This window comes from Calliphora vicina, chromosome 4 (genome assembly GCF_958450345.1).
Source record: "Calliphora vicina chromosome 4, idCalVici1.1, whole genome shotgun sequence".
Classification (NCBI taxonomy): Eukaryota; Metazoa; Arthropoda; class Insecta; order Diptera; family Calliphoridae; genus Calliphora; species Calliphora vicina.
In genome coordinates this window covers 33,305,435-33,449,613 of record NC_088783.1, presented here as the reverse complement: position 1 = coordinate 33,449,613, position 144,179 = coordinate 33,305,435, and the positions used below count along the sequence as shown (strand labels likewise).

Here is a 144,179-nt window from a genome sequence, read left to right as displayed (position 1 = left end):
CACACTAATTTCCGTACTTGTCTTTACATTGAACTATATGGAAGGACCATGGAAGCAAGGACATCCAGCCGTTTAGATTATATCACATGTAATCTAAAAACTTTAAAAATTCATAATAGTTTGTAATAACTTGTAACGGTTTGTGTTACTGATCAGACAAAACAAATTTCTTATACATATTTATTAGCAATATTGTAATAAAAACATTAATAAGGCCGGGTAACTTATTAAATTTTAAGCTTAATTTTAATTTATTTGATTTGATTTGTATGAAAAAAAAACATATTTAAAATTTGATTAAGCCTTAACTACGATTACAAATTTTGATAAGTTACCAGTCCTAAGTTCCTTAAGGATTCCAAATTCACACTATCCATATGTCCAAACGGAGTAACTTCTACTTGTACTTTATTGTTTGACCAGAATTAAACCCATTTAATCTCTCTCTACTTAAATGGTTTTAAAATATCTGAATAACTTACCTTTTTCATTTATATAGATAAATATGTTAAATGTACCAATTTATTACAAGTAGTCCGACTCTCAATTTTTTCAAATTGTGTGTTGCCTGAAGACAATTTAAAAGGTACCATGTGTTACTCACAAATATTTAGAGTTAGGTACCTTTTACTAACCCATATAAAGAGTTAGGTACTGTTGTCAAAGACTCGGACTACTTGTTATACTTTGGTACATACATTTAAAATATGTAATTAATCCATCAAGTATTTTATTACAATTTTAGAAATAATACAACTTCATTAGATAACACTCAAAAAAATTTCTGCAACCACTTAAATTTCTTCGATAATAATTCTAATCCAAACACCACAATTGACAACGAGTGCAAGATAGCCATCACAAAGAAAATGCCAAACAGTTGTTTCAAATTGACCATTAAAACATTTTCATATGAGGTTGAGTCACCACTTTGTTGAGTGACTAGATATTCCATAGTCGACCATTCTTTCCATTTCTGCAAGAGACCAGCTTGTTGAAAATATAAAATATAATAATTAAAACGATCAACCAAATAAGAATGTTTAACGAAATAGAAACCAATTTGTTGTTCATTAACACTGACGGATAAAATGACTAAGGCATTGTCCGTGGACAATAAACCGATCGCATAAAAAAGGGTGAATTCAAGAATGGATATGGCTACGAAATTTTGGTCACTATTATGTTCCATATAATACAATGGATACATTTCATTTGAACTATATACCACGAATAAGGGCAGTGAGTGGTCTTCAATTTGTGGCACATTTACGACGAAATTCAGCGACATTTCAGAACAAATAGCCTTGTAGCCATTTGCCACCAGACCATCCAGTGTTTGTGGAGGCTCCTCATAGAAGTGGGTACGTAGCAGATGGAAAAGCAACGACTGATACACGGATCGCAAGATGAAAGAAGTTATGAGCATGACCGAAAGGCGTAATCTTTTCGAAGTAATTTTGGGAACATTTTTTATGGGCATTCCAATAAAGACCTGATGTATCTGAAAATTCTCCACTATGCGATTTTTTACATTAAACGAATTCATCACAACAATTAACACATAAATCACTATTATTAAAGTCCAAGTGGTTTTATCAAATGGAAATGTTAACATGCCTACGTTCTGGAACTGTGTCTGTTTACGCAGCATTACAGCTACAAATGTCAGGTAATAGGTGACATAGCTGGGAGTAGCTATTTTGTCTCTTAATGCGGTACGTCGAAAATAGCCCATGGTTATATTGGTTTCACGATTTTTAAGCTGTTAGAAGAAGAAAGCACTTGATTGTAAAATAATATCTAGTTTTATTTTTTTAATTTTGCAAAATACTTACCATTGTCATGGGAATAATTGCTGGAGTTTGATTTTTCTTGTACGCATCAATTGAAATCATATCAACATCCAAAGTAAAATTCATTTTATCACTTACGACAAGCATTATAGTTACTTCAAAACCAGATATCTCATGTTCCGGTTTAAAATAGTCCGTATGATTTATAACAAATGGCGGTATATCCCAAGTGGTTAATTTTAGAGAACATTTATTCAAGTTCCTTAACTTATCTGGAAACATTATGTCGTTTTCAAAGCGATCTCCCATAAATTTATTCACCACTTCCGGTTGAGTTTGTAAGCAATGGTTTTCCTTAAAAGGAAAGTAAGTGTAAACTAATACATCACCTTTTGCTGTTTGCACCATTATGTTGCAATGTATCCAATAGTTATCAAAACAATAATTGAAAATCTTAACCATTTCTATCTCCTGTAAACTATCGCGTATCTGCAGAAAAATAAAATAATATTCCAAACTATCAGAATTTTGATTGTATTCCGCTATATTGGTCTTCTCAAGACTTTTAAATGAATCTATCATAATCATATTGCAATAACGTTTTCTTGGCCTCCCCATTAGTTTAGTTTTATTGTCTAAAACTACCAGCTGCACTGACATGAAACCCCAAGTGGCAAATAATTTGATCATTATATCATTTAACCAATATTCGACTGGACCTCCGGCGGATGATAGTGTAAACATAAAATCATTTGTAATATTGGCAAATACATTTTGTATAACAAATCGAAGAGCATTTGCAACAAATATATTTATATCCTCTGATTGTGTTAAAACACCGACACGCCATAAATGTGCGTCTTGAAATACCGAAACGTTCATGTCGATAGACCATAAAATAAAACCATTTTAATAAACTTAGCTCTACTGTGATTGTGATGAGTAAAAAAAATTGATTTTATAGCATAATTAGTTGGCTACTAATACTAATTAAAATGTTTGTTTAAGTAATGTGTAAATAAAATACTTTAATTTTTTAAGAGTTGGAAAAAAGTTAAAGGGTTTATGGAAAGCAATTAATTTGGTTTACATTCATATTAACATTGAAAATAATTTTTTATGGGGTAATGAATATGGAATTTATAACCTTGTATTTTTTACAACACATGGACTAAAATTAAGGCTATCAGTGCAAAAGTGGTGTAACCCCCAATTATTTATTTAGTGGTATGTATATTCAACTTACACCACTTTTGCTACATTACTTTGTTATATTATGCTCTGTGCAAAAACGATTTGTTCAGCTCCATCTGCTTTTGAATACCAAAAGTTATTTGTAATGTAAGGACAAAACAGCAACCAAACTAATTTTAGGGTTACACCACTTTTGCGCTGATGGCCTCAATTAGAATTTTGTAATACTCAAACATTAAGGTGGTATATTTTTTAAAAATCTTTTATTTTACTTGTATATTTAGTAAAAATTTGTAATTTCGAAATTAAATTCGAAATTAAATTTAAAAATTCAAAGTTATGTTAAAATAATATCTAAATGATAAGGATAATTTTTATATTAATATTTTAGCTTTATATGACGCCAATCTCTTACATTTGGGAATTTCGAAAAAAAATTTAAAATGTTCATTAATTTTAAAGTATTTTCCATGTAGTTTTGATTGTAAGCATTTTAAGATATGTTCGAAAATTCGAATTTTAATTCGAAATGTATGTATGCTCTACAAATAAGAAAATAAACTTTCAATTAAATCAACTATTTATTACATAGAATAATTTATGTGATATAAATGCTTGCCGTGACAAGCTCAGCATCAGGAAATTAAAGCGGCAAGCTTTTATAACATTTACAATTTTCAATGTTAAAAATTGTCCTGTTATCGACAAAATGGTGAATAAGTTTATATAGACGTAGTTCTACTTTATTTTATTTACTTTTAAGATTAAAAAACAACGTCAAACAAATTTGTGCAAAATCAAGTAAGAAAGTATAGCCCGACCATACGATACCCGACACCGAGTATAGATAATAGGTTTTTTTTTGATATGAAACATATCTATTGAATCTTATTTGAATACCAACATTATTAAGATATTTGTGCTCGATAAAGGGATTTTCGGAAGTTGGCCTTATAGAGGCTATGAAATATTGTGGATCGATCGGTATTAAATTTGGTTGTACGAGTTCAGCTTATATAAAACTTATTTGTGCTGAACTTGGTTTGAATGTGTTTATAATTAAGACATTTATGAGAGCTTAACTATTTGCAGATAGGGCTAGGAGAAATAATGGACCGATTAACCAAATTCAATCGATTCAGAAAATAATCCTGAGATGGTTGGTATACTGGGTGTTAGGAAAATATTTTTGCACGTTACAAACTTCAGCATCAACCCAATATACCCTCCCCACTATGGTGGTGTAGGGAATGGTAAGAAAATATTTCCATATGTTAGTAAATATTTACATCGTAAATCGAATTTAATTTTAACAATTTGGGCACGATCCACGATGGACCCCTGAATTGCTGCTAAAACATTGTCAGAAGAATTAAAAATATCTTGAAGACTGCAATTGAAGTAGTAAACTTCGTAAAGTCCAGTGCATTGGGAACACGAGTTTTGGAATTATTCTTACAAGATCTATATGCTGATCACACAAAACAATTATTTTTTTTTATAATCAAATATTCATAAAAAGCCACCAAGGAAATTTCTTAAAATTCAAATGAATGGGGTCGTGCAAATTGATTGAATTGGTGTTCTGGGCATGAGAATACAATGTGATGTCCGCTGATATAAATACACCAAGTGTCGAATTTAGGAATTACTTCACTCCATCTGATCTCTTCACTATTAACACCACCTATATCCGATCTTAAATGGAATACAACTCCTATATAGAGGCCGGTGCTTCAAAGTCTATTTTGGAGCTTCTGGACCGCATAAAGGAGAGGTCGAAGGTGATTATTGGTGACAGTAGGGTATCCAACTCTATTGATTCGTGGAGCACCTTCGCAATGTGGGCTGCATTTTACCATTTTATCAGTATTCTAGTGGAATGTGTTTTGATAAAATTAGGGAACTTGTTTCTGAATATATCTTTTGTGGTCGATTGGCCAGTGGACCGAACAACACACTAAAGGGAAAATTCGTTCTTTACTAGACCAACACAATGCTTTTTTTTCTTTTTTTAAAAAACAAACACAAACTGCGAAGCGTTTTGCTTGTCTACAGATACACGCAGAGTCTCTGACGGGAATCGAACCCGCAACCCTCAGATTAATAGTCCAGCATACTATCATTCATAGAGTTCATCATAGGGTTCATTCCCTGAGTGCTGTTCCAAGAAGAAGAAAAAAATATGGTTAAATTTGTATCTCTGGTCGACTACAATTTTTAAAACTAATTTAAGCCAAAAACATGATAACACAAACATTATAAGACTGAAGGTTTTATGACATACCGTTTCCTATTAGAGATTTCGAATGGCAAACTGTATCACATTTTCACCTAATAATAGAAAAATGATTTTTACAATCCAAAACAACTTAAATATAACCAAAGACTAAAAATTATTTACGTATTTTCATTTACTTGAAAGTAAATAGGTATCATAAGTATACAAACTTTTATTTAATTTCCCCAAAACTATAAAAACACTTAAATATTCAAAACTTTTTCAAACATAAACAAATTATCTGAGCGCTCTTAGAACTGTCATTAATCATTAACTAGTTATAATAAAAGGACACAAAAATTACGAAAATCATTTAGAGTTGAAAGAACAGCGTAAACAAAATGAACATAAGCGCTTTATATTACGATTATCACGATAAATCGGGTGAACAAAACAATCATATTAATAAATTTGTAGCAGCCGGTCTACTCTATATTGTTGGACACTATTTTTCGAGTTGGTCCAGTTACTTTGTGTTAACAATGTGCTGTCGCGATAATCATACGTGCAACTTTTACAATGACATGTTTCATAAAATGTTTGCCGAATGGAACGAATGGCCATTACAAATTGTCATAGTGAATAATAACAACTATGGAAAAGTGCCTGGAGCGCGACAATACAATATGATTTTAACGGATTCTTATGAGGCCTTTAGGTAAGTACTTTTTAATGTGTTAAAGTGACATTTGACGTTTAGAGTGACATTTTAATTTTCAGCGAAATGGAATTGCACACTTATACAGCCGAGTACAATAACAATGAATTTTATTTTATTTTTCTGCAAGCTCGTGATCACTTGATTCCTGGCGAAATGCAAAAAATATTCGAATATTGTTGGCAACATTATCTGATTAATTGCATTATACAGATACAAAATGCCAAAGGACGAGTTTTAATTTACACCTATTATCCGTTTACGGAAAAACATTGTGGTAAAGTTGAGGTTGTCTTAGTAAATGAATACAATGGTACTTCGTTGATACATGAGGATTTGTTTCCCAAGAAATTGAAAAATTTATATGGTTGTCCACTGCGTGCTGCTCTGTGGCATGTGCCTCCGTATGTTTATTTGTCGACAGATTCGAATAATGTGACTTATGTATCGGGAGGTTTTGAGGGTAAACTTTTACTGGAACTATCGAAGAAGTTAAATTTTTCCTTGGATGTTATTGTGCCGCCTAATGACAGCAAACGTGGCGTGGTATTGCAGAATGGTTCTTTAACCGGTGCTCTAAAATTGGTAAGTGTAATTTAAGTGCAGAAAGTTTTATATAATAAATTTGTTACATTGGTTTCTTGCATGATATCAATTTTCTTTCTAAGCAATAGCTCTAGCAAGAGCTTTATTCACTTTGTCCAACGTTTCACCAATTTTTTTTATTCCTTTCAAATAATAAAATTTGTCGAGGTCATCAAAATAGTTATTTTTTGTGAGATGATTTCATCGTTGGAATCAAATCTTTTCAGCCGTGGATTTTTTTATGTGTGTACCCTTTTGCGGAACCTCATACCCAATTTATCATTCAAAATTTAAACCACAGAACCATGTGAGATACCACAATCTCTCGCATTTTCAATTTCCGATCGGCCAACTTCATATAGTGATTTTTTCAATTCTTTCGGGTGTAGATATCTCAACTAGGTGTCCAGAACTTTCGGCATATTCCTAGCTTGTTCGGAAACAACGATATTCAGAATATTTATGAAGTAAGCCATTATTTGCGAGATGGTTTATTCCGCAAAAAATAATTCGAAATTCACTTTTTTCCAATTTCTCCTCAAGTTACAAGGTAGTCTACTATCAGTGACAAACACAAACTAAATAGCTTGTTCAAATTTTGACAGGAATCAACTGACATATGCCTGTTGACATGATGAATGAATGGTAGATTTTAAAGGTTTTTTCTAGAAATCCGTTTTTCATCAATACAGGATATAACATTAACAATAGTTATTGGACAATTGATATCTTAGTAAAGATATTTTCCATTTGCCAAAGATTTTACGATTAAAAACATATACATATGTATAAAATACTGAATGGGATCAGTTCTCGTATCCCGAAAATTTTAAAATAACTTCTAAATCATGTTTCAGCCAAACAACGTACAATGATAATAAAGTGATTCGTACAAAATTTTCAACAGATTCATCATATAGTTTTTAAAGTAAATTTATTAAAAATTCTTAGTTGTTAAAAAATATTCTCTTTAATTTGATTTAATTCACCCACGTTCTAAACAATTTCAATACTAAAGAAGTTTCAAACCCAAACCAACCAATAGTCATGCAAACATTTTCTCATTTCTCTTGCAGCTCCATGAGCGTCAAGCTGACTTAAGTTTGGGATCTTTTCGACAAACAAAGCAACGTAAGCTGCTGTTAACATCAAGTATGAATTACTATCAAACCGTTTGGGTGGTAATGACATTAAATGAAGCATATACTTTAACTTCTTTGGAGACCTTAATGTTTCCATTTACAACCTACACCTGGTACTCATTGGCTTTTGTAGGCATTTTTGCTTTAGTTGTTGTGGCATTACTTAAACAAATTTTTCGTAAATCTTTGTTGAAACATATGGATCATGCTATATTGGATATTCTTTTAATACTAATTGGTATGCCAGCCCAATATAGGCCCATCTTCAATGCAACACGAATACTAAGTGCCACTTGGATGATGTTTTCTTTAATACTAAGGACCGTTTATCAAGCCCTGTTATTCCATTTAATACGAAGCCACATAACTCGAAATATGCCTCAGTCTCTGGAAGAATTAGTGCAACAGAATTATACATTAATTGTGAACCAACCAACATTTGATGCCCTGCAAAAGGTTCCTTTATTTAACTCAATTAATTTCAATATATTGAATACTTCCGTTAACGAAGAGCCCATGGAATATTTGGAGACCATAGCTCTAAAGCAAGCTAAATATTCGGCTGTTGCTCTTCCCTTAATCCTAGTACAATATTATATTGAAAGCCATAAAAAGACGGACGTTTTTAAGAAGCTGCCCCAAAGCATCATAGACTTTAAGTTATGCATATATTTTAGTAAACATACATTCCTAATTGATCAATTTGATGAAACATTAAGAATGATCAAAGGCTTTGGAATTTTCCAAGCTTGGTTTCGTCAAGAGATTGATGAGAATTACCTCAAAAATACTCATTTAGTAGCAAATCATATTATTGGATTTAAGCAATTGCGAACAGCTTTTATATTACTTTTTGTAGGCTACATGATGGCAACTATGGCATTTATAGTAGAATTGTTTTATAGAAGATTTAAGTGGCGAAGATGTTTAGGAAACATATTAAGAATTATGAATTGGTTTACAAGTTTTTGAAATGATATGAAATATGGTAGAAAAATTAAAACAAAAAAATATTTTGCACGATTATGAAAGTTTGCAAATCTACTCAGTTTGAATTTAAGTAACCGTTTTATTTTTGCAATTCATAAATATTAAGTTCTTTATGATACAATAATATATATACAGAATTCTTCAATGGATTGGCTAAGTGATAAAATTTAATTTGAAAAGGGGAACGTCTCTAATTTCAATTTTAAAATTGGCTAAAACATCTCCATACCATAATCATGCATGCATTTTTTCATTTTTTTTTGCAGCTACAAGATCGAAAAGCTGACTTAAGTCTGGGATCATTTCAACAAACGAAGCAGCGTAGACATGTGGTTACATCGACTATAAATTATTATCAAACCGCCTGGGTTTTAGTGACATTGAGTGAAGCCTACATTTTGACCTCATTAGAGACCATGTTATTTCCATTTACCACCGGCACTTGGTACTTATTGGCTTTAGTGACTGTATTCGCATTAGTAGTCGGTGCTTTTCTAAAGCGTTTTCTGCATAATTCCACATTAAAACATGTAGATGTTCCATTGGATGTTATAGCAATGCTGCTGGGTCTGCCAGCCCAATATACACCGGTCTTTCAAATAAGTAGAATATTAAGCGCAACATGGATGATATTTTCTCTAATCTTAAAGACGGTATTTCAAGCCCTGTTGTTTCACGTAGTACGTACCCACATAACACGAAATGTACCCCAAACTGTTGAAGAATTGGTGGACCAAAACTATACTTTGGTTACGGAACCTGGAACGTTTAATGCTCTACAAAAGCTTTCACTATTTCAGAGCACAAATTTTATAACAATAAATTCGGCTGACGACACAGTACCTTTAATATATTTGGAAAATATACCCCTGAGTAGAGCCAGACACACAGCAGCTGCTCTTCCTCTAATGTTTTATCAATACTTTACCTATATACGCTCCAAAGCGAGTGTTTTTAAAGTGCTACCAAACAGCATAATGAATTTAAAGTTGGGCATATTCTTGAGCAAACATTCATTCCTAATCGATCACTTTGATGATGTACTGAAAATGATTAGAGACTTTGCAATTGTGAACGCTTGGTATCAACAAGAAGTTGATGTGAATTATGTTCAAAAAGAACACATACATGTGGACCACACTATTAAATTGAATGATTTAGAAATGCCATTTAAATTACTCATATTTGGCTATATAATAGCAGTATTAATATTTGTATTTGAATTGTTATGGAAGAGAATTAAGAGGATTCAATGTTTGAGCAAGTTTTGCAGAAGTTTAAATTTATTTCAAAGAATCGATTATTTTAATTAAGATTTTCAAAATAAATTTCCAATTGTGTTCATTAATTTAGGAATATAGTAGTTTATAACTCATAGTTATGTCAACTTTTTTGTTTATTTTTTTATTTTATTACAGCTTCGAGAACGTCTAGCTGACTTAAGTTTGGGATCATTTCGTCAAACTAGTGAACGTAGTGAACTGGCCACACCAACAATAAATTATTTTCAAACCATTTGGTCTGTGGTAACAATCAGTGAAGCTTACATTCTTACTTCATTGGAAACCATATTATTTCCATTTACCACCAACACCTGGTATATACTGGCATTTACTTGCAGCTTTGCATTATCTCTAGTATATCTAGCAAAATGGATTTTTCGCAAAACAGTCACCAAGCCTTTAGATCAAGTCACTTTGGATATTTTATTAATGCTGCTGGGTATGCCAGCCCTATACAAACCGATATATAATGCCACTAGAATAATGAACGCTTCATGGATGATTTTTTCCTTAATCCTAAGGACAGTGTATCAGGCTCTTTTATTCCATTTAATACGTACCCATGTGACGCGAAATATGCCTCAGACCTTGGAAGAATTAGTACAAAAGAATTATACAATAGTAGCCAATCCACCTAGTGTTGCTGCTCTAAATGATGTGCCCATCTTTAAAGCTTTAAATTTCATAACTCTGAATACATCATCTGACACATTGGCTTTGAATTTTTTGGAAAATCTGCCTTTAAGAAATGCCAAACGTGTGGTAGCTGCCATTCCTCATGTATTTTTCCAATATTATACTGAAAGTTTCAATAAGGCGGGCATGTTCAAGGTGTTGCCTCGCACCATAATGAGTTTCAATATGTGCATGTATGTTTCCAAACACTCATTTCTAATTGATCATTTCGATGAAGTTTTGAAGTTAATGCGAGGATTTGGCCTTTTGCAGGCTTGGTACCGTCAAGAGGTAAATGTGAACTACTTCAAAGGTAGACATTTATTGGCCAATCATATTTTTGGCTTACAACAATTAAAAGTGGCTTTTATATTTCTTGTAATTGGTTATATTGTGGCTACCTTGGTCCTTTTGATGGAAAAATTGTTTAAAAGGATTGAAAAAAGTAAATATTTGAAGGAAGGAACTATTTTAATGAATTGATGGAGGAACAAAATGTTGAATATATGATAAGAAATGATTTAAGTGTTTGAAGAAGAATTTCAAAAGTAATTATATTTATGTCTATGTGTCTATCTATGCTTAAATTATAAAATAAACTTTAATTTTTATGCACGCAAATTGGTTTGTTTCTTTCAAAATTGTTCGGAAATATGTAATTATGTGAATTGAGTTCTAAGATGGACTCTATGGTCGGCACTGGTAGCCGTGAGGAAGTGAACATGATATTTATTAACCTGTAAAGTAACTAACTAGCTAGCTAACTAACTAACTAACTAACTAACTAACTAACTAACTAACTAACTAACTAACTAACTAACTAACTAACTAACTAACTAACTAACTAACTAACTAACTAACTAACTAACTATGTAAGTAATACTAGGCACAAAAATGTTGTGTATTATAGTCAGCCAGCATAACTATATCTGACCCTGTTTTAAAAATCTGCTTGTTTGTTTGTCTGTGACTTATAGGAGCATAAACCACTGGACCGATCTTCTAGAAATTATTTGTTCCTCTTTATCTGGAAGGAACAATACGATACTTTTTATTTTGAAATTTAATGTGGGCGTGGTACTTCCCATAAAAAGTATTATGGAATATCTGCTGAACTAAAATTGTGAAAGCCGCAAAACTTCGCGGAATTTACATCGGTATCATTGTGCGTTTCTTCGCAGAAAATGGGAGGAATTGGGAAAATGGGCGTTGTACACCCATACTAAGTAAATAGTAATCTGCAGAACTATAATCAGTACATGAAGTTTGACCAAAAATGGAACGGATCGGAACATGAGTTGTGGATCCTCCCATACAAAGTAAATAGAACTATAGTTGTGGAGGTCTTAAATTTATACTTATTATTGTTCATAGTTTGGTTGAAAATGGGCGGTATTGTATTAGTGGGCGGTGCACCTCCCATACAATGTAAATCCTTGATTACGAATATCTGAAAAACTATTTATAATCGTAAAAGTATTTATAATTTGTACGAATTATTTTATTTTCAAATGGGCGGTATTGTATTAGTTGGCGTAAATAGTTATTTTCCAATATATTTTTTAACTGTAAACTTTTTATTTCATTACGATACTGGTAGCGAAGCATCCCTTGTTTTAGCTAGTTATATATAAATTTTATAAGACACAAAGATTTATTATTAGTGAGTAAAGTAGCTAGTACTTACTTTTAAAATAACTACCAACTGGTCTAACAAGGGACAGTTAAATGATAATACCCCAACATTATATACTTTCTTATGTGAATTGGCTTATCCCTAAAGTGGAATAAAAAAACTTAAACAGACCACATTTCAGATTATAAATTGACATTTAGTCATAATTGACTCTAAAATAAATAACTTCTGATGGGTAAAATAGTAATATCTATATTACCGTATAAAATAAAAATTAAAGTGACTTCACCATAGATTACTTAAAGACACTAAAGTGACATTTGAGTCGTATGCTAGATTACCTGAGATGTATAAAGTAACCAGTTAAATTCGCTTTGCACTACAAAGAGAACATACGTGTCAAGTGAAATGACTTTACGACTGACTCAGATTTATATACATAAATGTCATAATAGAGTTCAATGCCTATAAATAAATTCCGTTTTTTGAATTGATTCTGGTTCTCGGGAACCAACTGTTAGGAATTGAAATCTAAATCTTTTCATATCAAATAAATGCATTTAATTATGGTAAGTATTCCAACTTATAGATTTAAGAAAATATAAATACTTATTTTATCATAAATATTAAAAATATTGAGAAAATATACATAGAGCGGAAACTAGAAAAACTACTAATAAATTCTCACCACTTAGATTTTTGACAACTGAGTTAGTTCTATGACAGGAGAGTTTCCGATCTATGTGTATTAATCTATGATTAAAACCTTTTCAAAATTGATATCAAACTAGTTGTCCCGGCAAACGTTGTTCTGCCATAGCTCACACAAAGTTTGAAGACTCCCACTATAATGGTACTCCGCATATGCAATAATAATAGGTGCCATGCCCATTGTTCCTATATAGGTCTATTGTGAATCTAAACCATCCAGGGACCAATCAAACACATACAACAAATTTCATCGAAATCGGCCCAGCCGTTAAAGAGGAGTTTAGTCACTAACACACGTACAGAAGAAATATATATATAAAGATATGTAATTATTTAATTCTTATTTTTTTTTTGCAGTTAAAATATCACGAAGCCGATATTAGTATGGGAGCATTTGGTGAAAATTTTAAACGCAGTCAAGTTGCTACATCAAGCATAAATTACTTTCAGGGCGTTATTGCTATTGTCGCTAAGAGCGATGCTTATCTCTTAACATCAATGGAAACTATTCTATATCCCTTTAGCACTTACACCTGGTATTCGATATTGGTCATATTCTTTGCAGCTAGAGGAACTACGAAAATATTGAGGCATCTATGTAAACACAGCTTTGAAAAATATAACCATCAAAATAGCTTAGAAGTTTTACAGTTATTAATGGGTATACCAGGCTGCCTTAAGGTCCAACGTAATGTTACCAGAATATTGAATAGCTCTTGGATGCTCTATGCACTCGTGTTGAGAGCCGTTTATGATGCATTGTTGTTTCATTTAATTAGAACTCATGTAACGCGTAATGTTCCCCAAACTTTGGAGCAGTTGGTGGATGAAAAGTACTCCCTAATTATTAATAAAATTGGCATAAATGCTATTGAGGACATAGCCATACTCAAGCCATTAAATATAATGGTTTTGAATACCACTTCCGAAACATTACCTTTGGAATTTTTGGAAAGCTTACCACTACAACAAGCTAGAACTGCAGTTACTATTACTCCTTTGGTTGTGGCTCAATATTATGCTCATCACTATCGTAAGACTGCTATATTCGAAGTGTTGCCCGATAACATTATGAGCTTTGAATTTTGTATATATGTATGCAAGCACTCATTCTTAATTGATCAATTAAACGATGTCTTAATAGAGATAAGGGCTTCTGGTCTTATAGAGGCTTGGTTTCATACTGAAATTGATTTAAACTTTTTGCATCATGAATTTGTAACCACGGATCGTGTATTTGGTCTTCAGCAACTATATATGGCATTTGTGATTCTATTTTGCGGGTATATAGCTGCAATTGTGGTTTTCATTGGGGAACAATTACGTAAAAAATATCAATATTACAAGTTTATGAGGAAATAAATTCAAATAATAAGAAAATGTTATTACTTATTTGATAATGATTTGAATACATAATAAACTCGTTCATGCTTTACATAATTAATCAATGTTTTAATTAACTTTATACTTAACTAGAGTGTGTCCGTTTTTATTTATATTTACTTGGTTTTTATTTGTTTAGTCCAGTTCTTTTAAATAAAACCTAAACTCGTGTCATGATTTGAATACATACATATGTTTTTATTATTAGAATATATTGTTACACATTTTGTTACATTATTTTGTATGGAAATCCTATTTAATTTTCGTTGTACTATACAAAACCCCGTGTCTATACTTGACAAATATTTATAGTAAAAATATATGATGTTTGTTGTCAAGTCAAAGTTGTCTGAGCTGAAGTTCTAAAAATTTTGACATAACGATGCAATAACATTAAGGAATGGGGACTAAATCAGGTAACTTTTGCTGGTTGTCCATGTTAACTTTGTGCGCAAAGTAGATATTTCGATAAAATTTGTTACATGCAATTATTTCGGCCCAAGGACGAAGCCTATTGAAATAGGCTGAAATCGGTCCATTATTTCACCTAGCTCCCATACAAATGTCCTCCCGAAATTGGACTTTATCCGTGATAAATACAATTCAACACGAATAACTTTCATATAGACATAAATAACACGACCTAATTTCATGGTGATCGGTCCATAATTAGTTATAGCTCCCATATAATGCACTCTTCCGAAAATCATTCGAAAATAAATTATTGAAATTTTAGAAGAAAAATTATTTTACTCATTTATTTATTGTAGGGTATTATATGGTCAGGCTGGACCGACCATACTTTCTTACTTGTTTCTCTTGACAACATTCCGAAGTTTGTCATGACAAAAAATTTATCAAGTGTAGACGTAGGAACTATGAACTATTTACATTTATAAATGTAAATAGTTCATTTAACTCAATTTAATTAAACTCAGAAGTCAATTAAACACCTGTGAATTTTTTGATTTTTTTAAGATCATAAAAATCATTATATTTCAAATTAAATAATTTTTTTCAGAACCAAATCTATTATTCAACTCAATCTCCAACAAACCGAAACTTTTAAATTTGAATCTATGGATAGATTTTAGGATTTTCATTATCTTAAAAAAAATTAAATAATTTTTGGTGTTTACTCACTTTTGAGTAACACTGTATATTAATAAGATAAGAAATATTTAACAAATTTTCACCTGAACATTTTAGTTACCAATGTTTACGTATTGCCCCAATCTGGTGAATTGTCTTTAATTCTTGATTAAATTTTCAAATTCAAATGAAATTATTTCTCTTAACCATTTGATTAATGAATTTATTACGAATTAATTCCTAATTCCTAGGTTTAATTCCTTAGTACTTCAAACAAATTGAATCCATTATTTATAGAATTAATTCCTTATTTTATTGAATTTAATTTCAATTTCTATCCATTACAAAAAGGTTTTAGAAAATGTTTTAAATGATTTAAAACAAAACAAATACTTAAATGGAATGAAGAACAAATGTTTTCATTAAATTTGGATTAGATTTTGAATAACAAAAATTTCACAATTCAAAGGCTGAATGAATTTAATAATGAATTAATAGTATCAAAAAAACCCTTAAAATCAAGCCAAAGAATTTGTTTTTCTTGAGAATGGTTTTATGGAATGAATTGCTGAAATGTTTAACTCTGAATTAATATTAAATTAAATTAATTAATTCCAAGCTCTAAAATGAGTCAAATAACAAACTTATTCGACTTTTGAAAAGTCGACCTTTTTCATTTTTCAACTTATTTTAATGTAAAAATGGTTGCTAGATTGATTGATAAGGAAACCGCATTTTATAAAATGTTCACAACAAAAATTTTAAATAAAAAAATCAACTTTTATACTTATTTGGGATAGATAATGTAATCGATTGTTCGACTCTTTTCAGAAAAAAAGTCGATTGTTAGAATATTCGACTCAACATAGTTGGAAAAGTCGTTTAAAATTTTAATAGATTTCGTATTACTTGAAGTCATCCTACATAGTCTTATCAATATTCTAGGGATAACAAAATCCTTTCTTTATTGAGGAAATATGAAGCAAAGCTTTAATGGTCGGCTTATTTTTTATGTTTTCTTTTTGCTTTCCTCTAAATATTTTGAAATACAAGTACGGATCTAGTAGAGTTTTCAATGAAGTAGGATGAGATATCATCTGTAAAAGGAATGTCCTCTTGTAGCAACTGTGTAGCTAGAATTCGAGATGTTCAGCTTCCATTGTGCAACACTTGGCATCCATTGGCTACACTCAATGAGGTGGGTAGTGATTGGAATCGATGTTGGTACATCGGATCGAACGTAAATATACTGGATACATAATTCAGTGTGTGATTTACTAGGGAACACATTAATTTTTTTTTCTTGGACCAGCTCAGGGATGACTCCTACTCATGCAAAGCATTGTGTTGGAACTAGGAAAATAGGTTATGGTAGGGAGGATAGATGGAGTAGTGTTTGTGGACATTAGATTTGAATTTTCCTATATTGAAAGTGACAGGAAAGACTTCAGGAGGAAGATTATTCCACATACGGACAGTACGGCTAATGAACGAATTTTCTCTGTAATTTGTTGTGCGATCCACTGTCCAGTCGACAACGAATTGGTGAGCCCTTGCCGAAGAACGTGTGTTGCGTAAATAACTACGGGTTTCAGGAACAAGTTCCCTAATTTCTGCAGAGCACATACCATTGTAGTATCGGTAGAACAGTGAAACACAACCCACATTGCGACGATGTTCCAGTGAGTCAATAGAGCTGGATACCCTACTGTCACCGATAAGCACCTTCGACCTCTCCTGTACGCGGTCGAGTAACTCCAAAATAGACTTCGAAGCACCGGCCCCCACATGAGAGTTGTATTCCATTTTAGGTCGGATATAAGTGGTGTAAATAGTAAGGAGATCAGATGGAGTGAAGTAGCTTGTGAAGGCTGAATTCCCCTATCTATTTTGTCCTATACCAGCCGCTCGTAAAACAAATCGCCACATATTAGGCTTATCTTATACTATATTGATATGATGTGGATGTATTTTTCTAATACATCCGCCAATTGGATCAATGCACCATGTCTTTATAGAGTTCGAACATCAATCAATCAGTTTTTCTTTTATTTTTCACTTTTAAAAGTCGACCTTTTTTACTTTTCAACTTATTATACATATAAATGGTTGTCACAAACATATACTTGTTTACTCTAACCATATATATGGTTGACACAACCATGTTAATAGTTACTGTGACTATAATATTGTTAAAAAACTTGTAACAATATTGAAACACTATTTAAATGGTTACAGTAACCATGGACAACTATATTTTTTCTCTGCGTGAAGGAAATACCAACCTCTTTTAATTGTCAGATTCTAACTTGTGAAGGCTGAATTCCCTTATCTATTTTGTCCTATACCAGCCGCTCGTAAAACAAATCTTTGGTTTGTCTGCGCATACGATTCATCAGGGAATTGCCACATATTAGGCTTATGTTAAACTATTTTGATATGATGTGGATTCTTTCACATGACTCCATCTGATCCATGCTCATGCTAAGGCAGCTGTTGTAAATGCCATATATGGCTATCCATTCCATTTTTGTATTTTTCTACTACATCCGCCAATTGGATTAATGAACCATGTCTTTATAGAGTTCGAACATCAATCAATCAGTTTTTCTATTTTTTTCATTTTCATTGTAATGTGCTTTTAACGAGGATGAATTAAAAGTCCAACCCCCATTCAAGTTATTATGTTCATGAGAGAATGCTCGGTACATGTTAGAAGGAGCAATTAGCCTCACATTATTGGTCAAATTTATTTTAAGCAATTCCATTTCAAATATATGCAGCTATATTTATGTACATATGTAGGTATATTTAATTAATTCCAAAAGAAATGTGCTTCGCTTCTACTCATTAATGATAGTTTTTAAAAGTTTTCCATTCAATTTCCGAAAGCATTACATAATTGTGAAAGTTTTCAAGATAAATATTAAGTATTATTATTTAATATAACATAACAATTTGCTCTCACATTACAAGAACTACATTTTCGAAATAAATTTCATTTTTAAATGTACAGTGCTCTCTAACGGTTCAAACAAAATGAATCTAACGGGTTTATTAAATTTCGAATCGGTGGCTGTAAAAGGAGCACAAACTCAATCTATTGCACTAAATGCATTCGTGGCCAATTCAATTAAGGTTGTGGTTGAGGAATTTTTCTTAAAAATGGCGCCATCATTTATAATTGTTGTGTCGTGTCGTCGCAAGAGTCCATTCAATTTTTATCTGAATGTCATGCAACATCTATTCAATATGGTGGATAATATGATTGTACAGTTGGTAGTTGTTGATTATGAAAAACCTGTACGAATCGAGGGACCCAGATTATTTAATTTGTTATTGGTGGATTCTTATGAAGCATTTTTGTAAGTTTTTTTTCTATAAAATTTGTTGCTACATAATAAATTGTATTACTTGTTTCCAGAGACATAGATGTAGTTTCTTATACCCACGATTACGACACCAATGAATACTATCACATTTTCCTAATGCAACGTGATCGTACTATCTATAATGATATGCGGGGTATTTTTGCATATTGCTGGGCCAATCACATTGTGAATTGTAATATACAATTACAAAATGCCCGTGGAGAAGTTTATATGTTTACATATTTTCCATTTATTCAAAATAAATGTGACAATACCGAACCACAAATGATCAATAGCTTTGTCGATGATTCTTGGGCAAATAAAACTTATTTTCATCCAAAGTTAACGAATTTTTATGGTTGTCCTCTGGTGGCCGCAGTGCGTGACATAGCCCCCTATGTATACATAAATGGAGCTGTAAATGGTGTTATGTCTTATAAGGGATTCGAGATGGATTTGATGCAACATTTGGCAAAAAAAATGAATTTTTCACTGGATATACGTAGAAAAATTCATGATGATCGTTTAGCTCCGATTGGAAATGGTGCTATGAAAATGGTGAGTTGAGAATTATAGAGGAAATTAAAAAAGTTTTATTGAATACAGTTATTTTATATTAAAAGCAGTTTCAAATTAATTATGTTAGGAAACTTGTTCTTATAAATGGAAATAGTATCCTTTCACTCATGTCGCACATGAAAAGTGGTAATAAATCTGAATCTTCTTAACTACTGGTGCGATTACAAAATGGTGTATGAACGAATCGTAGAGGAAGACATAGACTTTAAACTATTCCTAATCAGAGATGGTCGTCTTTGATAACCTGTATCTCACCTTGCACAGTGGGGCAGAATCAAAATTTTTTGGAAATAAATCTGGCATTTCTAAACGGCTGGTCCGGTCCGATGAGGATAAACGTAGGCGTAGCCAAGGAGTATTCGAGTTTAAGTTATTAAAATGGGCCCTACAAATGATCCAGGGGCCACGATATGAAGACTCAAAGTAGGGTACTTTCGATATGTAAAATTTTTATACACGTGCAATTTTTTAGTTTTCCATCCGATTTAAATTTTTATATTTTTGGAAAGCCCTCGGGTAGGTCTTGAAAAAACATGTGCATATGCTATTTATGTCTTATAATTTCCGAGTTATAGGCATTTCAAAATTGAAATTTTAAAATTTTGTACTTTTAGACCGAATGGAGTCGTTTTATTTCCAAAAAATTTGATTCTGCCCACTGTGCCTTGTAATCTAACAGGGTTGTCAAAAATTCAATTTTCGTAAAGCCTATATCTTTTTCCATGATTGGTTTGTACATCATTTTTTAATGGGACCAGTAGTTTAGAAGATTAACCCAAATTTTAGTTTTTCGTAAAGATATACTTCCAATTAATAAAATTTTGTATTGAGAACTATCAGTAATCAGAGATTGTTGCCGATATTTATATTTAAATAAATTGTGTTACTAATATCTACAAAATACTTTAATTCCATTTTACTTCTTGTTTCAGCTCACTGAGCGTACTGCTGATATTGTATTTGGTTTCTATCGTAAACGTAATTCCATAAATACGCAGTACAGCGCTACATTTCCGCACTATCAAAACAATATTGTAACAGTTATCTACCTGCCGGCTCACAAATTGAACACTTTTGAAGTATTGTCATATCCTTTTCCAAATTGCGCCTGGTCTGCTATAGCCGTAACTGTGACCATTGTCATTGTAATTTGCCGTTGGATGCGTATAAAATATCCTGAGTCGATACCAACATTTTCAATGATTGCCTGTGCATTGGGTTCTCCCATTAACCGGGACCCCAAATTACCACATTCTGTTCTAATATTTACATCTTGGTTATGGTATACCTTCCTAATACGCACAATTTATTCTGGTCTATTGTTCTATTTATTTCGAAATGTTGTCCATACCGATCTACCGCGAACTTTGGAGGAAGCGGGTAATGAAAGTTATCGTGGGGTTATGAATCTGTTTACTTTTAACGACATCAAACATTTCTATAAACGCTCAAATCATTCTAGCATTGTGCTCAATTCGGAGGATGAGTTTATAGCTTTAAAGCATATAGAGAAGAACATCAAAGAAAATATGTATGCAATTGTTTCCCAAGAGTTTCTCATCTACTATACGAGGACCTATCAAAAGCCTGGCTTGTTTCATGTTGTACCCGAGATTATAATGCAACAACAATTGTGCATTTATTTGGCCAAACATTCGTTTCTTATCACAAAATTCGATGAGGACATGAACATACGTGCTGTGGGTTTGATTCAGTTTTGGGCAAAACACTATATAAATTCGAAGTATTTAACAAGTAAGCATATGTATCAAGACGCCAAGATTGAACAGGATGATTTATGGGGAATCTATATGATTTGTAGTGTGTGTTATTTAATAGCAATACTGATATTTTTATTGGAACTCTTATCGCTCAAGTTGAGAGGATTAAGAAGATTATTTCAATGAAAATCATCTTAATTAAAGTTAATAAATAAATAAAGAATTTGTTTTTTTTTATTATTTGAAATGTCATTTAAATAGTTATTAAAGGTAAGATTTATTAGAATTTGACAGAATATTGTACCAACAAAGCGTCATATGCGGAAAGTTTTGCTTTACTTGAATCACACCAATCTTATGGTGAACCTATTTTATAGGTTTCAACGTGCGATGGTTTTGGCGGTTCTGAAGTGGTGATTTTGACACGGAAGACAAAGATCGCCCATGCAATCCAACAAAATTTGAAGACCAAGAATTGGGGGTATTACTCCATGAAGATTGTTGTCAAACTAGAAAAGTGCTTGGAAAGTCATTGGGAGCTACTTGCAAGCAGTAGGATTCATCCAAAAGCAGGGAAATTGTGTACCATACGAATTGAAGCTGAGAGACCTTGAAAGACGATTTTGAATGTCCAAAATGATGCTTGACGCTATACAAGAATATAATTTTTGCACTGAATCATTACTTACGATGAAAAATCGATCCATTACGATAACCCGAAGCGTAAGAGATCGTATGTGAAGACTAACCAGCCAAATCGACACCAAAGCCAAATATCCATGTTGCTAAAGTAATTGTCTGTACTTTGTGGGAGCAAAAGGGTCCTATCTATTATGAGCTGCCGAAATCCGACCAGACCATCACAGGGTACCTGTAACGAATGTGATCATTTGCCGAAAACGCCCAGAATATGCTGCTAGACATGAAACCGCAATATGCGGTCAATAAGTCCGTGACTTTTTGAATTTCCCGTATCTTAACTGAAAGGACAACACTGGTGCTTTCAACAGTGCGGCCTTTCAAAATTATAACAAGGTGTGTCATTTAGTTGGTGTTTGACAGCGACTAATATCAGACTACATCGTGACTTGAGGAGAAAATGCGAAAATGTGAATTTCATCAGCTATTAAACATTATTTTTTGCGCAAAAAAAAACATCGTTCAAGCAAAGCCTAAGCTTAATAAATATTTTGGGAACTCCGCTTCATCAATTTCTGTGGTAAAAAGTGGTTTACTGAATTTAATTGCGGCCGTACAAGCACGGAAAATGCCGAAGGTTCTGGACGCCCAGTTGAGGTATCTACACCCGAAACAATTGAAAAAATTCACGAGAGATTGTGGAAGCCATAGTCATCTCACATGGCTCAGTGATTTCAATTTTAAATGATCACTTGCTCACCAAAAATTCCTATTTTAATATCCTCGAAAAATCTTATTTTTTGGAAGGGATAAATAAATTGGAGAAACGGTGGACAAAGTGTATAGAGCTCAAAGGAGACTATGTTGAAATATAAAATTATTTGTTATCCAATAACCTGTGTTTCATTAAAAAAGTCAAGGTCTTTTTGAACCGCTCGCGTAACAGGCATTAGTAGATAAGCTCACAAACAAATTTTTATTACACATTTCCTTAAAGTAAATCATTGTGAAATATTTTAATTACTTATTTATTATAAATGTAAACACATAAGTACGATATATTTGTTTCTCGTGGCTTCGATAAAGAGTTTGTCCTGTTCCCACACTATATGAAGGGTTTAATTTAACCTTCGCTTTACCAATACCCACCCGGATTTAGTAGTTTAATAATTTTTTAATTTTGTTTCGATTTAAATGAAATTAACCCTATGTTAGTCGCAATCATTTCCATTTAGAGTCTAGTCGCAATGTATCAAATTGATATCAATAAAAAAAGGCGCGTTTCAAAAGTAATCTCTTGACTTTTTATTTCGAAAACATAAAAACAATATTAAATGCAAATTTAAGAGTTCCGTAGATTTTATTAAAATGATTTTGAATTTCTTATGAAGTTTTTTTGATTTTTTTAAAATTTTGTTCTTCGCATATATGTGTAAAAGTGCAGTACCACCCGGGTGGGTATTGGTAAACCATGAACAAACAAAAAAACCTTTGGTAAAGCGAAGGTTAATCATTACTAAAGTAAACCTTTTAATTAGTCAATAATTTTACTCGTTAAATAGTTATGGTTGTGTGTGGTAAAAATCAGTAGTTACATAATACTTCTAAGAACAGGAAAATCAAACAATTTATTTGTCAACTACTTCCTAATTTCCTAAACACAACTGGATAAATTCCTTATATAGGTAAGGATGAAAAGCAAAATTGATTTTATTCTCAAGTCAATCATCATGAACGTTTCGGTAGTTCAAGACGCATACATCCAGCGTACAGAAACAGTTACGCAACAGGAACAGGAGGAAAGGCATTTGTTAGCGGCAAATGCTCTGCATTTTGTAATACAAAATGTTTTTGCCAACAACTCAAATACATTTGTTTTAGCAATAGCAGTGGGAGGCGGTTCCTGGAAATTTTGGTTAAACGACATAATGAAAAAATTATTTGCCACTTGGGGTTTTATGGCTGTGCAACTGGTTCTACAAGATTCCAAAATGGAGCGTATTGAAATGCCGGGAAATTATTATTGCAATATAATTATCATCGATTCCTTCAAAAGCCTTGAACGGACTAATTTAGCGGAGAATAATAAAAATTATGACAGTTTGGAATATTATTTTATTTTTCTACAAACACATGATGATCAGGCAGCCAAAGAAATGGAATTAATTTTTAAATATTGTTTCAATAATTATTGGTTGCATTGTAATGTTATGGTGCAGTCGTCAAAAGGCGAACTATTTGTTTACACTTACTTTCCTTTTAAGGAAAACAACTGCTTTCAAACTCATCCCGAAATGATAAATAAATTTAAAGGTGATGGTTTTGAAAATGAGGAAATATTTCCAAACAAATTAGAAAATTTACAGGGATGTCCCATGAAATTGACGACCTGGGACTCACCCCCATTTGTGGTGAATAAAACGAATAAAAGATATCCCAAATTACGAGTGACAGGCTTTGAAATGATAATGTTAACTGCAATCAGCGAAACTATGAATTTCACTGTAGACATTGAATGGATTTCGTTTTACAGAAATCAATCACCAGATGCTGGTCTCTTGACAAAGGTTAGTCGTTTTTAGTTGTACAATAGATGTTGAAATGTAAATATTAATCTTGATATCTTCTTCCTTTCTTTCCAGTTGCAACATCATGAAACCAATATAACCATGGGTTTCTTTCGTCACACCAATGAACGAGATAAAATAGCTACGCCTACTTTTGTCACCTATTATGTACCATTGATTTCTCTAATACTACGTAAACGAGCCTCACATGAGTCCATGGGCATATTAACATTTCCATTTGATAGAATTACTTGGATTTTAATGTTTGTGAGTTATGCTGTTGTTGGAATTATCAATGTTTTACAAAGCAAAGAAATTAAAGGCGGTATTTTTCAAACATTTGAAGTTATTATTGGTATAACAATAAAGGATGTGCCAAAAACAACATCGACAAGAGTACGCTTTATGACAACACTTCTAAGTTCATTCATTTTACGTTCCGTCTATCAGTCATTACTTTTCTATCTTTTTCGCAACAATTTTTATCAGTCGCCTCCTATAACCTTAAATGCTTTAGTTGCTGAGGGCTACAAGGTAGTATGCACCGAATTGACGCAGCAATTTTTACTCTATGTACCACAAATTGAGAATAAAACATTGCCATTGTTAGTGACCAACAGCTCAAGTGAAATGTCTCCCATGCGTTATGTGGAATATCATCGAAATGAAAGTTTGGTGGCCATATCTATTATCGAGTTTGCACTGCGTTATGTACGCGAGGAATTAACTTTTGGCACTGCCCTGCGTGTTCTACCTATGAAAGTTAAGGATCAACAGATTGGTTTTTATTTGACTAAACATTCCTACTTAGTTGATCGCTTCAACAATTACATACTGCGTTTGCATGAATCGGGACTTTTGGATAAATGGCGTGAATGGGCAAATTTGGATTACAGGGTTACCAGAAAGCGTGGTTCGGCCACTGCTTATCATAGTGCTTTAATGATTAACTTAAATCAGTTTACGGGCTTTATATTGTTGATGATATTTTTACACTTAACATCGATTATTTTCTTTGCACTGGAATTATTATCGCAGAAAATTGTGTGGTTACAAAAGTTCTTTTAAATTATTTTTATAAAACTTAAAAATCTGTTTGAATTAAATAAAATATAGGTTTAAGGCTTTTTTGTTATCTTTAAATGGTTTTATTAACAAATTAATGTCAGGAAATAAGCTAAGCATACATACATAACATACATGTTTAATTCCAACCATGAGAATCAGAGCGTCAGTACCTGCATTATTGACATCACATTTTACAACCGCCCACAAAACAAGCGAGCCTAATCGTATATGCCCAACCTAATATACAGTGAGCCTCAAAAGTGAGGCGAATTTTTTGATTTTTTTAAAATCATAAAATCATTATAGTCCTACTTGAATCTTTTTTTTTCACAACAGAATCAATAATTCAATCCATTCTCCAACAAACCGAAACTTTTAAATTTTAATCGATAGATAAATTTTAGGATTTTCATTATCTTAAAAAAAATCATATAATTTTTTGTGTATATTCACTTTTGAGGCTCACTGTATATCGGCCACTTATTTCTGTGCATTTTATTGAAAAACATTTATTTTGAATTTGCACTTCGAAGATCACAGGGCTGAGTAGATATATTGAATCTACTATAGAAGAGATTTAGAAATCGTTCGATTTCTCATATGAGTGATTTTAGATTTTGGTAGGAAATAAGATTGATCACTGATTATTGCCCTTTTTCCTCTAGGAGCTCTTATTAATGATATATGAGTGATTTTAGATTTTTCATAAAAAAATCGATATTTGGTATGAAATAAGAGTGATCACAGATTATTGCCCTTTTTCCTTTAGGACCTCTTATTAATGATATATGAATGATTTTAGATTTTTCATATAAAAATCGATATTTGGTATGAAATAAGAGTGATCACAGATTTTTGCCCTTTTTCCTCTAGGACCTTTTATTAACGATATATGAGTGATTTTAGATTTTTCATATAAAAATCGATATTTTGTATGAAATAAGAGTGATCACAGATTTTTGCCCTTTTTCCTCTAGGACCTCTTATTAACGATATATGAGTGATTTTAATTTTTTCATATAAAAATCGATATTTGGTATGAAATAAGAGTGATCACAGATTATTGCCCTTTTTCCTTTAGGACCTCTTATTAACGATATATGAATGATTTTAGATTTTTCATATAAAAATCGTTATTTGGTATGAAATGAGAGTGATCACAGATGTTTGCCCTTTTTCCTCTAGGACCTCTTATTAACGATATATGAGTGATTTTAATTTATTCATATAAAAATCGATATTTGGTATGAAATAAGAGTGATCACAGATTTTTGCCCTTTTTCCTCTAGGACCTCTTATTAACGATATATGAGTGATTTTAATTTTTTCATATAAAAATCGATATTTGGTATGAAATAAGAGTGATCACAGATTATTGCCCTTTTTCCTCTAGGACCTCTTATTAACGATATATGAATGATTTTAGATTTTTCATATAAAAATCGTTATTTGGTATGAAATGAGAGTGATCACAGATTTTTGCCCTTTTTCCTCTAGGACCTCTTATTAACGATATATGAGTGATTTTAATTTATTCATATAAAAATCGATATTTGGTATGAAATAAGAGTGATCACAGATTTTTGCCCTTTTTCCTCTAGGACCTCTTATTAACGATATATGAGTGATTTTAATTTTTTCATATAAAAATCGATATTTGGTATGAAATAAGAGTGATCACAGATTATTGCCCTTTTTCCTTTAGGACCTCTTATTAACGATATATGAGTGATTTTAATTTTTTCATATAAAAATCGATATTTTGTATGAAATAAGAGTGATCACAGATTATTGCCCTTTTTATTTTAGGACCTCTTATTAACGATATATGAATGATTTTAGATTTTTCATATAAAAATCGTTATTTGGTATGAAATAAGAGTGATCACAGATTTTTGCCCTTTTTCCTCTAGGACCTTTTATTAAGGATATATGAGTGATTTTAGATTTTTCATATAAAAATCGATATTTTGTATGAAATAAGAGTTACACAGATTTTTGCCCTTTTTCCTCTAGGACCTCTTATTAACGATATATGAGTGATTTTAATTTATTCATATAAAAATCGATATTTGGTATGAAATAAGAGTGATCACAGATTATTGCCCTTTTTCCTCTAGGACCTCTTATTAACGATATATGAGTGATTTTAGATTTTTCATATAAAAATCCATATTTGGTATGAAATAAGAGTGATCACATGTTATTGCCCTTTTTCCTTTAGGACACTTATTAATGATATATGAGTCATTTTTTTTTCTTTTAGGACCTCTTATTAACGATATATGAATGATTTTAGATTTTTCATATAAAAATCGATATTTGGTATGAAATAAGAGTAATCACAGATTTTTGCCCTTTTTCCTCTAGGACCTTTTATTAACGATATATGAGTGATTTTAGATTTTTCATATAAAAATCGATATTTTGTATGAAATAAGAGTGATCACAGATTTTTGCCCTTTTTCCTCTAGGACCTCTTATTAACGATATATGAGTGATTTTAATTTTTTCATATAAAAATCGATATTTGGTATGAAATAAGAGTGATCACAGATTTTTGCCCTTTTTCCTCTAGGACCTCTTATTAACGATATATGAGTGATATTAATTTATTCATATAAAAATCGATATTTGGTATGAAATAAGAGTGATCACAGATTATTGCCCTTTTTCTTTAGGACCTCTTATTAACGATATATTTGTGATTTTAGATTTTTCATATAAAAATCGATATATGGTATGAAATAAGAGTGATCACAGATTATTGCTATATTTCCTCTAGGACCACTTATTAACGATATATGAGTGATTTTAGATTTTTCATATAAAAATCGATATTTGGTATGAAATAAGAGCGATCACAGATTATTGCCCTTTTTCCTCTAGGACCTCTTATAAACGATATATGAGTGATTTTAGATTTTTCATATAAATATCGATATTTTGTATGAAATAAGAGTGATCACAGATTATTGCCCTTTTTTCTTTAGGACCTCTTATTAACGATATATGAATGATTTTAGATTTTTCATATAAAAATCGTTATTTGGTATGAAATAAGAGTGATCACAGATTTTTGCCCTTTTTCCTCTAGGACCTTTTATTAAGGATATATGAGTGATTTTAGATTTTTCATATAAAAATCGATATTTTGTATGAAATAAGAGTTACACAGATTTTTGCCCTTTTTCCTCTAGGACCTCTTATTAACGATATATGAGTGATTTTAATTTATTCATATAAAAATCGATATTTGGTATGAAATAAGAGTGATCACAGATTATTGCCCTTTTTCCTCTAGGACCTCTTATTAACGATATATGAGTGATTTTAGATTTTTCATATAAAAATCCATATTTGGTATGAAATAAGAGTGATCACATGTTATTGCCCTTTTTCCTTTAGGACACTTATTAATGATATATGAGTCATTTTTTTTTCTTTTAGGACCTCTTATTAACGATATATGAATGATTTTAGATTTTTCATATAAAAATCGATATTTGGTATGAAATAAGAGTAATCACAGATTTTTGCCCTTTTTCCTCTAGGACCTTTTATTAACGATATATGAGTGATTTTAGATTTTTCATATAAAAATCGATATTTTGTATGAAATAAGAGTGATCACAGATTTTTGCCCTTTTTCCTCTAGGACCTTTTATTAAGGATATATGAGTGATTTTAGATTTTTCATATAAAAATCGATATTTTGTATGAAATAAGAGTTACACAGATTTTTGCCCTTTTTCCACTAGGACCTCTTATTAACGATATATGAGTGATTTTAATTTATTCATATAAAAATCGATATTTGGTATGAAATAAGAGTGATCACAGATTATTGCCCTTTTTCCTCTAGGACCTCTTATTAACGATATATGAGTGATTTTAGATTTTTCATATAAAAATCCATATTTGGTATGAAATAAGAGTGATCACATGTTATTGCCCTTTTTCCTTTAGGACACTTATTAATGATATATGAGTCATTTTTTTTTCTTTTAGGACCTCTTATTAACGATATATGAATGATTTTAGATTTTTCATATAAAAATCGATATTTGGTATGAAATAAGAGTAATCACAGATTTTTGCCCTTTTTCCTCTAGGACCTTTTATTAACGATATATGAGTGATTTTAGATTTTTCATATAAAAATCGATATTTTGTATGAAATAAGAGTGATCACAGATTATTGCCCTTTTTTCTTTAGGACCTCTTATTAACGATATATGAATGATTTTAGATTTTTCATATAAAAATCGTTATTTGGTATGAAATAAGAGTGATCACAGATTTTTGCCCTTTTTCCTCTAGGACCTTTTATTAAGGATATATGAGTGATTTTAGATTTTTCATATAAAAATCGATATTTTGTATGAAATAAGAGTTACACAGATTTTTGCCCTTTTTCCTCTAGGACCTCTTATTAACGATATATGAGTGATTTTAATTTATTCATATAAAAATCGATATTTGGTATGAAATAAGAGTGATCACAGATTATTGCCCTTTTTCCTCTAGGACCTCTTATTAACGATATATGAGTGATTTTAGATTTTTCATATAAAAATCCATATTTGGTATGAAATAAGAGTGATCACATGTTATTGCCCTTTTTCCTTTAGGACACTTATTAATGATATATGAGTCATTTTTTTTTCTTTTAGGACCTCTTATTAACGATATATGAATGATTTTAGATTTTTCATATAAAAATCGATATTTGGTATGAAATAAGAGTAATCACAGATTTTTGCCCTTTTTCCTCTAGGACCTTTTATTAACGATATATGAGTGATTTTAGATTTTTCATATAAAAATCGATATTTTGTATGAAATAAGAGTGATCACAGATTTTTGCCCTTTTTCCTCTAGGACCTCTTATTAACGATATATGAGTGATTTTAATTTTTTCATATAAAAATCGATATTTGGTATGAAATAAGAGTGATCACAGATTTTTGCCCTTTTTCCTCTAGGACCTCTTATTAACGATATATGAGTGATATTAATTTATTCATATAAAAATCGATATTTGGTATGAAATAAGAGTGATCACAGATTATTGCCCTTTTTCTTTAGGACCTCTTATTAACGATATATTTGTGATTTTAGATTTTTCATATAAAAATCGATATATGGTATGAAATAAGAGTGATCACAGATTATTGCTATATTTCCTCTAGGACCACTTATTAACGATATATGAGTGATTTTAGATTTTTCATATAAAAATCGATATTTGGTATGAAATAAGAGCGATCACAGATTATTGCCCTTTTTCCTCTAGGACCTCTTATAAACGATATATGAGTGATTTTAGATTTTTCATATAAATATCGATATTTTGTATGAAATAAGAGTGATCACAGATTATTGCCCTTTTTTCTTTAGGACCTCTTATTAACGATATATGAATGATTTTAGATTTTTCATATAAAAATCGTTATTTGGTATGAAATAAGAGTGATCACAGATTTTTGCCCTTTTTCCTCTAGGACCTTTTATTAAGGATATATGAGTGATTTTAGATTTTTCATATAAAAATCGATATTTTGTATGAAATAAGAGTTACACAGATTTTTGCCCTTTTTCCTCTAGGACCTCTTATTAACGATATATGAGTGATTTTAATTTATTCATATAAAAATCGATATTTGGTATGAAATAAGAGTGATCACAGATTATTGCCCTTTTTCCTCTAGGACCTCTTATTAACGATATATGAGTGATTTTAGATTTTTCATATAAAAATCCATATTTGGTATGAAATAAGAGTGATCACATGTTATTGCCCTTTTTCCTTTAGGACACTTATTAATGATATATGAGTCATTTTTTTTTCTTTTAGGACCTCTTATTAACGATATATGAATGATTTTAGATTTTTCATATAAAAATCGATATTTGGTATGAAATAAGAGTAATCACAGATTTTTGCCCTTTTTCCTCTAGGACCTTTTATTAACGATATATGAGTGATTTTAGATTTTTCATATAAAAATCGATATTTTGTATGAAATAAGAGTGATCACAGATTTTTGCCCTTTTTCCTCTAGGACCTTTTATTAAGGATATATGAGTGATTTTAGATTTTTCATATAAAAATCGATATTTTGTATGAAATAAGAGTTACACAGATTTTTGCCCTTTTTCCACTAGGACCTCTTATTAACGATATATGAGTGATTTTAATTTATTCATATAAAAATCGATATTTGGTATGAAATAAGAGTGATCACAGATTATTGCCCTTTTTCCTCTAGGACCTCTTATTAACGATATATGAGTGATTTTAGATTTTTCATATAAAAATCCATATTTGGTATGAAATAAGAGTGATCACATGTTATTGCCCTTTTTCCTTTAGGACACTTATTAATGATATATGAGTCATTTTTTTTTCTTTTAGGACCTCTTATTAACGATATATGAATGATTTTAGATTTTTCATATAAAAATCGATATTTGGTATGAAATAAGAGTAATCACAGATTTTTGCCCTTTTTCCTCTAGGACCTTTTATTAACGATATATGAGTGATTTTAGATTTTTCATATAAAAATCGATATTTTGTATGAAATAAGAGTGATCACAGATTTTTGCCCTTTTTCCTCTAGGACCTCTTATTAACGATATATGAGTGATTTTAATTTTTTCATATAAAAATCGATATTTGGTATGAAATAAGAGTGATCACAGATTTTTGCCCTTTTTCCTCTAGGACCTCTTATTAACGATATATGAGTGATATTAATTTATTCATATAAAAATCGATATTTGGTATGAAATAAGAGTGATCACAGATTATTGCCCTTTTTCTTTAGGACCTCTTATTAACGATATATTTGTGATTTTAGATTTTTCATATAAAAATCGATATATGGTATGAAATAAGAGTGATCACAGATTATTGCTTATTTCCTCTAGGACCACTTATTAACGATATATGAGTGATTTTAGATTTTTCATATAAAAATCGATATTTGGTATGAAATAAGAGTGATCACAGATTATTGCCCTTTTTCCTCTAGGACCTCTTATAAACGATATATGAGTGATTTTAGATTTTTCATATAAATATCGATATTTTGTATGAAATAAGAGTGATCACAGATTATTGCCCTTTTTCCTTTAGGACCTCTTATTAACGATATATGAATGATTTTAGATTTTTCATATAAAAATCGTTATTTGGTATGAAATAAGAGTGATCACAGATTTTTGCCCTTTTTCCTCTAGGACCTTTTATTAAGGATATATGAGTGATTTTAGATTTCTCATATAAAAATCGATATTTTGTATGAAATAAGAGTTACACAGATTTTTGCCCTTTTTCCTCTAGGACCTCTTATTAACGATATATGAGTGATTTTAATTTATTCATATAAAAATCGATATTTGGTATGAAATAAGAGTGATCACAGATTATTGCCCTTTTTCCTCTAGGACCTCTTATTAACGATATATGAGTGATTTTAGATTTTTCATATAAAAATCCATATTTGGTATGAAATAAGAGTGATCACATGTTATTGCCCTTTTTCCTTTAGGACACTTATTAATGATATATGAGTCATTTTTTTTTCTTTTAGGACCTCTTATTAACGATATATGAATGATTTTAGATTTTTCATATAAAAATCGATATTTGGTATGAAATAAGAGTAATCACAGATTTTTGCCCTTTTTCCTCTAGGACCTTTTATTAACGATATATGAGTGATTTTAGATTTTTCATATAAAAATCGATATTTTGTATGAAATAAGAGTGATCACAGATTTTTGCCCTTTTTCCTCTAGGACCTCTTATTAACGATATATGAGTGATTTTAATTTTTTCATATAAAAATCGATATTTGGTATGAAATAAGAGTGATCACAGATTTTTGCCCTTTTTCCTCTAGGACCTCTTACTAACGATATATGAGTGATATTAATTTATTCATATAAAAATCGATATTTGGTATGAAATAAGAGTGATCACAGATTATTGCCCTTTTTCTTTAGGACCTCTTATTAACGATATATTTGTGATTTTAGATTTTTCATATAAAAATCGATATATGGTATGAAATAAGAGTGATCACAGATTATTGCTATATTTCCTCTAGGACCACTTATTAACGATATATGAGTGATTTTAGATTTTTCATATAAAAATCGATATTTGGTATGAAATAAGAGTGATCACAGATTATTGCCCTTTTTCCTCTAGGACCTCTTATAAACGATATATGAGTGATTTTAGATTTTTCATATAAAAATCGATATTTGGTATGAAATAAGAGTGATCACAGATTATTGCCCTTTTTCCTCTAGGACCTCTTATAAACGATATATGAGTGATTTTAGATTTTTCATATAAATATCGATATTTTGTATGAAATAAGAGTGATCACAGATTATTGCCCTTTTCCTTTAGGACTTCTTATTAACGATATATGAGTGATTTTAGATTTTTCATATAAAAATCGATATTTGGTATGAAATAAGAGTGATCACAGATTTTTGCCCTTTTTCATCTAGGACCTCTTATTAACTATATATGAGTGATATTAATTTATTCATATAAAAATCGATATTTGGTATGAAATAAGAGTGATCACAGATTTTTGCCCTTTTTCCTCTAAGACCTCTTATTAACGATATATGAGTGATTTTAGATTTTTCATATAAAAATCGATATTTGGTGGGAAATAAGAGTGATCACAGATTATTGCCCTTTTTCCTCTAGGACCTCTTATAAACGATATATGTGTGATTTTAGATTTTTCATATAAAAATCTTTATTTTGTATGAAATAAGAGTGATCACAGATTTTTGCCCTTTTTCCTCTAGGACCTGTTATTAATGATATATGAGTGATTTTAGATTTTTCATAAAAAATCGATATTTGGTATGAAATAAGAGTGATCACAGATTTTTGCCCTTTTTCCTCTAGGACCTCTTATTAACGATATATGAGTGATTTTAATTTATTCATATAAAAATCGATATTTGGTATGAAATAAGAGTGATCACAGATTTTTGCCCTTTTTCCTCTAGGACCTCTTATTAACGATATATGAGTGATTTTAGATTTTTCTTATACAAATCGATATTTGATAGGTCACAGATTATTGCCCTTTCTTTTCTAGGACCTTTTATTGACAATATATGAGTGATTTTAGATTTTTCATAAAATTTTGACATGGTTTGAAATAAAAGTGATCACAGATTATTGCCCTTTTTCCTCTAGTACCTCTTATTAACGATATCTGAGTGATTTTAGATTTTTCATATAAATATCGATATTTGGTATGAAATAAGAGTGATCACAGTTTATTGCCCTTTTTCCTCTAGAGCCTCTTATTAGCGGTATATGAGTGATTTTAGATTTTTCATATAAAAATCGATATTTGGTATGAAATAAGAGTGATCACATATTATTGCTCTTCTTCCTCTAGGACCACTTATTAACGATATATGATTGATTTTAGATTTTTTATATAAATATTGATATTTGGTTGGAAGTAAGAGTGACCACAGAGTATTGCCTTTTATCCTCTAGGACCTCTTATTAACGACATTTAATATATGTATGAAAAAATAGTGATCACGGATTATTGCCCCTTTTCCTCGATCTTTGTGTGATTTTATTAGGTAACTAGATTTGGGGCCTTTATACTTCTACCTTGGTGTTAAAATTCTAAATTTAAGCTTAGCTACAACTCTTATATCAGTGGAAAATTTTATTAAAACCGGACTATCCGTTTATATTTATTTTCACTTTTTTCGAAATTACTGATTTGAATTTTATAAAAACTCAGAATTACAATATTTTTGGTGCTATACGATAAATATTTCGATTTGTTACAAAGTCAATATAAAGCATAACTTTTTGGTGGTGGATATTAAAATTAATTTTTGAAATATGCCTGATCAAACTAAAAACCGATTTTTTTAACAGATCCCATTTAAAAACTCTCATTTCTTTTATTAAACTTAAACCACAAAAGCTCACATATAAATAATACAACTGTAAATAAATATAAATACATACAAATCTCGAAAATACCCGATAACTGTGTAAACGTTAGAGGAGTTTCAGTTGTCATCTCATCCACCTCTTCCAGAAAACGATCATCCAACACCAGTCTAGCCCAGTAATCGATTAAACCAAAACTTCGTAAATTTTGTAAGACATGATCAAATGGCATCACCAAAAAAGAATGTTTGGTAAAATACATACACAACTGTTGCGAAAATATAGTTTCCTTTAAGACATGGAATATCCCATATTTGTCATGAGTATTAACGTAGTAAGTTAGAAAATCCTTGGGCGTACCGGTCACATAACGCTTATTGGGATTGGCTTCTAATAAAGGAAAGCCACCGGCATCGCTGATGTTCATAATTAAAACGTCTATTAAATTATCACGTATAACTTGTATGCCCGAAAAGGAGTCACCGGTGGCCATATTGACAATAAGCTGGTATTTACGTTCAGTTAATTCGGCGGCTGTATCGGGAGGAGCTAAGGTTTTTTGTGATTTAAGAAAGTCATATAAGGAACCTTGGTATATGGAGCGTAAAATCATGGTTAGTAAAATCCACATAAAGAATATATAACGTGCAAAGTTGCGTAGTGGCAAAGTATGAGCAGTTTGACCAAAAATAATGGCTACTATATTGATATTTATAAATCTGGCAGAAGTAAAACCATAAATGAATTTCAAAATCTGCAGGCTTAAATGTTCCAAAATATGTGGAGTGCTTAGAAGCAATAGCATTAGTATTAATAACACAAGCCAAATGTGAAAATCAAAAGGATATGCAATAATTTCGAAACTGGTCCAAGGTTGACGCCAAGCCAACACCGTAAACACTTGCATGGTTTGATAAAATGTCATCGATGGACTCATGGCAGTAGAACGTTCCAGAGTGCAACGGAAAGAACCCAAACTTAGATCCGCTAGTCGGTCATTTAACTGTAAGAATAAGAAATGTTAATAATATTTTAATAACACTTGAATATTTTTTTTATTAAATTACCATTTTTACGGCACCTGTTACCGTGCCATCTGCTTTTACCAAACCTCTTTGTTCATTATTGGGTGGTATTTTGTAGAATATTCTAAAGTTTAAGACATCAGCCAAAACTTGTAATAGAAATCCTTCCATGCCTTCCATTTCCCCTAAATTATAACCCTGAACTGGCAGTGTCAGATATGGCGGTACATTCCACAAAGCAGCCATTAGCGTACAATTATGGAAATCATGAAATTTATCTGGATAAAGTTCAGAACCTTTTAAATCTCTTATGGACTTATTTTGATTAATTATGTGTAATTGAGCATTATGGCAGGATTTCGGTGTAAAGGGATAATAGGTATATAACTGTATTGGCATTTGTTCCTGAGTTTGTAGTAATAGGGCGACATTAACCGTGTAATAGTACCAACAATAATCAAATATTTTTTGTATTTCCTTTTCGGGATTTTTACCAACAGAATAAAATATAATTAGATAATATTCACTGAAGTCTTCGGTGACTGTTTCGGGTCCAGGATCGATTTTTCTGAAAAAGAAAGATACAAATATAAAATTATACATCTGCTTATCTGATTTTATATTTCAATCATTTCAAAGATCTATAAATCTTTGAAAAGATTTCTTATGACTATTTTCATGTGGCTTTCCCACTTACCGAAAACTTTCATATGAATCAATAAACATCACATTAAAATAAGCAAAATCATGCCTATAATCACGTTGAACATCTTCCAACTTTATCTTGATATCACTTAACGTCTTGAAATATTCCCCAGATAATTCATTGAAATAATATTTGGCTCTTTTATGATGAACACTTTGTACCACTGTCAGCTCGGAGGTTTCTTTCAGAAAATATTCCGCATTAAAATGTTGCAAATACGTAGACATCTCGGTAACATTTATCGAGTTAAAATTTAAATCGAAAGTTAAACCTTTTTGGACGACTAATGAAATGATAATAAATTTTAAAATGTTTATTAAATTGCTACTAAACATCTAGAGATTTGATTTTTGTAGATATTTTAGTGCTGATAAGAGAAGTATTTAATTTGTATAATAACAAATTTAATTTGTGTTTGGTATTTTATACGAAACAAAAAAATCTTTTATTACATATATTAAGATTCTTTAGGGTAATGTGGGTGGGCGATGATGTGACAGACAGAAAATTAAAAGAGTGATTTATGATTTAAGACAATTGGACTTGGATAAAAATTTGTGAATGCGATATATTTATTGGGTGCATGACTTAAAAATGTGTTAACTAAATGTGGTACAATATAAATTTATTCGTAATAGGCCAATAGGCCATAGTTAGCTATGACCTTTTCCTATCTTCCTGGCATGATATGGATTCCGAACCAAAAGAACAGTTCATCTTTTGAGGCCAAGAACGAATGATGTCAATTTCGAATACTCTGTTCTGAAGTGAAACGTATCACAGAGAGAGAATTCTATATCGATCGAAACAAATATCATAATAGATAGGACCCTTTTGGTCCCGCCAAATACAGAGCATTACCTTAGCGCTATGGATATTTGGCTTTGGTGTCAATTCATCTGGTTGGCTGAAATGATTTTTTTTATAGAGTTCAAGCAGCATTTCAGACATACAAGATCTTTTTTTCAAGGTTTCTCAGTTTACTTCGTATGGTACGCAATTTCCCTTCATTTAGATGATTCCTGCTGCTTGCAAATGTTTTGAAATTGCCAATGATTTTGCAAGCTCTTGTTGAGTATGACAATAATTTTCATTTAGAAATTCTTCCAGTTCTTGGTCTTCACACTTTTTGGGAGACCTGGGCGATCTTTGTCACCACTTTCGAAACGTACAAACCATAATAATATTCTGTAACAAATTTTAAATTATATATAAATTATCTAGGGCATCGCAAGTACAAGTACAGTGTTATCAAACAAAAAAACTGACATTTTAGGGTTAGTAACTGGAGCATTACATAGTGAAATGCAAAAAAAGTTTTACTGTTTTCGATTGAATCCACTGTGCGGTGAAACGATGAAATTACTGAATGAGACATTTCACGGTCGTGTAATCTCTCGTTTCGATCATGCGATTTAACTTTAATTGGATTGATAAGGTTATTTAATGTCAAATGACTTTGCATTGAATCCCCCAAACACCAGTGCATTGAAGGAGGAATTTTAATTCAGGCTCATTTACGTAAAATTATCACGAAAAATGCCGACAAAAGAGTGCGGCCGTGAAGGCTAAATAACTGGCCACGTGATTGATTTGTTATATTAATGTGGAACTGACACTTTAAAATGGAGTTAGCCAAGAAATGAGTAAATTGACTTCTTTTAGACACTCTGTGACAGGTTATAGAACTAACAGAAGATAGTTTTTTTATATTTTTGCTAAAACATTTGACTAACGTCATTAAACCAGCTGATTCTTAATTCGCCGTGGTTTAATGTAGGTCTTCTGTCTACCTTTTGTTATTAGTTGTGTTCGCGTACTTGATAATTTGTAATAATTTGTACAAATTATCACTGGAAGTTACGGGATTCCGTTCGTTTACTTTTAAAAACTTGTAACGAGAGACCAACAGAGTGTTAAAAGTGACAGTTCGTAGATAGAGAACATGATATTTTTTACTGGACATTTTTTCTCCAGTAAAAAATATCAACATACAATTTTGTTTAAAACATGTGATTGCAAATGTAAACAGAACTAAAAAGTTGAAAATTAATACAATATACAAGTTTTGCAAAGAAAAGAAGTAAAATAACAAAAACCAAACGTTTTAAATTGATTTATAATAAAATAAAACTTATTTTTACAATTTGTTGTTCGCGTACTTTTTTGGATATTTTTTTAGATTGAAAATTTTTTTTACTCTATAAAATAAAGTTACTGGATATTTTTTACTGGAAAGTACGCGAACACACCTATTGTAAATAACAAATTGTTAGACTAGACGATAGTGTGCTTGACTATGAATCTTGCGGGTTGCGGGTTCGATTCCCGCCAGATACTCTGGGTGTATCTGCAGACAAGCAAAACGCTTCACAGTTTGGGTTTGTTTAAAAAAAAAAAAAAATTCGCCTTGATTTTGACATTTGTTCAACATTTAAACAAAAACAAAATGCCTGTTGTTTTTGCATTGCTGTATTTGTTGCCGCGACGCACGCCTTGATAACATTAGAATAAAATAAATCAACCTAACATGCTTTTTGTATAAACATAGATACTAAATTAACTTTGAATTGTGTCAAAACATTCCTTTAAACTTCCTCTTTTAATAACAATTAGTTACCTTTAGTGATTTTCCTCTAAGGGGTAAGAAATTATTACCTGTCAAGGTTAAAGATCGCTAATGGAATGTTTACGGAAATACGCATTGAAATTAATGGGAGTATAATATGAGATAATTATTAAATCACAAAAATATTTGTTTCATTAATATTAGTTACATTTTTTTTCCGAATGTAGTATTTAAATAAGTAACTAATTTTCATTTAACAGGTAATGCATACTTCCTTTGGAATGATTTTCTGTCGTATTACTTTATAACTTTGTCAACATTTTCTCTTTAACTACATTCACAACAATTTCATATTTCTAATTATATAATAAAATTATTTTCTTGTAAAAATTTATATTTATCACTGAACAAAAAAATATTACTACTAAGGAATAATTAAATATATGTATCTTAATTTAGTAGTTAATGTGAGCGAACATTTTATATGTATTTTGATTTCACTCAAAGTTCTCGCTTGTGTTATTTAGTATTTATTTCCGCTTACTAAAAATAATGTTCAACAACTTATTAAAATTTACTACTGTTGAATTTATTTATTTTGAAATTATTTCAATTAAATTAAATTGTTTCCATAAACCGACATATTCTGTTTTTTTTACTATTTAATTAAAATAATAATAAAAACATTTTAAAAGCTATTGCATATTTTCTAGCTGCACAATTTTCACACATAACATGGCATATTTTTAGGCCTAGCTATACTACATTCTATATAGCGTAGTTCACGTTTATATAAAAATCACTTTATGGACATTTTTCTATTCAGTTGTTTACACATTAAATAAACAAATCAACTACACATATAACAACTTTAATAAACAGTTCAGCTGTTGTAATTAGTAATTAATGACAACTAAATAAATGGTTTCGCATGTTGTGTGACATGGTCACTCTAGCCAATGTAAATCTATTAATATCCACCTGTACAACAGTAAATAACTGGTGCAACAATTGTCCGTTACGTTGTGTTTTATAAATTCATTAATTTACTGTATTGGTTAAATAGTTAGGTGTGTACATTATTGGTGGGAAGCCAAAATAATATTTAAACTATGATCTAAACTAAAATAAAAGTTTATTTAATTTTAAGGTAATTTCCGTCTTAGTCCAAATATACCTAAAAATTTTTGAAAATAATATCTCATCCGATTCTGTGTTTTTTTACATTCCTTTCATTTTGATTATTAACCCACATTTTCAATATTAATTTTCTGTTTAATTTAATAATCTTGGGAATAACGACATCGGTTCATAATTAGTCTTGGCTTCCATGTAGGGCCCACTTCCGAAAATCAGTTTAATGAGCATAAATCTCTTACAACTGTTGGTATCCATTATTTCATATAGACATTAATCTCACGACCTAATTTCTTGACCATCGTTTCATAATTGGTCATAGCTCCCATATAAGGTCCACTTTCGAAAATCGTTGACGAAAATAATTTATTGAAATTTTAAAAGGAAAATGTTTTTGCTCATTTACTCAGGCACTTAATAACATCCTAAACATCTGTTGGTGCCACCCTAATTTACATACTAAATACATATATAGCACTACTTGTATACTATGCGTTTAGTCTGGCTGTGATATTGACGTTGTTGGTGGATAAAATGTTGAAACATTTGGGTGGCAAAACTTTTGCCGGCTCTACGTGACGTCTGGATTAATTCACGTGACTAAAAATTTGGTTGTATTAAAGGGTATGTGGCCATATAATTGAGTAGTGTGCACGTAAGGGTATTTAGTTGTTCATGGAGAAGAGCATGGTATGTAATCTAAATTAAAACAAAAAAGGAAAGTATAGTTGGTCAGGCGCGACCAAACAATACCCTACTAAATATATGAGTGATTTTTGGAAGTAGATCTTATATAGGAGCTATGGATTTTGATAATTTCCGTAGATGCAAAACATATTTGTGTTGCATTTTATTAGGATACCAACTTTTATTAAAGTGTTATGATCGTTAAAGTCGTTAAGCTCAATTATGGATCGATCCGTGCAAAATACATTTATAACAAAAAAGTCCTATTACGGGAGTACATGTGTTTGAAAGTCAAGTGAAATAATAGACCGATTTCAGTCAGATTCAATGGTTTCTTGGGCCACAGCAATTCTGAGTGGATCGGTATACTTTAAGTTAATTTATTAGTCTAATTTTTGGGTGATAAACCAATTTATGACCAAAACCTGAATTTCTTCGGAATTTAAAATCGGCTCATGCTAACCCTTTATATGTATAAGCGTTACAATTTTTATTTTAAGTCTTCATTAAGATTTTTTTGGAATCGAGATGAAAGTTTTTAGATTTTTTAAAATTTTGTTAAAATATATTTGAAAATGAAAAATATAATGATGGGTTAACGATTTCAGAATGGTTTTATCATAGATAAAAACTCAAAGTATTGGCCATTGTTAGATCTGACTTTTTCCGTCTTTCTGCCAACATATGGATCCTCACCCGAAGAACTGTTTATTTCTTGAGGCGGATAACGAAGTAATCCAATTTCGGATACTCAATCGGACGGGACATGGTCTGGACTATAAAGCGGGTGAGGCAAAACTTCCCAACCACTTTATTCTAAATACTTTTTAACAGGTATTGCAACATGTGGTCGAGCGTTGTCATTATGGAATATTACGGTTTTTCGGCATATGCTTGCTTCAAACGAATTAGTTGCGGTATAGGGTTCCTTAGGGTGGCCCTTAATAAACGAAAGTTGGATTTTGGCCATTCTCACCTCCCAGTTTGGTGAACATTAGAAAAAAAACATCCTGAAAAATTTGACCTTTGACCTTCACGATTTAAGGATTAACGTTTTCCGATTTTAGTAAAAGCTTCAAAGTATATTTAGAATTATCTGGACTATAATATTCTGAATAAGTTTTGCTTAAAATTCATAAGAGTAAGGAAATAGAGCTTATTCGAGTAAAAATTGCCAAATAATTCGTTTTTCTCGAAAATTTCAAAATTTAAATCGCAGGTACGGAAAAACTATAAGAGATATTTTCATAATTATATTCTTAATAAATCCCAATGGGATGATCAAAAAATTCTGAAATTTGTTTAACAAAATTTTTAAAAATTTGAAAATTGAGTGTTGAAGCTGCCGTCAAAAAAAATTATTTTCATTATTTTGTTCATACCTAAGAATAGGTTAGCGGTATCCTACGAAGACAGAAACTCATATACAAGTAAATATGGACTTATTTTAAGTAAAAATGAGCTTTAATTTTAATATTTATCAAAATATGTTAATTTTGTTCCTACCTTTCTTATTCTAGTTGCCTGAGACACGTTAATGGCCTGGCGAATTTTTAATAACTTTAACATTTTTTGACCAATTTCTGTTTTTTATGTCTCATTAGAACGACAATTACGTACACATTTCGATTCTTTTAAATTAAATTGTAAAAATAATTTTTTAATGGCAAAATTTTTACAAAAACTGAAAAAATTGCATTTTTTCCCCTTGTAAATGCATCTCAAAACTTCAGAGGGCTTGCGGCACGTCTTATCCCCAACCGATTTACCTAAAATTTTTTCAGGATGATTTTTTTACTAATGTTCACAAAACTGGGAGGTGAGAATGGCCAAAATCCAACTTTCGTTTATTAAGGGCCACCCTAGGGTTCCTATGATCGTCTGGTCAGATTTCAGCAGCTCATAATAGGACCCTTTTGCTCCCATCAAATACAGATATACCTTAAAATACCTTAGCGCCATGAATACTTGGCTTTGGTGTCGATTCGGCTGGTTGATCGAGGTTCATATACGATTTCTTACAGTTCGGTGCAGAAATGATTTTCTTTTATAACGTTCAATCATCATTTCGGACATGCAAAATCGTTATTCAAGGCCTCTCGGCTTCAATTCATATGACATCCAATTTCCTAGCTTTAGGATGAATCCTGCTGCTCGCAAACGTAGTAGCTCCCAATAATTTTGTAAGCTCTTGTTGAGTTTTAAAACAATCTTCATGGAGTAATACCTCCAATTTTTGGTCTTCAAACTTCTTTAGCTAGCCTAGGCGATCTTGTAATCCGTGTCAAAATCACCACTTATGAACCGATAAAACCATCCCTCGCACATTGAAACCAATGGAACACATTCACCATTCGCTTTGATGAACAATCGGTGTGCTTCAGCATCACTTTGTTTTCAAATTAAAGAAATAAAGAAAAACTTCCCGCATATGACTATTCGTTGGTACAAATTCATAACACATTTTTAAATTTCTAAAGGTTTTTTTCCTCACAAATGGGAGGAAAATTAATTGATATTGTTGTTGCTGTTATTACAGAGAATTTATATTGTTAAAATTTTTCAAAGACAAAAATAATTTTATTCTGATACAAGGTATGATATTTCTTTTTAATGATTTCATTCTATAAAATTTTGCCAATTTGTGATTCTTTAAAACAACTGTATTGTAGCAATTCCAAATGTCGTCATAAACTAACCAACAAATTAATATACATACTATTTATATAAATCAAAACTCCAAATTAGTAAGCTACTGAACGCCTACGGTTATGCTACATTTTTAGTTGATTATCAACCATTAAGGTGTAAAGATGTTTCTAATTTGTCCGAATATATTAATATTTTATACAATTTTATTGCTGTTACCAACAAATGTGACCTGTAGCATTGACTGGCACATAGACGAAGAATTTCAAATTACACGAAATTTTTCTGAGGCTCTTGCCGAAATTGTCAATACACTGTTTGTGGATAAAGAAATGAAGAGAGTATTCAACTTTCAAATAAAAATCGAAACTAGAAATCAGGAATACTTGCATGAATTCCAACATATAATAGATAAAACAATGGAATTGTTAAGTGACAATATTGCGATACGTTTGAGAACTGACATTGCTATACCAACCGACAATGAAAGACATTTTTGCATTCTATTGGTGGATTCAGCAGAATCATTAGAGTGAGATTTTCATTTTATTTTGTTAATATATTACTTAATTTGGTTTTCTTTCGTTTGCAGATTTCTCTATAAAGATCTTAATAAATACCATCTGTTTGTGGAGGGTTCCTATTTTATTGTTCTGAAAACATTTCCACATGTCCATCATTATTACGACGAGCTTTTTGAAGTTTTCCAATTAAATTGGCTTAATGGCATCACACATGCTGATGTCCTTATACATGCGGTTCATAATGTCATTTTACTATTTCACAGTATGCCATTTACGCCGTTCCACTGCAAGGGTGTTGCACCCATCATACATAATAAATTCATTGATGGCCAGTGGTTGCATAAGAATTTTGTTACGCCAAAATCAAAAAACATGTATGGCTGTCCTTTGGTTTGTGCTACTTGGGAAGATATGCCGTATTTTCAATTGCTACGTGATCCTGTTGATGGCAGAAACATATATTACGGTCTGGAGGGACAATTGTTGGAGTATTTGTCGAAGAAAATGAATTTTACGATTACAATGCGCTGGATGAACGACGAGGAAATTAATCAAACGGTATATGATGAGCAGGGAGTGTTTAATAAGGTAAACGGTTTTCCACATTTATTGTTTCTTTGCTGAAGAGCTATATACTCTGCATTATATTCTTTCTTAGCTCTTTTCAACCAATACCGATTTTGTAATTGGAGCCTTCCACTACAAACCCACATCGTTGGAAGATCCCTATGCCCCAACATCAGTATACTACATGAGCAGCTATTATTTCTTCGTTTCATCGAAAACTGATGCCTATGATCCCTTCACGAAACTTCTACTACCATTCGATAAGGAAATTTGGATTGTTTTAATTGTTATTTTCGGATTTGTTAACACAATACTCTTTATATTCATCCATCTAACCCGAAAATTTAAATCCTTATTGTTGGGCCGAGAAAATGCAACACCCGCCTACAATATGGTTGTCATCAGTTTGGGTGGCGCAGTGGTTAAAGATCCAAAGGTACCATTTTCCAGATTTCTTCTAATGTTATGGTTACTAGCCACCTTCATTTTGCGTACCGTTTATCAAGCATTCATGTTTCATTTTATCAAATCTGATCTGCACCTGGCACTACCAAAGTTAATAAACGATATACTCCACAAGGAATATCGTCTGCTGATGAGTGATGTGGTTTATAACATAATTACAGATTTACCTTTGCTCTTTGCTAAAGCGGAAATTTTGAATACCAGTGAACTGGAATCATTTGAAATGTTAAGACGTCCCAAAGATTTTGAACCATATAAATTGGCGATTTTAATGGCTCATGAATATTATGGTTATTATAAGTTTACAACGCCCATCAATAATGATTTGTATGTGGTTCCTAATAAGCTGTTCACCCAACAGCTGACTATTTATATGAAAAAGAACTCGGCGTATTTGAAACGTTTCAATATGTATATCGACAATTATATAAGCGAAGGCTTAATGAATCGTTGGGAACGCTATTTGGTGTATGAGGGTGAAAACCGTAGACCCACTGACGACAGTCCGAAACCTATGGAAATTTCTCATTTATTTGGAGCCTATAGTTTATTGCTTCTGGGCTTAAGTGGAAGTTTGTTGGCGTTTTTTATTGAGTATTGTGTATTTTTTGGTACTGTGCACGGCAGGAGCTTAAGGAGAAAATGGCGTAAATTTATGAAGAGAAATAGAACGTTTCATTAGGACAAAAAAACTATTCGGTTTACAACATACTTGTTGTATTAATTAAGACGGAAATGTATCGCAATATGTTATTCTTTTAGTTTTAAGTTTTTGAACTGAATGTTTTTCAAAAATAAAATTTTAAATTCAAGTTGTATGATTAAAAAAAATAGTTTGATATTTTACTATAATGACATTTTGTCACTCTATTCACAATCTGAAGCAAATTACATGTATGCAATAACTTTATAGCTATTCCTATGGTATTTCTGTGAATTAAAAAAATTGGTCCACGAGAAAAGTTCAAAAATTATGAAATATTAGTAACCATTTTGTTGATTTTCTGTTGCTAGTAGACAACTGAAGACCTTATTCATATATGTACAATAAAATCGAGTGGATATTTACTAAGTTATGGTCATTTATGTTTCAAGAAATTTTAATTTTGCCATTTTCCAACCCAGTTTTTCAAATCTTTTTTTGTTTAAAAGACAAAAGCTATTTTAAAATTGCTTAACAAAAATTGTTTAGTGATCGAGAAAAACTATTTCGGAAATTTAAAAAAAAAAAATCTGTTAAACCAAACAAACTTTAGTTTAGTATAATGTACACAAATATACATTAGGGCGGGTTGATTTAAAAAATCGCCCAAGTGACAAGGAAAATCCTACCCTAGAGATCAAAATAAGAAACTTTTCCCAAGGAACCATACCTCTAAAATGAATTCTGATGTTCCTTATTTTGACACAAAGGTCAAATTTTGAAAAAATCCCACTTTGACCCATTTAAAGTGACAATCTAGACTAAATGTATGACCGACCTCCACTAAATTTGGAGGACCGACCCACCCATGCTCGTGGCACACCCCCTAGAACACCCCTGAGGTGAGGGTTTCCATACACAAATTTAAAAAATCACAATTTTTGGCACTTTACATGATGTATGTATTGTGTATAAATTTTGTTTACAGAGCGTATGATAAATATAAATGTGATGTAGGTAATAAATAATATTAATCATGCGTCTATGATAATCAGCATAGCTTTATGTTTAAGATTTAGTTTAAACTTTAAACAAACATAACTTTTGCTCGCAATGAGCGAAATGATTAACACGAATAGTTTTAGCATGCTTAAGTAGCGGAGTATTCAACAAGCACAAAATGGCGTTCATGTCATAATAAACAAATTTGGAAAAATATGATTAGTAAAATTTTTGGAAATTTGACCTTTGGGTCAAAATAAGGAACATCAGAATTCATTTTAGAGGTATGGTTTTTTGGAAAAAGTTTCTTATTTTGATTTTCCTTGTCACTTGGGCGATATTATTGCGTCCCTACAAATCGACCCGCCCTAATATACATACTGTATGTATCAGTTATAAAATGATGCAATTTACAATTAAATCAAGTGAAAAAATTTAATTTCTACTAAAGAAAACAAAATTGTACATAGTTAATATCTAGGGACCTTAAATTAGCTGTGAGTTAAATATGGTATTAATGTAGTTTATTGTATCGCTGTATTGATTCACTGAAATCATATTATGATTCAACATGATCCCATTAAAAGTTATTTTTTGGAATACAAAATTTAAATATTGTTACTAAATATTAGGGTATTCAATTAATCGGGTTTCTGGTTTAATCGGTTAATCGAGCAAATAATTAATCGAGGTTTAGATGTATTCGGTTAATAATCGGTTAATTTAAAATTATTCGATTAACCGAATAATTTATATTTTATTTTTAAATTGAAAATACAACAACGAATTTTGTGTACAAAAACATAAAAAACAGCAAATAAGGTATTTGAGATCATTTTTATAAACATATCGCCTATTTGCTGCAACAACGTCATAACTCAAAATCCGTGTTTTATGAACTGAGTAATACAAAATATACGCTGTTCTATAATCTTTCATATAGTTTCATCAGTTTTCAAAAAAGTCAATTATTTTTTGTGTGTGAGAGTGTTTTTTTGTTGTAAACATCAAAATTAAAATTCATGTTTTCTTGTATTTTTAATAAGTGAAAATTTGGTTAAATACAGATTAGAAAGATATTAACATCTACTGTTTATATTTCTGAAATCGCATGATTTGTTGAAAATTTATTTAAGAAATAGTAAAATGTCATAAAATATTCAAAGACGTTTTTCTCGAAACGACTTTTTTGAATTATGACGTTGTTGCAGCAAATGAGCGATGTGTGAGTTTTTTAGGGTTTTAGTGAGATCTTCTGAAATAATCTTTCAAAAAATAATATAATTTAAACGATTTTTTTCTTTAGATTTAATAAAACTTTTCTTGGAAAAAAAAAACTCTCTCGCTGATTGTATATGTTGGAGAAATCAAAAGAATGATAAAGACTATTCCTTTTTGGATTGTTTTAGATTTTTATTAATTTAATAGTTTCGTTTAGTTATGATAAAAGACTCATTTCAAAAAAAAATTTTGTCTATACATGTAAATACAAACAAAGTTTCAAATACATACATGTAAATTAAATATGTCAGTTGTTATACATATATACTCACTAATCATTTGTATTTGAATTGAAACGGAAAAATAAATACAAAAAAGTGCAAAAACAGGAATTTCGGTTAATCGGTTAATCGACACAAATTAATCGGTTTATTTGTTATTTGAAAATCGACAATTTTAAATTATTCGAACAGTTAACCGTCCAAAATTAATCGGTTAACCGATTAACGGTTAATCGATTGAATACCCTACTAAATATATTATACAAATAAAACGAATTAGTATTAAGGACACGCAAACTTTACTTGTAAAAACCCAGCAGTTAAGGAACAGTAATTGTCACTAATGTCTGACCACTTGGCTGACTCCAATCGATATATTATGGGTCAATTGACACGCATATTCACTTTGTAGTGCAGGGAGAAGTCTATTGGTTACTTTATGCATCTCATGTAATCTAGCGTGAGGACAAATTTAGCTTAACCTTAAATGCATGATTTTTATTTTTCTATAACGTATCAAATATTTAGTTGATTTTTATTTATTATATTTCCTTTAGCTTAAGTTTGATTTAGAATTTCGTTAGCTGAAACTTTTTGTACTCCATTTGATTTTTCTGAATTAGAATCTGAACTAGTATCAAGCTAAAATTAAGTGGAACTGGAATGTAGACAATTGGCAAAAATATGCACTAAAGGGTTAAGTGTCTCTAAATAATCTAGAGTGTAGTATCATTAAACGTTTATTTTGTTCTGGTTTTATACAAATTGTGTTGAATTAATTCTCATATAGTTCATTTTCATTCTGCTTAAATATACTAACATCTTATGTAACCAAGTCAATTGCCACTTTAGTGTCTCTAAGTCATATAGAGTGTAGTCACTTTAAACGTTGATTTTGTACTGCACTTTAAAAAGTAGCTATTTTATCTACAAGATGTAAACTGTCGTAGAATTGGCAAATAAAGGTTTGTTTAAAAGCTATCGGTTATTGAACCGTATATGAGACGCCTTTTTAACTTACTATTCGAGGTCAATTAGCATGTTAAAATAACTAGTTATGTAGCTGATCAAGTAACCAGTTAGGTAACTAGAAGGTAATTGACTCTGACATGTTCAAGCTTGTTTCTTTTGCATTATTTTTTTTGGTTGTACCCTGTAAAGTTCGAGACTCCATTTCTTAAATCCAGTTTATCCAACACTTATAATATCAAAAGAAACAAAATATCCAACCATTGCTGAAAACTAGATATGTTACTAATTCATGTGAATGTATTGCCATGTATTTTGTTATTCTATCAGAAATACGTGTGAAAAGAGGGTCATTTTGTTTAAGTTTTTTCATTAACATTTCTCAGTACTGCCTAGGATGGTTTTATAAAATCGATTTCCGATTTTCATAGATTCTCACGTCTAGAATTGTTCCTTTTAGTGTAAAAATACGATTGTTAAAGTTTTAGCTCAATCGGACTTTGCCTTCCCGTGCCGAACTTTTTTTCTCAACTATTCAGGCATCTCTTGAACTTTACGCCATTTTGCTACATCTGACATCTACTAGTTAATTTTTCATTACTAATCATGTATTACAGAAGAAAGTAAAAATCTGGGAATCCCAATTTTGGTTTTGACTTGTCGCTTGTAGACGTACTTACAGAGAAATATTAATTTAAAGTTTGTTGTTGCAATATTGGTAAGCAAAGGAGATGATGAACAACTTCTGGGAATCTCCGGTTTAAATAATAGCACAGGTATCAGTCAGGTAGAAGCTGTTAGCGATAGCCTTTTTAAAAACTTCAGGACTCTTTCGGCACGGGAAGGCAAAGTCCGATTGAGCTAAAACTTTTACAATCGTATTTTTACACTAAAAGGAACAATTCTAGATGTGAACTCTTAAACATTTTAAGAAAAAAAATTTTGCCCTTTCACAAAAACTACCCTAGTACTGTCCTTCTATGTATTCAACTACGTTACACTTTCAATTGATGCAATCTCCATGCCTTCTATATTCAGTTATTCGTTTCGTCCCTTAAACTAAGAGGCTTACAGTACCAGATTTGAAATATAAAGCGAAGAATTCGGATGCCTCGAGAAATCTGTTTTTTTTTTGTGTAATGCTAAATCTTGCAGCAGAAATGCAAATGTTTGTTTTTCTGTGAACATTTGTATTACCCTAATTTTCTCACATATGTACTACATCAAATAAATACTATCTCGTTAAATACATGTTTAAATTTATTATATTTATATAATTATAACATTATTTTGCAATATAACTATTCTTTTGCATGCAAATCAAATAAAAATGATGTAAAAGAACTATAAACAAATTGAGTTTCGTAGATTTTGATGCATCCTTCAGTATAAATTACAACTTGAATTATTGGTTTATTAGGTCCAGTTACTAGGCCTAATAAACCAACTAATTGGGCGATACTTCTGATACATTTTCTTTCATTACCACTTTTTGTTTCAAAGTCTACTTCGTCGTTTAGTAAAGCTATTATGCAAAAATGACAAACCTAATGATAATTTTAATACACTTCTCGCTTTGCATGGCAGGCCTTAATGAAATTATTATATTTTTGTCATTAAATGGTTTAAATAAAACATTTCAATTACATTACTAATGCAAACAACTCAGTTAAATAATAGATTTCAAACAAACCAGGTCATCAATATAAATGAGCGGCTGGCAGTCATTTTTATTTACTAAATAATCAAAAGCCAATCAAAATCTCTAGGAAAGACAATATTAGTTCACAAATACTAATATATACTCAGGTGTTATGACGAAATTAACGGAAATAGTATTGGATGCCACAGAGCCAACATTTAATTTATCTTTAATATTGGCCACGCTATGGATCATTAATAATGATTTTGCCAAATACACAACATCAGCAATGACCATTGGACAATATGCCATCAATCAAAGGAATCGATTATATCACAATGATTTAATTAATGAAATCATAAAACGTGCTATGATTACACCGCGTATTAAACTCTACTCCGAAGGTGAAGTGCTGGAAAAAGTATTGCACAAGGAGGTGGAAAATGACGATAGGAAGGCTACTTATAATCGTGAAAAAAGCATTTGGTTTTTAGACAGCTTCACATCGTATAGGTAAATTTTGAACAAATAAAACATTTTTATTTGTAAACCACTAATATATTATTTCTATTCAGAAATTTTGAACAAGATTTGTTAGATCCAAATAGCTATTATCATCGTAATGGCTTTTTCCTGTTTGTCTATACTGGCACCGAACATGAACGTTTAAATAATATCAAGGAAATATTTCGTCGTCTTTTTAACGTATACTGCACCAATGTCAATGTCATGTTGATGGTCGGCAGATCTCCCTATCTTTATACGTACTTTCCATTTGCTAAAAATAAATGTCATTCTGCGATGCCTGAATTTTATATATCATTTCGTGATATTCAAAAGAACTTCTCCGCGTTTGAGGTGAAAAAGATAATTTTTCCCAGTAAGGTGGATAATATGCATGGCTGTGAATTGGCGGTGGCTACTTGGCATTATCCACCATATATATATGTTGACAAAGATCCCAAAAGTGGTGAAATAACACGATTACATGGTATAGAGGGCTTGCTACTCAGTTTATTGGCCGAAATGATGAATTTTAAAATACGTATTAAGGCCCCACAGCCGCTGGAGAGGGGTGATGTGTTTCCAAATGGTACGGCAACGGGAGCAACGAAAATGGTGAGTTGTTTCAGTAAAATAGAAACTTAACAATTTAAATACTGAATCGAACTAATTCGAAACAAATTCTACTATTAATTTCGAAAATAATTAAATAATCTTAATTTTAGAGCTTTTTCCAGCTTAGTTTTAGTATCAAATTATTTGATCCCAGTTGTCTGAGTTGAATAGAGCCCCACCGAAACCGAACATAATATTTGGCTTAATCCAAAATAACGCATACAAATGATATATGAACGAATTGTTGATATTTGTACAAGTTACAAGCTGCTCAGTTTTCCTAACCCTGTATCTCAATTTGTATTATATTTAACCCTCCGTTAGTCGCAATCATTTTCAATCGATAATAGTCGCAATGTATCAAATTGATATCAATAAAAAGGCGCATTTCAAAATAATGTCTTAATTTTTTATTTCGAAAACATAAAAACAATACTAAATGCAATGTATTTAAAAGTGTAATACAAAAAAAAAATTGCATTAAAAATATTATTTGATCAAAAAATAGCTTAAAATTTAGGGTGATTAAAAAAATTTACAATAAAAAAATGTTTGTCTGTATCAACCAGATCAGTTGCGAGTAACTGAGGGTTAACATGCTAGTCACAGATTTAATTTCCTTAAAGTCTATGTCATTTTCTATGATTCGTTCAGACATCATTTTACAATCGGAACAGTTGTTCGAGGATTCAGATTTTTAATTAAATTAATGAGATATTTTATTTTTTCTAGATAATTGAGGCCGAAGCGAATATAACAATAATATCTCTAATGTACAACAAGATACGTTCAGAGGTAATGCAAGCCAGCAGTGGTTACTTATTCATACCTTATGTCTTAGCGATTCCCCAGGGCAAAAAGATGTCATCATTTGAAAGGCTAATGAAGCCATTTCGTTACATTATCTGGTCTTGTTTTAGTTCAAGTATAATTTTTGGCATTTTATTCATATACTATATACGATTTTTGGGCAGATCAAAATTAATGGAATTCATATATGGTCAAGGAAATCGTTTACCATTTACAAATATGCTCTCCGTATTATTTGGTATAGCAATACAAGGCAATCTTCCAATAAAAAATTTTGCACGTTATATATTGCTGGTGTTTTTAATGTATACATTTGTACTAAGATCCGCCTACTCCGGAGCATTATATATTCTTTTGCAAGATGGCCGGGCCCGTAACTCATACAATAGTTTAGCTGAAATTATAGATAACAATTTTACTATTTATGCCTTTCCAGCGGTGGAAAAGGTTTTAAGAATGTCTTTGCCCGGAGCAAATACTGGAATAGTGGATGCAAATACTCCAGCAAGCCTCCTGTATAAACGTATTTCCTCATCGAGCAGTGAGAAACTGGCTTTATGTTTGCTGGAATATTCGATACGATCATACAATCAAATGCATCCAAATGAACGAGTGGATGTTTTGGATCAACCTATACTGACCGCACCCATAGTATTTTATATGCCACGTCATACGTATCTAAAATATCGTACAAATGAATTAATTTTACGTATTTTACAATCGGGATTAATAAGGCGCTATGAATCCTATTATTTATATTCCTCCCGACAAACCCGAACCAATACAAAAGAACCTACTAAATTATCATTTAAACTATTATTTGCTCTATTTTGCATCTATGCTGTATTAATTTTATTCTCATTTGGTATATTTCTACTAGAATTGGCCAGTTTAAAATCGGTTTGGTGTAAAGTAATTATAGATTTTTTTAATATTTAATGTAATAAAGAAATAAATAAATACAAAATATATCACTTTGTTAACAATTTTTATGACAATACAAAATTTTTATTGTAAATACTAGACTTCATGTTATATTTTTCTTAAGTATCATCAAAGTCGGAACTAAAATATATAATATTTCGCTATCTCTCCATGAAAAATTTCAAATATTGAAAAATTTGGCCTTTGACACTCAAGATTTAACGCTTAGCGTTTTCCGATTTTAATAAAACATTGAGACTATATTTAAATTGGCCTGGACTATAATATTCTGAATTGGTTTTACTTAAAAATCATAACAGTAAGGAAATTCGGCTCATTCGCCAAAATATGGCCAAAAAATTAGTTTTTCTCGAAAATCGCAAAATTTAAATCGCAGGTACGGAAAAACTATAGGAGGTATTGACATACTTTTTCACATTTTTATTTCCGATTATGTTGTTAATAAATTTCCATGTGATGATAAAAAAAATTCTGAAATTTGTTTAACAACATTTTTAAAAATTTGAAATTAGAGTTTTGAAACTACCTTTAAAATAAATATTTTTTTTGGTTATACCTGCGAATAGTTTAACTGTATCCAATGATGATAAAAACTCATATACAAGTAAATATGGACATATTTTAAGTAAAAATTAACTTTTGTTTTAATATTTCTCAAAATATGTTAATTTTGTTCCTAAATTTCTTGTTCTTGTTTGTCTTTTATATCTCATTAGAACGACAATTACGTACACATTTCGATTCTTTTAAATTAAATTGCAAAAGTAATTAATTAATAACAAAATTTTTAAAAAAACTGAAAAAAATAATTTTTTTCCCTTGTAAATGCACCTCAAAACTAAATCGAAAGTCGGCCCTTCTTAGAACAAGCTAAAAAAATTTTTGGGGGTATTTTAGGTCATTACGAAAGTTTTCAGGGGGTACCGTTTCAACATTTAAAAAAATTTAATTCTAAGGGACACTCTAGTGTACACTGATAATATGCAATAAAATGGAAAAATATGCTTAATATATGCATTTAAAAGAAAAATATGCAATATGCAAAAATATGCGACAACAAATCGATACCATTTTGTTGCAAATTCTTCGATTCGGAAACATAAATTGTGATTTTGAGTTACTGACTACAAACATGCATTTCCATAGAAATTCTTGCCCTGGTAATGAGCATGTCATGTCATCACATTGTTTTTGTTTTGTTTGTTTGTTTCTCCTCATTTAGTTTCCTCCATTTCGTTAACACGTTCAGTTTCATAAATAAGTTTCGGTGTAAATTTTGTTATAATTAGAGAAAATATAATTAGTTTATTGTAAATATTTATTATAAGAATGTTTTAAAGCGTTATTTAAACAAAATATTATAATTAAATACACAATTAAACGAGAAGTGTTATTAATAAGATAATACAATTCTTTGGTTATTTTTTAAGCAAAGTGTAAGAAGCTGGTTACCATATACTATTTTTGGGAAAAGGTATGAAATGTATAATGTTTGTTTTAAATTCCTAATTGTATTAAGGTCTTCATTTATATTACAATAATTGCATTATACAAATATTTTTGTAAAAATCCACTTTAATTTATTACAATGTAAACTTAAAAGTTCCAATACAAATGTCAGCGCTGCTAATACATTCATGACTGCATAACATCTAAATACTGTATTTAGTAATGCCAAATCTAAAGCAGTTTGTGGATTCCAACTGTAACGTCTTCTCAAATGATCAGTAGTCATAGGCAAATTTTCTAAACCCAGTTCTTTTCCAAATTTGTAAAATATCCCAAACATTCCATATTGTTTAAATAGTGAATTTACCATGGGTGCCATAAATGATAAACGGGGAAAGTATGCACAACTCATGGTATTAAAAACCTTATCGCGAACAATGGCATAATCACTAATATTACCAAGTCTACCTTTCATAAATATAGCAACTAAATTATCACTGCTTAAGACACCCGTTTTTAAAGGCAAGTCATCTATTGATTCCAGAACGGTTTGAGGATTTCCCGGTACAATTGTTGTGATGTTCTTAAGAAGAGTTAGTTCATTTAATAATCGACCATTGGCATAGTCCGTTATTAATGAATAATTTTGCTGCACCACTTCATCTATAGTTAGTGGTAAATGCTGATATGGTGATTTGCGTATAGCTTGAAAAATGGAACCTTCGTAGGATATACGCAGCAAGAAAATCAATAATAACCATTGTAGTTTGAAGAGCTTAAGGAAACCTTGTTTTAGTTTAAAATATCTATATAGTATTCGTTGAAATATTGGTTTTAAAATTAATATAGTTATAAAGAAACTCCAAGTAGATGTTGTAAAAGGCCTTAAAAGCAGTTGAAATGGTGTATACCGCTTAGAGTTTTTTAACATAATTAAGACTTTTGAAATAAAATATGGGCTGGAACCTGTAGTTAATTGCAAGCGAAGTGGCTTGCATCCAATGTATCCAATAGTAAGGTTTGCTTTACGTTCCAAAAGCTAAATAGGGGAAGAAATTGTTAAAAGATTAATTAGAAATAAGTATTTTGGTATGTACAGTGGTGGCCAGCTAATAAAGAACGAAATTGTTTGCTAAATTCCATGTGATTCTCAATTAATTTTTCAAATATTTCCACAAAAATGTATGCATAAGGACTGTTTTAACACACAAGTGTGTTTTATTCAACGGTGTCAATTCATACATATTCACCACGAAAACATAAGATTTTTCTACAACTTGACCAAATTTTTGTTTTTACATATTTTCTAACATTTTTGTCATCATATTTTTATTATTATAAGTTATTCGGACCAAATTTAGTATTTTTAGTTCCATTAGTGTCGATCATATCATGTGGGTTTCGTTGAGGTGTGTCAACGTATTTCCACATATCTTTGTCCATATATGTATGTTGTACAGATTTTTCCAAACATTTTTGAGAAACTAGAGATATTAATAATAAATTTCACACCCTTAGGTCCTTTTGTTTTGGCTCTATCGCACTTAAAATTCTGTTGATGAAAAAAATTCAAGTATTTGTCTTAAATAGCTGGCCGCTACTGTATATATAAAATAACATAATGTTACAAAACTAGATTTATCGAGTGGGTTTTGCGATAATAATAACAGAACTTTCAATATGTTAACTACGCCACTAACAATAAGAGCTCTCTGGAAACGAAAAATTCAATAATGCTATTCTATATCATTCTGGAAACTGCTCGAAGTTGTCGCTGGTAAGTACATGGTTGCAGAGAGTTGCAGAATGAGTCAATTTTTTTTTAAACTGTTATAAAGTAAAACTAAGTACGGTGTATTTAAAAGAAATATAAATCAACATTTAGAAAAGGTAGAAGGTTAGGTTGAGGAGAGGGGTGATTTAATGGCCCATACCCGTTTCAGTATACACTTGTTATTTCAGCATGTTGTGCTTCCATGGGATAGTGTATGGGATATTCCCCATATATTTAGTCAAATTCTCAGTGATATTCAATTTGAATGAAAGTTTTTGTTTATAATTCAATTAAATGCATGACATTGGCTCATACTAGTCTTCTGAGTGCTGTTCTAGTTTGGTTCAGAATCTCCTTTATATTATGTTGGTTTGGGTTTTTCCATAGAGGTCGGTCGTTCTGCCGAGTACTTCCAATTTTTACCATGTTTATTTATTTACTATTCTTTAAGTTTGTTCTTAAATTTTTGAAGGGTCTGACTTTTTCTACGGTGATGTCATGCATGCATGATTCCATTTTGGATAGTTTGTCTGCCTTTGATTTCCGAATAATAAACTTATGTCCTGAGGCTAGGGTTGTCATACGGTCTTGAATGAGCTTGATTGCCAAGTTATTTTATGGCTTGACAAGTTACAAGCTAAAATATAATTTGTCAAGCTAAAAACTATATTTTCATTCAGAACAATTTTAGCGTTTGATAAATATTTTCAGTGGATGCAAATATGAATAAAAGTTAAATTTATAAATTATAATACTAAAAATTTACTTATTTACTGCGGGTTTTGTTAGTCAGCTGTTTTTGTTATTAAATGAAATCTTGCTAAATGTCAGAAAACAGCGGTGTAAACGGTATAGATTTTGAACAAGATTTCAATTAAAATCCACTAGATTTCGCCTCGGTGTAAATGCACTATAAGACTTTTAGGCCCTAATTTTGTAAATCACGTCACCAAAGTGATATTTATGTGCAAAGCAAAAACAACATTTAACACATTTCAAAAATTTGTTTTTGTTTTATGTACAAATTCTGAACCAAACAAACGCACAAAAATTCAAGCGTTGATTTGCCGTTCATAATTTGAAAATTGTGTACACAAAACAAAAACAAATTTTTAAAATGTGTGAAATGTTGTTTTTGCTTTGCACATAAATATCATTTTGGTGACGTGATTTATAAAATTAGGGCCTTAGAATATTATCTATTGTGTGGGTGAAAACTTTTCTGAGATTTTAACTTATATATGTGGGGGATTTCATGTCAAGTGAAAAAACTTTTAAAATCGATGACCTATTAAATAGTAATTCAGACACAATTTGTTTGCAACATCTTAAAGGAATGGACCTAAGCTTTCTTTTCAGAAAAAAATTAGATTTTGCAAAAAAAAGTAAACAATTGTAGATTAAGTTCGGGTAATATGGTGGCGGGTAATGTGGTATAGCTGCTTTTCTCTAAAACTAACATAGGAGAAGCGGTACCAAGCTTAATAGTTTTATGATCTCAGAAAATTCACATTGGGTGAGTGTACTTCATTTTTGCAGGTCATGTTAATAGTCAGTTGTAAAAAATCAGCATTATCTTATGGTAGACTTTTTTTGTGGTCTGTTAAAAATTAATTTTTTTCTACAATCACGTGTTTTAAACATTATTAATTTAATTTTAAAGTCAAATGGGAATATTTTGCTATTGAAGAATATATGTAACAATATAGTATATTTAGTGTATATGTTTAATTTTATAATAATTTCAATAAACCACGTGGTCGGCTAATGTGGTATAGCTAAAAAATTTCAAGCAAATAATATGCCAAAGAAATGTGAAGTATGAAAATGGTCAGCGGAAGATTTTAAGAACGCTATCTGAGCTATTAGAAACAACAAATGAAAATTTATTTCGCATCAGTCATTCCATGTCTCCTACGAAGCGAAGAATGTATTGAGGAGCTTCTGGTAAGCTTGGTCAGCCGCCAACTTTAACCGCATCCATTAAAGATGATTTAAATAAAACGCAACTCATTTACAAATTAAAATACTATGTATCGGTTATGCGGTTTGGTATACAATATTAAAAGAACATGGTGTACCACATTACCCGCCAATTTTTTCAATGGCTTCTTTATGGGTGTTTTCTCTTTTTCCCAAATTTCTCTGAAACTTGAACTTAAACGACTTTTTTAATTTCATGGATGTAAACCTAACACTTGTAGTAAAACACCAGCTGAAAACTGTTCCAATCGAATTAAGATTCCAAAAAATTATAGTCAAATAAAAAATAGGTATACCACATTACCCGAACTTACTCTATGTCCAAAACGACCAAAAACATCTTCAAGGAAAAGATTTAAGCTCTCTTTTGAGCAAAAAAAGGTCCATTTGGAAAAAAAAGTCAACAAAGTTTTTGATTTTGCTAAAAAAGTCAAAAATTCTATGTTTTGAGTTAGAAAACATTTGTTTTGATAGATATCGAATTCGCATCTCACTAACCGACCAAATAGGTCTTCAAGGAAAATATCTAAGCTTTATTTTTAAGGAAAAAGGGCCCACTTTGAAAAAAAGTCAAAAAGTTTTTTATCTTGGAAAAAAATATAAAATATTGAAGAAATAGCTATCTAAACTTTTTAGGATACATTTTGCTAAGAATAATAGGTAAAAAGTTTTATGGATGAGAAAAAAAAAATGTTTACTCCCTCTAACTCAGAAAGTTCTTGACCGATCTAGTTAACGATTTTAATCGATTTTAAAAACTGGTTCACTTGACATGAAATCCCCCATATAAAAACAAGTAAGAAAGTATAGTCGGTCAAGCCCGACCATACACCAATCTAATTGTGGACCAATCGCCATAAAAGTAGGTGGCATGACTTCTGTATATATAAAACCTATTTGTGTTGAATTTTATTTGAATATCAACATTTCTAAGAAATCTATACTCATTAAAATAATTTTCGGCAGTGGGCAGCTATGACTAATTATGGACCGATCGTTGTAGAATTTAGTGAGATGACTTTTGTGTATATATACATTTTTTCCATTGAATTTTATTTGAATACCAATATTTTTAAGAGATGTATCACTAAAATACTGAAAATACAAATATACAAGCACGACCTACAACACTTGACAGTCTATAGAATTTCACGTCTTTAAGACAAATTTCTAAAACTTACCAATTTAAAAACTCCCACTGTTGTTTTATTTTGAAAAACTTCACCACCAATAAAACTTTGAGGATCATTGGGTATAATCTCAATTGAAAAATTCAAAAATGCCGCCAAATTTTTCAACACTTTCGCATCAAAACCCTTAAAATTTACCAAATTATTTTCATATGTTAACTCCATAAATGGTGGTATATTCCAAAGAACTACTTTCAAGGGGCATTTATGAAAATTCTTAGTTTTAACAGGAAACAAATCGTGATATAAAAGAAATTCGGGAACTCTTTCGAAACGTTGCAACAATACGGGTTTGGTAAAAGCACAATGTTTGCTGCTGTACGGTTTGTATGAGTACATATGCAAAGAGCTTTCATCATATACCAATATGATAACATCGATAATATAAAAATTAAAGAAATCTTGAAATATATCATGCATTACAATAAGGTTTTCACGCATAGAGTCTTGAGTGTTTAAAACAATTACGTATTTGGATGTTACACTTTGAATTTCATTATTATGAAAAAGATTTTCCACGCGCATTCTATAAGCAAAAGAAAAATAATTGATAAATTATGTTTAAATGTTGAATGTATATTTTCTTATTTAATTACCTGATATTTTCCGCCGAATTGGTGAATATTAATTTTGCATGAATAAAATTCACCAAATCTAAGGCTGTATATTGATTTATGGCCACTGGCACCTGTATATTCTTATTAATGAGCATTACTTTGTCCAATATTTCTTGGTTGATGTTAAAACTATCATGACCACTAATGTTGACTATAACACTTACACTCATGGCTGTGGGTTTGAATATATTGGCAAATATTACTCTCAAAGTACCACTCAAAAGATCTTCTTTTTCGGCAGCTTGGACTGCTAGTGACAGGGCAAAAATTGTCAAAAATGCAAATAATGACATTTCTTTTAAGGACATTTTATTTCCGTGTTCTCCTTACTGGTTAAAAATTGAATGTTTAATATTTTTACAATTAATCATTTTTATATTCAGCGTTTGTTAATATTGATTTTAACCTTCGCTTTACCAAAAGTTTTTTATGTACATGGTTTACCAATATCCACTTCTATACATAAATTTGTTTATATGCGACAAATAGAATTTTAAAAAGTCGAATAAACCTTATTAGAAATTTAAAATTTTATCATGTTTTTATTGAAATTTGTTCATTTAAATCGAAACAAAATTAAAAAAAAGTTAATGAAATAAAAAAAAGTTAATGAAATAAAACCGAAAAGGTCACCTGGGTGGGTGGGTATTGGTAAATCGAAGGTTAAAGGTAAAGTAGTATTTGTTTATAAATACCCCAGGAATTTTTAATTGTATAGTTATGCGGTAAAAATAAACTGTATGATAATTATATCATTATACCATTTTTATAAAACCAGTTTGTAAGAATTACTTTCAAAAAAGTTCAGTACAAAACAAAAGTTTAAACTTTAAACTGACTACACTCTATACTATTTATATACTCTTAAGTGACAATTGTCTTCACGCTAGATAACTTGGGATTTATAAAGTAACCAATTGACTTCTCTCTGTCTTTGTATATTAATTGGAGTGAGCCAAGTGATCAGATATAAATGACAATTACTGCCTATAAGCGATACATTGACTACCTGGTATGGTCTTAATTAATGAATCTTGATTTACCCAGTAAAGTTTGATGCTCCTTTTCTCCAATCCATTTCAGGTGACTTATGCCCGTAACTTCAACAATTAGATAACTACGGTGTTAAATACCCAGCAGATAAATTTACCTAAAAGGTAACTTGACATTAATTTCAAATCAATATCTACGGGTGAAAATTACAAAATATTTTTACTTCATAAGTAACTAAGTACTGATAGATATCTATTTGTGGAAATTACGGGCATTAACGGTAGAATTACTGCCCCTCATAATATCAAAGGCTAGCTAGCTTACGTCAACAATAAACATCCTACTTGTCGTCCACACACTACACAGTGGGTCATAATCAAAATTTGTTTGGAAATAAATCTGGCATTTCTAAACGGCTGGTCCGATTGGAATAAAATTTAACGCGGGCATAGCCAAGGAGTATCCGTTTTATTAAAATGGGCCCTACAAATGCTCCAGGGGCGGCGCTATATGTGCTAAAAGTGGGAACCTTCGACATGTAAAATTTTTAAACAAGTGCTATTTTTTTGTTTCCCATTCGATTTCAAAGATTTATATATTTTTGGAAATATATTGCATTTTTTTATATTTCAGTATAAAATATCAGAACCATTGACTTGTTTTTGAATAAAATATTAAGAAAATTTATAAAAAATTTTTATTATGAAAAAGTGCAATATTTTTGAAGGACGGAGTTTTAAATTGACATATTTTTTAATCTAATTAAGATATGGACATGAATTTTTTTTGTAAGACCGAGAATTAACTTATCAAAACAAACAAAAATACAAATTTTAGTTTTGGAAAATCAATAAATTTGTAGTAAAATCTTTATTTATTAACCAAACTCAACCCTACACCACCATAGTGGGGAGGGTAATGCATTTGTGCAGATGTTTGTAACGCCCAAAAATATTAGTCTAACACCCACCTTAAAGTATACCGATCGACTTAGAATCACTTTCTGAGTCGATTAAACGATGTCCGTCCGTCCGTCTGGTCGGCTGGCTGGCTGGCTGTCCATGTAAACCTTGTGCGCAGAGTACAGGTCGCAATTTTGAAGATATTTCGATGAAATTTGATACATATTATTTTTTCGGCTCAAGGACCAAGCCTATTGAAACTGGCTGAAATCGGTCCATTATTTCACCTAGCCCCCATACAAATGTCCTCCCGAAATTGGACTTTATCGGTCATAAACAAATTCCGCTCCAAATAAGTTTTATATACACAAAATTCATGTCACCAAATTTTGTTACGATCGGTCCATATTTAGTCATAGCTCCCATATAGACCCGCTTCCGAAAATCACTTTAACGTGCATAAATCGCTTAAAAATGTTGGTAAACACACAAAATTCAACATAGTTAACTTTAATATACACATAAATCACACGACCTAATTTCATGGTGATCGGTCCATAATTGGTCATAACCCCCATATAAGGCCCACTTCCGAAAATCACTCAAAAATATAAATTATTGACATTTTAAAAGAAAAATGTTTTTGCTCTTTTACTTAGTGTAGGGTATTATATGGTCGGGCTTGACCGACCATACTTCCTTACTTGTTAAATTTAAAATCGTTTCTTTTTGTATTCATAATTGATATTGCTCTAAAATATTTGTTTGTATATAATTGATAATTTAGTTGTTTAACTAACTCGAGTTCATTGGTCCAAAAGTACGACATATATTTTTAAAAAAGCCGACCAAGGTATTGCAAAATTTTAAAATTTCAATTTTAAAAAGCCTAGAAGTCGGAAATTGTAAGAGATAAAAAGCACACGCAAGTATGTTTTTTCCAGACCTAGCCGAGAGTTTTCCAAAAATATAAAAATAATTGAAATCGGATGGAAAATAAAAAAATGTCGAAGATACACTTCTTTGAGCTCCCATAGCGCCACCCCTAGAGTATATGTAGCGCCCATTTCAATAACTTAAGCTCGAATACTCCTTGCCAACGCTCGCGTCATATTTTATCCTGATTGGATTAGCCGTTTAGAAATGGCAGATTTATTTCCAAAAAAAAAAAATTATTCTGCCCCACTGTGCGATAGTATCATATCATAGGTGTCAGTAGTGGTGGTACTTCTACTTCTAGCTAAGATTCTGAGGAACGTTTCTATTCTTATGTGGAGTATCAGAATAGATTTGAAATATAAAGCGAAGAATTCGGATGCCTCGAGAAATTTGTTTTCTTTTTTGTGTAATGCTAAATCTTGCTGCAGAAATGCAAATGTTTGTTTTTCTGTGAAAATTTGTATTACCCTAATTATCTCACGTATGTACTACATCAAATAAATACAATAACGTTAAATACACGTTTAAATTTATTATGTTTATATAATTATAAAATTATTTTGCAATATAACTATTCTTTTACATGCAAATAAAATAAAAATTACGTTAAAGAACTACAAATAAATTGAGTTTAGTAGAATTTTATGCATTCTTCAGTATAAATTACACCTTTAATTATTGATTTATTAGGTCAAAAATAGGCTTAAAACAAAAAATTTAAGAGTATTTGACTTAAAAAGCTTATGATTGAGGCTCAGTGGTACAAATTAGGCAATACTCCCGATCAATTTTCTTTGATCCAGCATTTTGTTTCCAAGTCTACTCATCGTTTATAATGTCAAACCTAATGATAATTTTAATACACTCTCCGCTTTTTATGGCAGGCCTTAATACAAATTTGATTTTTTCCCATTAAAGGTTTTAATAAAATAATTCAATTAAATTACTAATGCAAACAATACAGTTAAATAATAACTTTTAAAGAAACCAGTTCATTTCAGCGACTGGGATTCATCTTTATTTACTATATAATTAAAAGCCAATCAAGATCTCTAGAAAAGACAATATTAGTTCACAAATAATCATACATACTCAGATGCTATGACGAAATTAACGGAAATTGTATTGGATGCCACAGAGCCAACATTTAATTTATCTTTAATATTGGCCACGCTATGGATCATTAATAATGATTTTGCCAAATACACAACATCAGCAATACCCATTGGACAATATGCCATAAATCAAAGGAATCGATTATACCACAATGATTTAATTAATGACATCATAAAACGTGCTATGATTACACCGCGTATTAAACTCTACACCGAAGGTGAAGTGGAGGTGAAGATATTGGACAAGAAGGTGGAAAATGACGATAGGAAAGCTAATAATAATCGTGAAAGAAGCATATGGTTTTTAGACAGCTTCACATCATACAGGTAAATTTTGAACAAATAAAACATTTTTATTTGAAAACTACTACAAGATTATTTCTATTCAGAAATTTTGAACAAGATTTGTTAGATCCCAGTGGCATTTATAATCGTAATGGATTTTTCCTGTTTGTCTATACTGGCACCGAACATGAACGTTTAAATAATATCAAGGAAATCTTTCATCGTCTTTTCAACGTATACTGCACCAATGTCAATGTTATATTGATGGATGGCATAACTCCTTATCTTTACACGTACTTTCCATTTGCTAAAAATAAATGTCATTCTTCGATGCCTGAAATTTATATATCATTTCGTGATATTCAAAAGAACTTCTCCGCGTTTGAGGTGAAAAAGAAAATTTTTCCCAGTAAGGTGAATAATATGCATGGCTGTGAATTGGCGGTGGCTACTTGGCATTATCCACCATATATATATGTTGACAAAGATCCCAAAAGTGGTGAAATAACACGATTGCATGGTATAGAGGGCTTACTACTCAATTTATTGGCTGAAATTATGAATTTTAAAATACGTATTAAGGCTCCACAGCCGCTGGATAGGGGTGATGTGTATGAAAATGGTACGGCAACGGGAGCTATGAAAATGGTGAGTTGTTTCAGTAAAACAGAAAACTTAAGCTCAGCTTTAGGTATCACATTTTGCCAAATCAATATTAGTCCCGGTCCACACTGTGAAACATTTGCTGCAAAACATTTGAGTTTGTTGATGAAAGGGGAAAGATGAATGAAAAAGGGAACTTTGTTTCATGTACATGAAGTTTTTGTTGAGTATGTCATCCACATTTATTCGTTCGTATTCGTACTGTACAGAAATGTCAAAAACTGAAAAGCAAAAACTTCACTGTGTGGACACGAATGCAGTTTCAAAAGAGAATTTAAAAATGTTTTGCAGCAAATGTTTCACAGTGTTGACCGGGACTTATCAGTGTTTAATATAGCCCGACTGAGTGTTAATCGAACTTGTTATTCGGTCTAATCCAAAATAAAACATTATATTAATTTCCAAAACAATTAAATTATCTTCATTTCAGAGCATTTGTTAACCCTTTCACGGCGGGGTGGTTCTGAATTTTCTACATTACTTCACCGATTGCAAAATGATGTATGAACGAATTGTAGGCTTTAAGAAAATAAAATTTGTGACCACCGTGTTAAAATACAAGATGAAATGAAGACTTGGAATAAAGTAAAAATAAAAAAAATTAGAATTCCAAATTTAAACTTAAATACCTTTTAAACTATAAGAGATAACTTTGTGAAATAAACAGAAGTTTGTACAAAGTACAAGCTGCTCAAAATGTTCCTAACTAGAGGTGGTCGACTTTGACGTCCTGTAAATCAAATTGTATTCTAACTGATTGGTCACAGATTTCATTTTCTTAAAGCCTATGTCCTCTTATACGATTCGTTCATACACCATTTTGCAATCTGATCAGTAGTTTAGAGGATTCCGATTTTTTACTTTAAAAATTAATAACATAATTAATTTTTTCTAGATAATTGAGGCCGAAGCGAATATAACAATAATATCTCTAATGTACAACAAGATACGTTCAGAGGTAATGCAACCCAGCAGTGGTTACTTATTCATACCTTATGTCTTGGCAATTCCCCAGGGCCAAATGATGTCATCATTTGAAAGGCTAGTGAAGCCATTTCGTTACATTATCTGGTCTTGTTTTAGTTCAAGTATAATTTTTGGCATTTTATTCATATACTACATACGATTTTTGGGCAGATCAAAATTAATGGAATTCATATATGGTCAAGGAAATCGTTTACCATTTACAAATATGCTCTCCGTACTATTTGGCATAGCAATTCAAGGCAATCTGCCAATTAAAAATTTTGCACGTTATATATTGCTGGTGTTTTTAATGTATACATTTGTACTAAGATCCGCCTACTCCGGAGCATTATATATTCTTTTGCAAGATGGCCGGGCCCGTAACTCATACAATAGTTTAGCTGAAATTATAGATAACAATTTTACTATTTATGCCTTTCCAGCGGTGGAAAAGGTTTTAAGAATGTCTTTGCCCGGAGCAAATACTGGAATAGTGGATGCAAATACTCCAGCAAGCCTCCTGTATAAACGTATTTCCTCATCGAGCAGTGAGAAACTGGCTTTATGTTTGCTGGAATATTCGATACTATCATACAATCAAATGCATCCAAATGAACGAGTGGATGTTTTGGATCAAGCTATACTGACCGCTCCCATTGTATTTTATATGCCACGTGATACATATCTAAGATATCGTACAGATGAATTGATTTTACGTATTTTACAGTCTGGCTTAATAAGACGCTATGAATCATATTATTTATATTCCTCCCGACAAACCCGAACCAACACAAAGGAACCTACAAAATTATCATTTAAAGTGTTATTTGCTCTATTTTGCATCTATGCTGTATTAATTTTATTCTCATTTGGTATATTTCTACTAGAATTGGCCAGTTTAAAATCGGTTTGGTGTAAAGTAATTATAGATTTTTTTAATATTTAATTTAATAAAGAAATAAACAACTTCAAGTACATTAGTATAACTTTAAAATTGCAGTTTGTTTTGCTTTCGTCCCCTCAATAAAACAATAGTGTATAAGCATATACACCATTATTATACCCTACACCACCATAGTGGGGAGGGTATTATGCGTTTGTGCAGATGTTTGTAACGCCCAAAAATATTAATCTAACACCCACCTTAAAGTATACCGATCGACTTAGAATCACTTTCTAAGTCGATTAAGCGATGTCCGTCCGTCCGTCCGTCCGTCTGGTTGGCTGGCTGGCTGGCTGGCTGTCCATGTAAACCTTGTGCGCAGAGTACAGGTCGCAATTTTGAAGATATTTCGATCAAATTTGGTACATATTATTTTTTCGGCCCAAGGACTAAGCCTATTGAAACTGGCTGAAATCGGTCCACTATTTCACCTAGCCCCCATACGAATGTCCTCCCGAAATTGGACTTTATCGGTCATAAATGTTTAATTTATATATGTATCTCTACAAATTTCGCTCCAAATAAGTTTTATATAAACAAAATTCATGTCACCAAATTTTGTTACGATCGGTCCATAATTAGTCATAGCTCCCATATAGACCCGCTTCCGAAAATCACTTTAACGTGCATAAATCGCTTAAAAATGTTGGTAAACACACAAATTTCAACATAGTTAACTTTAATATAGACATAAATGACACGACCTAATTTCATGGTGATCGGTCCATAATTGGTCATAGCCTCCATATAACCCCACTTCCGAAAATCACTCAAAAATATCAATTATTGAAATTTTAAAAGAAATTTTTGTTTGCTCTTTTACTTAGTGTAGGGTATTATATGGTCGGGCTTGACCGACCATACTTTCTTACTTGTTTTTTTATTGTATACTAACAATCTACATAACTGATTCTATATGTGGTCAAAATAACTTCCACAAAGTGGGTCAAAATATCAATCGAAATATTACTTTTGTTCTAGATGTCTACTAACACAAAAATTTGAAACTGAATTATTTCGAAATGGCAAAAAAATTATACAATATTGTTTTATTAAGGGGACGAATTTATGTTTGCTTAATTTTTAATATAGCCTTACCTAAATAAAAGCGTCTAGCGTTGCGTTTTATACCGCCCAGTGCTTACTTTAAAGCAGCGTATTTAAACAAGGGTTTGTCAACAATGATAAATATTTAGTTTAGACTTTTAGTTTGTATGTATCAAGTAAAGAATAAATAAAGAAAACAATAAAAAACGGAAACAAAAACTTAAATAACAGCAGATTTTTTATCTTTGAAACCAACTTTACTATGTAACTCAATGTCAATTCTGATTTTCCAAGGGCTCGGCAAAATTCTTCGTTATTTTGGTATGCTTCATACGAGTTATATAGGCATAACCATTCTTCAATAATAATCAATGCTCAACAGTATTTCTTAGAATTGGATTTGTGATTCGAATGACGTACAGATTGGTTAATCGAAAAAAAGAGTGGTTCTTCTAAATTACTGGTCTTCATGAAAAATTGTGTATGATCGAAACGTAGGGGATGACATAGGTTTTAAGAAAATTAAATTAGTGAACAGCCTGTTTTAATACAAGGTGAGATACAGGGCGTCAATATTTACCCTCTTTTCAGGAAACATGGACAAATTTCAATGAATGAAACTTTGTTATAAAGCAAGAGAGAAGGTAAAGAAATTCCTATTCATTCATTGAAATTTGTTCATGTTTCCTAACCAGAGGGTAAACATTGACGCCCTGTATTCTCTATTTGTACAAGTTACAAGCTGTACAAAGTTTTCCTAACAAGAGGAAGTTGAATTTAACACCCTGTATCTCACCCTTTATTCTAACAGGATGGTAATAAATTTATTTCTCTTAAAGCCTATGTCTTCCTCGATTCGTTCGTATATCATTTTGCAATAGGACTTTTGTTTTTCTTTCGAAAATTCAGATTTATTACGACTTTTTTGCAATCGACTCCACTGTGAGACGTCACACTTGCACTCTCATCATTGTCATCTCATTGTTTTTGTTTTGTTTGTTTGTTTGTTTGTTTCTCTTTCTTTTAGTTTCCACCATTTCGTTAACAAGTGCAGTTGAAAAAATAAGTTTCTGTGTAAATTTTGTTATATTTAATGAAAATATAATTAATTTATTGTAAATATTTATTATAAAAGTGTTATTTAAACAAAATATATTAATAAAGTGCAAAAATCTGCCACATAATTAAACGAAAAGTGTTATTAAGAAGAGAATATAATTCTTTGATAATTTATAAAGCAAAGTGTAAGAAGCAACAAGGTCACCTTATATTTATTAGGAAAAGGTACGAAATGTATAATATTTGTATTAAATTCTTAATTTAATTACTTAATCTCTTCATTTATAATAATTGCATTATCCAAACATTTTTGTAAAAATCCAGTTTAATTTATTACAATGTAAACTTAAAAGTTCCAATACGAATGTCAGCACTGCTAAGACATTCATGACTGCAAAACATCTAAATACTGCATTTAGTAATGTCAAATCTAAAGCAGTTTGTGGATTCCAACTGTAACGTCTTCTCAAATGATCAGTAGTCATAGGCAAATTTTCTAAACCCAGGTCTTTTCCATATTTAAAAAATATTCCAAACATTCCATATTGTTTGAGTAGCGAAGTTACCATGGGTGCCATAAATGATAAACGGGGAAAGAATACACAAGTCATGGTATTGGAAACCTTATCGCGAACAATGGCATAATCACTATAATTACTCAGTCTATCTTTCATAAATATAGCCACTAAAGTATCACTGCTTATGACACCCGTTTTTAAAGGTAAGTCATCTATTGATTTGAGGACGGCTTGTGGATCTCCCGGTACAATTGTTGTGATGTTCTTAAGAAGAGTTATTTCATTTAATATCCGACTACTGGCATAGTCTGTTATTAATGAATAATTTTGCTGTACCACTTCATCTATAGTTAGTGGTAAATGGTGATATGGTGACTTGCGTATAGCTTGAAAAATGGAACCTTCGTAGGATATACGCAGCAAGAAAATCAATAATAACCATTGTAGTTTGAAGAGCTTAAGGAAACTTTGTCTTAGTTTAACATATCTATAGAGTATTCGTTTAAATGTTGGTTTTAAAATGAATATAGTTATAAAGAAACTCCAAGTTGATGTAGTAAAAGGTCTTAAAAGCAGTTGAAATGGTGTATACCTTTTAGAGTTTTTAAACATAATTAAGACTTCTGAAATAAAATATGGGCTGGATCCTGTAGTTAATTGCAAGCGTAGTGGCTTGCATGCAATGTAACCAATACTAAGGTTTGCTTTACGTTCCAAAAGCTAAAAAGGGTAAGAAATCATAAAAAATATTAATTAGAAATAAGTATTTTGGTTATGCATATATACAATGACATACAAAACTAAATTTATCGAGTGGGTTTTGCGATAAAAATAACAGAACTACTATATCATTCCGGAAACTGCTCGAAGTTGTCGCTGGTGAGTACTTGGTTGCAGACAGTTGCAGAACCAGTCAGTTCTTTTTTTAAACTATTATAAATGAAACTAAATGCAGTGTATTTGAACGAAATATAAATCAACATTTTGTAAAGGTAAATTGTTAGATTGAGTAGATGGGCGATTTAATGGCCCATAACCGTTTCAGGAATATACATATTATCCCATGAGAAAGTGTTATTATCCATATACACAGAGAAAAAAGATTCGTAGTATCAACCGAATTTTTTGTCAATCGAATGATTCGGTTACACACATAGAATTTTTCGGATCTATCAACAGAAAGTCAGTTGATAAAGAAGAATTTCGGTTGAAGCAACCAAACTTTTGTTAACCTTTCCAAAATTCTGTAGCAACAATTGTAAAATTCGTTCACTAAGATAGAATCATTCGATTGGCAACAAATTCGGTTGCTATCACGAATCTGTTTTTTCTGTGTACATAATCCTATAATAACAAAACACGTCTAGGTTGAAAACAGTCATTTCGATGTCCTATTTTAATGAAAGTGTTTGTTTATAATTCGACTAAATGCAAGACAGAATACTCATACGATCTGTATGTCCAGTTAACGTAATAACCAATTTTCTGAGTGCTGATTTAGTTGGGTATATTCTGTTGCTTTGGGTTTCTCCTTTTTTTGGTTTCAGCATTTTTACTGGAATTCAAGTTGAAAGCCTTGAATTATAGTCAAGCAATTGAATTATAGTTGTATTACACTTTATTTCAATAGCATTCTCCAGTAAAAAGGAAACATAAATTCAAGCCATATGTTTTTATGTTTGAAAAATATTTAATTTTTCAAATATTCATATTTAATTTGCATTCAAGTCAAATTCCAACAAAATATTCAAGTGCTTGAATTTTTGTGGGGCTTTGGTTCTTATTGGGGTTTATTTATTTGCTATTCTTTAAGTATTCTCTTAAACTTTGGGAAAGATGATGGCATCCATGCTTGATCCCATCTTGGATAGTGTCTCTGCCTTTTCATTTCCCAATAATACCCTGATGGTCTGGGACTGGGATTGTCATACGGTCTGGAATGAGCTTGACAAGTTGCAAGCTAAGATAGCTGAATTTAATAGTTATAAGTTCACAACTAACTTACTGCGCTGCTAAAACTTACCAATTTAAAAACTCCCACTGCTGTGTTATTCTTAAAAACTTCACCACCTATATAACTTGGAGGATCATTGGGTATAATCTCTATGGAGAAGTTAAAAAATGCCGCCATATTTTTCAATACTTCCGCATCAAAGCCCTTAAAATTGACTGAGTTGTTTTCATATGTTAACTCCATAAGAGGTGGAATATTCCAGAGAACTACTTTCAAGGGACAATGATGAAAATTCTTAGTTTTAACAGGAAACAAATCGTGATATAAAAGAAATTCGGGAACTCTTTCGAAACGTTGCAACAATATGGGTTTGGTAAAAGCACAATGTTTGCTGCTGTATGGTTTGTAGGTGTAAATTTGCAAAGAGTTTTCATCATATACCAATATAACAACATCGATAATATAAAAATTAAAGAAATCTTGAAATATATCATGCATTACAATAAGCTTTTCACGCACAGAGTCTTGAGTGTTTAAAATAATTACATATTTGGATGATACACCTTGAATTTCATTATTATGAAAAAGATTTTCCACGCGCATTCTATAAGTAAAAGAAAATAAAGTATTATATTATATACACACACAGAGAAAATAGATTCGTGATAGTAACCGAATCGAATGATTCGGTTGCACATATAGGATTTTTCGGTTCTATCTACAGAAAGTCAGTTGACAAAGAAGAATTTCGATTAAAGCAACCAAACTTGTGTTACCATTGTTAACATTTTGTAGGCACTACAGTAAAATTCAGTCACTAATGCTACGTTTCCGCATACACCGTAAAGGTATTTATAGACGGCAATACTGAGTATTAATATTTGTCAAAAACTCAAGTATCATAATACAATTTCATCGTCTAAACAAAATTTGTATTAGATTTTCAAAAAATACAAATGACTTTTTTGATTTACGGTCGGTATTGAAAATTTGTTTAAAACAATTCAAAAACTTTTTATTTTCATATGTATCGGGTATGTATTTATAAGAACAAATAAGGCAAATAAAAATGTCATGAAAATATAAAATAAAAATAAAATTTTCAGAAAAATATCAATCAACAAAGAAATAAAATATTTGTAATACTATCGTGTAAACAATAAATGTTTTTTCGAAACGGTTTTTTGAAATACCGACTGATTTCAATAATATTTTAAATTTTAAAAGTGTTAATACTCAGTATTGGCGTCTATATATACCTTAATCGGCACCGAAAACGAAATTCCATACATTTGCACCGAAAAAATGTTCTGAAACGACCTTTTTTTCGGTGCAAATGTATGGAATTTCGTTTTCGGTTCTAAAACGAATTTTTTTTCGGTGCAAATATAAGGAATTTCGTTTTCGGTGCCGATTACGGTGTATGCGGAAACGTAGCTTAAGGTAGAATTATTCGATTGGCAACAAATTCGGTTGCTATCACGAATCTGTGTTCTCTGTTTAATTGTAAATGTTGAATATATTTTTTTTTATTTTATTACCTGATATTTTCCGCCGAATTGGTGAATATTAATTTTGCATGAATAAAATGCACCAAATTTAGTGATGTATATTGATTTATCGCCACTGGCACCTGTATATTCTTATTAATGAGCATTACTTTGTCCAATATTTCTTGGTTGAGTTCAAAACTTTCATGACCACTAATGTTGACTATAACACTTACACTCATGGATTTCGGTTTGAATATATTGGCAAATATTACTCTCAAAGTACCACTCAAAAGATCTTCTTTTTCGGCAGCTTGGACTGCTAGTGACAGGGCAAAAATCGTCAAAAATGCAAATAATGACATTTCTTTTAAGAACATTTTATTTCCGTGTTATCCTTTCAGGTTCAGAATTTAGGAATGTTTAATATTTTTACTATTAATAATTTTTATATTTTGTGTTTGCTAATATTGATTTTAAAACTGAAGTGGTATTTATTTACAAATACCCCAGGCATTTTCTAATTGTATAGTTAAGCGGTGAAATTTGTTCAATAAATATGAGGTTGTGTTTGATATTTATATTGTGATTGATAGAAGGTGCATTGAATTAAGTTTGAAATAATTCCTTATGCCTTCTAACATCACTCCGTACAACGTTGTTTCACATTAGTCAATAAATACCGACATCGTTTGCAACTTTGAAATGAAAACGCCAATAATCACCCTCCGAATTTTGATTTTGGTGTCACAGTAAAGTCGTGCTTTTATTTTTCGAGAGTTATGGTGAGGGCATTTCATTTTAGAAACATGATATTTTCAGCCTGAGATATTGACCAATGTCAGTGAAATACAGCACTAGATTATTGTTTTACTATTATATAATATTTACAATCAATGCAAACGATTAAATTAAAAAACTGTATAAAAACAAATTAAAGTTTTTATTTCTATTTTATTTTATAGTCGAAATAATTAAAAGTGTTTTAGACGAATGAATGTGTGTTGCTTAAGGAGAAAAGGTTTTGATTTTAAATTATTTCCACTATTACATAATTGAATACTTTCGACAGAGGTAAGAGTTATAAATGAATTGCATTTAAAATAAAATACGTTTTATTTAATCATTAAAATAACATCATCAAATTTTACAAAAAAGTGTGTCTATCTTTCTCTTCCTACTGTGCAAGTCAATATTCCATAAACCAGTTTTTGGTTTACGAGGATGCAGTAAGTAAAAGCTAAATATTTTATCACAAAATATCATTAGATGACGTAATAATGAAAAGAGAAAACAGTACCATAAAAACATGCCCTACATTAATTTAAAAAAATAATGTTTAGATTAATTAGTTTATTTGCAATCTCACATCTTAGAGCAGCGGTAGGCACAAAAAGAAAATGCAGCATTAGTAATTGTATTGTAATATCATATAAATATAATTTTTTGGTTGTGAGTTTGGTGCACAATCTGTAATTTGTTTCCCTTTTCATCAATTCATCGAAAATATAAATAGTTTCGTTAGCCCCTGCACAGAGGAAACAGATTCGTAGTAGCAACCGAATTTGTTGTCAATCGAATGATTCGGTTACACACTTAGAATTTTTCGGATCTATCAACAGAAAGTCAATTGATAAAGAAGAATTTCGGTTGAAGCAACATAATTTTTGTTACCAATTCTAATATTTTGTGCCCACAACTGCAAAATTCGTTCACTAAGACAGAATCATTCGATTGGCTACAAATTCGGTTGCTACCACGATTTTGTTTTCTCTGTGTGCTGGCTATCCGCAGACTGTGACAGTCTGGACGGATTCAACTACACGTACAAATAATGAAATTGTTTTATCTGACTCTAAATTGTCTAATTTGAGACGATACCAATCCTTATAAGACCCAAAAAGTCAATGTTTAGTGTGTATTTTGGTCTGGCGGCATCATCGGTCTCTAGAACGACATCGCACAGGTCATCATTATTTTGGCCCGGGGACTAATTCCGTAGTCGAACACGATCGAATACTTATTCGAACGTGCGAGTTTTATTTATTTTTGGGATTCTCTTATTCGATATCAAATAAAATGTATAGAAAATTATAATGATTGTGCGCGATAACGAATCTAAATTTATTTCGAGTGCGAAAATTGGCCGCTGGATTTCGATTTGAGGGCATGGTCATCTCATGTGAAAGTGATGTGAACTGGCCACCGAGACCACAGTAGACTTATTTTTGTAGGATTTTACTAAGTCGCTGGTTTATGCGAATAAGCAACAAAACAGAGCGGCCTCAAAGTCAACATAACTCATTTCTTCGGAAGCCGCGGCGAACATTTGCACAAATTTTTTTCCAGTTCAAGTATATTTATTCTTATATACCCTTCACCAAATTATACTTAAAAATATTTTTTTACAAATTGTTTTTTAGTTTTTCTAAAAAAGTTTTTTCCATTTTTTTTTAATTTTTTTTAATTTTTAAAAAAAAATTTTCAAAAAAGAATTTATGACAAAAAAAAAAAATTAAAAAAATTTTTAATAAAAAAAATCGGGTTAAATATTTTTTTTCCAATTGTGAACCATTGTAGGTCAAACTTACTATAGCCTTATATACACCCTTCCAATGAACTTTGAAATATCTATCATTAGATATCCATATTGTCTATAATAATGACTTAGTTATCCAGATAATGACTTAGTTATCCAGATATAGATCAAAAATAGGCAAAAAATCTAGGTTTTCCCGGTGTTTTCCTTATGCGCCGATTTTGTCGATTTTAAGTAGCAACTGAGCCGGAAGAATTCCCGATATATTGATGCATGAATCATGTATGTAGGTTATTTGGGGGCTTCGGAAAGTTGATTTCAACATACAGACGGACAGACGGACATGGATATATCGCCTTCGCTTTCTATAACGATGAAAAATGTCGAAATTACAAACGGAATGACAAACTTATATATACCCTTGCACTCATGGCGAAGTGTATAAAAACAAATAAATATGAGTTTTCCCACGCGACTTGCCGCCATATACCCCCACACCATCACCGAAACCCCACCATGCTTTACGGTGGATAGTACATTTTTTGGTCGAGCTCTTGATTTTTGCTTCTCCTCATTTTGCTTTCGAAAATCTCAAACTTGATTTCGTCCGTAAAAAGCACAATATTCCAAAACGATTTTTCTTGCATATAATGGAAACGTGGGGCTTTTTTCTCGGAACTCTACCATATAGACCATTTGCGTGTAGCGCTCGATAGAACTGTTAATTATTCATATAATTTTACTGCACTTACTGTGGATTCTTTCTTCACTACTATCACAATTGACCGTACTTCTACCGGCACTTGGCTGATCTTCTGAACTTTTTCAGTTTGTTTATAATTTTTTTTACAGTATTATGGCTTCCTCCTAATATTTAGGCGTTTTATCGTAACAATTTGTTTCAATTGGTGTTTGTTTTCCCATCTTTGTTTTAAAGTTCTCGCGGCCAAACAAGAAAATCTGATATCTTAAAATCTCATGAGACCAACAGCCAGAACAACAAGAAATTATAATCAAGGCAAAAATAAATATGTAAATTCTAAATGTGTACGTTTTTTCGGCCATGCTTCTTTTTTAACTGAATTTAATTTGCTAGAACCGAAAAATCGATGAATATAATGGTACCATTCGTTGAGCAAATAATTTGATAATCAACGGCAATTATCGGGAATATATTCCCGCCTAAGAACCCAAGTTCTATGGCAGGAATGTTTCTGTGCTGCTTTTTAAATGGCAATACACCTTAAACGGTGCACCTAATTTTTTCAAATTCACAGGATATTTAGATCCTTATGTAAAGAGTACTAGTAAATGTTGAATAAAAAGTAAATAAACTTTAAAATTACTGCATAAAACTTGCACTTATATATTTACTTTAAAAAAAATTAACCGATTTATTTATTTCATTTAATAATGCTTACTTTCAATATTATGTACTACCATTTATTAACTCAATTTTGAGTATGAAACAATATCCTTCAAATTAAAATGTTTCAATTATTTTAATTCTTTTTTCATATATTTCTCACTTCTCTCTGAAACTTACTACAATACAACAACAAAACTTCTCATTCCCACTTCATTATCCATCTTAAATTGTACCTATTTAAATAAAACATATTTAATTATTCAAAAAAGCGCCATGAATAAATTTCAATTGAATTTATCTGTGTGAAGTTCATTATCGCAGTACATAAATATATTTTCAGTTCGTGGATTATAAATGGTCCACCATTCATGCGATAATTTCATTCATGTATTTATATTCTCATTTTTAATACCAACATCATTATTATTTCATTTTGTATTCATCCGGTATTAATAAGATTTTTTGTTTCTTGTGTTGCAAGTAAACATATGCGGCTTTTGCTTGCGTCTTGGTTGTATACTTTTTTATTTTTATTTTATTTCTGACAAAGTTTATCTTTTGCTGAGGCCATATCAAGTAAAATAATAAAATGATAAACAAAATTAAAAAGAAGCAAATTATATTTAAAAAAAAGCTTCACATTGTCAACGTTTAATTAGTATTCATTATTAGTCTTTTGGATGCTGTGCATAAAAGTTCATGAAAAAGATAAGTTAAAGGATACGTACCAACAACATATAACCATACAAACATATAAAAGAAAAATCATATGAAACGCGAGTAAAGATTTCTTTTTTTATCAAATTGAAACTGCTACTGAAAATGGCATTTTTTTAACACCCACACTCAGAAGCAGCACTTTAGAGCTGTGTGTTTTAAACTTCCTTTTCAATACATAGAAAATTATGTTTGTTTGTGTGTGTGTGTGTGTGTAGAGGGAGAGTGAGAGAGTCACATTGACATACACATGTTCGTATACCCAACAGATTTAACAATAAGTAGCTCAACTTCCGACACCATACTGTCATGTTTATTATGATGATTGTCATTGTGATTGTTATTAAGATGGTTTCATTGTCACATCCGTTTTTGTGACGAGCGAACATATTTTTCATATGATTGTATGTGTATTGTTTAACTCACTCCTGTGCACAAACACACACACAATATTGTACAAACATCTATAGATAAATGTGTGTACATTATGTGACCTCCTGTAAACAACATTCTACTTGGTTGATTTTTGAATTTACAACACCAGAATCAACCTATAGCAACAAATACGTATATCCTCACCCACACCAACACTTGCAACCACCAGCCACTCTTCATTTCCTTCCAATTCATCTTTCACAAACACATTCGCCTACAATTTGTTTCGTGTGCTCTTCCAACAGAGGAGCGCACTGGCCTCATCATCAACGTGTATTGTTTCACATTTGTCATTCACAGCCAGATATCAGACTTGGAGTCAGCATGGATTTTATTATTTTCAGGTTTTTATTTATTTCATTTTTATATGATTCTCTGTATTCTTGTTTGTTAATGTTTTTTTCTCTTTTTTTTGTTGGTTGTATTTAAATATGTAAATTATTTTTATGAGTGACTGTGTGTTTGAGTGTTTCTTTTTGTCATTCGCTCTGTATGGTCGTTTTGTTGCCTTTTGTTGTAAATCTAATTTAAGTCCATTTGATAAGCTCTTTAATTTTATTGTTGTTGTGATTAGGGGTTAAATTAATTTGGAAATTATGTAACTGTGGTTGATATGATTTTAGAGGTATTCACAGAAAATCAGGCCAACAACCACTACAAACCAGGGACAGAAAATAATAATTATTCTTGAAATTTCTAAAGAAAAAAGCAATAACAAGAAAATATCATACCATTTTTATCGTTATTTTCATAAAATGATGTTATGACCTTTATTATAAACTAGCTAAAATCCGATGTGCTTCGCTATCCGTACCGTAATTATTTAAGTTTATCTAAAATTAGTGGCCATTTCTAGTTTGCCCATTTTTGGCCTAAATAAGTAATTCATACAAAGTTTCAATGACAATTATACAGATAGTTATGAATTTTTGTATTTAGATTGTATGTGAGGTGCCACGCCTACTATTGATAGTCCGCCTGTTATGGACTCTATATATTCGATTTTTTTTTAATTAACTTTGTATGGCAGATGCCACAACTTCTTTGACCACTAATCTCATTTTTGCCTCAAATATTTATACAAATGATGGAATTGTTCATGCTAAATTTGAGAACTATAGCTGTTATAGTTTCCTAGATATTTGATTTTTAAAATTAACTTTGTATGGAATTCCTTCCAGATATACAGATATATATAGTAAAAGAGGTTTCAAGAGGATGGGTCCAGTGGTTCTATAAGTAACAGACAAAAAAAAAAACAAATAAACAGACATTCATTAATTTTTATATACCGTTAGCTAAAATGCAAAAAGGCGTAACTAACAGAAATTCAAAATAGAGTTTTTGATTGATTACACTCTGCTACAAAATGACACTTTTTGTCAGAACTTGAAAACCCACCTAATGGAGGTTGTAGGCCTAGATGAGGACATACTAAAACCGTTTTCGAAGATTTTGAAACACCCTCAACATTTTGAGTTATTTTGAAAAAACTGTTTAAGGGTAGGTCGTAGTACTTTAGTACCTCTAACTCACACATTTTTTGTAGACAAAAACGAGATATTAGTTGTTAAAATCGGTTTATACTTGCAAAAGTTATTTTACGAAAAAAGTTCCACAAAATTTACCTTATAAATTAAAAATTGTACAAAAAATGTTTTTTGTGTAGTTTTAGTTTTTTTTTATTCATATGGGCTGGGGGAGAAAATACTAAAAAATGTGTTAATGAAAAGTTGAATAACTTTTATAATTTTCATCCGATTTGAATAATTAACGCAATGGTTTGTTAAGAACTAAATTTCCTTAATACATTGGTATAATTTTTTATAAGCTTGAAAAGCGACTAAATTCAAAAAAGTTGATAAATTTTATATTTCTTTTAGATATTCTTAACAAAAACAATACTTATAACTGACAAATGTATCAAAAGATGCACGTAATTTTAAAGCGTTATAAGTTTTCTTTCCAACCCCGTTTAAAAATTTAAAGTCGGACAGAGACTGAATGAGTTACAGATCGATAAGTTCACGGACATCACTGTGTATCTTTTCTGAGAATTTATTAAAGTACAAATTGAATTTTCTCAAAGAAAATAATTTTTTTTATGAAAATACTCTTTATTTATTCATCATTCTCATTAAAAACCTAAATTAACTTAGTTAAAACTTAACAATAATAAATTAACAATATATAGAAAATCACAGTTTTTACCAATTATGGAAATACAAAAAATTAGACTCTTTTTTTTATCAGCTTAAAATAATCTAAATACGTTTAACAATGTCACAAAAATACTAGCAATTATAGCATAGCTGTAATGGTCTCTTGCCGCTGAGTTGTTTCCATCTTCCAAAGGAGAAGATGTAGACATATCATTTGGGTTTTGTTCACCACTTTCGTTATGATCATCATCTGCAGGCATATAGTCATGGCAAGTGGGGAAATTTTTAGGAACTGGTACCATTTCATCATTGTCACCCACCTTTAGGACTAAGGCCATGCCAATTTCAGCATGAAATTCTATGTGACAATGGAATAGCCAAAAACCGGGATTATGGGCTTCGAAACGTATGATGGTGTAACCACCATCGGGTATGGTGACCGTGTCCTTGACTGGAGGTCTGACTAGATTACGTTTAAGAAGATTGTAGCGGTCAAGTTGTTTAATCTAATTTGGGGAGACAATACAAATATTAAGAAATTATACTTATTTAAGGATTATATATATATTAAAACTTACCATTTCCACCGTTACATTAGCACCCAATCTTTCCAAGCCTACCACTCGAAAAGCATTACCATGCAAATGGAAGGGATGATTGGCATCATACGTAAAGCCTTCATCTATAACAATCAGTTCTACTATGGAGTTTAAAGGCACTTGTAGCACATGATGACATTTACAAAACTCCTTGCGACAGTCTATGCCCTGTTGCTCCAAACTTGTGTCGTTGCAAAACAAAGAATCATCCACTTGATCACGTGCTGGCAGTAAAGCCACAGAGGGGAATTTCAAGGATATATGATTAAGTTGTGGTGTAAATACTCTATTTGAATTGGTGATATTGGCTTCCATGCCATAATATTGATTAGGATGAAATTCGGGATTATCCTTGCGATAAAAGTCATAGTAAACAAAGAATTTATAATCAGCAACTGGTTTTAAAGCATCCCGATCTATGCCCGGTATTTTGTCATAAATGGGTAAAGCATTTATTTCGGCTATAGTTAAGGAATCGACATGGCCGGGTCCTTGATTCATGGCATTCAATTCAATACCGGTTGGTTCATGATGATAGCCCAAATCGTCGGTTGGTTCTTCATCTTTAGCTCCATCATAATGCAATATGGCCACTTGGAAGGCAGAAGTAAATCTTTCATCACAATCCATTAAACCTTTCAAACGTATCCAATAGTTTCCTATAGGTTGATCAGCATTTACCACAAAGTCAAAACGTTCCCCGGCATAGGTAACAATGGAGCCAACATCAACAGCCTCAAAATCAAAACCATCGGAATTAAAGGCAGTTAAGGTGTGATTATCTATGGAAATCTTAATCGGACAATTAAGAAACTCGGCATTTATTATGCGGAAACGATAACGGAATCCTCGTTTGACATTATAAGTCTGGAGAGGTATAAAATGCAAGGGAACATCTCCGTCCAATGAACGTTTAGTTCTATCCAAATCTATAGCGTCGGCTAATATCTCATCGGATTTTAGGTAAGTGTCTTCTGGCTCTGTTGCTTCAGTAGTTTCCAATGTAGTTTCCTCTACACTTGGAGAGTTTTTTCTATACTGATCCAACTGAGCAAGTCTGGCTAATCGGGAAATCTCATTTTGTTGTATGCGCATATTGCTTAGATTAGAGTCATCCAAAGGATGTAAAAATACTACATCATCTTGATCTTCCGTAGTTGGGGGAGTTGCTTCATTGTTTGGATAAGTAGTGGAAGATTTTTCGCTATAAACCAAACCGGTATATGGAGTGGGCTTTGAGGCACTTATTGCACTGGTAGTACTGCTTGTTGTTGAATCTGTTTCTTCATCTGGCATATTTGATCTGGCCTGAGGTTTCTCTTCATTTTTGATTTTTTCCCAAATTGCTTTATAGAAGCGTCCTTTGCCATTAATCAGTAAATTTAAGGGTTTATTATCACCATTCGAATGATGATGAGAAGCAAACATACTAATGCCGGGAACATGTACCCAATCTTGTACTATCATTTTGTGCTCGGTCAAATCAAAATCATACAAATGCCCATGAGGTTCTTCCACTTTAGGCTTCTTCACAATTAAAGCCCCAAATACACCATCTCCTCTCTGCATGCCCGTATGAGAATGCCAAAAATGTGTACCGGAATTCTCTGCCTTAAAGGTGTAGCGAAAAGTGGAATGTGGAGATATGGGACACTGGGTGATATGAGGCACTCCATCCATATAAGGGTTCTCTTTCATATGCATACCATGCCAATGTATGGTGGTACTTTCACCCAATAAATGATTTTTCACATCGACTACTATTATATCATTTTGACAAACCTCAATGGTGGGACCAGGCATCATACGATTAACTACAGTTATGGAACGGGTTATACCATCTCCTGTTATACAATGAGGCCGTTCACAATCGGTTATATTATTGGGACAATCATAGCAAGCTTTCGATAATGTCTCATACCATTCCACCACAAATGTATAGAAACAACGTTGTGGCAGCTCTTTAGCTTGACAATCTCTATTGCAGGGATGCTTAGTATAAAACTCCTCTGTCCATATATCATCAGTTTCAATATTGACATCGTCACTGCGATATGAATTTCTTGCCATTGTAGAGGAATTGCAATATTGGCAACAGCTATCAGTATAAATTAATTCAGGTGGACAGTTTTTGTTTAAGGGCGGGCAGGATTTTTTATATGAATTTATCATGGGTTGTCCATTCGGCAGCAGAGCACATTCGTTTAAAGTGCAGTCATCTGCGTTATGCCAAGTCTGTCCCACATTGTAAACTTGATCTTTAAAACGGCATTTGGTACGCACACACTCTCCACAACAGGAACCCTCTTTGGGCCGTACTTCTGAATCCTAGAAAGAAACAATTCAATTAATTTTAAATTACCTAAAGTTACAAGAAAAACTTACTATATCACAGTAGAAATCTCCACAGTTATCCTTCCTTATCACTTCTTGTGGTTCACCTTGTTTGTTCAACTCACAAGAGTGCAGGGCACAGGCATCTTGTGGTGAAATCCATATTGATCCTATGGTTTTGAATTCTGTTATGCTGTTTATTTCAACGACACAATGTTCTGCGGGGCTTTTTTCTGCAAATAAAGATGTGTTGGAAATACTTTTAATCATGTGAATTATACATTTGCTACAGATTTTTTAATGTAAAATTAGAATGGTATATTCGGCTGTGCAGAATCATATAACTAGAATTTGCTAAGAAAAAATTAACTTGAATTTGATGTCAAAGTTGAAAGTTTTGAGAAATTCAATACATTTAACTATAATTGACCTAAAATATTTTCGTTTTTTGGGTGTGTTTGATCCAAATTAATAGTCTCGGTTTCTCAGAAAGTATTTTGAAATGTTTTTGGTTGAGGGCAACATAATGTTGATCATTTTAGTTTCCACTTGAATACATAGACCAATATTTAGCACTATTTTTTAAAAAAAGTGGTAAGGTATGCAAAATGTATTATGTTTTCTTTTAAACATGATGATCTGAGGATGAAATTATAATTTTAACGGATTCTGAAATAGTAGTAGAAATACTACTTTTCTAAAAATTTCGAAATTCAAATCTTTTGTATGTAAATTTTTATTGTTCTTAAAATTAATAATAAAACGATTTGATATTTAAATTTCTTAAAAAGTAGTATTATTAGCTACTATTTTAAAAATTTTTGTAATTTTAAGAAAATTCTTACAGAAATCTAATAAATATGAAAAAACTATTTTAAAAACATATTTAATTGTCAATTTTAAAATAGTACTAGAAATACTACTTTTTGAAAAAAAGTATTAAATTTACTACTTTTTAGTTAACATAAAAAAATTTATTTTAATACGATAATTTTTCTATAAATTTGGTTTAAAAAGTTGTAAATTATTTAGTACTTTTTTTAAAAAAAGTAGTAAATTATGGGAAATTTGGTCTGGTATCAAAATACATGGTGATGTGTTGTTGAAAATATAAATTTTAACAAATATCAAAGTTGTAGTAGAAATACTACTTTTTTAAAAAATTTCGAAATTTAATACTTTTTTATGTAAAAAATTATTGCTCTTTAAATTAATGATAGGACGATATAATTTTTGATTTAAAATTCTTCTTATTGACACAATTTGAAAAAATTTTGAAAATTTTTATGGTAATATAAAAATATAATTTTCAATTTGAAAATAATACTAGAAATATATTTTTTTTAAAGTATAAAATTTAATAATTTACTTTTTAATTTAATAATTTGTTTCAAAAATAGTGAATTATTTAGTACTTTTTTAAAAAAGTAGTATATTATAAAAATTAAGTATGATATGTTTTTAATGTTAATAATGTGTTTTTAAAAATATAAATTTTAATCAAATTAAAAATAGTAGTAGAAATACTACTTTTTAAAAAAATTTTAAATTTAATACATTTGTGTAGAATACTATTATTCTCAAAATTTATTCTAACACGATATAATATTTTGTAACAATTTCCCAAAAAGTGCTGAAATATTTGCTACTTTTTTACAAAAAGTAGTAAATTTAGATAAATTTTTGTGGGAATAGTTTTAGCACGGAAGAGTGATTTTAGAAACAAGTATATTTTAAAATTTTAAAATAGTAGTAGAAATACATATTACTTTTATACAAAAAATCGAAATTCAATATTTTTTATGTATAATATTATTGTTCTTAAAACTAACTATAATTTTTTTTAAGTATAAAATTTACTAATTTGGTAAATATTATGATTAGTGAAAAAATGTACTTGAATATGACAATAATATATCTAAAAATTTTGTTTCAAAAGTAGTAAATTATTTAGTACTTTTTTTAAAAAGTAGTAAATTATGAAAATTTAGTTGATATCTTTTTAGTGTTAATGACGTGTTTTTAAAAATATTGGCCCATAGTCAAACGCTAAAGTCGGTTCTTTTTAAAAACAACTTTAAATTAAAAATTCGCTTTGTATTATTTCCCAACTATAGTCAAAATTAAAGTATGTTTTAAATTGAACCGACTTTAACTGGTTCCCACCTCAAATGTAGAAAATGTTTTCATACAATATACAACAAAATACAGGCACCGCTGAACAGCTGACATAGAAAATTAAAACAAAAACCAAAAAGGGAAACAATAAAAGTAACCGGGACAACTAAAGAAAAAAAGTTTTTTGTGGTGGAAAAATTAAAAGATAAGATTAGTATCATATTTAGAATATTTTGGTAATCATTTTATTGATAACTGTTCAATAATTGCAAAATCTCTGCCATTTTCTTGTAACTTAATTTTTTTACATTTTGCCAAACTTTTTTACATGGCGAAGAAAAGCTGATGCTGTTGTTAAATGTTAATAACAGCTTCAGCTTGTTTTATATTTACAGTCGACTTTAACGTCAAAAATATACTTTAACTTGTCTATGGTAGACCTAAAGTCCACTTTTAAGTAAAGACGACTTTATTTCTATTAAAATATACTTTATTTCTGACTATGATTATGGGCCATTAATTTTATTAAAAATTAAAAATAGTACTAGAAATACTACTTTTTAAAAAAAAATTAAATTTAATACTTTTTGTGTAGAATATTATTGTTCGTAGAATTTATTCTAATACGATATAATTTTTTGTAACAATTTGCCAAAAAGTTCTAAAATATCTGCTACTATTTTACAAAAAATAGTAAATTTAGGTAAATTTTTGTCGGAGTAGTTTTAGCACAGAAGAGTGATTTTAGAAACAAGTGTATTTTAAAATTTGAAAATAGTAATAGAAATACTACTTTTTATAAAAGTATACTTTTTTGTATAGAATTAACAAAATTTACTTTAAGATGACGATAGTTTTTACTTATTAGTGAAACGTACTCGTTCAGTTAAGGGACCAAGTCGTTCACAAAAGATTTTGTCTGAATAAATATTAGTATTCTTCGTTGTAGTGAAGATGATTTGTCGACCTATAATCTGTATCAGCTTACTTCATAAACATCAACAGAACCATACAGACAGTAGGTTACATTTGGCAAAGTTTCAGATAATTAACACTAGAACTAGTTCTCATGGGCTGCTGATGGGATATACTACAATATTTATACATATTTGTAGGTATTATGAAATTCAACTAAAATTTAACAAATTAGTAAGAACGTGCAATTCTGTTAATATTACTCACATACCTAACAAAAAAATATACATTTGAAATAAGAATTTTTAAAATTCCCATTAACTGACGGCAATTACTTTGCACTTTAAATCCGTTTAGCAAATAATACCATCAAAAACAACTTGAAATTAGAACGTTCTCGTCAACAGCTTCAACTCGTTCATATGCAAGTATTTATGTATAACAAATGATCCATACAATTGAACTGAAATAAAAACCCAAACAAATTGGAATTCCCTCAATTACAACGTAGGATTTAATTACCATTCACAAAGTCCCCTTCATCTTGAGACACTAGGAATTCACATACACATGAGTCACGTTAATTTAATTGTACTTAAATTCTTTAATGCTTAAGTCCGCTTAAATGTTGTGCTAAATATAGTTGCGTGCTTATAAGTTTAAATTAAAAAAAAAACATATCAAAATCTTGCATTTAATTTATATTGGCACTAAACAACTTTATCAGATTATCCGGTCGGTTAATTGTTTGCAGTTGTAAAATGAGACAATTTTTATGAGTTATTGTTTTAGGGTCATAAATGCCATGTGATTGTTATTATTAAGTAAATTATTAACAAATAAAATTCTTTAACAAAAAAAAATATATCTACTTAATCCGGTTAATAATACTTATGTGCATAAGTAAACGGTTTGAAAAATTATATGTTAAAATACTTATTTTTTTGTTAACATTTATCATGGCATGCTGTCAAATGAAGTTGTTTAAATGTGAAAATACGTTTACTTGTTCATGTTCATTATCATCATTTATACATTATTGTCAGTATTAATTATAATTTTGTGTTGCAATACAGAAGCTTAAGCCAACAACACGTAAATAAGTGTTAAATTCTTTGTAAAGTAATAATTTTGCAATATATTTTTTTTTTTACTTCAAGGGAAGTTTGTCATGCTGAATAAGAATTTTGTAAGAAATTAATTATATAGAATTAAAGCTTCTTTTGAAAGTTGTCAGCACTTTTTCTGAGGAAAGTAGTCAAAGACACAAATCGAACTTGCAATCCGCAGACAGATAGACTAGTAAATATACATACTTGGGGGATTCACACGGCCTGCTATAAAGTCATATTGTCCTAATATAATATATTATATAGTTTAAACAAATTGTTGTTTGACAAATTTGAATACAAAATGTCAGCAATAATTATTTATTAGTGTATCTTAAAATACTTTGGATATGGCTAAGTCATGAGTTCTGGGTACTTTTTCTAATTCGTTTAGAAAAGGAAAAAACCCTAATATTTAAATTAAATTTAGCTAAAGACTCATTTTGTTTCAATTTATTATTTCAGTTTATTTTTTTATTTTGTCATAGAAATTCTCATGAAAATGTTTAACTAAAGAAACGGGGTTAAGTACATAGGATAGGGTTATGAATGATTTAGGGGGTAAATTCTGATCACTGAAATGAGAGACCAGGACTCATGCAGAAGTAGAATTGTTTCACGAGCTATATGGAATGTGGCACCATCTTATTGAAACCACATGTCGTCCATATCTATATCATTCAATTTAGGCTGACTGAATTCTGTTAGCATGTGCCGATATCGAGCAAGAGTAACAGTCAGTACTTGACTCGACTCAATTGCGAAGAAGTATGATCCAATGATGACTGCAGTACTAAATCTGATCAAAAGTGAGAGATTGTTTATTAATTGTTGTTCGACAATCAAGGATATTTTTTAAAACTAATTTAAACAGTGAACTGAGAGCTGATACAGAACTCTTTATGACTAGCTTCGTGTCACCGGAGAATTGGATTTAAATTAATTAACACAAATTTCCCACAGGCATTTAATACAAATTCATAAGGATCTAATTTATATATTGGGTGTATGACCTAAAAATTTGGGATTTTTAAAAGTTATTTTGAAACATTTGCACAACATAAATTTATTCAAAGTGTTGGCCATTGTTAGCTATGACATTTTCCCATTTTTCTGGCAACATATGGATTTCGAGCCAAACGAACTGCACATCTTTTAAGGTTAATAACGAATCATGACAATAACGGATACTCTGTTCTAAGGTGAAGTGTATCCCAGAGAGAGCGCTATGCATCGATCGAAACAAATAGTATTCGGACGGGGAAAAGTCTTGACTATAGGACGAGTGAGGCAACACTTATCAACCACTTCATTCTAAATAGTTTTTAATAGGCATTGCATAATGTGGCCGAGCGTTGTCATGATGGAATATTACGATTTCATGTCTTGTCGCATAATCTGGGAGATTTTCGTCAAATGTTCGCTTCAAACGAATCAGTTGCTTTCGGTGCAGGTTTCATGGTACTCAATTTCCTGCTTTTGGATGATTCCTTATGCTCGCAAATGTTTTGAAATTGCTGCTTGAGTAGCTCCAAATGGTTTTTGCAAGCTCTTGTTGAGTTTGACAACAATCTTCATGGAGTAATGCCTTCAATTCTTGGTCTTCAATCTTTTTTGGCTGGCCTGGGTGATCTTTGCCTTCCGTGTCAAAATCACCACTTCTGAACCGCACAAAACATCTCTCTAAAAGCTAATAACGATTCTTTGGTACAAAAAAAGCATGATAACGACTTATGTAAGTCTCTAAAAGCAATGGATTATTGGAGTCCTTACGCATAACTAGTGATTTCAGTGAAATCACAGTAATGACTTATTTAATTAAGATTCAAATAATGTGTTAAAATACCAATGTAGAAGTAATATTTTTCAGTGTTAATCTTGGTGATTTTTTTTAATAATTAACATGTATTAAGCAGATGGCACATTAACTACCAATTAAATTCTGTGTGAATTACCACAGTGCGTGTGATTCACACCAATATGCTATTAAGAAATTTTGTAAAGTACAGAATGTAAACCTCTAGATGGTATTAAATGTCTGCATACAAAATCGTAAGTTCAACTACCTGAAGTGGATCAGTAAATAAAAGCCTTGAATAGTTAACCGGACAACTGCTGGCTGCTGTGGCGCCATACAAATGTTAAAAGACATAGTAGTTTTAGTTTAGATTTTAAATTTAACTGGTTGTATTTTAGCACTAAACTATACATGGCTTTTTAAACATTTATAGACATTCAACATAGTTCTAGGCAGCTGCGAACAAAACTAGCATTTGTCTTAAATGATGAAATGTATACGTGTTATTATACTCCTCACATACATATCATTGGAAATTGGATAAAAACGAGTTTTTTAATAAATATTTATTTGGAAAGAGGACAACAGTTAAAAATATGATAAAGTATATTTTTTTAAAGTTCCACAATAAAGTTTTTTAATATCCTACATCTCCAACAAAATTTCCCATTGTGGTATGTTATTTGATTCAGAACCCTTCACCAGTTGAATAAACCTTAACCTTGAACCTTATATTGAAGATAATTTTTGAACCATTGATCTTTCATTTCATATTCACACAAATGACCTAATAACATGATAAAATTCAGCACAAGTTAGTTCTACATATTCTACAATATTTCCTTAATATATTCATACTCAAATTCTATTATGATTGATTGCCTAGATCGGTAACGATTGATTCATAATTGAGCTCAGATCGCAGTGAATATTGGTTAAGTCATGTCCTAGATAAGTATTTTCTATTTAATCAAATATTAAAATATATTTGTTGTAATTATGAGCAAAATATTAAAAAATTTTAACAAAGTAAATTTTATGAATTTTTTTCTGTACACCAACTACATTAAATTCAAAAGAAATTAAAACGATCTTTAATTTTTTCACATTTTAAATTTTCTGTTGAACTGAATGGAATTTTTGATTTGCTCATCTTTGTTGTTTGTGTTGGCATAATAATTAATGTTAACTAACTGCCACTGCTACTTAACTGCTAAGTATTTGTTAAATATATGGATGGGATCCCAATAAAACAACTTCATCATCACATCACATTTTTAACCCACACTTTTGTGGCAGTTTGAACATGTGAATTAATTATTTAAATCTACTTGCAAAAGTACGTTATATTATGTTTTATTAGGCATTTGCAAAATTTACGATAACTAGATTTAAAAATGTAGCGTATTAACTCATTACTTTCGATGACTAGGAGAATATTTTCTGATCTATACATTGTCCCAACTACTGGGTATTGGATGTAATGGTTTCGAAAGGAACTGCTGGGATCAGAACTAGGGGAAGAGCTTTGTCTGCTCTATCGGTTATTGAAGTGAAGTGTATTATTAGCTTTATAACGAGTTGATTCAACTTTCGGAATTATGCTCGCGGCGCACAATGGGGGAAATTAAAAAAAAGTGGAAATAAATCAGTTACTTCTAAACCGATAGTCTGATTTTAATTATAAGTGGGGCGCTATATTTTTCTGAAAAGTAAGATTTTGGAAAGTAGTACAGAAGAAAAATAATTTCAAAATTTCTATTAATGCGAGGTCCAGAGCCATTCGAAATAGACCTATATTTTATATAAATTTCAAATTATGCTAAATTTTCTCTAATCGCATAGCTGATTTCATATAATTGAAACCTCTTTTGCATGACCCAATATGTTCCTAAATATTTTACATAGATAGCCAGAGATATCTAAAAAATATAATTTTTGGGATTTTTGAAAAGTTTTTTGGGAATTGTGGGATTGTCAAAAACAGTTCACTATTTTCTTTTTCACTTTTGTATTTTCATAAAGAATTTCTCTATATGTTTAAAATTTCATCAAAAACTATTCATACACAAAACTTTTATTTTGTCAATTCACAAGGTCTCTCTCTTATCATGTCATATTGTCATAATGTCCTAATATTTCACAATGGTTTTTATTGTTTTTCAAGTAAAAAATGTCCTAAAATAATAGTATTCTGTATGCTATGTTTATTATGTTATCGAAACCAACCATTAGAGACCTTCGCCGAATGCCTAAGTGTCGGTTAAGCCGAGCTGCCGATTCGAGATATATTAAGACATTATGACAATATGACTGATAAGAGACCTTGTGAATTGACCAATTGTATTTTAAAAACTTAAATTTTCTAAAAAAAAAGTTGTTATTCCCATATTTTTTTAAAAAAGGTCTTCTATCAATGTTTTAATTCTTAAAAATTTTATAAATTTTTGAAAAGAAGGCACAATTTCCGATACTCAAATTTATGGATTCATTACTTGCGATGAAAAATGGATTCATTACAATAACCCGAAGCATAAGAGATCGTATATGAAGCCCGGCCATATATGAAACCTGCCGAATCGACACCAAAGCCAAATATCCATGGCGCTAAAGTGGGAGCACCAATCTGACCAGACCATCACAGGGATTGGCCGATGACAATCACTCGGCCACATGTTGCAATAACTGTTAAAAAGTATTTAGAATGAAGTGATTGGGAAGTTTTGCCTCAACCACTTTATAGTCCAGACCGTGCCCTTCCGACTACTATTTCTTTCGATCGATGCAGAACACTCTCTCTGGGATACGCTTCATTTTGGAACAGAGTATCCGAAATTGGCTTTATTCGTTCATGGCCTCAAAAGAGGAGCAGTTCTCTGGGCTCGGAATCCATATGTTGCCAGAAAGATTTTCTAGGAAGCCAAGAAATAATCTTGAATACTACTCTGCTACGCCTGTGTGAGGTTAATTAGATCGGCTAGTTAGAATTGGCAGATTAATTACAGCAGCAGGAAATTTATTGCAACAGACAAGTCACCTATGCCGACTATATGTAAATAGTTATTTTAGTTATTTACACTCGCATTGTTTGATTTAAGTGACAGCGACATATATCGAGACAAACACATGTGATTGATGGGCAAATAGACAGACAGAGAGAGAGACATAGGAACCGACAGATGTCATTGTCTTATTCAATACAAAATCATCATTATGCATGGATAAACAATAATTATTTATTTATTGTTATTTTTTCCAACGTTTTTTTTATTTTTTTGTCACTCCCTCCATCATTTATACAATTCACAAATAATTTATTAACTAAATAAAATAAATGTATTTAAAAATGTTTTTTATTTATTGCAAAGAACAGAACACATGTAAGCAATTAAAAAAGCGAAATCACAAATGTTTAAATGCCGCGTAATTATGGTCAAATCTTAAAGATGGCAATTAAATATTTATTAAATTAATTATGAAAATTAATAATACAGAAAAAGCTATTAAATATTTTTTTTACAATCTTTTAATTTTTATAAACTTTAAGTACTAAGTACTGACTAATACTTGAATTCAATTAACTTTTCATTCTTTCCCCTTTTTAATTGTATCAATTTCATTTTTATTTTTTAATTCTATTATTATTATCATTACTATTGCTATGATAATGTTAATGTGCTGCCGCTTTTATTGTTGCTGCTGCTATTTATTACTCGCCGTCGTCTAGCACGTGTTTTAATCATAATCAAACACCTGTTTGTAGATGCTATCCATCCATTCATCCACTACAGCAAAGTGCAGTGCAGTCGTTCGTTCACCACCGTTCGTTGCATATTAATTGTTCAATTATTATGAAGAGAATTTTTCATGATTAAATTGTACTCGTTGTACAATAATACACATTTCAATATAAATTCACATGGGTGTGGGAATTCAAACATTGTTTATTTTTATATTTTTTTTTGTTTTTAAATTTTTGTAGTAAATTTTGTTGCTGCTGATTTTTATTAACATTTTTATGAACGCAACTAATTTGGTTAGATTTTATTTTTACTATATATTTATAGTAAGTAATTATAATTTGTGTAATGTCAAGGTCAATTTAAATGAGGTGGTCAAGTTTAGTTAATTTGTTGTAGAATCATTGGTAAAGACAACATTTCATAGCCAACAACAAATTGTTTAAGGAACATTAGTTGGGTGTATAGAATGTATCAATATTTTCAATACTATTGGACAATAATAATAGGAGTGCTCTCTATATTTGGCAGTGCAGAATATTATATACCCTTCAGATTTTTTTAGAAATCATTTCCAATTGCTCATACCTTAACACATCTGTTGGCGTCGGAAAGTTATAAAGTTCTGTCAGTCACTATTCAGGTTTTCAAATCTGAAGAAATGGCTCTGCGGAAATAGATTTGTCTCCAATGATGAAATCGTCTCACAAACAAATATGTATTTTGATGACCTCGACCAACCTTTTTTTTTGAAAGGGATAACAAAATTGGAGAAACGTTGGATAATGTGTATAGAGCTCTAAGAAAACTATGCTAAAAAATAAAATGATTTTTATCCACAAATGGCTGAGCTATAATGAAAAACCCGTGACAACCTCGATTTTTTGCCTATTTTTGATTTATATCTGGATTACTAAGTCATTAATATAGACAATATGGATATCTAATGATAGATATTTCAAAGTCCATTGCAACGATCTACAATGGGTCAAAATTGGAAAAAAAATTTTTAACCCGAATTTTTTTCTTGAAAAAAATATTTGTGTCATAAATTCAAATTCTTTAAAAAAAAATTGCAAAAAACTATTTCCAAAAAAAAAATTCGAAACAAAAATTTTTAAATTAATTTTGAAAACAATATAAAAAAGAAAATTAATTTTGTTTACCTAAAATTTTATTTTAAAGTATAATTTGGTGAAGGGTATATAAGATTCGGCTCTCTTACTTGTTTATATTAAAGAAGAAAATAAAATAAAAACTTAACCTTTGAAAAATTATTATTTATTTGTTCTAAATATTTTTTTTTAATTGTTAATAGTTATTGAGACTGTTCGTGACAAGTTTTCTGTAAAACAAGTTCAGTAAGGACGAATGTAACACTTGAAGTTTTATTATTAACTTGAATATTTCATCCGCCTACAGTCTGGTCATTTATATGATAAGAATGAAAAACAAGTACATACTTGAAACTATTTATATTAATAATAAATGTATATGGGGGATTTCATGTCAAGTGAACCAACTGTCTTCCTTTCGATTCTAAAAGGTCTAAGCGACTAAACACCTCTAAAAGGAATGGTCCTAAGCTTTCTTCTGAGCAAAAAAAAAGAATTAAAAAGGGTCCATTATGGCAAAAAAAAGTTAGAATTTGACAAAATAAAATTAGAAATTTTATGTTTTGAGTTACAAAATATTTTGATAGATCTCCCACTCCCATCCCACTAAGCGTCCAAAACGGTCTTCAAGGAAAAGACCTAAGCTTTCTTTTGAGCAACAAAAAAAAAATAATAAAAAAGGTTCCATTTTGAAAAAAATCAACAAAGTTTTTGATTTTGCAAAAAAATCAAAAATTTTATGTTTTGAGTTACAAAACAATTATTTTGATAACTAGCATTTCACTAAGCGATCAAATAGGTCTTCAAGGAAAATATCTAAGCATTCTTTTGAGAAAAAGGGCCCATTTTGAAAAAAAAGTAAAAAAAAGTTTTTGATTTCGGAAAAAATTTATAAAATTTTTTATTTTTTTTCGAAAGATTGAAGAAATAGCTTTCTAAACTATTTGGGACAAATTTTGCTAAGAACAATAGGTAATAAGTTGCAAGGATGAATGTCAATGAATGAATGGGCCAAAATGTCAAATTTGAACCCCTTTAATATAGAGAGTTCTTGACCGATCTTTGTGAAAAATTTTGTCCGATGACATGAAATCCCCCATATTTTAATTATAATTATATATTAATTAATGTTGATTTTTATATTTAAAATCAAATTCAGTTTCATCTCCATTTATAACGAATTAATTTATAAGTTAATTTTACTGAGAATTAATATTTTATAGTATTCATTTGTTACTGAATCATAAAATTTTTCTTTAATTCAAATCCATTCCAAATAACTTAATTAAATGTATTGAATCATCAAATATTTCTCCAAATCAAATTCATTCAAAATAAGCTTTTTATATTTACATTATAAAAAAACACAAACAACTATTTTTTAATTTAATTTTGATAAAATTTTAATTAACAGAAGTTTAATCATTCAAAGGTTGAATGAATACTATTATGTATAAATTACATTATGAATTAATTAAAATATGAATGAAATTCTATACAAATAAAAGGTTTTGAATGAAGCTAAATTATTAGATTTTTTGGGAAAAAATTAATGAAATAATTACAGACATATTTAAACTATAAATTAATATTTTAATGAATGAAGCTCAATTAGAATTTATTAATTCAAAACTATGGTAATTGGTTTAATAGGAAGAAGTTCTGCAAGGTAGTAACCATTAACTGGTAAAATTCCATAATATGTAACACTATTGAATTCGTTAAGCAAAAATTAGAACCGATAACATTCTATGAGATATATTCAGCGTTTTATTGATTGACCACTTAGGACTAGTGAAATTACTCTGCCTTGTGACTAGGGTTGTCAATAATTCGTTTTATTTCAATCGAGGTGATCGTTTAATTTTTTTAAATATTTGGCTAGCAGCATTATTCATCCAAAAGCAGGGAAATTGGCCAGAAAATCGATTTTTATAAAATTTTAAATTTTTCATTAAAAAAAAGTTTTGTCCAAATGTTGTTTTAATAAACTTTTTAATCGACAATTATTGATCAAATATTTTTTTATTCTAAATGGAAAAATATTATTCATTCGTATAAAACATATATTTTTTCTTCGATTATTTAAATAATTTTTATTCGAATGACAGCCTTAGTGTTGACACATTTTCGGTAGTCATGTAAACCGATCCATAGCCGTCCTATGAACTAAGAATGCATGAGCAACAATTTTAAATAAACTTCAAAACTTTTGATTAATAAAACACTCATTAATGTATTAAAAAGTGTTTAAAATAATATTGTTGCTTTATATCCGGTTGTATTTATATGACAATTAAAGTTTTTCAAATTTATTTTTAACAAAACTCTGGTCACCTTTTTCAAACTTACAGTTCAAATATTGAAATTAATACAATAATACGCTCATACAAACCTTAACAAACAAACAAATATGTAAGTAATTGAAGAGTAAAATAAATTAAAAATTAATTAATTTTTAATAGACCATCAATAAATAAATAAATACTCGTACATACTTAGTAGTTAATAAAAAATACACACGATTAAATGAATGCCATAAAAATATCTCACCTGTTTTATTAAGTAACGACAAAATGTTTGACGTTGTGCTTTGACCGCCAGTCTGCAGCGGCTGCTGAGCCAGCAATAATCCCACCAAGAGTAGAGCATTCACAAAACCGGTTACTCGACTCTGGCAGCGAGTATGAATGCATTTTCGAATTGTTGGTACCAACATGAAGTTGCCAAATGGAATATTTTGTTTATTTTGATTTCCTTTTAACAAAAACATACTGACATAATTAACAAAATAATTTGTATAATTAAAACAGAAATAAAAACAGCAATTGACAGCTAAATGACTTTTAATTTTGGTTGGTTTTTTTGTGTCTTTGTAAAGATTTATCAAACTGCAAAGAAATAATAAAAAAAACAAGAAATATAGAGATTAATTTACTTTTGTATTTAGTCTATATTTTTTTGTTATGATGATTAAGATAATATTTCTTTTTTTGTTTGTGAAAGAAAAAAATTCCAGTCTGTGTGTGTTTTTAGCAAAAATCCCTAAATAATTAATAATAAAATGCTTCAATCTGTCAAACTCTATTGTTTTGAATTTGTATATTGTCACGTATGCCAGTTTAAGATAAATAAATAAACAAACAAATAAGTGGATACGTCATAAGTAGTCAGATTTAAATATTTATTTGTTTAAAAAACCCCTTTGATTGAGATTTAAAATGAATTAATTTTATTATGTTTGTTTTTTAATTTTTTTTTTTGGGAGGTTGTACCTTTTAAAATAGATTGGTCGTTGCGTTTGCTACAGATGGTTAGTATTTGTGGCATAATTTGAGATTTTTAAAGAATATTTGACTCTTTTGGCGCATATTTTAACTTTTTACATTTTTATCTAAGGTGTATGAATGAAAGGAAAAATATTTTCATTTAGCTTGGATTAGATTTTAATTAATATAAATTTACTCCTCAATCAATTCGTCACAGTAATGAAAGAAATTTTGTTTTCGTCTTTAAGTATTAAAAGAATTTTATAAATTTCAAACGAAATTCTTTGAACATTTGAAATTTTGCCATAAAAATTATATGAAAAAATAAAAAAAAATTGTGATTTATAATAACCTAGTTCGTCACATATTCGTTTGATGACGAATCGTTCGTTTAGAAATTCATTAATTTTAAAAATTAAAAAATGTCAGCAATTCATTCCATTAAACCATTCCCAAACAAAGCTTCAAAAGAATTAATTCTTAATTCAATTTTCAAAATGAAATTAAATTATATCTCTTATATATTATGAATTAATTATTTCGTAGTGAATTCCTTAGTACATACTTCAAACACGATGTGTTCATTCCTTTTTCAAAATTAAAAGATTTGACTTATTTTTCTATTAAACAAATATTTTTTAGCATTTAATTTTTTCTTTGAATAGAATTTATTCATTATTTAATTAATTCCAAATATAATTATTACATTTTTGTTAATTCAAAACAAAAACAAAAATTAAACAAATTCAAAGGTTGAATTAATTTTATTACGAATTAAGTCCATTAGGAGTTAATTTAACAATAAATGAATTCGATTCAAATTAAAGTCTTCAAAATTAAGCTATAGAACTGTTGACTGGGAATGATTTTCTGACATTTTCAATTCTGATTAATATTAAGTTTGAAATAAATTAATTAATTCAAAGCACTGCTCTCATACAAATATTTGTATATTTTGAGTAAATTTTTGGTTTGAGATTTTTTCTAGTTTCCGCTCTATGTGTATTTCTCTAAGGTATAGATTTTCATTTCAATTAAATTGAATTTATTCATTGTTGATGCAATTTACAATATAATTCATTCAATATTTAAACGATTAAATTTATATTAATTCAAATCTAATCTAAATTGAATTAAATATTTAATTTTATAAAGCTAATTTGTAATAGATTTGAATTAAGAAAAAATTTAATGATTGAATTTAAAATTAATTCTGTAGAGAGCGTGCCCCGTTTGGCTAATTGGTAGTCTGATAGTCTAGTCAGTTGAGGGTTTGAATCTAGCCTGCTTTGCTCTGTAAATTAAGTAGAATATAAAAAATAGTCAGGTGATCAATTTCGAAAATTAAACGATTCTGGGCTAGATTTTGTTGGAAATTGATCGATTTCAAAATGTTCGAAATACCTGTATAATTTTACAATGAATAAATTCTGAAAATAATGAATTCAATACAAACATTAAATTATACGATATTGCCAACTATAGAGCATTTCAATTAACAGTTTTATTGCAAAATTGTGGTTTCGTATATGATTAGTAGGGTGTCCTCATTTTTATGAAGGAAAAATATAGTGTCGGCGCGCCGGGGAGATTTAGCCAAACGGTTTTTACCATTTCCAGTTGTATTTGAGAAATTGGGTGTATGACTTAAAAATGCGGGATTTACAATAGATGGCTTATCTTTTGATCGCTGTTTTTGTTTTTAATAACTTATATGTCATTTTGAAGGGTACATGTCTGTCATTTTTTATAGTGCAAACAACAAAGTTTTTTTTGCTTCGAAAATGTCGAACAAAGCGTCATATGCGGGATGTTTTGCTTTACTTCTTTAATTTAAAAAAACAGTGAAGCTGAAGCACACAGACTGCTCACCAAAGCTTATGATGGAGAGATGGTTTGTTCGGATCAGAAGTGGTGATTTTGACACGGAGGAAAAAGGCCAAGGCCGGCCAAAAAACACTGAAGACCAAAAATTGGAGGCATTACTCCATAAAGATTGTTGTAAAACTCAGCAAGAGCTTGTAAAATCGCAATTTCAGCAATTTTAAAACGTTTGCGAGCAGCAGGATTCATCCAAAAGCAGTGAAATTGGGTACCATACTAGTTGAAGCGCGAACCTTGAAATACGATTTAACATGTCCGAAATGATGTTTGATCGCTATAAAAGAAAAATATTTTTGCAACGAATCATTAACTGCGATTAAAATTGGATCCATTACGATAACCCGAAGCGTAAGAGATCGTACTTGAAGCCCGGCCAATCATTCGATTCGAAACAACGGCCAAATATCAATGGCGATAAGGTAATGCTTTGTATTTGGTTGAACCAAAAGGATCCTATATATTATAAGCTGCTGAAATCTGCCAGACCATCACAGGCAACCTGTACCGAATACAACTGATTCGTTTGAAGCGAACAGACATGAAAACGTAATATTCCATATTCAAAACGGTGGGCCAAATGTTGGAATACCGGTATTTAGAATGAAGTGGTTGGGAAGTTTTGCCTCGCCCACTTTATATTCCAGACCGTGCCCTGTCCGAGTACTATTTGTTTTGATCGATGCAGAACGCTTTCTCTGGGATACGCTTCATTTTGGAACAGATGATTGATTCGTTCTTTTCCTCAAAAGATGAGCAGTTCTTTTGGCTCGGAATCCATATACTGCCAGAAAGATTGGGAAAAGGTCATAGCCAACAATGACCAATACTTTGAATAAATTTATATTGAACAAATATTTCAAAATAAAAGCTAAACAATTTTAAAATTCCCGCTGTTTTAAGTCATACACCTATAATCTGTGAAATGCGCCTTTCAAAGTCTTTTCACATGATACCAATATTTCATATGTTTCCTTTGCGAGAAATGTGAAAAAAGCTGAGAAACGGTATCTTAGAATGAATATAAATCTTATTTCAGTTGAGAACATTCATTGGGACACCCTAATGTTTCGTATTAAAATATAAATATATTTTATTTGCTTGTTAAAATGAATCTAAAACAATCATTTAAATACAATTTATTAATAGGTACATATTAAATTATTAATATTTTAAGGAATTCACAGTCTTTAGTAGTTAAGTAAGCAATTTGTTATAACAAAAAATATATTAATAATATTTTAAAAGCTATTAAGAGAGTTATATACAGCTGTGATGAATCTTGTATATCCACTATCAAATGGGGGCTAGGTGAAATCATGGACCGATATTGACTATTTTCAATATCAAACAAACCTTATCAACAAAAAGTTTTTGTGTAAGCTGGCTACTTCCGACAGACCGACGGATATAGCTAGATCGTCTTAGAATCTTATAAGGATATATATTTGTGGATCGGCGATGAGTATTTCCACTTGTTACAAAAGGAATAACAAAATCAATAAATCCATATATTTTTTGATGGTGAGTATAAAAATAGTAATATGCTTAAAAATTAGAGAAGTTAAAAATTTAAAAGATCACATGCGAACCTCTATATTACATATATTTTTTATAACTAATACCTATGTACTTCTTTCTGTTGTGTTAATTTTTTTTTAAATTTAATACTTGTTTATTTGAAAAATAAACAGCTGCTTATATTTATTGACATTTATTTATTTCATACAAAAAAATACACAATTAATTATATGGTTATGAAATTATGTTTTATTTTACTTATTTTTGTTTTTATTTATCTTTTTTTTATGACATACAAACAAACATACATACATACAAACATAAGTATGTATGATGTAAAAAAAGTTTGTAAATATTTGTTTTATATTATTTTTTTTTTAAATCAACCAGGAACTTGTCATTAAAAGTTCAAATTAATTGGAAATATATACATTTGTACGCGTATAATTTAATTTGACAATAATAGAGTAATAATCAATTGAATTTAAATTAATTTATTATTTTTTAAATTCAATACTCACCTTAATGATGGCATTCCAATTAAAATATCGTAAAATCTTGTTTGACACTATTGTATTGTTGTGGTAATTTGAGTGGAGAAAATTTATTTAAATTAAATCCTTGCCAGGGTGCTGGAAAATTGATAATTTATGTTTGTATGGAGAAAATGCTGCCTTATTATTTAATTAAGTTGTTTGAAATTGTGTTGCAAAGGTGACACTGATAAATAGGTATTTTTCTCAATAAGTTTATATCAAGATACTATTAACGGTCTCTAACGACTGCTTACTATATTCATCATAACATTAACATTATTTAAAAGTATAACAACATTAACATTAAAGCCGTTAAAAGCTCTAGTTTTGTTCGTTAGATAATTCGTGAAACTACTAGAAGATGACACTGTGTATAGAAATAGTAACAGCAAGTTGCTGAGTAGTCAGTTTATCATAAGCGCTGTTAGAGATAACATCATCAGTGTTACCAGTGTTTTCTAGGACATTTGCAATTAAAAGAATACGGTTTATTTAAAGGCAATAAACCACCGATTGTAAAAGGTAAAAACGTAACAATATATACCTGTTCTTCTTTGAAATTGTTTTGGGTAATTTTTAGGAGTGCCAAACTTTGTGATATAATAAATAGTAAAACTGTGAAAATCTTAGTGAAATCGTAAAATGTTTACCCATGTCGCAGGGCTTTGAAGATTTACAATATTAAGTATTTTTGTCCTATGCTTTCATCCCGTATAATGTAGAAGTAATAGATGAAGATATGTCCCAAATTTTATTTCCTTATTGGTTTATTAGATATAAAAATATAATTTTTATCTGATAAACAATACAACTTGTAAATGGAATTTTCAAAGTGGATGATGAATCAGTCACTCAGTAATGTTATTACTTGTATACATATGTATGTATTTTCTAACGTAACTTAAATCATAGCTAAACCCATTAAAGTGAAACATACAGAGACTATGGTGAGCAATGAACCCTCAGCCCTCAAACAGATTGACTAATTTACCTCGGCACATTTTTATTTAGAACTTAGATATCATTGTCTTACATTGTCCCCCACAATTTCGAATTAGAATCATTCGCTAATTATCCGCGTAATTAGAAATGTCTACACTTTTCATTACGCCCTCATTGTAAACAAACTTATATATTGTTATTTAAACGATTTCAAACCCATTTAAATTTAAAAAAAGATTAATTAAAACATTATCACACTCATTCAAGCTGTATTATATAATATGTAAGTAAATAATAAAATGCAAATCATGAACATTTCGTTTTAATTATTTTTTTTTATAGCCTAGATTATAGAAAGTATAAAAGCGGCTTTTATTAAATATTTATATGTACTTTATTTAAGATTTTTTTTTATTATTTTTTTCTTTTACTAAATCAATAGTCAAAATGAATTCGGTTTCTTTTAATTAATGATTACATTAAATGTATCTGTATCATTTTCGGTATTGTTTGTTAGCTTTATTTATGAGGTAGTCCTATATTTTATTGCTGTTGCTATAATAAACAGAAATTTTAAATTGTTTAAATAAATACATTTTATTGTCTTTTTTATATCGATTATATTGCATTGTTCCGTTAAATAAAAAAAACGACATTGTTAATATCTACTAATTTTGTTTTATATTGTTTGTAAGTCAAACAAGTGCACCAAGTGCTTTATTGACACTTGTTTCAGACCTACCAGTGTTGCCAGAACTCCATGGGCAGAAAATGTTTTAAAAGTGTAAAATTATTGGGTGTTACCTAAAAATTATGGGTTTACATTAGATGACGTATCTTTTGAACGAGATTTTTGTTTTTAATAACTTATATGTCATTTTGAAGGGTCCATATCTGTCATTTATTCTTACTTAGTTATTGAATATTACAGTGTAAATAACAAAGTTTTATTTTGCTGCGAAAATGTCGAATTTTGTGTCAACAAAGTGTCATATGCGGGAAGTTTTGCTTTACTTTTTTAATTGTAAAAGAAGTGCTTCTGAAGCACACCGATTACTAACCAAAGCTTATTGTGAATGAGTTTCATCTGTTTTAACGTTCGAGAGATGGTTTGTGGGGTGCAGAAGTGGTGATTTTGATCACCCAGATCGCCAAGCCAGAAAAGTTTGAAGACCAAGAATTAGAGGCATTACTCCTTGAAGATTATTTTTAAAGTCAACAAGAGCTTGCACAATCATTGGGGACTACTCAATCAGCAATTTCAAACCATTTGCAAACAGCTAGATTTATCCAAAAACCATACGAATTGAAGCTGAATGAACTTGAATACAAAATCATCTGTATGTTTGAAATTATACTTGAACGCTATAAAAGAAAACAATTTTTGCACCGAATCCTTGCTTGCGATGAAAAAAGGAACCCTTATGATAACCCGAAGCGTAAGAGATTGCATGTGAAGCCTGGCCAACAAGCTGAATCGTCACCAAAGCCAAATATCCATTGTGATAAGGTAATGCACTGTATTTGGTGAGACCAAAAGGGTCCTATCTGTTATGAGGTACTGAAATCTGACCAGACCATCACTGGGAACCTGTACCGAGTGCAACTGATTAACAGAGAAAAAATATAGTTGTGCATGTTTACTGTAACCATTTCAAAATTTTTACAAGTTTTTTAACAATGCTATAGTCACAGTAACTATTCATATGATTATGGTAACCATAATATGTTTAATTTATGATTCACATGATTGTATCAATCATATATATGGTAACAGTAAACAAGTATATGTTTTTGCAACCATTTTTATGATTACAACCCTGAGACCTACTGCATAGGACAATATCAGCATTTGAAACGCGTGTGTTTTTATACCCACCATCAACAAAGATGGGGGTTATATTGTTTTTGTCATTCCGTTAGTAACATATCGAAATATTGGTTGTGGAATCAAAAAGTATCTATATCCTGGGTCATCATAAGATTCTAATACGATCTAGCTATGTCCGTCCTTCCGTCTGTCTGTTGGCACAATATGGCTCAAACGAAAGGAGCTATTTGACAGAGATAAGGTTTGTTTGGTATTGAAAATGGGCAATATCTCTTTATGATTTCATGTAGCCACCATAAAAATGTCTCCCGGTATTCTGTTTGAACTGTCGTAAATATGTTGATTATATGGAAATTCTCATACAATTTTGTACAAATCAGTTTTATGTACTCTGAAATTGTACTGTAAAGTATGGCGAAAATCGGGCAACATTTGTTCTTAGTCCCCTTACAAAGCCCCCCTCTGCAAATGACTTGAACATTTACAATTGTCTTATAATAATTGATATCGTGATAGCATTGGACATAAATATGTTTTATATCAAACTAAATCTTTCTGTCAACTTTTGTGAGGCTCGATCCATAATTGACCCTACCCCCCATATAATCCTTATAACAGAAAAATATTTTATTGTAATTTTCCACTTAAAGTTTTAAGAAATTAATCACTCTATCAAATTCTGTACTAGATTCGGCATAACCGAATATAATACTATTACTTGTTGCCTTTAAAAAAGCTTATTTTTATTTCTATTACTTTAAATGTCGATATTACAAACCTGAGACCTACTGCAGTGAAAAATATAACAATTTGAAACGAGTTTGTTTTTTTTTTAATTTTGGAAATTTTATGTGACTGGTTGTTTGGGGATAGGCACTGGTTCCAGTTCTAACATTTTTTATAAATAGTGTCATGGAACTTGGCATTGATATTGGGGAAATTTAAACTTTTTAGACACTGTGTCACCGAACTAATAAATAATACTTAATTGGTTTTGGAATGTTAAGTGCAATATTATTTTAAAGATAAATATTTAGATAAGAGTCACTTTTTTAAAAGAAGACATGCATTAAGAATAATTGTGTTTACCAGATTTATGTCAACATTTTTGGGATTTGCCTAGTTTTAATTATAATACAAAATATTTGATTTAGAAACGGAAACTTAATAATACTCGTATGTACTTAAAATTTTAAATGTGTCACCGTTATTTAAAGTTTATTTTAGTTACAATTGTTGTGTTGTGTGATTTCTGCTTCATATGCACGTTACGCTTTTGTATTATGTATGCAAGACATATATTAACATTTATAGGTGCCATTAGCTGATCGGTCTATAAATATACTTATGTTTAGTAAATAAAACCAGCAATAAACACAAAATTCATGGGAACAACAAAAAACCAAAAAAAAAAAAAATTTAATTAAAAAAACCATGTCAACCAAATTATGCAATTATGATGAATGCAAACAGCACGCAATAAATGTAGGATTTTAATAATATTTTATTTTTTTTTTCTTTAATTTTGCATAATTTATATTGATTATTTTATTAGCTTTAAATGATTGTTTAAAAATAATTTATTAATACTTAAATGTTTTTATTTTTTGTATTTTGCACTGACCAGCAAATAATTGTGGTCTGTGGTTTCAAATAAGGTAAGATTGAATTGAGTTTTTTTTTTCAATAATTCTTGCTGTTAAATAATTGCACAGGTGTTGAAATGTTTACAAATGAATAATGTTTTAAAAGAAAGTGAATTTAATTGGACATGAATGTGAACAAATTAGTAGCGATTGTTAGAAATGTAATTATTCTTATTAATATATTGAAAAATATTCATATAAAATAAATGTCATTCAGATTATATTCGTTTCAGTTCAAAACAGATGTTATTAATAACTTTTGTTTGTTCTGCATAAATTGCTATTATAATTTGTCAAATCTGCCTTAAATTTGTGATATATAATTGATTAAATTTGTTAAACTGAGTTAGTTTAGCGAATTCCCTTCACTGTAAATATATTCGAAAAGAATCCGAATCGAGTTTTATGATCGATATCTCATTTTGTTCCTATTACATGTGGCTTTGCGATAAAGCAATAAATCTGAACAATTTCTGCCGTTTTAAATTTTTCATGAAATTTTTGAAACAAAAATACTTGCTATTTTCACGCAAAAATATATATTTTTGTTTTAATTTGTTATTATAACTCCGAAACTACTGAGCCAATTGATTAAATGTCAACATTTTTAAGTTCATTTTAATAATATTGTAATAACGGTTTTTGATTAGTCATTAATTATGTAGAGAAACGTCTAAAATAATTCCCAATTTTATTTAAAATTTTGTTTAAAAAAACCACTCCATAGAATTTAAAATTTGGACCATATTTGTAGTCCTGGAACCACAATGCATCAAAATTGTATAGTGGTTTAAGAAGCCTCTAAAAAATTTTCGATTTTGTTGCCCTGTGTTATTAATTTTCAAAACAATGTATTCAAATTTCAATTTAATTAGTTTTTGTGCTGATACGAATGCATTCAATAATTTTAATACATGATGAATTCATTCAAATTTGACTTCCATTCATATTTTGAGCAAACTGAATCCATTCAAAGAATTAAAATTCATTGCATGAATGATTCAAAAATTAATCATTCTTGTACAGATACATAACAATCTTGTTTGATTTTATTAGTTTTTTTTATTATTTTATTATATCCGTAAAGTATAACATCTAAAAATTACCTATGATTGTATGTTCATACTTATCGTTTTTAATTACTTAAATTGATTGCTCAGTTATAAATCAACATGCACTGATAAGTAAATAGTGTTTTAGAACATTTGTATATAAACTTAGCAACCACATTTTCATCATAAAAACAATTACCTATACATATTACTGTTTTATTCAATGTGCCATATTTTGGAAATCACGATTAGACTTGTTGTTTTATATTTTATATATTCGTTCACAAATGGATTATAACCCTATTTAAGGGTAAACAGTGGGCCTCAGGGCCTTACTAACTTTAGCGAGTACACCCTAAATTCCGCCGACCCAGGTAACCTAACCTTTGAACTTGCGTTTGTATTAACATTTTCTTCTATGCCAAATATAAAAAAATAACAAGTAAGAGAGCTATATTCTGCTGTGTCGAATATTATTTAACCTTCACCAAGTATATAAATATTAAAAAGAAATTTTGGTGAAAATTTTTGTTGGTAAAATAAAATTTAGGTGAAAACAAAATTTGGTAAAAAAAAAATAGAGGAAATATTTTTTTTGTAATTTTTTTTTTAATTTCATTCGAGTAATGATCGTTCGATTAATCGAATAGTTTCTTACGAATAATTATTCGAAAAATTTAAAAATGGCCATTTTCGAATAACGAATTATTCGAACAATTTTATGTGAATAATCGAATACAAAGAATAAATGTACATATATTAAAATTTATTAAATTGCTTAAAATGTATCATAATTCCAAATTTAAATATGTAAGTAATAATGACTTACAAAAATTTTATTGTTTCTGAAATTCGACAAATAACTAAAGATAAAGGGAATTTTTCGATCACTGTAGATGAGTGGTAGCTATAGCTCCTTCCATAAATATATGAGGGATTTCATGTTAAGTTACGCAATTTTAAAATCGATATCTTTTGATCGGGAGAAAATTCTGAGTTAGAGGGGGTAAAAATTTGACATTTTGGCCAAACATGTAACTTATTAACTATCGTTCTTAGCAAAATATGTCTCAAATAGTTTAAATAGTTATTTTTTCAATCTTCCGAACAAAAATATTTAAAAAAAAATGAAAAAAATTTAATAATTTTTTCTGATTTTTTTTTTTGCAAAATGGGTCCTTTTTTTCATTACTAACTTAAAAACAAAAAGTTTGGGACCACCAAATAGTTAGAAAATTTTAATAGATTTACAACGGTTTTCCAATTAATAATATACAATATACATACATAGATTTTAAATGAAAATTCTCATTTTCAATTTTTCTTTTCCGAATTATAAATGAAAATTCCCATTATCAATTGTTCATTTCCGAATTTGAAATTAAAAATTTCATTTTCAATTGGGATTTTCTTTGTATCAAATGAAAAATCTCAATTCCTGAATTAAATTGAAAAGTTCTCATTATCAATTGAAAAAGGTGTATTTCAGTCAAACGTCTTAAACATTTACTGAAAGCCTTATACGAATTAAAATATACTTTGGAATCAATTTCCTAAAATATCTAACAAGACTTAATTTATTTAAAATGCTCAAAGTTTTTGTTATTTACATCTATATATTATTCCAGCCTGTTTTTTTTAACTGAATTCTGATGTTCCTTATTTTGACCCAAAGGTCAAATTTTGAAAAATCCCACTTTGACAAATTTAAAGTGCACCAATCGAGTCTAAATGTATGACAGACCCCCACTAACTGTGGAGGGCCGACCCACCCATGCTAGTGGCACACCCCCTGGAACACCCTGGAGGTCAAATTTTTTTTAAAAAAATCACCATTTTTGGCTCTTTACATGTAGTGTATGTATTGTGTATTTTGTTTATAGAGCGTATGATAAATATAATTGTGATGTAGGAATAAATAATATTATGAGTCTATGAGAATCAGCATAGATTTATTTTAAAGATTAGTTTAAATTTTATTTGAGAAATGATTAACACGTATAGTTTTAGCGTGCTTATTCTAATAAAATTTTGCACAAATTAGTTCTAAGTACTCTGAAATAATACTGTAAAGTATTGCTAAATCGGGAAAAATTTTTCTCTAGTCCTCATACAAGGTCCCCTCAGAAAATTATATTATAATAACACTGTGCTAGTTGAAAAAACTGTCAAGCGGGGTACCCGGTGGGTTAAACTAATTTTGGTACGCTGAATTCAGTGGTGCTAACCGTTTCTTTAGGTTTGTTCGTATTTTCGAGATATACCGTTATTTCGAAAATGGAGGAGGTTGCACAACATATATTCCCGTAACTCACAAACGGTTTAGTTTATTGCATAAACTGAAATAACCAAAATTCCGCAATAAAATTACCTTTAAGTAAGGCTTAACAGATTTTTAATCTTCTTTGTCGTTTTAGATATATAATTTTTTTGAAAAATAAAATAATGAAAAATTTAAAATTTACTTGAAAAAAGTGTTGAAATTAGCATTATTTACTATTATTCATTAGCATATTTACTGACGAATTAGATAGTTACAAATTTGGTTTTTATAAATCACAAAAATTTGGTTATTAAAATGTATGTATTTGATATTTAATATCCGTGTAATTTAATTTACAATTATGTTGAAATTTTCGTGATACCTCCAAAATAGAATGTGATATTTTTAGTTCATTTCTATTAAACAATTTTATCTGATCTTGTCATTATCGCATATAAAAGATTATTGTAGTATAATATTTGTTTTATCTGGAGGGAACAATAGACTTTGAGCTTTTCATCAAGCAATAACTGAGACGAATAAGAATACTTTTATCAAAAAAAGATTACAATGAAAAGTGAAATATTATTACAAGATACTAAATTAAAAGTAAGTGGAGTGCACACGTTTAATTTGATCTCTCATGTTTTTAAATTAAAAAATATATATACATATTGATATTGACCAGACTTTATTAAAGCAATTTGTTACTGAACGAAATTAAAACATTAATTTGTTTTTAAAAACAACTATACAGATTTAGTAAAATTTAATTCTTGGTAACGGATTAGTTCAATCACGAAATGGTGGTCTCTTTTTTGTAATCCCCGTGTGTCAAAGTAATTTTTTTTAAATACAATCGAAATAGTAGTGTACTTCTAAGCTATGCTCTATCTTTATTAAATATCTGTTTTTTTTTCTTTGTATAATATATATTTTTAAATATCCGTAATAATATAAATAATAACTATACATGTTTGTTAAATTGTTAACACATGTCCAAAATCTTTAACATTAAATAAATAAACTCTTTTGTTATTATTATTATTACTATTGTTACTATTTAAATTAATTCTATTGTTATTTGTTGCTAGACAACTACAAATAAACAAAGTTAATTTAAAAAAATACCAGCTATAGCAACATGTATCTAAACACTGAAATGTTGCTCAACAAACAACTGAGTTTAAGTTCTTGTTATGGGTTGTTTACCTTTTGGCGTTCTGCTGAATTATGGAAGTAACAAGAATGTACAATCGTACGTACAATCTAGTTACAGTTGTCCAAAAACTAGATTTGCAAGGACGTTTACACTATTGCCCAAAACTAAGTATAAAAGAATGTGGTTTAAACACTCAAGCCAACTTACCTGTTGCGCACGAATTTATTTGGCAATAAAAACGCTTGATTTATGTTGTTGATACAGTAGAGAATGACAATCTGTTGACGTACAATTTCTTGAGTTATAGTCCTTTATTCTGTAGCTGTTTATTTTATTTTTAAACAGTTAATTCACTTTTGTAACTTTATCGCAGTGGTTGGGTTATAAAATATGATTTATATTGTAGCACGTTGTGAAATTTGTAATTGTTATGATTTTTTATTGGGTACAATAAAATTAAATTTAATCAAAATTATAAGATTGTTATCTTAGATTTATTTTATCACAAGATTATAACTAAACAAATGTTTGAAGAGTTAAAACAATACATTTACATACGTTTTAAATGAATTGAGTTGGTTTCAAAATATTTTTTTTAATTATTTAAATTTTTTGTTAAATTTTAACTGATTTTTTTTGTTTGTTTTAATTTTCCTTTTTTAAAAAAATCCTAAAAATTATTTAGTTTTAATTTGGCAAATTTGTTTTGTTTTGAGTTCTTTACTGATTAGCGTTTAGGCCGCGACTAACAGCTCAACAACTTGGCCAAACCGTATATGAATCGAAAAACAATGATTAGTTTTTGTTGTACGTTACTGTTTAGCAGTAGTAGCCCAGTTAAAAGCACAAGTTAAGAAGAAGAAGAAACAAATGATCGTGTTAAACAAATAGCAAAAATATACATACGCTAAACAAACAGCAGCCTCTGTGCTGCCAGCAACAGTAACGCATTATCAGAGATACACATGCGAGACAACAGCAGCAGTTGCTGCTCATTTGATTTTTGCGCTCTCAGTGTAATTCACATTACTAAAACAAACAATTAACTCTTTAAATGCAAAAGTCGCTAAATTATTTTGAGGTATTTTCCAATTATTTATTTCTAATTTATTGTTTATATGATTTAGGCCGTAAAGACGTTTATTTTCTAATTAATGAGTGTTTAATTCCAGTTAATGAGGTAACGATTTCTTCTTAGGGAATTCCCTTTACTGTAAATGTAATCAGTGTTGCACATTTTTTGCAATTAATTTTAAAATAGCCTATTGTCTATTGTATTAATAGCTTTTAATGTTTATATTTAGAAACTAAAATATTCAATTAAGAGTTTTAATATACTGAAAATTAACACTGATATAATTTAGATTAAATAAATGTTTCTTTATTATATTTCATGGGTTATTAAATGTGTAAAATAACTTATTAATGACTTGGATTTACTGAACAACATTCAACGACTATTATTAAAATTGTGCTAACCTTAGAGCAAAACATTGGTCTTCTCGAGTCAAAAACATTGATATATCAGACTTTAAGATTCGATTGTAAATGCCAAAGAACGAAAAATTAAAAAACGACCCATACGTTCGGCAAAAAAATAAATAATTTTTTTCGAAACTGCCTTGCATGTAGGTTTGGGGTTTCCCGGATAATTTAATTTCCCGGGAAACGGGAATGAAAAATTTTATTTCCCGGGATTCCCGGAAATGTTTTTTCAACTAGCAAAATTAGTAAAAAAGAAAATTATTTTATAAAATTGTGTAATTTTATTTCAAAAAAAAAGAAAAACAATACATTACAATTCAATTGTACCCACATAAAGCCAAAAAGTTTTTTAAAATATTTGGAGATCACTTGTTACTATAAAATTAAATATTAGCGGTATTCATGATATAGTAGAGTAAAAGAGCAATTAAGTGCCACAAAATTTTATAAATTGTGAACGTATCTTTATATTTCGATGTCGATTAATATGTTAATAGGATTTTTAATACACTTTTTAGATTATTTATTTTGATTTTTCTGTTATATTTTTTTTTATATAAAATATAAAGACAATCAAAATGTATTCTCCAATTGCTACTTGCTTCAAATAAATCTAATTCCCGCTTAAATCTTTCAGCATTTGATTTTAAATGTTTAGGGCTTTCCTTTTCAATATTGATTGAATATTCTAATTGGTTTTTAAGATATTGCTCCATTTGTATTTCGGAAACCTCATCATCAACGCTTTGAACAGATGACGGAACATTGTGGTGAACAAATAGACGTTCATACATTTGCTGTCCATAAATTTTTAACATTGTGTTTTTATATTATAATTTATCTTATAATGTTAAAGTTTTTAGGTTTAATTTAAGTGAAAGAACCGTTTTTTGAGAAATCGTAGAATTTTTAGAAAACTGCTGTTCATAAAGAGTGTTCATTATATCACCTATCAGAAAAATGGTTTCATTTCGGCTTAATGCTTCTACTGTATCCTTAATGGTGTTTAAAACCTCCACTAATATTTGGAACAAGCCATTCATCAAATAGAGATGTCATATTTAAATATATTAAAGTATTTTTAATTAATTTTAAATTTCCCGTTTTTCCCGGGAAAAAATTTAAATTTCCCGGGAATTCCCGATAATAATTTTACGGGAAATCCCGGGATTTCCCGGACCCCAAACCCTACTTGCATGTCTAATGTTCACTGTTTTCTTAATTATTTAATTTTATCTCGTTAAACTTTGGTATGCATGAGTGTTATACTAAGTATTTTTTTTTTAAAAAAAATTTAAAATTGTTTATTTCATTCCAAGGTGTGAGATCCTACGAAATTTTAACAGCTATCGGCTTTTAATAATAAAATATTGGGTGTATGACTTAAAAATTCGGAAATATATGGCGTAAGTTTTTTTTGCTTCAAAAATATCGAATTTTGCTTTACTTCTTTAATTCGAAAAAAAGTGCCGATGAAGCATGAAGATTGTTGTCAAACTAAATAGAAGCCTACAGTATTATTGGGAACTACTCAAGCAGCAATTTCAAAACTTTTTCGAGCAGCAGGAATAATCCAAAAGCAAGTAAATTGGTTACTATACGAATTGAAGCTGAGAGACCTTGAAAGACGATTTTGTATGACAGAAATGCTGCATGAACGCTATAAAAAAAATCTTCGACAATAAAGCCAAATATCCATGGCGCTAAGGAGGGAACAAATGGGTCATTTCTATTACGAACAGCTGTTATCTGAGAAGGCCATCAAAGGGAAACTGAACGCAACAGATTCGTTTGAAGCGAGCATTGGCCGAAAAGCCCAGAATATGCGGACAGACATGAAACCGTAATATTTCATTAATGACAACGCTCTGTCACATTATTCAATACCTGTTAAAATGTATTTAGAATGACCTTGCCCTAGTTGTTTCGATCAATGCAGAACGATCTCTCTTGGATACGCTTCACTTCAGAACTTGATTCGTTCATGGCTTCAAAAGATGAGTAGTTCTTTTGTGTCGAAATCCATATGTTGCCAGAAACATTGGAAAAGGTCAAACTAACAATGGTCAATACTTTAAATAAATTTATATTTTACAAATGTTTAAAAAAAAAAATCTGCATTTTAAAGTCATACCCAATAATTTAATCCAATTAAATCCTAAATAAATTTGTTTGTTATTTTGAATTCGTTCATTGCATTTTAATTAATTAATTTTATGTAAATTTTCTGAGTGCAGATGTTTATAATGTCTGAAAATATTATTACAACACCCACATTAAAGTGTACTGACCGACTGCGTCTATTTAACGATGTCCGTCCTTCCGTCTGGCTGGCTGTCCAAGTAAACCTTGTACGAAAAGTACCGGTACATTTTTTCGGCCTAAGTACAAATCCTATTGAAATTGCTTAAAATCGGTGCTCATGCACTAAGTGTATGGCCCGACCATATAGGGCTTGACCGACTATACTTCCATTTTTTTATATTGGCTGAGTATTTTACATTTCTTCGAAGGCTTGGAATAGTTGATACAATCTTAAATTTTTATATTAAAAAGTACCGTGAATCTTCTGCGCCCAAAAATTTGTCTGTTTTTAATGTAAAAAATCTAATTTTTATAGACTCAATATGATTTATATTATTATATAATTTATATAACTTGATCTATAGAAAATTTTGGGTAGAAAACATCTTGCATAACAGTTTTTTCAATATAAAACTTCTTGCATATAACATTTTTTTATATAGAAATTTGTGCACTATATAGAAAATATTGTGACTTTCTAATATATTTAATTTTTCATCCCTGTTGGTTCCTAAATATTCCTCTCTAGTTTTCAACACCTACATACTCATCTCAATACTCGATATATTAATAAAAAACAAACTGAGTTGATTTGAAACAATAAAATGATCTAACTGTAGACACATTTATACAACCACTTATTAAATCTAAGCTAAGTTTAAACTATTTACGATCCAATAACATTTTCTAATGATAGTACGTGCAAGTATGCCCAACTACAAGTACGTGTTAATATTAAAGGGTTAAAACAAAATCTACGCCAGAGATACAGCTACAAACTGGGTTTCTTTCTGCTCGAGCCGGTAAATTAACATCAGTAGAGAAAAAATATCTGCATGCTTCCTACTACATTCAACACACAACAAAGTTTATTATTATTATGTATTTCTTTTTTAATTAAATGTTGATGTCAAAATTGTTTACAAAGAAATACAAGTTGTTGTTGATAAAAAAAACTGAATATTGCATAAAAATAGATAAACAACATCTACGGGTAAATATGATGATATTTAATATTCCCAGAACCATCTATCATACAGCTCAATATTGATTAATTGAAATAGTTTTTCATATTAATCATAACTGTGCGGAAAAAAAATAAATAATACAACTATTTGCATAATAGTAAAATTTACAACGTTCGCAAATTAAATTCAAAAAATACTTCCTCATTAAATACAAGAAGTGCTTGAGTTGACAAAATAAAATAATTAATTTTAAAAATAAAAATTAATAAACGTCAGCTATTATTTGGGGGGAAAAGTGTTAAGGAAGTTTTTAGGTCATTGTCAGTGTTATTACCACTAGTTTGTTTACATCTTGTTTTGGCGGCTTTTTATGTATTTATCTGCTGTATTTGGTTATATTTACACTTGTTTTTTTTCATGTAGAGCGAAAAATTACCAAAACTTAAAATTTTAGTTTTGAAATTAAGTTGTAAACAATCATGTGTTTGTTCGGCTTATCATCACAGTTGTAGGCAGCAACAATAACAAATATAACAATTAATTGTTGTTAATTATGTTGTTAAAATACGATCGAGTTGTGTCTGCTCTCACATAACGAGATAAAACTAACAAATCATGCTTGTTTTACGATCATTGATTAAATGCCTACTTTTGTGTGGCCAGATAAGTTGTATATAATGTCTACAAATTGATAATTTAAAATTCCCAGAATGTCTTAATAAACCAAAACTACACCATTTCAAGTTGAAATTTATAAAATACAAATTGAAATCAAGAAATCCAAAGAAATAATAAATTGAGATTAAAAAAAAAACAAATTCAAACTGAAAATGGGAAAATCCAATTTAATATTGAGAAAAATTATATTGAAATTCAGATATCGAAATAAATATTCAGAAAATGTAAAATGAAATTAAGAAAATACAAACTGATGATATTTGATATTTAGAAATAATAAATTTCTTTTCGATTTAAATGAGAATTTTTTTGGAAATTCTTTTTATTCGGTGTTATAAAAAGTAATTCATTTAGAATATAATTGGATGTCGGAATCAATACTCGAAAAAACAATTTCAATTTTTATATATAATTTCATTGAAATATTGGCCTTTGGTTCATTCGGAAGGTTACATTTTTGATCAGTCTATCAAGCATTGCTACCGGCATCTAGTGAATTACGCGTGTTATTTTCGCTGGCTTATCGGCAAAGACTTTTGACAACTTGGAACGCGAAAGTAGATGCTGATCTCGGAAGGTCTATGATGCAAACCATATGTAGCTCGAAGTGCCGAAACCCTTTCTCTTTTCTTTAGGGTTTCTAATACAGAGCTTCTTTCATTCTCGCGAAATAAATAATAAAATCGTTTCCCATAGAGTAAAAACATATAAGGAAGGAAGAGAGAAATGTCAGTGAAAAAAAATTTAACAAAATTACTGTCTCCAGCTGTTTTACAAGTAGTAATGTATCCCTCAGAGACAGTAATTGTCACTAATGTCTGATAAACTTTGCTGACTCTAATTTATATATTTTGGGTCATTTGATATGTTTTATTTTATTTTATTTTATTTAAGCAAATAGACAGTGATTGCCACAATTGTTTGATCACTTGGCGGACTCCAATTTATACACAGAGAAAACAGATTCGTGATAGCAACCGAATTTGATGCCAATCGAATGATTCGGTTGCACACATAGAATTTTTCGGTAATATCAACAGAAAGTCAGTTGATAAAGAAGAATTTCGGATGAAGCAACCAATCTTTTGTTACCCCTTCTAAAATTTTGTAGCCACAACTGTAAAATTCGGTTAATAAGATAGAATCATTCGATTGACAACAAATTCGGTAGCTATCACGAATCTGTTTTCTCTGTGTTTATTTTGGGACATTATACACTTATGCACTATTTGTAGTGCAGAAAGAAGTCAATTGGTTATTTTATACATCCCAGGCAATCTTGCGTGACGACAATTGTCACTTAAGTAATCTCTAAGCGTTCATTTTGTACTGCTCTCTTTTGTGAGTAATTCGTATAAAATCGTTTTATACAAATTGTGTTGATATAATTCTCATACAGTTAATTTTCTTTTTTCTTAAGCTGGGGCCTTTCTTTCCAATCGAATGATTAAGTATTAATGACAGAATTTTTATATTGTGACTGGACAATTTAAGTTGGGACTAAAATTTGGTTATTTTAAATTATGTTGCTCAAACAGAAAAAATCTATGGATAAAATCGAATGATTCGATTGACAGCAAATTTGGTCATCACAACGAATCTGTTTTTTTTTTTGAGCAGAAATAATACTATATCTTTAAGATGATGAATTATAAAGAAATTTACGAAATTTCCCGGAAATATTAAACAAAATATTAACAATTAATGAAAAAATACTATAAATTAAATTGTTGAAATCTCTAATTTCATTCCGTTAAAAACTTAACCCAAGATCAAGTCTTAAAACCCCCTTTGGGAATTTCTCATCTGACTAAATTCATACTAATAATACTGATGATACTGGTGTATCTTTTAATATTGTTTTTGCCTATTCTCTTAGCCACAAGATACATTTTTGTTAAATGTGTCTTCTCTTTTAAATTCACCGTATTCATGTTTTTGCTTATATCTATGAGTGTGTGAGTGAGTGTATTAATTAACAGCAACATAAAATGAGTTGAGATTTTGTTGTTTTTTATTTTCAACATTGTTTTTGTTTGTTAAATTGTAATTAAAAAGAGAGATCTAGAGATTCGATCTTTGAGTTTAATTTAACATTTGTTTATAGACTCATAGAAAAATATTTGTCAAATATATTCATAGTAAAATTTTTGTAATTTCCAAAGAATGTAACTTTAGCGTCACTGTGGTTGGCTGTTAAATTTCCCAGTTTTGTGTTTTATTTATATTTGAAATTTTAGAACAAATGAGGGAAGTCCCATAAAAATTTAAAAATACTAATTTATAATGACGCACACAATAAAAAATAATGGGAATATTGAAAATAAAAATATGAAGTACAGAGTGTCAATGTGATAACTTATTACTTATTTCTTTTGGTTTAAAAATTTACTGGATTCCAGAGCTGTAAATGAATCAATAATTTTTGAATTAATTCGGGAATCATTCACACAAAAAAATGAATTGAATGACATTTGAATCAGTTCAAATGAATTTGGTAAAAATGAATTGCAATTCGTTTTCAATTCATTTGAATTGAATTGAATTCATTTTGAATTAATTCAAATGAATTTGGTAAAGGTGAACTGCAATTCGTTTCTAATTCATTTGAATTGATTTTGAATTAATTAAAATGAATTCGAAAAAAGAATTAGCAATTCATTTGAATTGAATTCATTTCCAACTCATTTGAATTGATTGAAGTTTGAATTGATTTTGTAAGTAAATCTACAGTAAGTATCACTGTCGTTTTGTCATTCAACTAATTTTTTATGTAAAAGACAGCAAGCATTACATACATTTTTATTTTTCCTGATTTTTGATTTTTTGTGGAAGATAGTTTTATTTTTTTTGAAATAAATATAACATAAATATTAGCTAAAAGTTTGTCGTTGGGTGGTCGTGGGTCAAAAAATTTCAAAAATTATTAATTGCTTCTTGAATATTAAATGTGTTTTGTCGTTCTGCATATTTCAAAATAAAAATCAGTTCTTCTTGAAGAAACATATTCCATACTTCATTGATCAGGCGCGGATAAAGGACAAGGCTTTTCAATTTTTGGACTGGATATTTTAATTTTGGTAGGAGAAATTGTTCATTCCCCCTACAGATCTGCTCTTGAATTTGATTGATTGCAACTCATTTTTGATTCATTCGTTTGAATTGCTAATTCTTTTTTGTAATTCATTTGAATTAATTCAAAATCAATTCAATTCAAATGAATTGTAAATGAAATGCAAGTCATTTCTGCCTAATTCGTTTGAATTGATTAAGATTTCATTCAATTCATTTTTTCAATTCAATGATTTAATTCAAAATTTAGCTACTTCATATCATATTCATTAAAATCAAAAAGAATGATTTGCTGGAATTTTTGAACCAAAAAAAATTTATTGAAATTAAAATTTTGTTCATTATACTAAAATTTAAAAGCAAATGTGAAATTTGATTACGGTGTGATGCGGTGTTCAGTTGCCTATGGAGTAGTAATCCTTACTATGGAATTTTTGAACCAAAAAAAATTTATTGAAATTAAAATTTTGTTCATTATACTAAAATTTAAAAGCAAATGTGAAATTTGATTCCGGTGTGATGCGGTGTTCAGTTGCCTATGGAGTATTAATCCTTACTATATTCAGGTATCGGAGATGTCACAGCTTTAGACAATGTGTATTTGGACAAAATAGTTTGTTAAAAACGTACCCGAAGTAAAAAAATTTGGTAATGAATTGCAATTACTGAGAGTAAAAGTAATTACACTCTCTTATATTTTGTGGCTGACACAACAAAATACATTGATTTGCATGTATTTTGTTATTGCAAGACTAAGGTTTTTGACAGCAGAATTAAAGCTGAATTCACCCATGAGTTTCTGAAACATTTTTTCCTCGGAACAATTTTTTTTTTATATGTAGTTTGAAGTCTCTCTCAAAAATAGAATGTCAAACTACATATAAAAAAAAAAATTGTTCCGAACAAAAAATGTTTCTGAAACTCATGGGTGAATTCAGCTTAAGTTTTTTTGTCTCTTTTGAAAATCTTAATTAATGAATGACATATATTTTGATATATAAATATTTGTTTACGAAATTCAAAATTAATTCATAATAAATCAAGTAAAAAAGTATGGTCGGGCAATCCCGACCAAATAATACCCTACACTAAGTAAATAAGCAAAATCATTTTCTTTTAAAATGTCAATAATTTATTTTCGTAAGTGATTTTCGGAAGAGTGCTATGATGGGAGCTATGGCCAATTATGAGCCGATCACCATGAAATTTGGTTGTGTTACTTACGTCTATATGAAAGTTATTTATGTTGAGTTTTATGTGTATACCAACATTTTTAAGAGATTTATGTTGTGGTTGTGTTATTTATGTCTATATGAAAGTTATTTGTGTTGAATTTTATGTGTATACCAACATTTTTAAGAGATTTATGCTCGTTAAAGTGATTTTCGGAAATGATCCTGGGAGCTATGACCAATTATGGACCGATCACCATGAAATTTGGTTGTGTTATTTATGTCTATATGAGAGTTATTTGTATGGGGCCAATCAGTCAGACGGACGGGCGGACATCGTTTAATCGACTCAGGAAGTGATTCTAAGTCGATCAGTATACTTTAAAGTGGGTGTTAAACTAATATTTTTGGGCGTTACAAACATATGTACAAATGCATAATTCCCTCCCCACTATGGTGGTGTAGTGTATAATTAATTAAATTTTTGAATGATTACATTTTCGTTAATTAAAATCTAATCAAAACAATTTGCAATATTTGTTCTTTAAAATGTTCAACATATTCAAAATTTTAAAGAATAAAGAATGGTACAATATATTTTTGCCCAATAATACAAGTATCTTTATCGATTTATGATAAAAACTATAAATCTTAAGTATTATGTTTATGCATGTTCTTTCTGGTCGCTTTGACTTGTAAAGCTCTAATTTTCCAAACATTATCAGTTTAATAGAACCCACACTACCATCACCAACAACACCACCACCAAGAACCACCAAAAAATATATTATCGTTATTATCGTACAATTTTATTTAAGCGAAAATGTTGTGTCATAAAAAAAAAGTTTTCCCTTTAATAAAATGAATAGATTATTTGCAAGTAGAAACATTTTTTATGTTCGTCTTCATCTTCTACTTAAACTCTTAAACAAATAACGCTTGAAATCATGCAGAATTTCTTGCTCAAATAGTCGTATATCGTGTTGCTGCTGTTGAAACTGGTGCTGCTGTAGCTATTGGTACTATTACTAGTCGCAGTTTGGCTTATCGCATCGCCCATTACATGCTAAAATGTCTTCTAAAGCTAAAGTGATGATGATAATAATAAAAGACAAAATGTACAGCTAAAAGAAAAATCAAGAAAAAATATGGAAGAAAAGTTCAAGGAAATCTAAACGAAATATAAATAAGAAAATAAGTTTGCCGGAGCAAAAAACTCAAACAGCAACAAGGAAATGTATTGAACTTTTATAGTCGCTTTAAGTATTTCCTATAAAAACAAAACGAAAAAGTGTGAAGGAATAAACATCAATTTAAGCCTGTAACTGAAAAGATTTGTTTAAAAATTGCTGGTGATTTTATTTAAAATGCATTAAACAAAATTTTGGTACACGAATTATATTAAATAAAACACCTTGAAATGCTTATATCGAGGGCTTATATTCAAAAGGAGCTATTTGCAGGTTTTCCAAAAATTAGTTTTTGCAGCCAAACTTTCCATGGTTGAAACTTTTTATAAAAAACATAATTTTTACACTCTTTTTATCCTTTTCTGTTTTTGGACTATCTACAAAATATGTTAATTTCGAATACAAATTGGGCTATCTACAAGATTTAATTTGAATTTCAGGTTTTGATGGTGCTTCTCTTAAAATGTTGTTTGCATATTTTCATTTCGGATCGTCTATGTTGGTAAGTAGTTGTCCTTGAAGGTTTTTAACGGGAACCAGCAATCTTCTTGGTTATTTTAAAAAGGTATTTCATGTTGTATGCTGCAGCAGCGTTTTCAACTTATCTCACAAAATTGCCCATATGTTTTCTACTATCATCTCTGATGGCTCGCTTGACTTGTTAATTCATCAAAATATATTCCCTTTATATTTTTCTAACAGCAATGCTTGAGGTAGAATTAGTTTTATTCTTAATTTTTGCACGCTCATCTATAATCTTCCAAGTTCGTTATGTTATAAATGCCTCCTTCGTATTTCGGCATTTACGATTAAAACAGCAGATTTAATGATTGTCCAATTATGTTCAATAGTATTCATTAGGGATGGTTCCATTACTGTTACTGTTACTGATTTGGGTTTCGCAGATAGCCCTTTCTGAATATAAGTACACGACATGCAACATCATTGTGTTAAATTTTATTTGTTTTTACTATTTGTAATGGATTTTTTTGTAAATTTAAATATTTATAGTGTTTGGTGTCAACACATTAATCATTTACACAGACATTTTTATATGGACAAACTTTTCATACAGGTATGACTATATATGTGTATTGCAAATCCATGTCTATTTTTTTGATGACTATATCATTCACACAAATTTACTATTTTTAATAAAACAAGAAATTTAAAAAATGACTTTAAATAACGCCAGGATTTTGTACAATTTGTTTGTATGTATATGAGTGTGTTTGCATTAATGTCTGTTAAAACAAAATTACCAACAAATTAACTCATCAATGTAATTATGCAACATCGTAAATTTTGCACGCATTCCTTTTGTTCAACATGCAAACTATGACGTCGTTGTGTAAATTGATACTGAACAAAAATATAAAAAAAATCCACAAATTGAATAATAAATCATTGGCGGGGTTTTCTGTAGTTCAGCGCGGGGTTTTTGTATTCAATGTCTTATACGTAGGGGAAAAATCTAATAATGATTCAGAATTCATCAAACACGTCAGTTGTGTTAAATTTATATTTGATATGCATTAATTAGAGATAAATTTCAGAAAAGAAGATGTAGTTGTTTCAACTGATATATACTGTCTCTGTGTTCATATGGAAGAATATCTTTAGTCGAAAAAGAGGTTTTGAAATATTCTCAATTTTAGGTAATACTTATTGGTTCTTACAAAAAATCTGTAACTTATCATATTGGTAATATATTTACTAGACATCAAAGGTACAGGTTTTAAACAAAGTATTGGTAAATAAATAAGATTTGATACATTTTCTACTTAAGAGCTTTTTCGTTATAAATTTGCCCTTATGTCGACTTTAGTTAGCCACTCTTCCATATGACCACAGATGTAGTAACTGCAGTCTACCTATCGAAACACAGAGCATGTTAAACCCTTGTGAAATTCACTGCTTTAATGGCAGAAATTTGAACCACAAATGGGCTCGAAATGGGAACCTAAAGTAAAAGATCCAATCGAATACAGAATTCAGACAAGGAAAAGTTGATACGATCATACTTTTGTTGATTCTATTGCATTCTACAAAGTACTATTGTACTACCGTGACTAATTTGATGCTATCAAACAGTTTTTAGTTTTTAATGTAGAAAAGCATATCCTTAAATGCGGGATTTACAATAGATGGCGTATCTTTTGAACGCGGTTTTTGTTTTTAGTAACTTATATGTAATTTTTTTTTTGAAAAGTGGCGGCATGGTATAGTGGTTAAAGTACTTGCCTACAAAACCAAGCACCCCAGGTTCAATGCCTGGCAGAGGACGAAAAATTTAAATCATGGTTTTCGAGTTTTTAAAATTAACCTCCCTCTAAACAATTCATCCAAGAAGCCCCCTGACCACTCCTCCACCTGGAAAAGTGGATAACATCATGGAAAAAGGTCAGGCAGCCTGCCACCCCCTGGGAGAAAAAGGTAGGAATCAAAGATCAGCTAGGTTCCCCACCACTACACCAAACACAGAGAGATCGTTGTTTCTAGGCAACGACAGATGCCAGCACAGCACCATTATCCTAGACCAGATACAGCAGACCAATCATCTACTTTGCTGGATCAACAACCGATTAACGAAACTGACACACGACAATAATAACAATCGATTGAATCCTTTTGGCAACATCATACATGTATCCGAAGACCCGCTACAGCAGATCTACTTAGCTGGAACAACAACCGTTTAAACTGATACAAACAATAACAATATATTTAATGGCAACACCGTACATGGAGTCGCACGTTACTCCAATAATTAGGAAGGACAGTGCAATCTACATGGGAAATACGCGAAAAAACAACTACTTCAACAACTCGTATAAGATGGAGATGCTTTGTGGAAGCCAAATGCCCCCAAGTGGGGTAATGGAGAAAAAAAAATTAATTTTGCAGGGTACATATCTGCAATTTATTCTCACATAGTTATTGAATAGAGTAAAACACAGTTTTTTTTTTATTCGTATTTTGTACATACGAATCGTCATATGCGGGAAGTTTTACATTACTTCTTTAATTTGAAAAAAAGTGCAGTTGAATAACACCGATTGTTCACCATATCTTGTGGTGAATGTCTTCCATCGGTTTCAACGTGCGAGAGATGGGTTGTGCGGTTCGGAAGTGGTAATTTTGACACGGAAGACTAAGATCGCCCAGGCTAGTCAAAAAAGTTTGAAGACCAAGAATTGAAGGCATTACTTCATGAAGATTGTTATAAAACTGAACAAGAACTTGCTAAATCATTGGGAGATACTCAATCAGCAATTTCAAAACGTTTGTGAACAGCAGGATTCACACAAAATTAGGAAAATTGGGTGGCATACGAATTGAAGCTGAGAAACCTTCAAAGACGATTGTGCATGTCGGCAATGATGCTTGAACGGTATAAATGTAAATAATTCTTGCACCGAATCATTACTTGCAATGAAAAATGTATCGATTACGATAACCCGAAGCGTAAGAGACGTATGTGAAGCCCGTGCAACCGGACGAATCGATACCAAAGACAAACATACATGGCGCTAAGGTAATTCGTTGTATATGGTGGGAGCAAAAGGGTATTATCTATTAAGAGCTACTGAAATCTGACCAGAACATCACCTATACCGAAGGCATCTGATTCGTTTGAAGCGAACATTGGCCAGACATGAAGCTGTAATATTTCATCATGACAACGCTAGGCCACATGTTGCAATACCTGTTAAAAAGTATTTAGAATGAAGTGGTTAAGAAGAAGGTCATCCGCTTTTTAGTATAGATCGTGTCCCGCTCCACTACTATTTGTTTGGGTCGATGCAGAACGCTCTCTCCGGGATACGCTTCACTTTGGAATAGAAAGATGAGCAGTTCTTTTGGCTCGGAATCCATATGTTGCCAAAAAGTTGTGAAAAGGTCATAGCTAACAATGTTAAATACTTTGAATAAATTTATAAATATGTTTTGTTCAGTCAAAGTTGGTTGAACGATTTCTCTGTGAAGATTTCTGAGTCTTCTATTTTCGATAAGGATTTAAACATAACATTAATTTCTTTAGAAAGGAAAAACCTAGAAAATAAGACTATTCCTCTGGCAAGTATTTTCGATTATTTTTCTGCCACAGCATAAATTTGACTTTAAAAGACGTTATGAATTATTATGCCACGTTTAGTTGCAAGTTCATTTGAATACCCCTAATTAAAAGATTGTCTACCCCCTCATCATCAACGTGCCCAACACAACACTGCTTTTTGGCACAATTACAAATAATTTGCAACCAAATGAAAAGGAAACCCGCAAAAACGAGAGAGCGAGTTTTGTTTTCAGTTCGATGTTCAACAACAAACCTAACGGAAGTTATTTAGACTCTGCGAACTTTTAACGTCCGCCAACGTTACGATGCGTTCAACAATTTTCACCGTGACACTAAGTCTGCTAATAACTTGGTCTTGTGAACAGCAGCAGGAGCAACAACAGCAGGTGCAAGAGCAGGAGCCACTAAAACATCATAATTTATCAATTATGCTAAAAGCCATTGACGCGGATATGCCATTATCTTTGCAACATTCTATTGCCGCTTGTTACAGTATAATACGTGAGTATTTTGTACCAAGTACAGGCAGTTTCATGGTCAGCACATATGTACAGGGATTGAATTTAAAAAAACATTTAAAGGATTTTTTGAATAATGTTTTACTTAATTTAACCATGATAAAAGTGGAAATTGAAAGTAAAAGTTCTGAAGTACGTCACCTAACATTGAATCGTAAATACAATCTAATTGTAGTGGATGACTTCGAATCCTTGAGGTAAATGAAAAACTTTGCTGTTTGTGTATATGAAAAAAAATCAATATTTTGTTTTCCATGCAGACTATTAGATCCGGCCAATTTTACCAGAAATTATGATATACAGGAATATTATCTGGTGTATTTAATGCATGGCTCAAGATTTGCCAATCTTTTCAACGTTCTCAATCAAATGTTGGCATATTTCTGGCAAAATTCCATTATAAATGTATCACTGATGACAGCTAGCAAAAATTCTGTTGTAGACGTATATACCTACTTTCCCTTTGATAACTATTTAAGCTGTAAGATGCCTTTGTTGAAGCAAATTAATTACTATAATGGCGCCTGGTCAAATCCCATCAGTGTAACTATATTTCCTCTAAAGACTACCAATTTACAAAGCTGTCCTCTAGTCGTGGCCGTATGGAATACCCCACCATATTTCAGCTATTCGAAAAGTGCTGATGGCTTTTATAAAATTGATTATTTTGAGGGAGAATTACTGGAAGTTTTGACAGAAAAACTGAATTTTACTTTGAATTTGCAAGAGCCGCCTAATAATGAGCAGAGAGGAAAGGTTTTATCAGACGGCACTATTACTGGAGCAATGAAAATGGTAATTTTAGGAAGAGTAGATAGCAAATTTAGAAGCAATTTTTTATTAAACAAATCTTATCAAAATCATAATTTTTTTTCTTAGCTTCATGATCATACAGCCGACCTTAGTTTGGGTTCATTTCGTTACACCCTGGAACGTTCCAATGTATTAACAGCAGCATTGCCGTACTATCAAACTTATCAGGTTTATAGTGTCCTCACAACAACACAACTTTATACACCCTTGGAAATATTGGTGTATCCCTTCGATAAAGTAACCTGGATTTGTTTATTTTTAAGTGTTCAATTGGGTTTCATCATAGCCTTTATCGTAGATTTCTTTTATGATAAATATCTTCTGCTAAAAATAGCAATAGGATGTCCACGCATAAGAACGCCTTCCATGAATATTATTCGTTTATTTATGGGTCAGTCCTTAATACAAATTCCCGAACCTCATTTTTCACGTTTTATGATTATTTCGTGGCATTTTTATGGCCTTCTACTACGTACTGCTTATCAGTCATTATTATTTCAATTACTCAAACTAAATTTATACCATGAACCTCCTCAAACTCTAACAGATCTTATTAATCAGCGATGTAGTTTAGTTATGACAGAGACTACGTACGATTCAGTTTACACTGTGCCGCGCATAGAAAAGGGTTTTATTGATGTAATAAAACTTAAAAATACTTCTGAACAAAGCTCGTATTTCTATCTTGAGTACGATAAGCAAATACGTTGCTTGGCTTCTGTTTCACCCAAAGATTACGTAACATATCATGCCATTAATGAACAAAAGAGGGGCCTTTTTTATGTTTTACCCGAAACTATTTTTACTCAACACATAACAATGTATTTTTCAAAACACTCCTATTTAATACATCGCATTAATGATTTATTTATGAATATGCGCAGCATGGGTCTTATAGATTTTTGGGCCCACAAAAGTTTGGATACCGAGTATTTGCGTAATTTTCGGGATAGCCAATTTAAATCCTTAAATTTTGGTGACATGGAGGGTATTTTCATTATTTATGGCGTTTTGATTTTAATATGTATTGTTGTATTTATCTTAGAGATTATAATTTATAAACTAAAAATATTAATATTTGGTGAACAATATGAATTTCTTCTTTAAGTACACAGAAAAAACTATATTTCAATTCAAACATTTATCACATTTAGAACTGGTTTCTATTATTTCATAACTGAATCAAGTATTCATGTGCTGAAAAACTAAATTTTCTGATATTTTCTATTGAATTTTGAGTTTTGAATTTGATAATTTTGATAATTTAATATACAATTTTCGTTATTGGTTTTAATAATTTTTGTATTTAAAGTTCAACCAATAACGAAAATTGTATATTCAATTATCAAATTCAAAACTCATAATTCAATAGAAAATATCAGAAAATTTTGTTTTTGAGCACATGAATACTTGATTGAATTATGAAATAATTGAAACCAGTTCAATATGTTACAAATATTAGAATTGAAACGGTTTAAGAAATTGTTTTCTGTGTAGTTAATCAAATGTGTTGAAATAATAAGTGCAATCATGTTTAATAAAGTTGTTATAAATCTATTAGTAAACTAAAATCTTTATTACTTCAATATCCTTGTCTTATTTTTCTACGTGTTATTAATTTTAATTAACTATTTAATTTAATTTATGTGATCTGTAGTAAAATTGATTTGAAATACATATTTAAAAACTAGATTTAAAAACTGTAAACAATATGGTATTTTCCCTGCCAGCCATGCGGATACATTGTAAAAAAAATCGTGAGTAACTTGTTGTGTAAAAATGTCGTGCTTTTAGTTGACACCACCGGACATTTGGGAGAATTATGCCTTTAATTAATGATTTATTAATTAAAGACTATATTTTAAGAAATGAAAATTGTTTTACTTTCAAAGTGACATATTTTCATTGGGCGGAAATGGTTTAGGATAAACAAATATGAAGGCCCATAATCCTAGTTAAACACTAAAGTCGGTTCTTTTTAAAAACAACATTAAAATAAAAACCTGCTTTTAATTATTATGCAACTATAGTCAAAATTAAAGTATGTTTTCAATTGAACGGTCAAGCCCGACCATATAATACCCTACACCAAGTAAATGAGTAAAAATATTTTTCTTTTAAAATATCAATAATTTATATTTTTGAGTGATTTTTGGAAGTGGGCCTTATATGGGAGCTATGACCAATTATGGACCGATCACCACAAAATTAGGTCGTGTGATTTATGTCTATATTAAAGTTAACTATGTTGAATTTTGTGTGTATACCAACATTTTTAAGCGATTTATGCACTTTAAAGTGATTTTCGGAAGCGGGTCTATATGGGAGCTATGACTAATTATGGACCGATCGTAACAAAATTTGGTGACATGAATTTTGTATATATAAAACTTATTTGGAGCGAAATATGTGTAGATACATAGATAAATTAAACTATTTTATAGTTTAATTTATCTATAAATATCTTCAAAATTGCGACCTGTACTCTGCGCACAAGGTTTACATGGACAGCCAGCCAGCCAACCAGACGGACGGACGGACGGACGGACGGACGGACATCGTTTAATCGACTCAGAAAGTGATTCTAAGTCAATCGGTATACTTTAAGGTGGGTGTTAGACTAATATTTTTGGGCGTTACAAACATCTGCACAAACGCATAATACCCTCCCCACTATGGTGGTGTAGGGTATAAATAAGTTGTTTGTGGTGGAAAAAAGGAAAAGATAATATTAATATCATATATAGGATATTTTGGTACTAATTTTATTGATAACTGCTCAATAATTGCAAAATCTCTACCAATATTTTGTAACTTAATTTTTTTTTTTAATTTTTACCGAACTTTTTACTTGATGTTGTTGTTAAACGAGTTAACAGCTTCAGCTAGTTTTATATTTAGATTCGACTTCAACGTCAGATGTATACTCTAACTTGTCTATGAAAGATAGGGTTTGGGGTTTCCCGAATAATTTAATTTCCCGGGAAACGGGAATGAAAAATTTCATGTTTTTTTAACTAGAAAAATAAGTAAAAAAGAAAATTATTTTATAAAATTGTGTCATTTTATTAAAACAAAAAAACAATATATTACAATTCAATTGTACCCACATAAAACCAAATAAAGTTTGTTAAAATATTTGGAGATCACTTGTTGCTATAAAATTAACTTTTTTTTATATAAAATATATATATTTTAAAATAACAAAATTATGAAATTCAAAATTATCTTTTTAAACTTTCAGCATTTTATTTTAAATATTTAGGGCTTTCCTTTTCAATATTGATTGAGTATTCTAATTGGTTTTTAAAATTTGCTCCATTTGTATTTCGGAAACCTCATCATCAACGCTTTGAACAGATGAGGCAACATTGTGGTCAAATAGACGTTCATACATTTGCTGTCCATAAATTTTTAACATTGTGTTTTTATATTATAATTTATCTTATAATGTTGAAGTTTTTAGGTTTAATTTAATTGAATGAACCGTTTTTTGAGAAATCGTAGAATTTTTAGATAACTGCTGTTCATTATAGCATCACCTATCAGAAAAATGGTTTCATTTCGGCTTTATGCTTCTACTGTATCCTCAATGGTGTTTCAAATCTCCACTAATATTTGGAACAAGCCATTCATCAAGCAGAGATGTCATATTTAAATATATTAAAGTATTTTTAATTAATTTTAAATTTCCCGTTTTTCCCGGGAAAAATATTTAAATTTCCCGGGAATTCCCGACAATAATTTTACGGGAAATCCCGGACCCCAAACCCTAATGAAAGACCTAAAGTCCACTCTTAAGTATAGTCGAGTTTAATTCTCTTAAAGTATTTTTTATATCTGACTATATTATGGGCCAAAGTGTTTAAATTTTTTCTATTAGCTTTAAAAAATATTTTCAAAAATATTCATCTGAATTTGATAACTAAATATACAAATTTCGTTATTAGTTGAACCATAGAGAATTATACATAGAGACGAGACTCTGATTTGTCAAACAAAAATACAACAAATAATATTTCTGGTACAACAACAAAATACATTGACTAGCATGTATTTTGTTGTTGCAAGAGATAGGTTTTTGACAACAGACTTAGGTTTTTGACAATTCCGTCTCGTCTCTATGTTACCCTATGGGTTGAACCATAGAGAATTATACATAGAGACGAGACACTACGATTTGTCAAACAAAAATACAACAAAAAATATGTTTGATACAACAACAAAATACATTGACTAGCATGTATTTTGTTGTTGCGAGAGATAGGTTTTTGACAACAGAATTAGGTTTTTGACAATTACGTCTCGTCTCTATGTTACCCTATGGGTTGAACTTTCAAAGAAAAAATTATTTCTTAAACCGTTTCAATTCAAATATTTGTCACATATTGAACTGGTTTCAATTATTTCATAATTAAATCAAGTATTCATTTGCTCAAAAACAAAATTTCTTGATATTTTCCATTGAATTTTGAGTTCTGAATTTGATTATTTTAACAATTGAATATACAATTTTCGTTATTGGTTGAATTTCAAATACAAAAATTATTGAATAGATAATTTTCTTAATTGAAACACAAAAAATAACAAAAATGTGTTTTCGATTACGAAAAAAAATTTAAAGGCTTTTTAAACTACTACACAATTTTGATGTATTGTGGTTCCAGTAGTACAAATATGGTCTAAATTTAAAATTCTATGGAGAAGTTTTTTAAATTTTTTTTGGGTAAAATTGAGAATTTTTTAGAAGTTTCTCCAAAAAATGTATGATAACTCAAAAAGGGTTAGTCCGATATTATTAAAGTAAACTTGGAAACGTTTAGATTTAAATAACCATTAATCCGTTTATATATTGTGTTTTATAATATCCTTAGGTAACCATATTGCATCAAATCTATGTAGTGGTTAGTGAAGCCTTTTTTTGCTGTTGACCTGTGTAATTAAGAAATCTTTCTTATCCGTTTCCAAATATCATGGTTAATTTATTGATTATTTTCTATAGAATAGTTTTGTTTTTATATACAAAACCATCTTATATATGTAATGATTTACGAATGAAAGGAATTTTCTCATAATAATTAATGATATTTACTTACAAGTTTTCGCCTTTGCTTTAAAAAGTCCTAATATGATTAAATTCCATTTAATATAGTTTACAAACTAATGTGAATGTAACGAATAGCTATATCATATATAATTATTCTATAAACAATACAAATTAAGTTTGTATGATTAGATATGTACTCAATATTTATAATACTACATTTCATTAAGAAATCTCAAAATCCCTTAAGGGCATTACTCAATTATTAAAGGTTGTAATAAGTAAGTATATATTTAGATTTATGTGGGGTTTAATTCAAGTAATGCATGCATAATAACTAATAATAATATTAAGTTTAATTTTAATAATTTTCCTGTAATACATTTGTGTATTAAACAACACAAATGAAGCAACAAATTTAACTTATAAATACAACTAACTAAATATCAAACTGAAATGTGTGTTTAGTTGCTTATTTAACATTTAACCAAGAACATGCAGAATAAAAGGCTTCCCATTATCCTGCTAATAGGTTTGATTGTATTTCAAAACAATATAAATTTGAATGGGGCAAGTGAGAAACAAAATTTATATCAAGCATTATCTTTAATAATACAAAACACATTCATGGAAACCGATAGTCGTCTATTGTTCTTTGCCAATTTTGATGAAGACTCGAGTGAAGATCGTTTTTATGCAAATGACTTTATCAATAGTGTTTTGTATGACATTAATAATGCCTCTTATAAGGTGTTTTATCAACGTCAAAAACTATTTCACAATTTAAGACATAATGAAATTGTTTTGCTGGATAATATAAAAAGATTTAAGTGAGTTATAAACATTAATGTATATAAATATGTGTAAAATAATCTTTACTATTTAATTGATATTTTATTAAAGATATTTCTATAACAAAATATTTCATATTGGCAATATGAATCTCTCACACACTTTACTGTTCATCACTTCCCTAAAAACATTGGACTATGATACGCTTTATATGATCTTTAAAGATTTATATCATATGGATATAATAAGCGTGGCATTGGTCATAGAATTGGCAGATGGTGACATTGTTATGCTCACCTATTTTCCATTTACGCCCACAGCATGTAGAGATTTTAAACCGGTCATTATAAATCGGTATTTAGTGGATCAACAACGTTGGGCAAATACCAATTATTTTCCCAATAAGCTGAATAATTTTTATGGCTGTCGTGTTATCTGCTGCACTTGGCAAGATATGCCATATTTCAGTCTCAAGCCGGATAAGAAAAATAGCAGTATTATGGATTATGTGGGTTTAGAAGGGGACCTGTTGAAATATGTAGCTGATAAATTGAATTTTTCTATTCAAATCCACTGGATTGATCCGATAAAAGAGGATGTATCTAATAAGGAACGCATATTTAACAAGGTAAATTTAATCGTGAGGGTTTAAGGGTAAAAAGTAAATTCGTAGTTAAAGAGGAAAGAAAAATATATTTAGCATAGAAAGTTATATCTAGGACGAATTTTATAAATCGACTAAACCTATATTCTTCACAAAACATAGTGTTACAAATATGCTATGTAAGAAAAAAATTGTTCAGATTTCTTTATTTGTTTCACTTCAAAGGCATATACCGTAAGCGACATGCCTTTGATGTGAAACAAAAAAAGAAATCTGAACAATTTTTTTCTTACATAGCATATTTGTAACACTATGTTTTGTGAAGAATATAGGTTTAGTCGATTTGTTTTTTGCCAATGTATTAGCAATAAATCGATCGAATCAGACACTAAAATTCGTTTTCGTCTGCCTTTAAAAAATTTAAAATTTGGCGAAGTGGAACATTAATATATCAATTGAGAGTTGTCTTGTTGAACTACAAACACATTGGGTTTTGTTTTACAGTATTAAGTATGATTTGTCACGCGACATAATTTTCGTCATGTTTGTATACCGTTTTGTCAAGTAAGGTAAGTATAATTTTCAAATATTATTTTGATAATTAGTTTTCTAATTTGTTTTGTTTTAAATTATCTTAACAGTAACCACTACGAAATTACTTTACCTCTTAACCACTAATCTCAGTCTAATTTGTAAGCCAACAAAAATTTACTTACATTTGTCATTATCCTTTCACTCCCTCTCTCTCTTCTACATTTCAGATGTTTTCACGTTATTGTGACTTTGCATTGGGCGGCTTCAGCTATAGAAAAGATTTAGATTATTCGTCGACATTTTCACAAACCAATTACTTTATGCTTAGTCCCATCTACATTGTTACCAACGTTATCAATTTCTATACAACATATGAAAAACTGGCATTTCCATTTCATTATACCGTATGGTTTGCGCTTGGTTTAATTTTTGCTCTAAGCTCTTTACTCATCTGCACTTGTGGACGACGACGAAAATGGTTGCGTTATCGAGATTTTTTAATTGGTTCCGCTAATAGAACACCCCACTTCCATTTGTATGCACTGGCCGTGGGTGCCACAATGACAACGGCCCACATGCCAAAACGTAATTTTGCACGATTTTTGCTCACCTGCTGGCTGATGGTAACATTAATACTACGCAATGCCTATCAGTCGGGCATTTATCAAATGTTGCGTGACAATAAGCAATGGAATCCACCGCAAACGATTGAAAATGTATTTGAGCAAAACTATTTGATTAGCACGACACCGGAAAATCGCAAATATTTTGATATTCTGCCGGATATGAAACGCAAGCGAATTTTTAATACAACCATATTGGAAACGTTTACGGAAATGTTGAATGCCAAGGAGCCGATAGCCTTTATTATACCCTACGAGTACTTTGGCTACTTTGGCAAAGTGAACGGTAGTCAGTGGCAACATTTGCATTTGGTTAAAGAGCGTCTGCTAACCCAACAACTAGCCATTTACGTACGCCATCATTCATACTTTATACCGGTGCTAAATGACCAGATTTCTGATGCACAATACCATGGCTTCATAACATTGTGGAGTCGTCGTAATGGTCTGTCACTGACTAGCTCTTTAAAAGTCACCAATTATGGTCAACTGAATAGCAATAATAATGCGGATAAAGATCCACTGTCAATGAATGAATTGGGTGCTATATTTATGATTTTAGTTTGGTTGCATATTCTCTCAACTGTAGCTTTTCTAATCGAATTAATGTGGCATCGTTACGGAAATGTGGCTAGAAATTGGTTGAATAAACATATAAATATGTAGTTTAGTTTATAATTATGTAACAGTATTTTTAGCATTTATTAAAGTGTATTTTTTTTTTGTGTACTTAAATACAGTCAGTGTCACTCAAAAACGTACAACATATTTTTTATTAAATATTATGAAATTATACAGGCAATAATAGGTGATTATATAAAAAATTAAAAGTCATTTTATTAATTGAACAAAAAATATGTATTTCAACAAAAAAGTTAACAAAACCTCAATTCCTTAAAAAAATATTGATGAAAATTAAAGAAAATCACAAAATTCATATTTCATTTAAATTCGTAATGTTACATATATTAAATTATAATTAAATCTTTAAAAATTAAAAAAATGTTAATATAAAATAATCCTAATACTTTGTAGGGTATCCTTTTTTTAGTTTTTAGTGCCTGTACGAATTTTAATGAAGCGTTGATATTCTGGGCACTGACAGTGTTACCCAATTTTTTTATTTGTAGGTAACCCCCCGTTTCCACATGCAAGTAATTACTTGTAAGTAATGAATACATATTATCATCGAAAAACCACAAAATTGTTTGTGTTTCTACACTATGCATTGCAAGTTCATTTTAAAAATGTCGCCAACTACGAATGTTCTTGCAAAAATTGCTATGTTGAACGAATTAACAGAAAATATTAAGTTAAAGCCAGTATTGCCGTGTTGTCATTATTATAAAATTACTGAAAAAAATATTTTCGTTAATTTTAAGCTGAGCTGTAAGTAAGAAATATGTGATTGTGTTAGTAAAAACTGTGAGTGTATTGAGTTTTCGGGCACACACAATATAAAAATAGGATTTTAAAATATTTTCAAAACATCAACATTCTAAAACTAATGAATAAAATTTTACTACGATGGTGTACGATTTTAAGTGACATTCACTGTATGTATTTATTTAACAGCTGAATATGTTTCAAATCTAACTTTACCATACCATAGTAAAATGCAGGGAAAATAACCAAATTTGGCATTATTAGAATTCATCAGAAATGCATTGAAGCAATTGAAAAAACGCACCTTTCAGAAATGAAATTTGAACTGTTTTTCCCACTCACAATAAAATTATCCAGTACGTCTTAAAGTTAGCAATATGAAAATTTACATTAGTTGTGTTCGCGTACTTGGTAATTTGTAATAATTTGTACAAATTATCACTGGAAGTTACGGGATTCCGTTCGTTTACTTTTAAAAACTTGTAACGAGAGAGCAAGAGAGTGTTAAAAGTGACAGTTCGTAGATAGAGAACATGATACTTTTTACTGGATATTTTTTCTCCAGTAAAAAATATCAACATAAAATTGTGTTTAAAACATGTGGTTGCAAATGTAAACAGAACTAAAAAGTTGAAAATTAATACAATATACAAGTTTTGCAAAGAAAAGAAGTAAAATAACAATTTGTTGTTTGCGTACTTTTTTGAATATTTTTTTAGATTGAGAGTAATTTTTTTTTACTCTCTAAAATAAAGTTACTGGATATTTTTTACTGGAAAGTACGCGAACACACCTATTATGACATCTTTAAGGCTAGTGATATAAAAATGTTTGTACCATTTTCCAATTCTGTAATAATTCTCAGTTAAATGACAAATTCCACTAAAACTGAGTGTTTAAGTAAGTAGAACTGAAAGTAATCAGAGAGTTAAAATAATTACTCTCTACCATATTTTATGGCATTTTGTTGTTGAAAGACTTAGGTTTTTGACAACAGACTTAGGTTATTTGTCTCTCAGTAACGCTTGTATGTAAATATATTTTATTCTATGTATCTATGCGCATTTTATAAAACGAATCGACAAAGTTTGATTTTATTTTTTTTAAATTCATTGATAAAATGAGCCCATAAGATGCCAATTTTTATAGCTGTTTAACAAAAACTGTATAAACTAATTTCAATATCTAAAATTGTATCTATTATGTATAACTATACAGTTGTAAAAAAATACACTTCTTCATAATATGTAATGTAACAAAATCTTTAGCAAAGGGTAAAAATAAAATTGTGCGTAAATTCATTAACAGATTAAATAACTGAAATTGATAATTTTCAACATTTCCAACAACCAAATCAAAAGGAAATCTATGCCATAAATGAATAGGGGGACAAATGATATTTCAGACAACAAAGCTCATCAATTACATTATGCTACACCAAAACTATGAAGGGGGTTTTATATAGAAATTCTGTTTTATTGGTGGCCATAGACTTCGGAAATACTTATAGTTTTTCTCGATTACATCGATTAGAGCTTTTATTATTAAATAATATACTTAAAAACACTGGCCCATAATCATAGTCAAACACTAAAGTCGGTTCTTTTTAAGGTATTTATAGACGGCAATACTGAGTATTAACACTTTTCAAATTTAAAATATTATTGAAATAATTCGGTATTTTAAAAAATTGTTTCGAAAAGACTTTTATTGTTTACACGATAGTATTACAAATATTTTATTTCTTTGTTGATTGATATTTTTCTGCAAACTTTGTTTTTATTTTATATTTTCTTGACTTTTTTGTTTTCCTTAATTTGTATTTGTAAATACATACCCGATACATATGAAAATAAAAAGTTTTTGAATTGTTTTAAACTAATTTTGAACATCGACCGTAAATCAAAAAAATCATTTGTATTTTTTGAAAATCTAATACAAATTTTGTTTAGACGATGAAATTCTATTATGATACTTGAATTTTTGACAAATATTAATACTCAGTATTGCCGTCTATAAATACCTTTAGAAACAACTTTAAAATAAAAACCTGCTTTTAATTATTTTGCAACTATAGTCAAAATTAAAGTGTGTTTTAAATTGAACCGACTTTAACTGGGTGCCACCTCAAATGTAGAAAATGTTTTCATACAATATACAAAAAAATATAGGCAAGTGGCACCGCTGAACAGCTGACATAGAAAATTCAAAAAAAAAAAAAAAAGGTAAACGATAAAAGTAACAGCGAAATCTAAAGAAATAAAGCAAATTGTGGTGGAAAAATGTAAAAAATAAGATTAATATCATAATTAGGATATTTTAGTTTTAATTTAATCGATAACTGTTCAATAATTGCAAAATCTCTGCCAATATCTTGTAACATAAACATTTTTGACTTGTTGTCGAACTTTTTTACTTGAGGAAGAACAGCTGATGCTGTTGTTAAATGAGTTAAAAACAGCTTCAGCTGGTTTTATATTTACAGTCGACTTTAACGTCAAAAGTATATTTTATCTTAAGTTAGACGTCTTTATTTCTCTTAAAATATGCTTTATTTCTGACTATGATTATGGGCCACTATGTTGATTGTTGAAACTTTTTAAAAGCGGTTGGTTGGCTGTGTTGTCGACATTTAAGATACAAAATAAACACAATTTTTTCAACTTTTCACGTTCTACGTTGATGATAAGTGGAGGCAGTAAAGTATTTTCTTTTAATATAAAAGTACGCAACCACCACTGATTTAACGGTGGTGGATTTCAGCTGGTATATTACAATTTTGTACGAATTACTATTCGTTATAGTGTAAACATACATCAACTGGCCTTGGGTATTCAATACCAGTTAAAACTACATTCATATAGTTGTCCATATAAACTATCAGATACCTTGCAATTTTAAAAGTAGAATTGTCAAATTAGAACTAAGTATTTACTTATATTGCTAATTAGATAGTTCTTATTGCCGAAATTATAATGCAAAACAAGCAATCTTGGCCAAATAATAGTTTACACTGAGTATATGAACAAAAACATTTTTATACCCTTCACTATGAGTGGCAAGGGTATATATAAGTTTTCCATTGTAAATTCTAAATTTTACTAATTTAGTTTGGTGAATGATTTTTGGAAGTAGGGTAGACGGCGGATCATTCGCCATAAGGGCACATCTGCCAACACCGAATAACTTATGAACCGAGTAATCGATTTTGTTACATTATAAAATTATGTTTTCGTTTATCGATTATTTTTCATCCCTGAAGGTTGGAACGTTTAATTTTACATATGATGTGAGGCAGACGCAATTAATGGTTTTTCAACAGGATTTGAAAATATTTCAATGTGTGAATTTTTTGTGCTAACTTCTATAAAAAGATATTGGTTGGTGATACAATGTCAATAATAGTGAACAATAAGTGACAAAAGTTTTTTCGATCGTTTACTTTGAAATACGAAAAAAATTTATATTAAACCTCAAAACTCCCCCTGGGGCACATTTGCCAGATACTCCCTGTGATGTAGAGCGAAATGTTGATATAATATTGAAAAAATCAGTCACAATTTGTTTAAATTTTTTTTTGTTGAGTTATGTGAAATAAATGATAAATATCTTGTTTATTATACTTTGTTTTGTGAATTAAGGTATGAAACAATAAAATAAGTTTACATGTTTTGATTATTTTGTTTTATTTTACAAATGACAAATCTGCCTCATCCCTTTGGCGTATTTACCCCATGGGTGGGGTGGTTTCGCCGTTTTTGATCAGTCTAGAAATGTTAAAAAAATATGTATGTATATCAAGATGAGATAGGCAAGATTGAAATGATCAAAACTAAATCCAACATATCTAAGTATGTTGGATTTAATATTGTATTGTGGTTATAATTAGAGAACGGCCCAAAAAAATGTGGCGTATGGTCCCCCTTTTACCCTACGCCTTGTATGGGAGCTATGATCAATTATGCAGCGATAACCATGACATTGATATATTTCTATATGAAACTTATTTGTATTGAATTTTATGTGGACACCAATATTTTTAGAGGTTTATGCTTGTCAAAGTGATTTTCTTAAGTGGACTTTATATGGGAGCTATGAGCAATTGTGGACCGATCGGTAAAAAGTTTTGAAATGAGATTTTTATATAGAACTTATTTGTAGAGTAATTTGTATGGATGTACACGCAGAGAAAAAATATAATTGGGCATGGTTACTGTAACCATTTAAATAGTGTTACAAGATTTTTAACAATATTATAGTCACAGTATTAAATGATTGTGGTAACCATAATATGGTTAATTTATGATTCACATGATAATATTTTTAGAGGTTTATGCTTGTCAAAGTGATTTTCTTAAGTGGACTTTATATGGGAGCTATGAGCAATTGTGGACCGATCGGTAAAAAGTTTTGAAATGAGATTTTTATATAGAACTTATTTGTAGAGTAATTTGTATGGATGTACACGCAGAGAAAAAATATAATTGGGCATGGTTACTGTAACCATTTAAATAGTGTTACAAGATTTTTAACAATATTATAGTCACAGTATTAAATGATTGTGGTAACCATAATATGGTTAATTTATGATTCACATGATTGTATCAACCATATATATGGTTACAGTAAACAAGTATATGTTTGTGACAACAATATTTATGATAAGTCCTTCATCATATGAATGGTTGTCACAAACATATATTTGTTTACTGTAACCATATATATGGTTGATACAATCATGTGAATCGTAAATTAACCATATTATGGTTACCACAATCATGTAAATGGTTACTGTGACTATAATATAGTTAAAAAACTTGTAACAATATTGAAATGGTTACAGTAACCATGCCCAACTATATTTTTTCCCTGCGTGTATTCAAATAGTATAGCGCTATGTGAAATAATGTACCGCTTTCAACTGGTTTCAATAGGCTTTGTCTTGGGGCCGTAAAAACAAACTTGACGAGCGAAGTGTCTTCAAAATTTCGACCTGTACTTTAAGTTAAAAATTCGCATGAGAGAATTGACAGTTAAGCCGAAGGATATTTCCGTTTCCATTGCGATAGAAAATATATATGTATGTACATTCAAAATAATATTTTTAAAAAAACAGACGTAATTTTCAAAAACCTAAGTCTGTTGTCAAAAACCTAACTCTTGCAACAGCAAAATACATGCTAGTCAATGTATTTTGATGTTGTGTCAGATATATGATTTATGTACAAAGGCATTTTTATACGAATAATAAATAAAATTCAACAGCTGTCAGGCATTTCATAGGAATGGTATTTATTTCTTTTAACAGAACATTGTTAGTAAATACCGATTTAGCATCGAGATGATGACGATGTCGACTTGTAATGACAACAAATACGAAGTGATGTCGACATCGACAATGACATACAATATAGTGGTGAATATCTTGTGTTCAAAAGATAAGTAATGTTAGGAAAATTTATTGATACTACACAATTTCCAATTGTATTTCAGACATTTCTAATTATATTTCACAAAATCCAATTGTATTTCAGAATTTTCCATTTGTATAATAGCAATACCAATAGAAATTTCTGAAATACAAATACAAATTTCTAAAAAACAATTGTAAAATTCTGAAATACAATTAGAAACTTATTAAGTATAAATTAAAAATTCTGAAATATAATTGAAAATTTCTGCAATGCAATTGGAAATGCTGTAATAATGCTTATCTATGAGATCAATATTTTTTACAATTAAAATTGAGCGATCTATACAATTCATATATAAAATTTTAATTTTTATCTCGATAAAAGACAAACTAAAGTGTAGTTAGTTTTTGAGGAACTTCAAATACTGTATGACAATAAAGAACCGGTTCACCAACTTTTTACAAATGTAGAACGGGTAAGGTCCAATGCCTTGTCGAAAATTTGTGTTTCCTTCATAAAATAAAAGTTGTCGCAATAGAATTAATATGTTGACTAAAAACCTTCTAAGTAGGATGGTAGTTAACCAATGTTGGGTAAGTAACTCATTCATTAAGGTGGATCTCGTTCCAAGAGCTACGGGGAATACAAAGGACATACATTTTTACAAGTTAGTAATAACAGTTACAACACATAAACATTAACTGGTTGTAAATATTTACATAGTAAACGATGCATGTGTGAATATGTTTGTATAAGCCTACACAGAACATGAAATGATGTATGTATTTCATGTATATGCATAGATCTCGAATGTTATAGTTTGTATTTTGTTCACATCACCCTCTAACTGAGTATTGTTTGTTAAACATTCACAGTGTAGTTTTGTAGGTCTTGTTTTTTTTTGTTAGTTTTGTTGATTATTGTTGTTGCTGCTGCTGCTGTTGTTGTAGTGTGGTGTAAATTTTGTTGTTCCTATACCATTTAAAATGTTGTTAACGCAATTTTCCATTTCGATTTCCGTTGTTATTTCCGGCCTGTTTTTTTCCACTGCAATACACATACATATACCCACAAACACAAACAGACCTACATCCATAGATTCATACAAAACTACATCAACAGATAGACATTTGTACATCACCATTATGTGCATGTATTTGAAAAACATCACACATACATTCACTTACAAGAATAAAAAAAAAGTGTAACTGTTTACGAATTGTAAAATTCGGCTAGTCGACTGAATTTAAATTGTATTTTTCCTCCACAAATTTCCGTTGCCGCTTTCAGCTTGTTTTCGCTTTGGTTTTTTTCTCTGCATTTAGTTTTAGAATATTTCGTTGTTGCTGTTGTATATTTGTGATGTTTACTTTGGTTTTGTGTATTTTGGCTGTTGTTGCTTAATCCTTACAGCCATGAATGTCATGCAATCATTTTAATCCAACTAACAGCTCTAGGTGGAGTAGAGTTGAACAGTGAACACTTTTGTTCGTTTACCAGAGAAAAAATTGCTTTTTTTTGGTGGGTATTTACATACAAATGAAAATTTTAAATATTTAAAGATAGACACAAGCAAAAAAAAACAGAATCCAGAGAGTAAAAGTCGGCTGTATGGTTTATGTATGTATGTTGTTGTTTTTTTTTTTGGTTTAGTGAAAAAGTTAGTTATTATGTTGTCTGAAAGTGTTTTGATTTATTTGTATTTAGCAAGTATTTGTTGATGGTTAAGAATTAAGTTTAATTTAGTTGTATTAAGCTTATATAAACTACAAACTTGCAGTTAGCATAGTGTGTATTTTATAATTAAGACATGTTTTGTTTAAAAATATACAGATATTTTGGGAAACTGAAAATATTTAAAATGATTAAGGGGCGCTAAGCAAGAGACGGTTTAAAATCCAGTTCGTCTAACATCAAAACGGCACCTGTAATATCTTCTCTGCAAGATATTTGTGATAATTAAATAGTCAAAAGGTTTTATTTCAGTGATTGAAAATTTCAAAGTATTACAAACATGACACCTTTTGCATGGTTTTCTTACATTAATAAGTTAAACCATATACCAACATTTACTCAAGATTTGTATTAAACAGGAAACTTTTTTCTTCAGATTTAATCATAATTATTGAATCATAAATTACTCAGGTTATGTGTGGAATAGAACATTACACGCAGAGAAAAAATATAATTGGGCATGGTTACTGTAACCATTTATATAGTGTTACAAGATTTTTAACTATATTATAGTCA

The 144,179-nt window shown here is 30.1% G+C and overlaps 12 protein-coding genes across 12 annotated transcripts; 7 read left to right on the top strand and 5 right to left on the bottom strand.

Annotated features, from left to right (window-relative positions):
* Positions 1 to 772: 772 nt before the first annotated feature.
* LOC135958344 (uncharacterized) lies at positions 773 to 2,678 on the bottom strand. Its single transcript, XM_065509249.1, has 2 exons — positions 1,839 to 2,678; positions 773 to 1,765 (listed from the first exon to the last, which is right to left on the bottom strand). The coding sequence occupies exons 1-2, from the start codon at positions 2,676 to 2,678 to the stop codon at positions 773 to 775; spliced, it is 1,833 nt and encodes a 610-aa protein (XP_065365321.1).
* Positions 2,679 to 18,465: 15,787 nt separating this feature from the next.
* On the top strand, positions 18,466 to 21,283 carry LOC135958343 (uncharacterized). The gene is made up of 3 exons (XM_065509248.1): positions 18,466 to 18,791; positions 18,851 to 19,355; positions 20,309 to 21,283. Exons 1-3 carry the CDS (start codon positions 18,466 to 18,468, stop codon positions 21,281 to 21,283), a joined length of 1,806 nt encoding a protein of 601 aa, XP_065365320.1.
* Positions 21,284 to 23,466: 2,183 nt separating this feature from the next.
* Positions 23,467 to 25,371, top strand: LOC135958342 (uncharacterized). Its single transcript, XM_065509247.1, has 2 exons — positions 23,467 to 24,303; positions 24,379 to 25,371. The coding sequence occupies exons 1-2, from the start codon at positions 23,467 to 23,469 to the stop codon at positions 25,369 to 25,371; spliced, it is 1,830 nt and encodes a 609-aa protein (XP_065365319.1).
* Positions 25,372 to 35,339: 9,968 nt separating this feature from the next.
* LOC135958341 (uncharacterized) lies at positions 35,340 to 37,308 on the bottom strand. The gene is made up of 3 exons (XM_065509246.1): positions 37,073 to 37,308; positions 36,418 to 36,943; positions 35,340 to 36,353 (listed from the first exon to the last, which is right to left on the bottom strand). Exons 1-3 carry the CDS (start codon positions 37,306 to 37,308, stop codon positions 35,340 to 35,342), a joined length of 1,776 nt encoding a protein of 591 aa, XP_065365318.1.
* A 6,979-nt stretch (positions 37,309 to 44,287) lies between these two features.
* LOC135958340 (uncharacterized) lies at positions 44,288 to 47,339 on the top strand. The gene is made up of 4 exons (XM_065509244.1): positions 44,288 to 44,655; positions 44,716 to 45,235; positions 45,306 to 46,251; positions 47,311 to 47,339. Exons 1-4 carry the CDS (start codon positions 44,288 to 44,290, stop codon positions 47,337 to 47,339), a joined length of 1,863 nt encoding a protein of 620 aa, XP_065365316.1.
* A 4,270-nt stretch (positions 47,340 to 51,609) lies between these two features.
* LOC135958339 (uncharacterized) lies at positions 51,610 to 55,551 on the top strand. The gene is made up of 4 exons (XM_065509243.1): positions 51,610 to 51,950; positions 52,013 to 52,556; positions 53,289 to 54,209; positions 55,534 to 55,551. The coding sequence occupies exons 1-4, from the start codon at positions 51,610 to 51,612 to the stop codon at positions 55,549 to 55,551; spliced, it is 1,824 nt and encodes a 607-aa protein (XP_065365315.1).
* A 306-nt stretch (positions 55,552 to 55,857) lies between these two features.
* On the bottom strand, positions 55,858 to 61,632 carry LOC135958338 (uncharacterized). The gene is made up of 4 exons (XM_065509242.1): positions 61,304 to 61,632; positions 60,699 to 61,233; positions 56,672 to 56,799; positions 55,858 to 56,566 (listed from the first exon to the last, which is right to left on the bottom strand). Exons 1-4 carry the CDS (start codon positions 61,630 to 61,632, stop codon positions 55,858 to 55,860), a joined length of 1,701 nt encoding a protein of 566 aa, XP_065365314.1.
* A 3,627-nt stretch (positions 61,633 to 65,259) lies between these two features.
* LOC135958336 (uncharacterized) lies at positions 65,260 to 70,222 on the top strand. Its single transcript, XM_065509241.1, has 4 exons — positions 65,260 to 65,600; positions 65,663 to 66,206; positions 67,117 to 68,037; positions 70,205 to 70,222. Exons 1-4 carry the CDS (start codon positions 65,260 to 65,262, stop codon positions 70,220 to 70,222), a joined length of 1,824 nt encoding a protein of 607 aa, XP_065365313.1.
* A 310-nt stretch (positions 70,223 to 70,532) lies between these two features.
* On the bottom strand, positions 70,533 to 74,563 carry LOC135958335 (uncharacterized). Its single transcript, XM_065509240.1, has 4 exons — positions 74,250 to 74,563; positions 72,778 to 73,312; positions 71,347 to 71,474; positions 70,533 to 71,241 (listed from the first exon to the last, which is right to left on the bottom strand). Exons 1-4 carry the CDS (start codon positions 74,561 to 74,563, stop codon positions 70,533 to 70,535), a joined length of 1,686 nt encoding a protein of 561 aa, XP_065365312.1.
* A 6,791-nt stretch (positions 74,564 to 81,354) lies between these two features.
* Positions 81,355 to 111,816, bottom strand: Mco1 (Multicopper oxidase 1). Its single transcript, XM_065507391.1, has 5 exons — positions 111,459 to 111,816; positions 97,702 to 98,039; positions 84,405 to 84,586; positions 81,999 to 84,347; positions 81,355 to 81,926 (listed from the first exon to the last, which is right to left on the bottom strand). Exons 2-5 carry the CDS (start codon positions 97,919 to 97,921, stop codon positions 81,513 to 81,515), a joined length of 3,165 nt encoding a protein of 1,054 aa, XP_065363463.1. The 5' UTR covers positions 97,922 to 98,039; positions 111,459 to 111,816; the 3' UTR covers positions 81,355 to 81,512.
* A 14,690-nt stretch (positions 111,817 to 126,506) lies between these two features.
* On the top strand, positions 126,507 to 128,639 carry LOC135958334 (uncharacterized). Its single transcript, XM_065509239.1, has 3 exons — positions 126,507 to 126,916; positions 126,980 to 127,514; positions 127,599 to 128,639. Exons 1-3 carry the CDS (start codon positions 126,507 to 126,509, stop codon positions 128,637 to 128,639), a joined length of 1,986 nt encoding a protein of 661 aa, XP_065365311.1.
* Positions 128,640 to 133,203: 4,564 nt separating this feature from the next.
* LOC135958333 (uncharacterized) lies at positions 133,204 to 135,795 on the top strand. Its single transcript, XM_065509238.1, has 3 exons — positions 133,204 to 133,406; positions 133,480 to 133,996; positions 134,734 to 135,795. Exons 1-3 carry the CDS (start codon positions 133,204 to 133,206, stop codon positions 135,793 to 135,795), a joined length of 1,782 nt encoding a protein of 593 aa, XP_065365310.1.
* The last annotated feature ends 8,384 nt before the right edge of the window (positions 135,796 to 144,179 follow it).

What these genes read in the sequence shown, in the direction of transcription:
- LOC135958344 (XM_065509249.1), bottom strand. Translation starts at nt 2,678, where the DNA reads ATGAACGTTTCGGTATTTCAAGACGCACATTTATGGCGTGTCGGTGTT. An exon ending in CAATTATTCCCATGACAATG is followed by an intron (nt 1,766 to 1,838) that starts GTAAGTATTTTG and finishes TTCTTCTAACAG; the next exon opens with CTTAAAAATCGTGAAACCAA.
- LOC135958343 (XM_065509248.1), top strand. Translation starts at nt 18,466, where the DNA reads ATGAATCTAACGGGTTTATTAAATTTCGAATCGGTGGCTGTAAAAGGA. An exon ending in GATTCTTATGAAGCATTTTT is followed by an intron (nt 18,792 to 18,850) that starts GTAAGTTTTTTT and finishes ACTTGTTTCCAG; the next exon opens with AGACATAGATGTAGTTTCTT. An exon ending in GAAATGGTGCTATGAAAATG is followed by an intron (nt 19,356 to 20,308) that starts GTGAGTTGAGAA and finishes TTCTTGTTTCAG; the next exon opens with CTCACTGAGCGTACTGCTGA.
- LOC135958342 (XM_065509247.1), top strand. Translation starts at nt 23,467, where the DNA reads ATGAACGTTTCGGTAGTTCAAGACGCATACATCCAGCGTACAGAAACA. An exon ending in ATGCTGGTCTCTTGACAAAG is followed by an intron (nt 24,304 to 24,378) that starts GTTAGTCGTTTT and finishes CTTTCTTTCCAG; the next exon opens with TTGCAACATCATGAAACCAA.
- LOC135958341 (XM_065509246.1), bottom strand. Translation starts at nt 37,308, where the DNA reads ATGTCTACGTATTTGCAACATTTTAATGCGGAATATTTTCTGAAAGAA. An exon ending in GATTCATATGAAAGTTTTCG is followed by an intron (nt 36,944 to 37,072) that starts GTAAGTGGGAAA and finishes TTTCTTTTTCAG; the next exon opens with AAAAATCGATCCTGGACCCG. An exon ending in TAACAGGTGCCGTAAAAATG is followed by an intron (nt 36,354 to 36,417) that starts GTAATTTAATAA and finishes TTATTCTTACAG; the next exon opens with TTAAATGACCGACTAGCGGA.
- LOC135958340 (XM_065509244.1), top strand. Translation starts at nt 44,288, where the DNA reads ATGTTTCTAATTTGTCCGAATATATTAATATTTTATACAATTTTATTG. An exon ending in GATTCAGCAGAATCATTAGA is followed by an intron (nt 44,656 to 44,715) that starts GTGAGATTTTCA and finishes TTTCGTTTGCAG; the next exon opens with ATTTCTCTATAAAGATCTTA. An exon ending in GCTTCTGGGCTTAAGTGGAA is followed by an intron (nt 46,252 to 47,310) that starts GTTTGTTGGCGT and finishes TTTTGTTTACAG; the next exon opens with AGCGTATGATAAATATAAAT.
- LOC135958339 (XM_065509243.1), top strand. Translation starts at nt 51,610, where the DNA reads ATGACGAAATTAACGGAAATAGTATTGGATGCCACAGAGCCAACATTT. An exon ending in GACAGCTTCACATCGTATAG is followed by an intron (nt 51,951 to 52,012) that starts GTAAATTTTGAA and finishes ATTTCTATTCAG; the next exon opens with AAATTTTGAACAAGATTTGT. An exon ending in CAACGGGAGCAACGAAAATG is followed by an intron (nt 52,557 to 53,288) that starts GTGAGTTGTTTC and finishes TATTTTTTCTAG; the next exon opens with ATAATTGAGGCCGAAGCGAA.
- LOC135958338 (XM_065509242.1), bottom strand. Translation starts at nt 61,632, where the DNA reads ATGTCCTTAAAAGAAATGTCATTATTTGCATTTTTGACAATTTTTGCC. An exon ending in AATTCGGCGGAAAATATCAG is followed by an intron (nt 61,234 to 61,303) that starts GTAATTAAATAA and finishes TTTTGCTTATAG; the next exon opens with AATGCGCGTGGAAAATCTTT. An exon ending in CAGTGGGAGTTTTTAAATTG is followed by an intron (nt 56,800 to 60,698) that starts GTAAGTTTTAGA and finishes TCCCCTATTTAG; the next exon opens with CTTTTGGAACGTAAAGCAAA.
- LOC135958336 (XM_065509241.1), top strand. Translation starts at nt 65,260, where the DNA reads ATGACGAAATTAACGGAAATTGTATTGGATGCCACAGAGCCAACATTT. An exon ending in GACAGCTTCACATCATACAG is followed by an intron (nt 65,601 to 65,662) that starts GTAAATTTTGAA and finishes ATTTCTATTCAG; the next exon opens with AAATTTTGAACAAGATTTGT. An exon ending in CAACGGGAGCTATGAAAATG is followed by an intron (nt 66,207 to 67,116) that starts GTGAGTTGTTTC and finishes AATTTTTTCTAG; the next exon opens with ATAATTGAGGCCGAAGCGAA.
- LOC135958335 (XM_065509240.1), bottom strand. Translation starts at nt 74,563, where the DNA reads ATGTCATTATTTGCATTTTTGACGATTTTTGCCCTGTCACTAGCAGTC. An exon ending in CAGTGGGAGTTTTTAAATTG is followed by an intron (nt 71,475 to 72,777) that starts GTAAGTTTTAGC and finishes TACCCTTTTTAG; the next exon opens with CTTTTGGAACGTAAAGCAAA. An exon ending in ATGTTTAAAAACTCTAAAAG is followed by an intron (nt 71,242 to 71,346) that starts GTATACACCATT and finishes AATACTCTATAG; the next exon opens with ATATGTTAAACTAAGACAAA.
- Mco1 (XM_065507391.1), bottom strand. Translation starts at nt 97,921, where the DNA reads ATGTTTTTGTTAAAAGGAAATCAAAATAAACAAAATATTCCATTTGGC. An exon ending in GAGATTTCTACTGTGATATA is followed by an intron (nt 84,348 to 84,404) that starts GTAAGTTTTTCT and finishes GTTTCTTTCTAG; the next exon opens with GATTCAGAAGTACGGCCCAA. An exon ending in CTAATGTAACGGTGGAAATG is followed by an intron (nt 81,927 to 81,998) that starts GTAAGTTTTAAT and finishes TCCCCAAATTAG; the next exon opens with ATTAAACAACTTGACCGCTA.
- LOC135958334 (XM_065509239.1), top strand. Translation starts at nt 126,507, where the DNA reads ATGCGTTCAACAATTTTCACCGTGACACTAAGTCTGCTAATAACTTGG. An exon ending in GATGACTTCGAATCCTTGAG is followed by an intron (nt 126,917 to 126,979) that starts GTAAATGAAAAA and finishes TTTTCCATGCAG; the next exon opens with ACTATTAGATCCGGCCAATT. An exon ending in TTACTGGAGCAATGAAAATG is followed by an intron (nt 127,515 to 127,598) that starts GTAATTTTAGGA and finishes TTTTTTTCTTAG; the next exon opens with CTTCATGATCATACAGCCGA.
- LOC135958333 (XM_065509238.1), top strand. Translation starts at nt 133,204, where the DNA reads ATGGAAACCGATAGTCGTCTATTGTTCTTTGCCAATTTTGATGAAGAC. An exon ending in GATAATATAAAAAGATTTAA is followed by an intron (nt 133,407 to 133,479) that starts GTGAGTTATAAA and finishes ATTTTATTAAAG; the next exon opens with ATATTTCTATAACAAAATAT. An exon ending in AGGAACGCATATTTAACAAG is followed by an intron (nt 133,997 to 134,733) that starts GTAAATTTAATC and finishes TCTACATTTCAG; the next exon opens with ATGTTTTCACGTTATTGTGA.